This window comes from Eptesicus fuscus, chromosome 2, assembly GCF_027574615.1.
Source record: "Eptesicus fuscus isolate TK198812 chromosome 2, DD_ASM_mEF_20220401, whole genome shotgun sequence".
Taxonomy (NCBI): domain Eukaryota; kingdom Metazoa; phylum Chordata; class Mammalia; order Chiroptera; family Vespertilionidae; genus Eptesicus; species Eptesicus fuscus.
This window is the reverse complement of record NC_072474.1, coordinates 70,083,656-70,227,834: the sequence shown is the minus strand read 5'-3', so window position 1 is coordinate 70,227,834 and position 144,179 is coordinate 70,083,656. Positions and strand designations below refer to the sequence as shown.

At 42.0% G+C, this 144,179-nt stretch overlaps 1 protein-coding gene and 1 pseudogene across 1 annotated transcript; both read left to right on the top strand.

The window, feature by feature from the left end:
* The first annotated feature begins 29,516 nt into the window (after positions 1-29,516).
* On the top strand, positions 29,517-124,603 carry PARM1 (prostate androgen-regulated mucin-like protein 1). Its single transcript, XM_008143721.3, has 4 exons — positions 29,517-29,742; positions 86,544-87,269; positions 108,853-108,931; positions 120,653-124,603. Exons 1-4 carry the CDS (start codon positions 29,700-29,702, stop codon positions 120,735-120,737), a joined length of 933 nt encoding a protein of 310 aa, XP_008141943.3. The 5' UTR covers positions 29,517-29,699; the 3' UTR covers positions 120,738-124,603.
* Positions 102,096-102,706, top strand: LOC103287958 (histone chaperone ASF1-like; annotated as a pseudogene).
* Positions 124,604-144,179: the final 19,576 nt, after the last annotated feature.

The window sequence follows — 144,179 nt, the reverse complement described above, 5'->3', positions numbered from 1 at the left end:
ATTGACAAAGGTTCTTTGCTTAAACTGAAACTTCTCCCAGGCCCACCTATGCACCTCCCTGTAAAATCTAGTTTTAGCAAGAACCCTGCTAAAGTTAGTTTAACCAGGACCCTCCACCTTTCATACCTGATAGGTTACTTATCCTCCTCCCACCCCACCCCACCCCCACTGCCCAGGTGATGTGTGGCCTGTCTTCAGTAAGAATCCTATCAGGTTTGGTTTGATCAGAATCACCTCCCCCTTCCTAACCCCTAATGTTTCCTCTTCGTCATTTTCCATCTACTGACCATACCCACCTCCTTAGCTATAAATTCCCACTTGTCCATACTATATTCAGAGTTGAACCCAATCTGTCTCTTCCATTGTAAAAACCCATTACAATGCTCTGTATACCTATTATGAGGGTCTTGAATAAAGTCTGCCTTACCATCTTAAACAAGTGTCACAGAATATATTTTTTCTAACAATATAAATAACTTTTGTGGTAGCAGGAATAATACTCTGAATGTATTAAACTTATGTGAATGTGTTTCCCCCATAAAGCATGTTTTCTAGTAACCATTCTCTCATTATATCTCTGGGGAAGGGTGGGGAGAGTGCATCCCACTTTAAAAATAGGCATAGGGATGGAAAGAGGAGTGAGAGAAGGTCTATTCAGCCCCAGTCCAGGGCTATGTGAGAAGGAGAATGCATGGAGGTAAGCACGTGGCCCTACAATAGCCCAGGAAGAAGACCTATAGTAGTTCAATTATATAATTTAATAGGAAAGGCGAGAGCTAAAGGATTTCTGTACCATGTTCTATTTGGTATTCTGGAGAAGACCAAAGTTTAGTGTGGCCCCCTGTTAACAGTCACATGATTCCAAGAGAGTAGATAAATGATAACACAGAGGGCTTAAAGAGATCCAGAAAGGGTCTAAGCCAGCATTCCAGTCTTTGGTTCTTAATCAATAAAGAAAAAGAAAGAAAGAAAGAAAGAAAGAAAGAAAGAAAGAAAGAAAGAAAGAAAGAAAGAAAGAAAGAAAGAAAGAAAGAAAGAACCAAGTTAAAACTCAGCAGCCCAACTTCATGATACAGCCCCAGAGCCATTGTTGAATGAGATACAGTTCCTCCCCACCCTCAATGTCCTCATCAAAAAACACAGCAATAGTAGGTTTCTAACCTGGTTTCCCTCCATGCCTAATGTATTCGTGCACCAGTTACCATCTGTAGACATAAAACTAATTCCTAACTAACCTCATCCCTCCAACAGGAGGGATGAGGTTAGGAGGCAGTCAGCCTTCCTGGACAGTGTTATCATGATGTTAATCTATTGTGTCTCTCCTTCTGTACTTCATAAATGAGGAGACTGAGGAATGGAATGTGTCAGAAAAAAGACATGTAGACATCTATGATTTTGTCAAAAGAAGCAAGTCAGCTTTTAAGCTTAGAGACATACATCTAAGTATTAGCTCTCATTCCTTCTGATCCAAAGTAGAAAATGAACTATATTTTATTTGCACAACTGAATGGTAGAGCAAGAAAATTTGTGACTCCACTTTATGTTTGCCAGGAAAAAAGGAGCTCCACTGAACCAAAAATCTTGCTACAAGTTGATATTCCTTATTTTAATTTTTTAAATTTGTTTGTTTTCCTTGGCAGAGAATGGTCATTAGGAAAGTCATGAACTGAGATGGGAAATATAAGAGAAAGAACAGATGTAGGAGAGGAAAAGATCATGAATTATGTTGAAACTGAGGTTCATTCTTGTCACAGTTTTACATCTGAGGTTCATATAAGAGGTTAGAGTAGCAAAGCCAATTAATAAAATTATCTGCATAGAGATTATTGCCAAAACTATGAAACTGAATGAGACTGGCCTCAAAGAGAAGATAGCAAAGAAAAGACAATGTTGTGGAACATTTTATTTAAGGGACAAATGGCAAAAAATGAGTAAGAAAGAGAATAAAGAACAGCAGTGAGGTGAAGACCACAAGAGCTATAGAACCAATTGAGAAGATAGTACAAGACCACATTGAACTGTTCTTATAGCTCATTTCCTATCTTCTTAAGGACAGAGAAGATGGACTTAGGTTATTTGCTGAAACTGCGGAATATAGTGTTGCTATTGGTATCCAGAGACAAAAATTTAAAAAGAGTAATCAATGAATGAAAGGATTATTGGACAGTGGAGAGAATGCAGTTGAAATTATAGCATGAAGCTATAGGACATCAAATAGGAATGATTCTTGTTGACGCCCCGACAAGCCACCAGGAAAATGCATTTATCAAGCTCAGTTTATTAGGATCCAATAAGAGAGAAGAGCACCTGGATAGAGCCTTAGTAGCATCTTGGAAAAGGAAAGTCAGAGGAGGACATTTATAGGACTTAGAGCTGCTGGGTTATTTTTAGGCAGATTGAGATTATGCAGTTATGACACAATAACTTTGGAATGGCACACACAGTGGGGCAAAGGTCTTAAAGCAAATCTTGACCAACCTGTCTTATTTCTCAGGAGTGAATAGTACTTCCTGAAACAAGAGGTAAAGTTATTTTGTGTTTATTCTCAGAGTTATGCAACATAGGGACAGGAAAGTATGCCCAGTTATTATTTAGCATAGGGACCAGAAATTGTTTTGGATTCAGTTCTCATTTTATAATTTTCTCTGGAGATAATAAGAAAGAAGCGGCAGTAACAGGAAAAACTGGGATTATCCAGAGTTGAGAATTGGCAAACTGTGTAAAATACTGGTGAAGACAGTGACTCAGTTGAGCCTGTTAAAGAGAACATAGTTAAAATAACAGAGAATAGGATAGGAGGCCGGGGAAGACAGGAAAGGGTCCAAAGACTAGTAGAAGCAGAAAAGGATCAGAGGTTGGAATAAAATATATTCGATTCAATGATAATAAGATTTGAAAAGGTTACATGATAAGAGGGTGAGTTGAGAAAGGATAACAACATATTTTTAAATATGAGTGAAAAATAATTTATTACACTACTATAAGTAATAGTTTCCCCTAATTATACCAATCTATAATAATAAAAGTGTAATATGCAAATCGACCAAACTGCCGAACTTTAAATGGCCATCTGGACAGAAGCCGGGGCTGCGAGGGCCTACTCTTACAAGAATTGGGTGCATCAGGCCTCTACTATTTATATAGTAGCATAGAATAAATAATTTTCTGGTACTTTCACCCAATTTTATGACTGGTAAACTCATTCTCATTGCTTTAAAATCAGTCCAATCTCATCTTTGTGATGCTTTCTTGCCTTTCCCAGCTCTCCTCAGACAGAATAGATCATGCGCTGTCTAGGTCTCCATAGTGATTCCTGTCACAATGCATTGTTTATGGTACACATGTAAGGGGAGAAGAAACTACACTGCTCTTTAAAACCAAAGCCAACTGTAGGCACTTCTGTACCTAGAGCAGTGGCCAAGTTTCTCTGTAGACAATCCTCTATTTAACAAAATAAGTTCATAGTCCCCCATGCCTGTGACCTCCAAAGTATGATTGGGTCATTGAAGGGGCTAAAATCCACACCTGAATATGCTCAGGGCATAGAAAATAGAATAGGCATGGAAGGCAGGATACAAGGAAAATCAAGTCATTGGAGTCATCAGAAAATTGGATGAGATGACCTTAAGAATGTAAACCCATAAAATCAAAACAACAATTACGAAATCATACCAAAGATGATGAGTTTCTCTTGCATGAGTAATAAGCATCTGAATAATTTTTCTTAAATCTCCAAGGAAAAGAGATCCCTGCTGCCATCTGCAATGTATGCATGAATATATATATGTCCCACTTACTATATGTCAGTGTATGTGTGGAAAAAATAATTTAGGTGCATGAAATACAAATTGCTATACAGTATTTTTTAAATCATAATTTGCTACTACTATAGTGATTCTTAATTTTCTATAGTGTACGATATGTAGAAAGTGGTCAATAAGTACTTGTTAAATGAATAGGTAAAAAAAAAACATGCATTAAAAACAGTTCAATTTTATTAGTCAAGAAGATCAGATAGTTTCTTGATGGTGTGAGAAGAGTTTCAAAAAGCAGGAGATGAAATTTTAAATTTCATGTTCAAAGACCTATAATAGGAAAGAGGCTCATATTTACATGTCATGTTCTACTCTTGAAAAATATGAATAATAAACTGGAATGGCAATGCTGCAGTTACTGAGAGAAGGCAAAACACAGGGGAAATGAAATCCCTATGAAATAATATAGGTCTTCGCAAAGATTATAGGAAAAAATAATGACCAGGTTGACAAGCTTAGTCTCCACAGTGCAGTGCTACGTAGGTAATTAATTCTTATGTCATCTCTGTAAGGCAGACAGCCAGCAACACCTACAGCAAGCAGAAATCATAGGCAAAAAAAAAAAAAGTTTTTAAATCAGATTTAACTGGTCTGTAATGTTTAGTAAGTCGGAGTGTCCAAAGCCTAGTTTCCTATTTTAACTAGGAGGAAACCAAGACTGCACAGGAAAGACAACTTTAAAAAATCAGGAAATGTTCTACTACTAACCTCCTTGGAATTTTAAAGCTTTGTTAAACCACGTCTCTGCTAAACAACAACAAAAACCCACCAGGCATACACTTGCTGTTATTGTTAACAGCGTCCTTTTGGAATATTCAGCTAACACTGGCGGTATTCTAGAAAATTAAGAATAATTTTATTAGTAGTAAATTGTGATTTAAAAATAATATATAGCAACTTGCATTTCAAACAGCTAAATCATGTTTTCCATACCAATAACGTCTACAGCAATAAACCTTTGCTTCCAAGAATTAGATTTATAGGCCATGGTTATAATATTAAAGCACTCTTCCAGACTAAAGCAGAAAAATGAAGATTAAGGCATGGTTTTCTTTTTCTTTATTTATAGAATCAAGGCAAGAAGAATAAATTCAAGATGATAGAAAGTGTTGTTGACAAAGTAGATCTGAGGTGCGAGAATTACTTCAAGCCATAAAATCACTCCACATAAATATGTAACCCCAGTGCCAGCCTGCTGAACATAGTAGGAGAAACAGCCTAAATTTAAAAGTCAAAAACTGTTTATTGGGTTTCTTTTCATTGTGCGGAGTTTGCATAGCATACTCAATATATAAAAGCCTTCCATGCAGACTAATTTATGGAAAAAGATGGCACTGAAATAATTATTAGAATATTTAATGGGAAAGTACAGAATCTGTATTCTACTCTCCTGGGGAAAAATCCCACTTCTCATTTTTGAAAAAGGATTTATAATACTTGACACTAGATGATTTTTGCAAAGTGCTTTTATAACCTGGGTAAGAAGATTGCTCTCAGATACAAAGCACTAAATGTTTTTTTTTTCTTTCTCTTCTTCTTGTAAAAAATAAGGACTCCATCCAGACCATTATGTCGTTTTACAAAGCCAAGTGAATTTCTTATTTTCTTCCCCTTCATATTTTCCAGAAGATTACTAAGTAAATTTTCAGAAACCATTTGTCCTTCCTTTTAACAAAAGAACCTCCCTTCACTATCCTCATAGTGACCTTTCTTGTCTGAGACTGACTTTATAATTTTACTGTCATGCCCATTGTTACAGATATCCTAAAACAGTGGTTCTCAACCTTTCTAATGCTGCGACCCTTTAATACAGTTCCTCATGTTGTGGTGACCCCCAATCATAAAATTATTTTCGTTGCTACTTCATAACTGTAATTTTGCTACTCTATAGCAGCAGTTCTCAACCTGTGGGTCGCAACCCACAGGTTGAAAACCGCTAGCAGGGTCGCCTAAGACCATCGGAAAACACAGATATTTACATTACGATTCATAACAGTAGCAAAATTACAGTTATGAAGTAGCAACGAAAATAATTTTATGGTTGGGGGTCACCACAACATGAGGAACTGTATTAAAGGGTCGCAGCATTAGAAAGGTTGAGAACCACTGTCCTAAAACAAAAGTAAGTCATTGATTGGTAACTGTAGAAATAAAGGAAGACTGCTGAAATCAGAACAAACAAGGCTGTTTATATATTCAGAGTTAACTACAGCAAGGAAGCCAGACACCATCACTTGAATTTCACGGAGACCCAGAGATGGACAGAGAAGTGAGAAAGCTTGATAGTGAAAAAAGAGGGAAAGCTTCAGTTATGACCTGATTGGAAATTGTTGGCATTGGGATGCTGAAAGAGGAAAAAGTAAAATAAAAGCAAGGCATCAAATGTAATTGGTTTAGAGAGCATATCTGGCTTGCTCTTGTTGATCCTGAGTTGGAAACAGAGGAGAGAGAGAGAGAGAGAGAGAGAGAGAGAGAGAGAGAGAGAGAGAGAGAGAGAGAGAGAGAGAGAGGTTTGCAATGACTGATCATGCCCTGTCCATTGTGGGACAATTGCTGCAGAGGTTGTGGCTTGACATCCCAGGCTATTTGTACTATTGACATATATGATATGGTCTGGCCACTATTGGTTTGTATATTCACTCTCTCATCTCCCTTTTTGGTCAGTATATTACTTGTGAGAGGTTAACCGGTTCATAAAAGGCTAGAGATCCAACCATTGCTTATTGCTCAGGGATTGTTCAGCCACCTTTGTAACCAACTGCCTAGCAAGATTGTCTTGACTTTTTTCTTATATAACCAGCATGATCATCTGATGAGAGAGTGGTCATTCTGGGCAGAATGCAACAGACCAACATAATAACCATTATGACCAAAACAAGAACAGTTAATCATTTCTATAAAATGAATGAAAACAGGAGTTCCAATCAGTCAACACAGGCCAACAACAAATTCTGTAGAACATGAGGATCAACCTTAGAGAGACAAGTAGTTTTGTTTTCATTATTAATGGTTATGTATATCTTGCTCTGCTATGTTCTACCGTTGATACAAGTAGAAGCCACCATGACTACCCAGCAAGAAGAATTTCAGAGTAATGTGGTTGTCTATCATTACTCATGCCAACGAGTTGAGACTGATCTATATTTCATCTGCATCAGAGGTGGTATCATTAATAACTTCTGCCAAGGTTAGTGATAAGTTTTTTACCATCTTTTCCATTTTTATGATTCCCACAGGTGGGAACACTGCTCTGATTGTTTTCATAAACAATGAGTCAGTAATATCCCAGGTGGAATACCTAAATAATCAAGTGTGGCATTGTTTTGGAGCTTGTGTCTGAATCAGAATTTCCAGTTGGTGATTTATGGAATTGGGTTCTGTGCACAGACAAGTCTCAGAATACTATTTCTAAAGTGTATAAAGTGCTAGTCTGAGGCAAACAATACCAGATGTTCTTGACACAAAGGAAGTGGTATCTAGTAGGGACACATGGAGAACCAGAAAAAAAAAGAAGTGCTTCTTGGCAAAGGAAGTCCAAATCAAGATTAGTTGTGTTACATATTTGAATTTCTGTTAGTCTCTTATGGGTGGCAAGTATTTGATCGCCATTTTATAAAGGATGTTGAGTCCAAATTTAGAATAAACTTGGTTTTTATCAGCAGATTATAATAATTGTTCCTTTTTCTAGAAAGACATAGCAAAGATGCAGGTTGATTTGTTTAAGGTCACTTGTTCATGTTTAAGGTGCAAGTGGAAATGTCATTAGTTATAATTCCCTATTATCCCTTTTGATGAAACCACAATTTACCAGAGGTTTTATCATGAGGGTCCAGTGATGGCTGAAATGCCCAGGAGTCAGTAATATCTAAGCCATTGATATTTTTTGAGATAACCTAATAGTGGCATTAGAATGACTCTGTTTTGATATAACAGTAATCGCAAAGAGGAAAGAAAAGAGAAAAGGAACTATTATAGGTGGTTGAAAACCAAGGATTTATAGAAAATGAGGATGATTATAAGGAAACAGTGGGAAGCAAAAAACAGGAATTATTTAGCGATTCTGGTCCAGCATCTTGGGTGAATCTGTCTAGTCTCTGAGACCATTGGCTTATTCCAGTGGTCGGCAAACTCATTAGTCAACAGAGCCAAATATCAACAGTACAACGATTGAAATTTCTTTTGAGAGCTGAAAATCGACTTCTGCGCATGGGCCACGAAGTTTCAATCATACTGTATGTGCGTGCTCGCACATGGTATTTTGTGGAAGAGCCACACTCAAGGGGCCAAAGAGCCACATGTGGCTCGCGAGCCTCAGTTTGCTGACCACTGGCTTATTCCGAAGAGCTTGGGCCAGTGGTCTACATCTGAAGATCAAGAGTTTGTAGATGATCTCTGAGAATCTTCTGTTTCAGATGTCCCCCACCTCTACCTGTGCCCACTTCCACCCAGTCCGTGTCCACCCCTCCTGACCTTCACTATTCTGTTTTTTGTGTCTATGGGATATGCATATATGTTCTTTGGCTAATCTCTTCATCTTATTTTATCCAGTCCCCTGATATCTGACATTCTGTTGCATGTATCCATGATTCTGGTTCTGTTTTGTTCATCAATTTATTTTGTTCATTAGATTCCACATATAAGTGAGATCATGTGATATATGTCTTTTTATGACTGGCTTATTTCACTTAGCCTAATAATCTCCAGTTCCATCCATGCTAGACCTCAACATTTACAATAGACATCTCTTTAGAAAGTAAGAGTGCATTTAAAGTTCCTTAATTGTTATTTATTTTCAATTAGGTTTCCAGAAGAAGTGAGAAATTCCCTTCATTTCTAAAGTATTCCAAAGTCATGTACTATACCAAAAACTTGCCTACTATTTGTATAAATGATTACTCTCTAGTGTTTGAATAGTTCAAAAGCTCCAGAATACGATAAATTCTGCCACTTGATCTGATTTTACTTCAAATTGAGGACTATTTTCTAAAGGAGAGCTTAAATTAATGACCATATATCCTGCTTCATACCTCCAGTTCCAGTTTTAAGGTAGGATGGATCCATCAACAAATAACATTAGGTCAGGGTTCTCCATAGGAGACTCTAATAAATCTGAGTGAGTTACATAAAGTTCCCTCACTGAGGTCATACAATTGTGCAGTTCCCCTTCTTCTGATAGAGGCAGGAAAGTGGTAATATTCATGGTATCACAACAGTGAATAATAATGTGAGAGGTTGAAAGTAACAAATCTCATAAGAGGTTAATTGCTTATCTGAAAATTATTGTGTATTTTCAGACCATAGTAATGTCCACACTATATGAGGAACAGAGCAGGGAACCAAGGGCTAGCTCAGCAGAAGCATCAACAAATTTTTCAGTGCTAGCTATTGCCTTAAAACCAGGGGTCCTTTGTAACCAGGTCAAGATTGAGGCTAAAATAAGTTATGATTTTGATGGTTTCCATCATGTTGAGTTAAAACGACAGGGTTTATCCATATCATTCATTTATAAATAGACAAAGTGCTGTTTGTAATTAGAAATGCTGTTATGGGTTAAATTGTGTCCCCACCCCTAAAAAGGCACGTTGAAGTATTAATCCCCATAGTTCAGAATGCAACCTTATTTTGAAATCAGGTTGTGGCAGATGTAATTAGTTAAGATGAGGTAATACTAGAGTAGAGTGAGCCCTTAATCCAATATGACTGATGAGAACATGATCCCATGTGACAATGGAGGCAGAGATTGGAGCAGTGCATTGACAAGCCAAGGAATGCCAGGGATTGCTGTCAAACACCAGAGGCCAGGAAGAGGCAAGGAAGGATTCTCCCCTACAGGCTTCAGAGGGAACATGACCCTGCCAACACCTTGATTTCAGACTTCTAGCTTCAGAATTCTGAGACAATAAATTTCTGTTGTTTTAAGCCATCCAGTTATGGTACCTTGCTATGGCAGCCATAAGAAACGTACAGATCCCTAGGGAAGGAGATTGTTGAAGAGCCGCCTTCTGATTCCAGACCTGTTCATATTTGGGCTCCAAGAGAAGAGAGTCTCTTACTGAGGACTTAATTAATTCATGAATAGGTATCATAATTCAGGGGGAAAATGGCACCCACTGACTACAATATCTAGTTACACTTAGAAATCCTCTCAGTTGTCATTTTGTGAGGGGTCCAGGATAAGTTTGCATAGTCTTTAGCAGGAGAGAGAGTGCTTTCCTCTCCTTAGGTAAGTCATCTCCTAAATAGGGAGGTAACTGGAGGAGAGGGGGGAGGACTTATTAGAGAAATTAGTTTAATTAGTTGTCGGTGAGTTGGTCAAATTGTTCATTAGATTTGGCCAAAGAATATTTTTGTGGAACCATTTTTAAACTAAAATTTGATTTGAAATACTTGACAATACTGTATTAGGCTCTTTAAAATATTTGAGGGTAGAGCTCAAGTATCTTATCACAATAAAAATAAAATAAAATTTTAATTAAATTTACATATACTGTCAGAACCAAAAGGCCACTTTCTCAATTATCATTTATAATAATGGAGTTTATAATTTATTCAAGAATGACTTAACATTAAACAAGTACTATTTTATGGGAGTAAATGTAATATCTAAATATGAATCCCTATAACTTGCCTTTTTCTTTTCAACATGTTTTGATTAACAATGTTGTTCTGCATCACTAAATATTTTTTTTTATCTACATCAGAATCTAGTTTTTTGCTGTAAATTTATGTTCAGGGAAAGGAAGAGTGTTCACAATGAGTACAAACTATATAAAGCCGCTATGGGTGCTCAGCAAGGATTTTAGAGATAACTGCCAGTGAGACATCTGAGAGGGAATGTACACTCAGCCTCCAAAGATTCAATTCTGTGTCTAATTTGTGGATTTGAAGGTTATACTTCCATGACCTAATTCAGGGACAACTTATTGAAGATGTTATTTTGTTTATAAAAAATTGATTTGGAAACCTCTGCATAAAAATAAAAATACTGCTCATTGGGCCTGAGAAATCTTATTCTTTCTTTTCTAAGGTGCCTCTCAATGAACAATTTTGTTGCAATCAGATGCTCTCCAGAGTAGTCACTGAAGGCTCAAATAATCCTTAATGGAGTTATGCCATTTGAAAATAGAGTTGCATGAATAATGATGACAAGGAGAATAAATATACAATGCAGGAGTTTTCCTGAAAGAGCAGAGGATTTAGACTTAGATGACCCAATGAGAACTAGCAACAATTGGCCAAAGTAACATGTCTGCACTTTGTGTCTTAGGTATCTGACCTGCTGGTTGACCACCTCTGAATGTGGACACAATTTGTGTGCCCCCACCCTTGTTCTGGGATATTTCACAATGGTGTTTTGTCTAAAGATGATTGCTAGCTATTCTTTTAAGAGGGACTGAAGTCAAGAACAACTTATGTTGCCACCTTGATGACATCATTGCCTAAAAAATCTGCTTTTCAAATGAGCCATTAATCAGAATTTTTATTAATATTCATCAGTTCTTCCAACCTCATTAGTCTAAATAAAAGAGGACTTACTATAAATATGACATAGTATAAAGTAAAATATTATGCAATTATTATGCAATTACATGAAATCCATATGATTTTAATAATTAATGATGTGAGTAAAGGGGTAATAAGTTGGTAAGATTATTTATCTGTAAAATGCACACTATTCAACAGTATCAATATCCTATATAATAAAGAGGTAATATGCAAATTGACCATCACACCCTCACAAAGATGGCCGTCTCCACGTGGTCACAAGATGGACACCACAAGATGGCCGGCAGGAGAGGGCAGTTATGGGCAATCAGGCCAGCAGGTGAGGGCAGTTAGGGGTGACCAGGCCAGCAGGGGAGGGTAGTTGGGGGCGACCAGGCTGGCAGGGGAGGGAGGGCAGTTGGGGGTGAACAGGCCTACAGGGGAGGGCAGTTGGGGGAGTGGGCAGGCCGGCAGGGGAGGACAGTTGGGGGGGACCAGGCCTGCAGGGGAGGGCAGTTGCGGGTGACCGGGCCAGCAGAGGAGGGAGGGCAGTTGGGGGGACTAGGCCTGCAGGGGAGGGCAGTTAGGGGAGACCAGGCTGGCAGGGGAGGGCAGTTGGGGGTGACCAGGCCTACAGAGGAGGGCAGTTGGGTATGACCAGGCCTGCAGGGGTGAGAGGATGGTTGGAGGGGTGGGGGGGACCAGGCCTGTAGGGGAGGGCAGTTAGGGGTGACCAGGCCAGCAGGGGAGGGCAGTTAGGGGTGACCAGGATGACAGGGGAGGGCAGTTAGGGGCAACCAGGCTGGCTGGGGAGGGCAGTTGAGGGCAACTAGGCTGGCAGGGGAGCAGTTAAGTGTCAATCAGGCTGGCAGGGGTGTGGTTAGGGGTGATCAGGCTGGCAGGCAGAAGTGGTTAGGGGCAATCAGGCAGGCAGGCAGGTGAGCCGTTGGGAGCCAGCAGTCCCGGATTGTGAGAGGGATGTCCGACTGCCGGTGGGATCAGGCCTAAACTGGCAGTCGGACATCCCCTGAGGGGTCCCAGATTGGAAAGGCTACAGGCTGGGCTGAGGGACACCCCCCTTCCAGTGCACAAATTTTGTGCACTGGGCCTCTATTTTCATTACTATAATTACCAGAGAAAAACAGGGAAGTAAAAGGTATAGTTAAATTTAAACAAAAGAATATTTTCTAGTACAATAAAACTGGGTTGAACTTGGTAGCCTCAAAGACCTTGTTTAGCCCTTCAACTTTGATGGATAGCTCACCTTTGTGTAAAGTGTAATATGATCAGGCAATAGTTCTAAGCACTTTTAAAAGGTAAACTTCTTTCATGTGATTCTAATAAAATTCATTGAGTGCCTGCTATGTGCTGGATCTATTTACAATTATTACTTCTTTAATCCTCAAAATAATCTGGTAAAGTGGCTCTTATTATTTGCTTTTTAAAATGACAAGTGGAATTCTGGAATGATTAAGCACCTTGACTCCAAGCCGGTTCTCTCTATTTTACCAGCCTGCTGCTGTTCCCTGGCTGGCAAGTGCAGGGAAGGGAGTGAGTGGAATTTCAAGGTTTGAAATGAGGAGCTGGAGGCCAGATAAGTCAGCGTCCTGGGGCTCGGGAGCCAGAACAAGAGTCTTGTCTCCAACTTATGGGGTGAGACCAGGCCACATAGCCCACAAGGTGGGTAATCCAAAACCAAAATCAAGTGAATAACACCTTGGTTCAAGAGCCAAGAAGATCAGGAGAAAGCTGAGCTACCAAATCCCAGTAAGAGAAACCTAAAGAAGCAACAGATCTCCTCATCTTGTCACTATTCCAGATCGGGCTACATCAAAACACTGCTGAGAAACAGCCTGCTTTGCTGTAGAAAATAAATTTCACAGGACCTGGAACACAATAGGAATGTAATTACTGGTGGCTGTTATACCTGTTGTTTTTGTTACACACAAAGAGCCACACTGAAATAAAGGTCACTTCTCTACTAAGTAATTCTCCCTTAGGCTGATAGGTAATCACCCTGTCTCTCCCAATGAACTAAACCTAATCCAAGTCTAACAAAACTCATCTTAACTCTCTTAAGAGACAAATCTTTCAGTTGCTTTGTGCTGTTATAAGTTTCAAAATTATAGTATAGTTCAACATATACTTTTGCAAAATTAATTTGCTTTCCCTTTCAATTCTATGTCTTTTTTTATACATAAGGAAGTCAATGGGGGTTGCGGGGGGGGGGGGGGGGCGGTCTCAAGTAGGAGTGTTTTTTATATAATAAAGATTTCTGGTACACAGCTATCCAAGGCTCATAGACACTGAATACTGGATGATATATTGGCTTTCATGGTTCGTCATTAACTTATTTTGTTCTTCATGAACTCCTATAGGTGTGCAATGCAGGAATTCAATATATATTTTTACCTATAGTAATTTTATCCAAAGAATATATAACTTTCAGAAGGAATAAGAGGAGAAAGAGTATAAAAGAGAGACAAAAAAAAAAAATAAAGTGAAATCAACATGACCTGACTAATTTTGGTACTGATGTGGAGATACATATATATGAAAAATACTAGCACAGAATATTTAAAACAGATACTGCTGGGTTATGAGAGATGCATCATTGTCATACTAACAAAGGACAGCTGCTAAAAGTCTGTTCATAAGAGTTGGCATGTTCCTAATCTGACACAGCAATGGCACAGTTTGCAAAAGAAAGACATAGCTAATGAGACCATACTAACTACTCACCAGCTTCCTATTTTAGGCAAGGAAACCAATGTTTGACTTGAAAAAGCCATCATGTCCAACACCTTTGAAAATGTTAGTGTTTTAATTTATTTGTCTACTAAAGAATACTAAAAACAAAATAAATGTTAGCCATCATCTTCTTTTGGTTGCTAAATGCCATATATCTTCCTCAGTCTAAGGGCTTTCACACATGGAACTGTCTTTACTTAGAATGTTCACCCTTGGCTTCCCACCTCAACTCCCACCCCTCACTTCTCAGCCATTGTATGGTTCATTCCTACTCAAATTTCTGACTTAAGCTTAAGGGTCACTTTCACAGAAAGGAGTTCCTGACTCCCTAGATTGGATGCAGTTCTCTGCATATATGCTCTCATAGCAGCCTTCTTCCACTCATCACACTTACTACTGGCTTTTTAAAACACCTTTCTGCTCTTGCTCCTTCCCTTATCCAGTCCAATGAATCCACCCCTTACACCATAAACAACAGAAGATACTGCTTATGTTTTCATTGCTGTACACCCAGCATAGCACTTGGCACATAACAGACACTCAATGAATATTGTTGAATGGACAGATGAAAAGACAACTGATGGATGATAAATAGGACAGATTAAAGGAGAGGATCACATAAGCATCCTGCTAAAGATACTATATTAATCAGAGTAACACTAGCTCTAATAACAAAAACACCAAAATTATAATGCCTTAGTACAGTAGAAGTTGGTTGCTTGCTCACATAATAATTTAATGCAGGTGTTCCTACTTGGTGAGAAGTGATCACCTCCATGGTGAATCAGAGTCCAGGTTCCCTCTGTCTTAGAAAGGGAGGAGAAGGGGGCAGTATAGAATCCTGGGAAGGACACAGGTCATTTCTGCTGGTCACACTCCATTTGCCACATTGGGAGGCAAGGAGGAGGACCTTGTCTTAGCACCCTCCTCCCATTATCAATATCAAATGTGGAAAAGAGAGTCCAAATTTTTAGTGGACAACTAGCTGATGATTATAAACATACTAATGGCCCAGTGCACAAAATTCATGCATGGGGGGGGGGGGTGTCCCTCAGCCAAGCCTGCACCCTCTCCAATCTGGGACCCCTCGAAGGATGTCCTACTGCCGGTCTACAGGGAACAGTCCTAAACTGGCAATCAGACATCCCTCTTGCAATCCAGGACTGCTGGCTCCTAACCGCTCACCTGCCTGTCTGCCTGATTGCCCCTAACCACTCTGCCTGCTGGCCTGCTCAACCCCAACTGCCCCCAATCACTGGTCTGCTCGCCCCCAAATGCCCCCCCTCGCCAGCCTGCTCACCCCCATCTTCCCTCCCCACTGGTCTGCTCACCCCCAACTGCCCCCCTGCTGGCCTGCTCACTCCAAACTGCCCCCCCCTGCTGTGTCCTGATCACTCTCAACTGACCCTCACTGATGGCCTGTTTGCCCCCAACTGGCCTCCCTGCTGGTCTGCTCAATCCTAACTGCCACCCCCCCTGCCAGCCTGATCACCCACAACAACCCCCTCCCCACCAGCCTGATCACCCACAACTGCGTTCTCCTCTTGGCCTCTAACTGCCTCTACCTCGGCCCTGCCACCATGGCTTTGTCCAGAACGTCCGGAAGGTCTCCTGGAAGGTCTCCCAGTCTAATTAGCATATTACCCTTTTATTAATATAGATAGAGGCCTGGTGTATGGGTGGGGGCCAGCTGGTTTGCCCTGAAGGGTGTCCCGGATCAGGGTGGAGGTTCCAATGGGGTGTGGGGCAGCCTGGGCGAGGGGCCTGTGGTGGTTTACAGGCTGGCTATGCCCCCATGGGGTGAGGGTCCCCACTGGGGGGGGGGCGTGGCCAGCCTGGGTGAGGGGCTGAGGGCTGTTTTCAGGCTGGCCACGCCCCCGGTGACCCAGGCTCCCAGCCACTCCTTGAGCCGTGGCCAGGGTGAGCAGGAAGCTTGTCTTCCTCCATCACTGGGGTCAACCTAAGCCTCCTGCTCGCTCCAGCTCCGAGGCCGCTGCCATCTTTGTTGGGTTAATTTGCATACTCGCTCCTGATTGGCTGGTGGGTGTAGCAGAGGGACAGTCAATTTGCATGTTTCTCTTTTATTAGTGTAGATAATTAGTCAAGGCCATATAATTCAAGTTAAAGCAAACTTCACTACCTAAAACAGAGGAACCCACAGTCTCTGGTCTGCACATTGCTAGTTAATTACACAACCTTCTGCTTCATTTTGAATGTTCATGGCCTGGATAAGGCCTTCCTCATACTAACATTTTGAATTATTAAGAGTAAAGTCCACAAAGCTCTCTTTAGCTTCCTTGAAGCTTTGGGAGCTTTATTGTGTTATTGTAATAGCTTTACTTAATGGTGTGTCAAAATTTTACATATAGCAAAAATGACCTAAGTGTTTTCAATGTTGCCTTGCCTGCCAAAGTTTTCTAATCACAAAGTCTACCTTTACTTAATTGTCAGTGTTATAACCCAAGATAGCATGACTACATACCCAGAAAATGATTTGCAATAATATTTTAAAGTATAAATAATTTACAATAGAATCACACTGGATTTTAACTATATAGCTCAGTATATTTTTATTAGCATAAAAGAGAAGAAATAATACAAGGATCTCTAATTGATTTTAGTGAATGCTTGTCACATCTAAAAATAAGAATTACTAGTTAATTTTTTGGATGATTTATAACCACAAAGTATTACTTAAATAACAGCAAGTGTATACCTACTAGCAAGTAGAATACACAGAAAAATGTATTGAATTTAATAGTCAAAACAAAATTATTAAAGATCATAATCTCTTCATAGGCAAATGGGTTCTTATTTTAATGCAAATCCCAATAGAATCATATTTTCAAAAGACAATATTCTTGTGAGGTCACATGGATTTAATACGTGGAAAGTTTGATGCTGACCATCAAAAGTAGGTAATGCTGATTCTATAAGGTAGCTGGGCTAGAGACTGCTTCTGCTCTCCTGAATAATCACTATGCCTCCAACCCAGTGGTTGCTGATGCAGTGAAGAAGTTACTCATGTCACCCCTCGTGACCTGTCTCACTCTCTCTACCTCAGGGAATAAATTTATTATGCTCTTCAGCCAAAGGCAATTGGGTTGACCTAATCATTTGTTTTCCTTCCAGACAAGTAACTTGTGATTAATTTAAAAATTACATGATATGAGAGAAATAGTTAATAGAAAAGCTATACTAGTATAAGTTTGCTTATGGGTTCCTAAACAGCATGGATTCTGTTTAGGATGTCAATAACATCAAAATTGGTTAAATACTGCGATTAGATTTTATATTACCACTGATATTCCAGTGATGACTCAAAAGGGTCTACTTTTGTTGGCTTGTAAGGAATCAGAGCTATCCGCACAATTTCCATCCCTGAAAACTATAGAGCCATCATCTTCAGGTTCACATTTTTGCTTCTCAGGTAGCAGTTGTTTTCCTTTGGGGAAGCGCTTGACACAAATCAGACCAATCAGACTTGTCCAGCTAAGGTCTTAAATCTTGTGTTGATAATCTTAACAACTAAAAAATAGATGGAGAGAATTCTTTTTGATCCTCCTGAGGGGGCTTAATAAAGAAACATTTCTTTAGTTCCTGTTACTTAGCAGGGCCCCTGGTTTTTGAGGCCTGATGTTTAACTTTTCCTTCCATTTTCAACTACTCATATGTTTCAAATAAACTCACTTTTTGCATAAATTAGCTAGAATCAATTTGTGTGGCTTGAAATCCAGGAACCTGACAATAACAAGACCCAAAATTTGTGAACAAATAGTCACCCAAAGACACAAGATTTCCAGGATTCAATTGACTGTCATTTTTACAGCTTTAAGAGTTGTATGGGTCTACCAAACAGAAACATATGAAGAAAGGTCAGTCATGTTCAGAGGATTTACAACTATGTTAAGAGCCAAGGAAATGCCAAATTCAGTTAAGCCACCTACATGGTAATAACGATTTCCATGAGCAGAGCAGGTAAGTAAGCTAACTAAGAGACTAAGAGATTAAATGCTTTACAGTATGAAGTCCTTCTAATAATTGGTGTTGCAAACAAGAATTCAGTCATCACCTTGGTTAATAACTTTAGCCATTACAGATGTAGGAAGGTATTCCTAAAATGTCTTAGGATTTTATAAATGTTGCTGTACTGAGTAAACATATTTTGAATACAGGAAGATTTAGTATTAATTTAAAAAATATTTTAGAGGATTATATATATAATAAACCAATAATAAGTAATAAAAATAATAATATAATTGTGATTTTGGAATGTACATATTTCATATTTTATATACTCCTACTATTTCAGAGAATTTGGCCTATTACAGAGTTATTTCATCATTCTATTTAAAAATACATAAGTATGTTATTTAGATTGGTGATTTTAAGTAGTAAATTTCTTAGTTTATATGTTACCAAAATATTTAAAAGAACTTGAGTGTCACTATTTGTAAATTTAACATATTAGAATTAAAAGAATCATTCAAAAACTTAGAGAGGTTTCGTTCATTATGCCTAACAATAGAAACACCTAAAAGGGAATTCAAAATATTAAATCTATAATTGTAGCTTAAAATACCTTCAGATGTTCAACTTGCTTTGTATAGGAGGCTATTATCCAAAAACTATAAAAATTACATATGAAATTTGGCTAATTAAGAAACATAATTAAATTTGTATGCTGAATATACAAGTTTTGGCATTTGTAACTTTAATAAATAGAATAGTGTTTTTATGCTTAAAAAAAAAACCTTAAAAAGTCACATTGACAGAATCCAGAAGGACATATGATATCAGGATAGATAGCTCAAAGGTGTGGTCCTGAATACTTTAAATTATTAATCTTTAAAAATTATTATTATTACTATATTTCTTTCTTCCACTGCCTTCATTCAAAAAAATACTTGATCCAGTTTTCATTGCCAGCTTGACAGAGAGGATGCTGGGAGGGAAGGTCCATGGCAGAGCAAAAATCAGAAGTAGCTTAGTAATCTCCCAGGCCTTTGATTCCAAAGACCTAATCCCAAAGGTGGGAGATGATTAGGGCATAGACAACATATCTAGGCCAGAATCACAAAAACAAAATGATTTCCCTAACACAAGAAAAAGTTTCCATGATTGTAGAGAATAGGTTGAATCATGAGATCAGAGAGGTCTGAGGTCTGAATACAGAGGAGACTTCCTAGAGAAAGCCACTAGGGGAGCAGAAAGACTTCAGTAATGAAATGCCTACCTTTGTGAAAATCTAGGCAGCCTTGCAAAAATTCCTAAACCCCACCCTGACAGAGAGCCCCTAGATTTGAAGAGTTATGTAGAGGAAAATAACTGATTCTCAACAGTAACCTGGATTTCAAAACAGATGACTCAATAAGCAGATACTCTCATCCCCACTTCAAACTTCAGCATTGCATAAGATTCTGGAACTATGGCAAAAAATAAAATAAAAAAATTCAAATAGTTGAGGGTAAATAGTAATGCCTAGGGCTAAAGTTGTCCATCAACCTAATGAGATGGGAGGCTTAATATAGAAATGGAGTTAGACAAAGAAAAGGGGGGAAAAAGAATAGGGGTGGTGAGTAGCAAGGGGAAGGAGACTAAGAAAAAACAAGGGACTTTCACATCTGCAAAATATAATAGATCTAGTTATTCTAAAATACCACTTCCGTGCAACATATCATTAAAATTCTGAATAAACTACTGCAAATGTTTTATAAATATGTACTGGACTTACATGAGAGCAAAGGAAATCCCCAGCTCCATTTTCCCCTAAAAAGAGAGAACTGAGCTGTAATTAGAGTGGTCAGCAGTTCTTAGAGTTGTAGATACCCTTGGTTTAATGGCCAAATGAGGAACAAGCCATGGGTCTTGGCTTGCATGAATTGGAGAAATGGGATTAGATTCTTGCGTAAAGTAAGGACCATTGAAAGGGTGATTACAACTTAAATAAGAAGATAGGCTAGAAAAAATATGTCTAATAGTAAAGGGAGACACAAAAGATAATTTATCTGTCAAAGACTCAGCTGAGCTCCATGTGAAAAAGGGGGAAAAATAATGAAAATAGTTTCCCTCAGACATCAAAACCGTAGTCGTAGTCCTAAACTCACATGGACTTGGAGGTTGTTGTTTTTGTTGTTGTTTAATTCCTCACCTGAGGATATTTTTCCATTGATTTTTAGAGAGAGGGAAAGACAGAGAGAAATACCGATGTGAGAGAAACACATCGATTGGTTGCCTCCTGCAGGAGCCCCAAACAAGGCCCTGGGCCTGGGAGGAGCCTGCAAACAAGATAGGTAAGTGCCCTTGATTGGAATGGAACCTGGGACCCTTCGGTCCGCTGGCCAATGCTCTATCCACTTAGCCAAAACTGGCTAGGGTTGGACTTGGAGTTTGAATAGACATTACATAGTTCAGGAAGCCCCAGGCTAATAATCTGAAGCTGTTATAGGTTTGCACCAATCCAGGATATCTAGCAGAATCAAATGCAAACCTTCTCTAGAGCAGAGGTGGGCAAACTATGGCTAGCAGGCCAAATCTGTTCTTATACCACCTGTGAGCTCAGAATATTTAAAAATAATTAAAAGAATATTTCATGACACATAAAAATTGTATGACATTCAAATTTCAGTATCTATAAGTAAAGTTTTGTAGGGGAAAGGTTAACTTATTTGTTTACGTGTTGCCTATGGCTGCTTTCATGCTGCAACAGACAGATTAGTGTTGACTAGCTGTGACTGACACTGCAGACGGCACTCTCATGGCTTTTCACTGCTGCTCAGCACACTACAAACCACAGTGATGAAGTCATGGATTGGCAGCATTGTGAGTGCCACACATATCAGCATACCACCACATTTCACTTTATTATTCTTTAGTATTGCATACCCTTCATGCAAAAACAAACAAACAAACAAAAATTTAAAAAAATGAGGAGTAGACTCTGAGTTTCATACTTTCAAAGCACAATGAAAATGTGGATTATTTTGTTTTCTAATTAAACTGCAAACCATTATGCTATTGCTGTAAGAATACAATATAGGTCAGTATTACCAGAAGAAATAATTGTCACACTATTCCAATGTACAATATTCCCAAAACAGTCAGAAAATTTAGAATATGTAATAGAAAATCTCATTAGAGCAGAATTTTTCCACAAAAAAAATTAAAATGAAACTGCAATTAAAGAACTTTCTAAGTAGCTCATTTGTTAGTCAAGCAAGAAAAATTATTTACCAATTATGAGTTAATTAAACTATATTTAATTATAGCAGCCAAGACACAGTGTCCAGAAAAAATAAACTTGTTTGGATGATTAGACTTTCTGTTGCTCAAAGAGTTGAGGACATTAGGAGCATACTCAAAAATCAAAATCATCAATAATCAACTTAAAATGATTTTGAATGGCTTTCCTTGGCTCTTGATGAGTCAACAGATGTTACTAAAACTGTTCAGTTATAATTATTTGAGGATCAATGCTGAGTTTGGAATGACTGAAACATTAGCCTCTATGAATAAACTGAGTAAAACTCAGTCGAGAACATTTTCAACCTTGGCCCATGTGGCTCAGTTGGTTGGGCATGGTCCCATGCACTGAAAGGTTGCTGGTTCAATTCCCTGTCAGAGCACATGCCTGGGTTGTGGCTTAATCCCCAGTAGGGGGTGTGCAGGAGGCAGCTGATTGATGTTTTGCTCTCATATCTCTCTCTCTCTCTCTCTCTCTCTCTCTCTCTCTTCTCTCTCTCTCTCTCTCTCTCTCTCCCTTTCTCCCTTCCTTTCTCTCTAAAAAACAATAAACTATTATTTTTTTAAAGAATATTTTCAAAGAACATGAGAAAGCATGAATTCAGTACAACCTGAGGTGAAATCTACTAAGATATGTTACAACTGATGATGGCAAAAATATGTGTATAGCAGAAAAAGAAAACCTTACTTGAATAAATTTGCAGATATTGTGAAGATGTGTTTAAAGCCGAAGTTATTTAATGTATTTTTACATTAGTTGTGGAAAGTATTGGAATTTGTCATGTATGATTAAGCCTGTGGCGTCAATGGTGAACTTCATTTGCTTTCATGGACTTAATCATTTTCAGTTTCATGGGTTTCCCCAACTCCCCAGAAATAGAAGCTGAATATCCTGACTTGCTGTACCATATGCTAGTGAAATAATTTAGAAGCCATATAGTTTTATTGTGTGTGTATTTTAAGCTCAGGTCTGAGAATGAAATTTCCCTTAATGAGAAGAACCTGTCCTCAATCACTATCGTTGAACACTGTATGACTCTGGGAATTAGCTTTTGCTGCCCTCTGCATTAGTGAATTTCTTTGTGTTGCATGTGACAGAAACCCAATTTGAACTAGTTGACCAAAAGGGGAAATTAGTCAAAGGCTCACAGATGGATGAAAAGGGCAAGGATGTGGTTGCACCTCAGAGCAAATGTGACTAGAATACCACCAGCTCTCTTTTCTCCCATTTCTCCTACTCTCTGAGAGTCAGGTTTCTATATTCTATTTCTGACTAGTTTCTTCCACATGCTGGAGTGGCCCACCAGTGTAGTAGAAACCCATAACTTTATCTCCAGAGAGCAATTATTAGTAGAATTTTGTGGTCCCAAGTATAAAAATCCTGGGAAAGTGCACTCAACAAGGCAAACAGAATCTGATGTTCACCCCATACCAATCATCATGGCAACAAAGGCAGGCTGCATGGGGAGTTGCAGCCACCACTGGAACCACCTGCATAGGGGAGGGGAAAGAGCTTTCCCTGAAAAGAAAGATTTGCTTTGGACAGATAAAACAGTTGATATTCATAGCAACCTAAGATGTTTCACTAAACCAATAATCCTTAACATATGGGCCACAGACTTCTAGGGGTCTCCAAGATGCTTTCAGGTCTGCAAAAGTAAAAGGTATTTCCATAATTGTAATAAGACTAGAGGCCCAGTGCATAAAATTTGTGCACTCGGGGTGGGGGTGGAGGGTGTCCCTCAGCCTGGCCTGTGTCCTCTCACAGTCCGGGAGCCCTCGGGGGATGTCCTACTGATGGTTTAGGGGGGTGTCCAGAGAGCAGGCCTAAGCCTGCAGTCGGACATCCTTAGCGCTGCTGCAGAGGTGGGAGAGGCTCCCATCACCACCACCACTGCACTCACCAGCCATGAGCCCAGGCTCAGGGCTTCTGGCTGAGCGGTGCTCCCCCTGTGGGAGCTCACTGACTACCAGGGGGCAGCTCCTGCATTGAGTGTCTGCCCCCTAGTGATCAGTGTGCATCATAGCAACCAGTCGTTCTGCCATTTGGTCGATTTGCATATTACCCTTTTATTATATAGGATGCTATTTACTTGATTGATTGATTGATTGATTTATAGTGACATGTTGACTTTTGCATTGATGGTGCAAAAGCAGTTGTGGGTAAAACTTCTGGTAGCTTAACATAAATGAAGCCAATGGCACCAAATTGTACTAGTAGTCATTACATACTTCACATACTGTGAATGTTCAATCTAAAGTGGGAGAGAAAGCAAGTTTCACTTAAGAAGGTCTTATTAAATCTTGATCTTGAATATACATTTTTCATATCTTTGTAAATAAATGGAATGTATGCATAAAGCCTGTTGGCTGCATACCAAAATGAGATGACCATCTCAAAGAAATGCACTTTGTGATGACTTCATTTGCAATCTGAACTAATCACTTTTTTTTCATGGAACACTGTTTTTACCTGAAAAATGACTAGGAGACATACTGTGGTTATTTAGGCTTGGATATTTGTATGACATTTTCTCCATGAAGTTAGCCTGTCGCTTCAAGTACTGGTAAAACAATGAATAGTTTTGGTGCCAATGATAACATTCAAGCTTTTAAGTGAAAATCAGAAATTTAACAAACTTATATTCTCTTCCATTAATTTTACAGTTTCCCAATATTTGAAGACTTTTCTGATTAGTAAATGTAATTTTTTGATGTTGTATAATGAAATGTGTTAACATTTGGAAAATCTGCATAACACAGATCTTCCAAATTTTTATATATGACCAATACTTTCCATATGACCAATGCATGAAGTTACAAAATCATACATGCGTAAAAGATACATTCAAAGTTCAAGATATAACAAAGGGCTTTAATGTAAAAAAAATACAAAAATTTCATCGGATGCTTTCACATTCCACATTGCTGCTAACTTTTAAGAAACTACTACTTGTTGAGTTTGGGTGCAATATAACAGAAGACAAACTACAATTATCTTAAAGGGCCTTTAAAATGCCCCTTCCACATAAACAAATAGTTTCTTAATAAATTTTAGGAATGTAAAGGTGTCCTAAGACCAAAATATTTGAGAAGTGCTGCTCTGAACTATGCCTACAGAGACCTCAAGAGATAAGTGATTATTTTCAATGTCTCTGAGTAGTAAGGAGTCTCTAATACCCCAATGACAAGGGGAAGATTTTACTATTCATAATCATTTTTCATCATTCTCATAACTGTTCCTACCAAATTATAACAATAAGCATTTATTGAGTCTTTGCTCTGTCTAGGGTTTGTTCTAAATGTTTTCCATCATTTATTTCTTACAATAACCCTTTTAAGCAAAGTATAATAATCATCATCTCCAATTAATAGAAGGGGAAACTGAGACTTAGGAAGGTTAATGAAGGTTAGAAGCCATGCAATCAGCAAGTGTTAGGCTTCTAACCACGCCACTGTCAGTGAATAAAGTCCACCAGCACCGCTCCGTACTTTTACAGAACATATCCATGCGTCAAAGCAACAGACTGGGCCAATGCTCTGTAGCTACTAACAACATCTGGTTATTGAGTATTCAAAATGTGCCGAGTCTGAATTGAGATATCATGTAAGTATAAAATATACACTGGATGTCAAAGACTTAGAATGAGACAAAGAGTGTAAAATACCTCATTAATATATTTGTTTTCATTATATGTGGAATGATGGATATGTTAGATATACTAGGTTAAATAAAACATTGTTAAATATGCTTTGAGTAATTAATTTAATTAAATTCATCTGTTCTTTCTCCTTTTTAAAAATAAGACTTCTAGAAATGTTTAAGTTACATATGTGATGTGTGTGTTGGTTCTCTGGACAACGCAGGTGTACAGTATCAACCCAATCAGATTCTAGACTTGTTTAAATGAGAGGTTTCATTATGTGCATTACCTCCCAGAAGCCTTTTTCTTCCTTCCTGAAATAGTATTAGGGCTTTCTCCTTAATCAAAATAAAAATTAGTGACCTGTGGTTAAGTGTCCTCAAAGAGCTCACGCAGCTCCAAACAACTTATTTAAATAAGGAAAACAATCATATTTCATCATGCCCTATTAAAACTGCCCTTGTTTGAGCAAATATTTCTTGGCAAAGTTCCAAATTTACCTTTTTTGCACATATTGCACAACTGTTTTAAATATAATTTGCATTAATATTTTTTAAAAGAGGGAATGGGAGTTAAGAGAAAAGCAAAGTGATGTGAGGAAGTGTAGCAGAACCCATGGAGTCATGTTTGCAACTCTGCTTGGGAAGAGGAATGAAACTAAGGTGAAATAAACCAGGGTCTACTCTGCTGCTTTCCTGCCTTTGGGCAGAGGGGGGTGGGAGTGGGGGAGGCACTGTCAGAGACAGTTTAGAGCTCTCCCCTGCAGCTCAGTTGTAGCAGGAGTGGAATTCCTGAGGACAGAGCCCAAGTTACAGAAGAACTGTGTATAAAGTAGCTGCCGCAGGCATAAGTGCTTTCTTCTTGTAATATAGATAAAAATTTTTTTTAAATGTACCCCAAAGTTTCTCCTCTAATAACAGCTAACATTTATTGGCAGTTAGACCATGCCAAGTTTTTCACATGTGTAATCCATTTAATCTTCCCAATAAGGCCAGGACAAAACGGAGGCATAGAGATGTCAAGTTAGACGGCAGAGTCACTTGGTTAGATGGCAGAGGGCAGATTAGAATCCAGCCTTTGGGGGCCATGGGCTAGACCTCAGAACCCAACCTCTAACCACTGCACTACTGCCTCACCCAGCTCTCTCAACCACGGTATTCTGTCTCTCTCTTAGGCCACAATGAAAGCCAGAGTCCAAGGCTAATACCTCTATATTATTTAACATATATTATATAACATTATCTAAATTATAATAAATTCAGGATGTCAAAAATTAAGTCAACAAGGGTGTTGAAATATTTGAAGGTGTTGAAAGTCTACAACACTAGAAATTCATTTTAACAGTAATAAAAAAAAGTGTAAGTCAGTAAAGGGCAGATGCCCTTTAGATTTTATCCCAGTGGCATATTATAAAAGAACCAAGAGGAATCTGTAATGACACCTGCTTTTGCTGTAAGGATTGACTAATGGGTTGCATGCAAATTCCATCCCTGACCCCATGGAGGAGTGCAAGTCACCTTGCAAGATCTCATAGTATCTTTGGGTTTCCTTCAGACTTCAACTCTCATTAAGTATCTCTCAGGTGTTTTTTCTTGTGTGGATTTTGTAGGTTTTTTTTTTTTAAATAAAATTTGGATAACTTTCTAGAGTGCAAAGTTTAAACAGATTACATAAAATGCTTGGAATAATTCCTAACACATGGCAAAAACTCAATAAATGTTTGTGGGTATTATTATTCATATCATACAACATAAATGATTGCATCTATTTTTGAGATCGCTCATTCAATCTTTGACTCCCCATTACTAGAACATAAGTTTCCTAATGGCAGAGACAATTAACCATCGTGGCACACTCACAGCTGTCCACAGCTATCAGCTCTCCTTCCCATCTGAGCACACAAGGAGATTGTGCTTCCTTGATTTCCTGAAGTTGAGCATGGCCACTGACTTGCATTAGCCAATGAAATATGAGTAGAAACTTCCAGGTGGAAGATTTAAATGTTGCACTGACTCTCCACTTCTCTTTTTCCCTATCTTGGTGAGTGTGGAAGCAGGTTTTGATCTGGAGGTACAACCCTGATTCCTGACGTAGAGAACAGCTACTCTGAGGAGAAGACGTTGATGAGCTAGAAATAAACCATTATTGCTTAAGCCTCTGAGACTTTAGGGTGTTTTATTATAGCAGGATAACCAAGCCTACCCTGACTATTACAACCTATTACATTCCCACAGCCTAGCATAGAAACTGGTACCTAGTAGGTGATCAAATGTGTTTTCATTAAGTTGATATATTAAAAGATTGAATTATTAATAAAAATAAATTATTTTAGTTCTGGCAAGTGTTGTTAAATGGTTAGAGCATTGGCCCAAGCACCAAAGGGTCATGGGTTTAATTCCCGGTCAAGGGCTCGTACCTGGGTTGCAGGTTCGATCCTTTCCCCAGTTGGACACATTTGTGAGGCAACCAATGGATGTCACATCCATGTTTCTCTCTGTCTCTCTGTCTCTCCCTCTCTCCTTCTCTCTCTCCCTGCTCCTTCCTCCCTCCCTTCCACTCTCTCTAAAAATCAATGGAAAAAAATATTCTCAGGTGAGGATTAACAAAAAATAAAATAAAAAGTAAATGATTTTGTTAAGAAATTATTTCAACTCTATTTTTGCATACAATGAACATTTTAACTGATTAGTATGTGGGCATCACCATCCTTTGGGTACCAAATAATCATCTTACATATCAAAGTCAGATTCACACATGCTTTGTACTCCATAGGGACTTCATTAAAATTTTGTTGAACTTCAACTGAATCATTTTTTTCTGTGGTTTTGAAAAACCTTTATTTCTGTCCTAGAGTCACTTACTACATGGCCCTAGTTAAAGGCACCAGTTCCTTATAGAACAGCCCTGCAAAAATCCATCTGTGTGTGGTCCCTGGCTCCATGACAACCACAGCCCGGATGCAGAAATTCTTCATAATCACGTAGATTACATCAGAAGCCAGGAAGACCTCCGGTCAAAAGCATTCAGAGAACGTGTTTAACAAATTGAATTTGCAGTTTCTCTGGCCAGGAAGGAGGGAAGGGAGATGGGCACTGTTTGTGCTAATATATTTCACTTCTCATTCCAAAAGGAATCAATCAATTTACCAAAGCAAAAGAAAACTCTGAGCCCAGTTTTTCCTCCTGGTTGTAGAAGCATGACAAGTTCTACAGGTGGTTGTCAGGTAGAGAAACTGACCTTGTCACAGATAAAGTAATGAGGCCCAAAAAGGGGGAAAGGTAAAACCGGAGGCTCTGGTATGTGAGAAAGAAGTCACAGAAAAACAAAGCCATTCTCCAGCGCTGCTAATGGCCCTGAACAAATCCATTCTTTTGGAAGGCTCATTAATTCCTGCAGCTTCCTAGCTCCAGTGACTAGGCGACCACCAGACTCATAGTCACATAGATATCAGGTGATGATCCGCCACCTGGTCTGATAGAGGTGTGAGAAATAAGTCTAAGATAGTGGAGGATTAAGTAAAAGGTCAGCTTTGATCAGTGTTTACACACAAAACTTGGGGGGCTTTGAAGGAGTAGAGTACAGGGGGATAACCCAGCGTGTTTGCCAGGCATCTTATCTGTACCATTAGCTAGTTGTGAGACCTTGGACAAGTACTTAAACCTCTCTGGGTTTCCATTTCCTCCCCCCGAAATGAAGCTATAACAGTGCCCACCTCAAAGTACAGCTGTGAGAACTCGACTTGGTGAAAACCTGTGCAGCACCATTGTCCAGGAAGCAGCAGATACTCGGGAAATGTCAGCCTTTGCTATTACCGCTGTGCCATTATGAGTCCAGCCCCTACCAGCTGTGCAACATTGAGCACATTACTTCTCTGTGCCTTGGTTTTCTCATTGGTAAAATGGGATAATAATTATTATTGTGTCATAGGGTTGTTAGAAGGAGTCATGGTACAGCACCTAGTCTCATGTCTTGCTCAGTAATGCCATGATCAATGTTACCTGACATTAGTACTATTTCTTCCAGTAAGAAGCTAAATAAAGCAGCAGACATCCTGGCTCAGGTACCAGGAAGTGCAGTGGTGTTGAATGTGTGGGAGGGTTTAACACACAGGCAGGAACGTTTGAAGAAAGGATGGAAAGAAATGTGTGTGCTTTTATAATGGTGAGTTTGGCTCTTGGAGGTGAGGCCTAAAATGGCATGTGATCACCTGTTTAAAGACTGTAAGCTCTTGTAAAAACAAGACAACAACAACAAAAACCTGAGATAAATTCCTGAGGGCAGAGATCTGCTCACACTTCTTTGTATCCCTAGTCCCCAACACAGGGCTAGACACTAAAACATACCAAGAACCCGGTCAAAACGCGGGTCCCCAGCCCTGACTGTCCAGCAGAGGCCGCCCTGGGCCGGACTCCCGGGACGAAGCGCTGGGAGAGGGAAGGCCAGGGGGTGGCCTTGTGGTCGCCGCCGGCCCGGGTGGGAGGGGTTTGGCACGGCTGGCGCGGCGGCGGCGGAGGCGGCCCCAGGCTCCTGCGGCGGGGATGGAGCAGAAGCTCGCCGGGCGCCGGAGGACACGCAGCTGACGGAGCGGAGCCGCGCCGCGTTCGCCGGGCTTCCCCGCCGCCGCCGGTACCTCCCGGGCCTCTGGCTGCCACCGCCAGCCCGCCGGGCAGAGGAGGAGCCGAGGGCGCCTGGTGCGCTCGCTCAGTCCCGACAAACTCTCCCGCTGCCCGCGCCGGACTCCGGCACCCAGCACCCGGATACCATGATCTGCAAGACTCTCCTCGCTCTCTGCATCTTCACCGCAGGTACTTTGGGCTTTGGGGCGCCGTGTTCCCGGGGGGCCGGGCGGCTGGCGCCAGGGTAGGGGGCTGAAGCAGGGAGACTGAGAAGTCAGTCCCCGCGCGCGGGGGGTTGGGGGGGCGAGTAGTGGGAGCCTCGGGGGTTGAGCGAAGGGCTGTGCGCCCTGGGGCTTGGGGTGAGGCGCGCCTTGGGAGATCCTGAACCGAGCCGGACCGAGCGGCGGGCTGGGTCCCTCCGGCCACAGCCCGCGTCCGCACAAACTCCGGCTGAGTTTGTAGAACAGGTGGCTGCGCGGCGCGTTCGAGTCGCGGGTGGGCAACACGGGCAGCTCCCCGCGGCTTCTGGGGTCCGCAAGCACAGCCTGCCGGCGTCGGGCGCCACTCTTCTCGGTGCGGGTGGACCCTGGGAGGGATGGACAACGGAAGAAGCGGGGGGCTGGGGAGCGGGAATGGGGGGGAAAGTGGAAGTCCACCGGGAAGGTTTTAAGCGGTGGCTGCGCGCCCCGCCAGGCTGGTTTGCGTGCGCGGAGAGTTGGCGGTTTCTGGTCCTCGCTGCCTCGGGATGACGATGCGGCATTCGAGTCCCGCGGAAGCTGCCCCGACCGGGTTCAGGCTCGTGCTCACCAGAGGGGTTTGCAGTTTTACCCAGTGGTCTGGGACTTCTAAAGCTGCGTGGCGTGGCAGAAACGGTTAACTTCGCTAAAACCAGCATCCCCCCGTTTCACCCACTGTCCCCGACATACAGGACAGAAACGCACTGCCCAGGGAGGCTTCCCCGCCAGCGCCTCTCAGGTCTGGAGAGGACCCATCTCAGGAGGCTGGAGAGGGAGGAGCGGGACCGAGCTGGACTTGGCGGGGGGCCTGGGAGAGGTGCAAAGTCTGGCGTTGGGATATCCGGTTTTTGCAGAAAATGCAGTCCAACGGGGGACACCTGAGTATGGGCAAGGCCCGGCACGGGTGGAAACAGTAGTGTGAGTGCGCGGACACTGGCGTGTTTAGATAAGAATGCTGCAAAGTCGCAGGCACACGCCAGTTCGACTCCTGCTGGGTAGTCCATGTATTTTCTTCCTGAATTGCTTGGGTTGCTGTCATTGTGGACACAAGTCGCTACGGTCCCTTGAAAAGAAGCTAGGGTTTCCTGGCAGCTCTCAAAGGATAATGCGGTTGTGAGGAAAAGTTTCCCCGACATGAGGCTGTAGCGTGCGTTTTTCCTCTACTTGCTGTGCGCCTGAGAAAACCCTTTTCCCTCTGGCATCTGGACAGTTTGGAGACGCGTCCGCGGACGGACCCGGAACAGTCTCGGCGACTGTGGCTGCGCAGCCCTGGGCCGGGCTGGGAGCGCCCGGAACCGGCAGGTGTAGCGGGGCATGCAGCCCCAAGACTGCCCTTGTGGCCATATCCGGGGTCCTCTGAGCAAGAGATGTTTACGAAGTGACATGAAGGGTGCCTTTGCTTTCTCCTCACTAGAAATCCTTTCATGAGGCTCGAGGGAGACTCAGAGAACCTTGAGTGAGACTGTAGAGCTAGTAGGTAGGTTTGTCTGCTAATTTTATTTCATGACTTGTCTTTTTATTTTATATATATACACATATACATATATATACATATATATGTATATATATATATGTGTGTGTGTGTGTGTATATAGATATATATATATATATAGATATATATATATATATTTAACAGCAATGGCAGTTGGCAAAACCGGAATGAATCCTACTAGGCAGTGTATTGTGACATTTTCCCTTCCTAAGGAGCTCAAGATTTATTTATTTTTTCCTTAGCCTGTTTTAGAGTTCCAACCCCGCTATGCCAGGGACAGGAATAATACCTTGTTCACTGCCAGAATGAGGAGGGCAGGGGTAGAGGGTGGCTCAGGGATCAGGGAGCCGCCTCATCTCCATCCCCGCTCACTTGTGTGGGGGTCAGAGCCAAGCAGATTACAGGCGCCCAGTTCCGAGGCTCTCCTGACCCGGAAGACACAGTTATGCTTCTGTGTGTCTCCCCAAGAGAGTGATGAAGCTTCCTCCTCTCCGGCGAGTTTGTACCTCTGAAGGAACCTCGTTAGGAGTCAGTGTGGTGTTAGAGCTACTTGACATAAACACCTCATGAGGTTCTTTGCATCCCAGAGTAAAGTGTTTACAGAAACTAAAAAGGCACTTTCTAAAGAATAAAGAGAGGTGCTGTTGAAGGACAGCGGGTTGAGGTTGAGGGCTCTTGAAAGGAAAGTGGCATGCCTGTTTCAGCTCCCAGTTGTTTCGCCAGGCAGTTGCTTCTTTTCTGTTTTCTTCTCCCACCCTACTTGCCCCCCTGCGGCTTTAGAGGCTTCAGGGCAATTTCTGTAAAACTCTTAAGATGATTCTATCGTGAGCCAGGAATGGGGTTTGGCAGAGGACTTTTTTTTTTTTTTAGCTTAATAAGTCAATATATACATGGCATTTCCTCCACCCTGCATAATGGACACTTGCAAATATGTGTGCATGGGCCACCCAACGAAGTAGATCTCCATATGTACTCACTTGTATTTTTAAAAGAAGGAAGAGAGAAACCATGGACGGTCTTCACTTCTCTCAAAGTTAATGGTGGTAGAAAACTAGCTGTCATGCAGGCCGTTCCCCAACACCTCCAATGCCAGTACAAGGCATACAGGAGTCCTACCTCCAAACTAAAGCACAAGCCAGAACCTTCGAGGTTTGGCAGCAGAACCTGGAGTGAGGGAGGACAGCTGGCCACAGAAGCTTCCATCTCCACCCCTCCCCCTCTCCCCTCTGGATTCTCTTCCTTCATCATCACCACCATCATTGCCACCTTACTGTGTTCTACGTCCCAATTTATTTTTAAACACTTCCTCACTGAGACAACTGAGGTATTCTGGGACTTTCAAAAGGCCTTTCCCCAACACGCAAGAAGGACAAAGGGGAAAGAAGCATAAGAGAGACGCAAACCCCGGGATCCACTTTCCTGCCTGGGGCCTGCCCTCTCTGCCCCTTGTCTCCCGGGCAGGGAGAGGGCTGCATTCTGGCTCACCACACAGGCCCACTTCCTGGCTCCTTGGTGATCAAGACCAGGGGCTAGATTCCAGTCTGCCATCCAGCTAAAGATCCTCTTTGTGTTCTGCGCCTATCATAGCTCTCCTCCAAGTGACTGACAGCTAGAATGTCCTCGTCCCTTAAGGAAGACCCCACCCTGCACACTTGTGGCTCTGTTCTTACCACATATGTCAGGACCTGGTCATAAGCATATGGAAGCCTTATCATAAATCGTATCACAAACATGTTAAAAGTAAACAAAAATATGTACACACATTTATAGGAACCGCAAGGTGTTGGCTGTGGTTGGGTGGGAGTGAGGGTGAAGGGTTGCTTGCGTCCCTTTAGTATGATGACCTCCTGCTCCCCTGAAGTCTGGGTCACAGTTCAAGAAGTGACACCTTCACCTGAGAAGGTGGAAGCTCTTCCTTGTTATCTGATACATTTACTGAGGCAGAGTTGCAAAGTGATAAGCACAGAGATCCTGCAGCTAGATTGTCTAGGCACAAAGCTAAGTTTTACTGCTTACTAATTGTGTAATTTAGGGCAAGTAACTTAACCCCTTGAGTTTTCTTATCTACAAAATTGGGGGATTAAACCTCACAAGGTTGTATAAAGTGTTAAATGACTGAAGAGACCTACAGTAGCCAGGACATAGTAAGCACTCAATAAATGGTAGTTATTGTTGTTGGTATTAGTCCTATTAATAAAGTTTATTGTATTTGCACCAATTAGGTCATCCTCTCCAAAAGCAGAGTTTATATGTTTACTCTTGGACAATGTAAATCAAAGATCTCAACTAATATTCCAGCACAGTGCCAGCTGTTCTGGCAAACCCTAATGTGCAAATTAAGAAAAGCTTCAGTTCAGCCTACTAACTGCCTAATTTGAAAAGGTTAATAACATGCCAGCTCAGATTTAGCACAACAGTCCCAAAAATGCTCAGTAACAAATAGAAGTCTCACCAAGGACTTTATTTTTCCACAGTCTTTTGCAAACTGCTATGTTTCAAAAACCCAGCTCAGCTAAACCTTAAGGTCAGGTTCCCAGAGATGCAGATTTGGGATAATTCAATCAAACAACTTAGGAAAAGACAGCTCATGGTATCTGAATGATCCAGAATGGCTCTCTACAGTACCTAAATCATATTGGCCAGATCATTCATTTGATTGGCACATTTGGACCTGATCTAATTATACTTGTGTTTTTATCCTATATAATAAGAGAGGAATATGCTAATTATTCATTACACCCTGAGGCTTAACGACTGGATTACAGATCTACAGGAGGGTGGAGCAGCGAACTACAAGTGGGCCACGGAGAGCTACAGGAGGGGGCAGGGTATCAAGCTATGAGGGGGTGTGGGGGGTGGGAGGAGCTACAGGAGGGTGGGGCGGTGGGCAGAGAGCTACAGGAAGGTGGCAGCGACCTACTGCACATGGATTCGTGCGCAGGGCTACTAGTATATAAATAAAAAAATACTAGCCTGGTATTTTCATAGTTTGAGCAGGCCTTTGTAAGCAATCTTTTTTCCTGGGGGTGGGGGGTAGAGGCTATAGCATCCATTGGAGAGAGACATTCATATAGAGAGAGACGTTTAAAAAATATTTTCAAGAGGGATTGGCTGTCTTAATACCCAAATGAAAGGAATCCTGGCATTTATAACAATTTGCTTTCTTTTGGAACTATCTGTCACTGAAATTGGATGTGTTAGTTTAGGAACCAAATATTTGCTTTGCTAATAAGAGATTGACTGAAATGAAAGAGTTGCTTGGAAAAATTGATGTTTCATTTAGAAGACAGAGGCAGTTCTAAAAAGAGGCAGGCTGAGCACATGTGCCTGATGCAATGACTACTTTTTACTTGGAAATGCAGGGCTAATAGGTTATCATCCAGTTAATGTGCAAGCAGGGTGACTATAAACCAAGAATGATTTGTGGTCCTAACCGGTTTGGCTCAGTGGATAGAGCGTCGGCCTGTGGACTGGAAGGTCCCAGGTTCGATTCCGGTCAAGGGCATGCATCTTGGTTGCGGGCACATCCCCAGTGGGAGGTGTGCAGGAGGCAGCTGATCGATGTTTCTAACTCTCTATCCCAACCCCTTCCTCTCTTAAAAAATCAATAAAATATATTTTTTTTAAAAAGAATGATTTGTGTATGTAGTTCACAGCATTACTTTTATTAGTCACTGCTTAAATTATTTAAGTGACAAGGATTGACATAACATCAGATTTTCTAAGCTGTGGATCTTTAAATGTCATTATCTTTTACAGCAACATAGCTTATTTCTTTTACCTGTTTTAATGCCATTTATAAACCTTGAGATCTTTGCCATTTTATAAGTAATAGAAATCATTAAAACAAAATAGACAATTACATAATTCATTACAATTATATAATGTTTTTCTTTGGTGCAGGATGGTATAATGTAGATGGAAAATAAGCTGTTCTAATTTTCCTTTGGCTAGTGTTGCCAGATTTAGCAAATAAAAACACAGGTTGCCCAATACAATTTGAATTTTCAAATAAACGGTGAATTCTAACTATATCCCTCCCACACAATACTGGGGACATGCTTAGACTAAGTAATTCTTCATTGTTTACCTTAAATTCAAATTTAACTGGGCATCCTGTGATTCATCAAGAAACCCTACCTTGGGCTTTTCACCTGCAGTTCATCTATCCCGTGGGTTTGACATTAATATTAGCTTTATCAACACCACCTCACCCTGCTCTATTTTATTGGTAACAATCTGTTCATGGGAAGACATGGAGATTTCAGAGCATCTCTCTCTCGAAGAGAAGCTACAAGGATTAGGATTCAGAGGCAGCTCTCCAATGAAATATTTGGAATCTGACTGTACACTGAGTGGCCAGATTATAATGATCTCTGAACGCATAATAATCTGGCCACTCAGTGTATGTATGTAATATATGTGTGTGTGTGTGTGTGTGTGTATGTACATATATATATATATATATATATATATATGTGTGTGTGCATATATATATATACACACACACACACACACACACACACACACACACACATATATATATATTAGAGGCCTGGTGCATGAATTCATGCATGGGTGGGGTCTGGCCAGCCTGGCCAGGGGGAGGGGACATGGGTGGTTGGCCGGCCTGCCTGCTGGTCGAACTCCTGGTCAAGGGGACAATTTACATATTAGCCTTCTATTATATAGGATATACACTAAGTGGCCAGATTATTATGCATTCAGAGATCATAATAATATGGCCACTCAGTGTATATCCAGTAATGGTGCATTATTGTGTATTTCTGATCAGTTGGTGGGATTTCTGTGGCCTCCCTGAAGCTACATTATTGGACCCCCTTGTAACCATTCCTCTTTACAAAACTATATTTTAAAGGGTGGCAATGTTCATGCATAGGAGGTGGAAATAGTAGCCTTCTAGAATCCAGCTGGCAGCTTTTCAAAAGAAAGTTATAGAAGAGCTTTGGATTTCAGTGATCTCTTCTGTGCCAAGATCTTATACATCTCACAAATATTAATTGGATAAGGTTTACATGATTCCTGCGGGATAGGGCTACTGGTATCACCTGTGACTATATAAAGCCTTAAGCAACATATTAGACACAATTTCAAGGCAGATAAAAATTATTTAAACTATCAGATCGTGGCAGAAATTTGTACCTTTCATACCCAAGGCAAAGTTTGTAAGTAGGTAACTGTTAAGTGGGGAAAAAAATTGTGGGAAGTTCCCAGGTGTCATATTTAGAAAACATGTATACTCAGCACCAAATAAGATGAATGGTAGAATATAACTTTGATGATAATATCTTCCACTTACTGCCCAAATTCTGACACCTGATTTTCTTTTCCATTCGTGAGGAAATAAGGATATGGGAGCTTTAGTGCAGGTGCTGAATATGAAAAAGGATTAAGGGAGAGAAGGTTTTACTTATTTGTTTGTTTGATTTTTGTTTTTATGGCCATGGTTATAAACTTCCAGCTGTCATTTCAACTTCCCATTAGTTAGAATATATATTTTCTTATATTGGGTTATTAAAATATGTCATCTTTTAAATGATGATATTCTTGCCAGCTTTATGTAGTCCAGAAGCATAACCTCATTACTGACAGAGTTGATTCACCCACTGCTGTACCCATGATGGATTGTGACTGGTGCTGCCTGCCCCTTATGAAACCTTTTCAGTTTCTGTTGGAAAGCTTTTGTGATCCCACAGATAGACGGCAGAATAATACCATTATACTAGCACTGAACCTTTATTTGATTGCTAAACACTTTATACTATACTAGAGGCCCTGTGCACGAAATTCGTGCATGGGGGGGGGTGTCCCTCAGCTCAGCCTGCACCCTCTCCAATCTGGGACCCCTAGAGGGATGTCCGACTGCCCCCTAACCACTCCCATGCCAGCCTGATTGATGTGGGATCGGGCCTAAATGGGAGTCGGACATCCCTCTCACAATCCAGGACTGCTGGCTCCCAACTGCTCGCCTGCCTGCCTTCCTGATTGCCCCTAACCGCTTCTGACTGCCAGCCTGATCACCCCCTAACCACTCCCATGCCAGCCTGATTGATGTCGAACTGCTCCCCTGCCAGCCTGTTTGCCCCCAACTTCCCTCCTCTGCCGGCCTGGTCACCCCTAACTGCCCTCCCCTGCAGGGTTGATCACTCCCAACTGCCCTCCCTTGCAGGCTTGGTCCCTCTCAACTGCCCTCCCTTGCAGGCCGGGTCCCTCCCAACTGCCCTCCCCTGCTGGCCATCTTGTGGTGGCCATCTTGTGTCCACATGGGGGCAGGATCTTTGACCACATGGGGACAGCCATCTTGTGTGTTGCAGTGATGGTCAATCTGCATATTACTCTTTTATTAGATAGGATAGAGGCCTGGTGCAGGAGTGGGGGCCAGCTGGTTTGCCCTGAAGGGTGTCCTGGATCAGGGTGGGGGTTCCCTTGGGGTGTGGGGCGTCCTGAGCAAGGGGCCTGTGGTGGTTTGCAGGCCAGCCACACCCCCCGGCAACCCAAGTGGAGGCCCTGGTATCTGGGATTTATTTATCTTCTACATTTGAAACTTTGTAGCCTGGAGCAGAGGCCTAGGCTGGCCAGGGCTGCAGAAGCTTGGCTTCCTCCATTGCCCGGGGCAACCCTAGCCTCTTGCTCTTCCAGCTCCGTGGCTGCCGCCATTTCTGTTGGAATTTATTTACCTTCTATAATTCAAACTTTGTACCCTTGAGTGGAGGCCTGGGCCCGCCAGGGTGTGTGGAAAGCTTGGCTTCCTCCATTGCCAGGGAAACGCAAGCCTCCCTCCTGCTCTCTGTGGCCGCAGCCATCTTGGTTGGAGTTAATTTGCATACTCGCTCTGATTGGCTGGTAGGCGTGGCTGGTGGGCATAGCTTGTGGGTGTAGTGGAGTGGTGGTTAATTTGCATATTACTCTTTTATTAGATAGGATGATTCTTGCTTTGTACTGTGATTCAGATCCTTTAGGAAGAACAATAACAATTATCATTCCTAATAAAAGGGTAAAATGCTAATTAGACCGGATAGACTAGATGTCTTCCAGACGTTATTCCAGGTGTCCTTCCTGACAAATCTGGGGGCGTGGCCGGCCTGAAAACCACCCGTGACCCCTCGCCCAGGCTGGCCCCGCCCCCCAGCAGGGACCCCCCACCCCGATAGGGGCATGGATGGTCTGCAAACCACCCGCGGCCCCTTGCCCAGGCTGGCTCCACCCTCCAGCGGGGACCCCCCACCCTGATCCAGGGCCCCCTTCAGGGCAGGCCAGCTGGCCCCCACCCGTGCACCAGGCCTCTATCCTATATAATAAAAGGGTAATATGCAAATTGACCCTAACGGCAGAATGACTGCTGGACCAGTCACTATGAGGTGCACTGACCACCTCTTGGTCCCTTTCCCCGGCCGTCAGGCACTGATCACTGGATGGCAAATGGGGAACTGAGGGTGGGTGGTGGTATGGGGCAGGGCTGGCTGTGGGCAGCTGGGGAAGAGGGCCCTGATCGCAGGCCAGGCCTAGGGACTGTACCCGCGCATGAATTTCATACACCGGGCCTCTAGTTGTGAGTATAAAAGGGTGCTCTCCTTATTCACTATGCAAAAGCTACAATGCATTGGTGGCCTCTATGTATTTAGGGAAATGTCTAAGACTCCAGTCATTCTATTGAAAGGACATCAGTACATCTCCCAATTACAACATGAGGGGGTCTCAATGCCCATTTATTCAACAGAGGGTCCTAAAGAAATCTGGTGGACTGAACACTTCTCTTGGCCTGAGAAAAGAGTCAAGTTATTGGTGGATCACACCCTCTGCCAGTCATGGCAGTTCTTGCTGTTGATGGATCTGCTGAGTGAGAGGCAAAATTGAGATGGATATGGCCATCATCCAACCAATGAGAAACGCTGGATATTTTATCTTAAAAATTATAATTGTTGATAGAGGTGGCATCCAAGTGGAGAGATCCCTGGAATTTTTGAAGAACTGTTCAGGCAGGTCTGAGCAGGAGAAAGGACTATCAATTTTTGAGGCTAAATGATCATTCATCATTTACATTCTAGGAGATGTTGGTGGGGAAGGAAGTTCCAAATTAAATATGGAATCTGTCAGTAGAAAGGGGCTGAGGCTATTTTAGAAATTCTGCATAGGATGCAAGGGATAGGCTGGAGGTTGTCTGTTGTATGAGATGGAAAGAATATATCAGAATGGGAGATGATAACTAGAAATCATTTGGGGCTACTAAAAACCAAACCACTCCCTTGATGATGATGATAGGAATGAACAATTCATGAAGTTTCATTTTTAGGGGGCAGGATAAGAGATTCCTCCTCAAATGTATAGGAATATAAAACCTGTTTTAGTATACTGTTTTAGTTTTGTAAAAGGTGACACATGGAGCCTTTTAGTTTAAACAATATGGTGGCCCTTAGTGGCTGGTATTTAAGTACCACCAGCACTGTGAAAGGGGGCAAAGCGTGCGACAATGCCCTGAGATGCCAAGAGGAATTCTCCCGCATGGTTGGATCCATTAAGAAAGGCGGAGTGGCCTGGGGTTACTCACTCCCAGGCAGCCTTCCTAGAACTGCACTTCAAAAAGAGTCCTATTTTGAGTATATTCTCCTTTAAGTGCTTACAGGAAGAGAACACAGTGCTGATATTCATCAGGTGAGGCGGGGATTTGTGTTACTTCATATGAGAAGCAACATGGTGCCGTGGAAGGGGCTTTAGAGAAAGACAGGCTGCCGTGGAATGCCAACTCAGGGATCTTAGATCCTTCCCCTTTAGGGTGATAATATACATGGGGTAAATATTCAACAAATGTTATTGAGCAGGTGTACCAACAGATAGGTTTATTTTACTTCACTTCATTTGTTTATCTGCCTCCCACTAACAGACTTTAAGGTGCATGAGAGCAGAATTTCAGCTATTTTGTCCCTGTATTGTCCTCAGCCTGTAGAGCAGAGTGAGACACGTAATGAGTGCTTAGCAAATATTAATTATTTTTTCATTGAGAACCTACATGTGCTAAACACTGTCCAAGGCTCTAGAGATACAACAATGAATAAAATAGGCAAAACTAGACCCTCAGAGACTTACATTCTTTGAGGTTGACTAGTTTTGACTTGGTGAGAAGAAAATCAGAAGTTGAATATCTAATCACTATCTCAAGCTCAACATGTCCAAATCTGAACTCCTGGATTTCCTTCCCCCAAAAGGCTCCCCCTAAAGCCTTCCCCATCTCAATTAATGGCAACTCCAACTTTCTAGTTGGTCAGGCTGAAAATCACGAGTCATCATTGAGCCTCTTTCTCTGAACACCCCTTATCCAAACCCTTGGGAAAATACTTTTTTTTTTTTCTGCTTTCAAAATATATACAAAATTCAAACACTTTTTGCCACCGCCATTGCTCCTACTCTGGTGTGAACCACCCACATATTTCTCCTGGAGTAATGCAGTGGCCTCCTCTCAGGTCCACCAGCTTCTACTCTTTCCCTCCTAAGGTCTGTCCTCTGCATAGCAACAGCTGATCTAATGGAAATGTATCAGATGATGTCATTATTACTCTGTTCTCAGTTCTGCAATAGCTCCCATTGTACTGGGAGTAAAATTCCAAGTCCTTGAAATGACCATCAAGACCTGCTCCAGCTGCTGCCCCATCCATTCTTGGTCCTGGCCATCTACTTTTCCTTTGCTCGCCCTGTACCAGCCACCCTGGCTTCCTTATAGCATGCAGTGGCGCCTTCCTGTCTAGAGCATACTTTCCCCAGATATCCACATGGCTAATTCCCTCACCTTCCTCAAACCTTTGGTCAAATGTCACCTTCTCCATGGGACATACCCTGACCAACATTTAAAAACTGCATTCTGTTTCACCTGTGAACGCCGTATTCCCAGTGTCCCTTATCTGCCACTTGGCTTTACGTTTTCTTTAACCCTCTCCACCCCTTCGCTCCTCCCTCCCCTGCCTGGGATGTGGTCTCTAGTTTACAGTGGTTTCCCTGGGGCTAAATACTCTGTGGCACTCAAGGGGTACCAACAATGTTTGTTGAATGAACAAAATACATTTTTTTTGTGGGCTGGCAAAGTGAAAACTTAATCCAAAATTTCCCTTAGATCACCCCAAAATGAGACATTGGCAAAACTTGCTTACCATCAGGTGCTTCTGTCTAGTGTCTCCAAATAGCTTTTTTGAAAAATGAGCCAAGGCATTCAGTTTTCATTGAGGGTTACAAAAGCTAAACTTTAAAAATCAGCATTTTTGGGGGAGCTGTGCACATGCAGAACACTTCTGTTTAAAATGTATGCCTCTTTTTTTTTTTGCCATCACTGCAAAATAGCTGAAACTTCTGAAACTCTCTGGCCAATTAAGAAAATGTCGCCTTTGCGCTCAGCTAGAGGAGATAAAGAGACCCCCACTATTGAAACGTTTCTGAGCGTTTTCTGAGTAACTGAAAATAGCCTGACGACGAAAGCCATTTGAGTCTGAGGGAAGCAGCTCCGGCAATTTCCCAGTCATGTCTGAGCAACTTAGGATGCTGAGTGTTGCGAGTGTCAGTCAGTCACTAGGAAGCAGAAGAACAGACTGGGAGTTTTCTCTGCCCTCCAGACGTTGTGTTTTGCACTCATTGGTGATTCTGAAATAGGAATTGTGTTTTAGTCCAAGCAATAAATAGAAGTGAAGTCCTGACTAAAATCAAATCTGGACCCTCTGAGCACCAGTCTGCAGGGCTGACACCCCTTGATGTGGATGCTACTAAATCGCTCAGCCTCTTCATCCCACAAATACTCATGGTACTTTCTAGCTTAAATAGGAACATTTAATTATTTAGCAGCTGCCAAAAAGAACATGAGCTTTAAAATATATATATTTAAAAAATGACAATATGTTCGTCTTGAAGCCTTAGGGATGTTGGTAAAATTTCAGATTCTATCAACTTGAAGAGCAGCCTATAAACAAACCAAAAAAATGGAAAAGACGATACTTCATATTAAAAACACGGACCTCACTTGTTCATTGAGGTCCGCTTGTCCATTCAGTTTTCTTGAAGTGGGAAGGCACTTTGCCATCTTGAAATGCAGCAGCATTGACTGTAAGCATTTCTGTCCTTTCTTGAAAGGTGAGTAACCCTGACCTTGAGCTGGAGGACAGGCAGGGACATATGTCTGGTGTTGTGGGTGTGACACTGGAGGACAGGTGACCATTCCCCCACCTCTCCTCCAGGGGAGATACCATCTTCTCTGCTTAAAATGAAAAGCAGGGCCTAGGTTCTCAGTAGAAGGAAAAGGAAGATGCATTAAAAAGAGAATGCATCTTCAGCAGCCACACTTGCCTTTGAGGCAAGTGTGGCTGCTGAAGGAGAAAAAATTACCACATTACAAAGAACAGAATTTTAGTTTGGGGGGGGGGGTTGTCAGAAAAAGGGGAGGTGTGATTTTTGCGATTTATAAATTTACAGCCAATTTTTTGTTAAAAACAAATGTCACCAAGTGACAGTTGCCTCTTGTTTTATAACAGTTTTTAAAAGCTGCACTCAAGCACTGATCTAAAAATTTTTTTTACTCTGGAAACTATAAACATACACAGAGATTTATAATAATAATATATCTGTCCAAACCTGATTTAGAATCTTATTTGTTTTGGTTAAGAACTTTTACAAATATTAATACTGGAAACAATGTAAATGTCTAACTATATAGTGCTAATCTGATAAACTAGAATGCATTCAAATGTTTATTCCATGGGGCAACAATAAGCAACTGCTTAAAATAATGAAGTGGTTCATTTATGTACTGACAGGTAAAAAGGGTTACAATATATTGAACTAATTTTGTAACCTAATATTTCACAATATATTGAAAAAGTAAGCTAAGGAATAAAATGTACAATGTGATGAAATATTTAAAACATCATGTTTATGTGAGAAAATGGTTAAGAAAGGTACAGTGGTTTACTTTGGGTTTCACTTTTTATGCTTTTTTGTTTGGCTTGAATTTTAAAAATAGTTTGTATTGTCTTCATAATTAAAAAATAAATATATTATCAATATTTTAAATCCTCTTTATCAATAGTTAATGTGGCCACTTAACTGATAGATGGCTATATCTATCTTCAAAATCTTGATTCAAAAATCCTTCTGACAGAGCCCTCAAAAATAAGATCTTAGAAAAGCAAATTATCTCAGAAAGGTTTACAGGATATCACTGACAGAATGGGCAAGGAAGGTTCTGGGAAAAAATTGACTTAAAGTAATATTATATTTTCTAAACCCAGAGTGTTTCATAAATCATTGATCAGGACAACCATCTTAGATAGTATTTTAAGAGGCTCTGAGCTAATTGATTAGTATTTAATGTTCTTGTTAGTTTTTAATATCTTCAACATTTTCACTTATGGGAGCAATTGTAAATGAAAACATTATTCTAAGCTTTTCTAAAATGAAATTTGTCAACTTAGGTATCAAACAAGAAAAACAGTCCTCAGAAGAATAGCTGATTTGCTTTTCTTTTGGCAACATTAAATTCGTTGTATCACCTTTTAAATAAAATAATCAATAAGATGTGGTTTAGGCAAACGCTGGAGGATCCATTAGTAATACTCCATGGTGTTATCAGAGGACAATGCAAGTGTGACTAGCGAGAGGGCTGGAGCAGACGGAACTGGAAGAGGCTTTGTGATCTGGACCAACTCCTTCATATGACAGATAAAACTAGACATGTTGGAGAAAGGGGGCGGGGAGGATTTAACATTTTTAATTTTTAGTTGTGCTAGGTATCACACGTTATACTATGTTCTTTTCATCTGCAACTTCATCTAATTCTCCCAACGGCCCTATGAGATAGGCAGTACTATTCCCACTTAGGAGTTCAGGTCAGAGAGTCTTGAAGTAATGAGCTGTAGATCACACTTTGGCGTGAGAGAGTTAGGCTTTGAACCCAGGTCTGTTATCTTTCACCCACCTCACCCCCTACTTCCTGATCTGCCAAATCAGCTAATGAATCCTTTTGTGTAAATATAATCTCTAGAATTTCTCCCAACTCTGATCTTCTTCCCCATCCCACAGATACTCTCTGATTAAGAACCTTATCATCGTTCCTAGACTGTTACAGTAACTCTTAGTCACTGGTCACCCTTTTTCTTCTCAGTCTCTTGCCACGCTGTTGAGGCCAAATTGCCTGCTCCCCTTCAAAGGAGGCACAGACCAAGATCTGCTGTAGGGTCTTCCATGTGTTTGGATTGTGGTTGCTAAGTTCCATTCCCACTAAAAGAAAGGAAGCATCCTTAGAGAAGTCGCTAATTCCATGTTGGGTTAAGAAATGTATATGATGAGTCTGGAATATCTTACTATGTCATATATCAATGATGCTTTTAAAGACTACCAGGCTCCTATCACAAAAACTCAAAACCACTTAATAAGGATCCCATGGCCAAAAATGGAACAATTTGAGCATCAATAAGGATAATTGCAGTATTAAATCACATAGTTTAAACTCATGAGTTCATATTGATACCAGAAACAAAACAATGATAACACAAAACTTCATTGATCTCCACTGGAAGATGCTAATAAACCAACACAATGTTTTGAAAAATAATAGAAAAATAGAAAGACTTAAGTATTATTGATTGATTAATTGATCTTATTTTGCCTTTATGAGGTATACCATGGGATGATCAATTATTAAATAACTAGAGGCCCAGTGCACAAATCTGTGCACCAGTGGGGTCCCTTGGCCTGGTCTGTGGGATCGGATTGGGCCAAAACCAGCTCTCTGACATTCCCCAAGGGGTCCTGGATTGTGAGAGGGCTCAGGCCAGGCCAAAGGACCCCACTGGTTCATGATCGGGGCCCAGGAGGGACACGGGAGGTTGGCCAGCCGGGGAGGGATCACGGAAGGGCTCCAGGGTGTGTAAGGCCCATCTTGCTCAGTCCTGATCAGCTGGACCCCAACAGCAAGCTCACCTACTGATTGGAGCGTCTGCCCCCTGGTGGTCAGTGCACATCATAGCAAGCAGTTGAGTGGCCTTAGCATATCATTAGCATATTATGCTTTGATTGGTTGAACCGATGACCGGATACTTAGCATATTAGGCTTTTATTATCTAGGATGGGATGGCCGTGTCTCTATACAAGTATTCCAGGGAGTAAATGAAGATGGCACAGTAAAAATAAAATATCACCATATTGCATGACCTAATGAAGTGGTAGATTTTGAAACTGACTATCAGTGGCTGTCAACATCATGAAGTATGAAACAACCAGATTCTATATACCGGTATATTTCCCAATGGAGGAACACACGTTCCTCCATAAGTGTTGCCACATTGAAAGGAAACTACATCTGATCAAGCCTCCACATCCAATAATCGAGTGATAGGGAGCACAGAGGACCAAGGAAAATGTTAAATAACACCGCAGGAATAAAGTCAGCAAGCTCCAGACTATAGAAAACTCTACAGGATAAACAATGTGGTTTCTTCAACAAATAAACTGCAAGGAAAAAAAGAGCAAGAATGAGAGAAAGATTGGGGGTAGCATGGGGAAGGACATATCGATTAAAAAGACTAAGAGGCATAGCAATTGTGGACTTTTATGGATCCCGAATCAAACCTGAACTGTAAACATAAATGGTGGCATTTTTGAGATAATTATGAATTTAATCATTGGCTAGATATTTGATTATATTAGGACATTATTTTCAGCATGATAATGATGTAGCCCTTATGTTTTCAACTAAAGTCCTTATTTTTTAGAAATACATATGTTTATATTTAGATAAGAAATGCTATGAGGCCTAGGATTTGCTTCAAAATAATGTGGGAGTGAGGCAATAGGTAGGGTTATTAGAAAAAAACATTATTGTGAGTTAATTCTTGAAACTGAGCAGAGGGAACACAAGGGTTCGTTAAACTGTTCTCTCCCATTTTATAGATGATTAAATTTTTCTATTATAAAAATGTCGTATAAACAATCTTCCAGAATTTCCCATTTCTCACAGAAATAAGTCCAAACTCCTTAGCAGCTGGCTTTAGATCTGAATTAGACACAGAACCAAAGAAAGAAGGTGCAGGTAATTATGGTGTGAGAGGCTGGAGAAGCATATGGGTCATTCTTGTTTGGGAAGTCTTCCCCAAGACAGGAACCCCTGCCACATATCTTCAGGCCATGCCAGTCCTCATTCTAGAGCTTCATACTCCTCCATTCTCTGCCACCAAAACTCTTCATCCAGCAGGCTCAAATTTCCCCTGAAGTTGTTTGCAGGTGTTAGCCCCAACAGAATGCCAGCCTTTGGAGGTCAGGGATCCTGTCTTAGTCTCATATCCCTCCTTCCCATGTATGAGTGCACACACTGTGGGTGTTCAGTACTTGTTGAATCGGACGTAGGTAACTGAGGCTCAAAGATGTGGGCCCTGAGGTCTCCCAGCTCCTGAGTAGCTGACCTTGGATTAAAAAATCTCAAGTACATAGGAATATAACTTCAAAGTCTCCAAAACCCATTCAGCATTGTGCACCACACTCCTCCCCTTGAGAGTTAGGATTTAAGATTCGGGGTCTCTGAGGAAAATAACACATTAATTTAGAGTAGCAGAAAGTTATTTCTCTATTGCCATGCTGGTATGTGGAGAGCATAGAGCCCTCAGGAAGGGGCCTTAAGGACAAATGTGTTTTGATAGTGGACAGTGGCCTGGGAGCTGGACTTGGCTGGGATAAGGAGTTGCGATGTGAGAGGCACCATGAATGCACTGGACTCCCACAGGCCCCAGAGAAGCACAGAAAGGAGAGGAGATCCATGCAGCCTGTTTCATGTGTAATAGATGAGCACGGGAAATCTGAAAAGGAGCTATAATGGCTTTCCAGACAAGTTTGCTCTCTTTGGGCAATCACCCTTACCTGCACATCTGTATGAAAGAATATTTCACTCCAGATAAGTGAATCCAGTAACGATTGTCTTTTAAAGGACCCACAGATAGAAAGAACTTAAAAGGAAGCATGCCCTCCTGCATAGAAAGGGAACACCTTCTCCTGTCCTCTCAGTTACCCAGCAGCAGGGGCTGCCAGGAATTAAGTGTCCGGTCCCCAAACAGTACTCTCTCCAAACTGCTGCCAACTGCTTATTCCCCTTGAACAATGCCAGCCTGCCAAGCTCAGATACATGTAGACTAGCTACTGTCTTTGTTTCCTAGGGTTGTTGTAAAAAATTACCACAGACTTGGGAGGCTTAAAACAACAGAAATTTGCCTGGCCTGGTGTGGCTCAGTGGTCGAGCATCAGTTCGATTCCAGGTTCGATTCCCAGTTCCGGTCAGGGCACATACCCAGGTTGGGGGCTCTATCCCCAGTAGGAGGCATGCAGGAGGCAGCTGATCAATGATTCTGTCTCATCATTGATGTTTCTCTCTCTCTCTATCCCTTCCTCTCTGAAATAAATAAAAATATATATTTTTAAAAAATATCTTTTCAGTGTTTTAATTAAATGTATCTGGGTAACATTGATTAATAACATTTATAAGTTTCAGGTGAACAACTATAACTGGGTATGGGACATAGGAGGTACAGGAATCTTTCATGGAAAAATGTCAAAATCATGACATTCAGGAACAGTGGATATCTGTTTGCCAGTGGTGTGTGTGTGTGTGTGTGTGTGTGTGTGTGTGTGTGTGATATGTATATACAATGTATATTTGTGGGTAGGATGTGTGTTTCCCTTCTTTCTTACCTGCTTCCTCCCTATTAAAATTATTAGAAGAATTTAAAACGGAGGAGACCAGTGGCACTAGAATGAATGTCTTTTTCAGAGAAATTTATTCAGTGGGTTCATACATTTTCTGGAATATCTAAAATTCATCTCTCCCTTCCCATAAAAAAGCAAGTATTCTATACATTAATGGCTATAATCATTTATACCTCTGTCTTCTGATTAGTAAGTAGGATGTTTATTAGGTAGTACATGGATACTTAAATTTTGGTTCTGTAGCTATCTACTTAATGGGTTTTTTTTTGAATCATAGCTTTCCTTGTAAGTTAGAGTGAAAGTTAACATTTGAAATTCTTTTCCCCGGGGGAAATATAATTTCACTTATTAGATTTAATGGCTTAGATAGCTTTGCTTATAAAAGCAAGAGAAATAGCCAAAGAAAAGCGAGAGGTCTATTGTCTAAAGCCTTTATTGATTTGGGTTATTCTTAAAGGATAAAAAAATGTTAAGTTCTTATACCAAAACCAAAGCTGCTTGATGAGAACAGAGTTCATGCTGAGATAAAAAGTTACAAAGCAAGAGAACAGCCTCATTATATGTTTTAAAATTCCAGGGAGAGCCATTGTTTTGCCAAAGCAATGTGGTAAGACAGCCTGGGACCCAACATCGGTGCCCAGGAGACTAGGAGTAAAAAGCTTTAGAAGCTTTGAACTTAAAAAAAAAATTAAGATTAAAGGAGTTAATCAGGAAATCTAAGGTTATATAAGGGTGAGCAGGTCAACCAGCTCATATGTCTGGTTTGGGGCACATACTTGCAATGAGCAAACTTTTCCATGGAAGATTGTACTTTATGATAATTCTTCCAGAATGAAAGGAGTGACAAGAAACATTAAAATTTGAAAAGTGATCCCCACCGCCACCGACATCTGAGAACATCCTGGCCTCTCCAGAGACATCCGACAGAGGAAAGCTCATGAGCCAGCTGGGGCTCGAACCCCGAAGGGACAGGCAGGAAGGGGCAGGAAAGTGGGTCACGTTTGGTGAAACAGTCTGTCTGCCTTGGCAAGTCAAGCTGGCCCGGCCGCCTAGAGACCTCCTCTCCAAAGGCGACATGGCTGATGCTCAAGACTTTGCCTGGCAGTGGGGGCAGGAACTAGACATGGATCTGGAATATAGGCTCTGAAGCTCTCAGGCTCAATACCCACACTACATTCTTCTCAACGTTAGTGCGAAGAGGTCATTCACTATTTAAGCAAGATCCACTCGGGAAAAACAAACAAACAAAAATAAGCTTTGTAAGATGGTGTGTTGAAGTGACAGGAGTTCTAAGGAAATGACCCAACTTCTTCTTGACTTAATCAGGGTTGGGTGTCTAGGAAGGCACATAAAACTTGAAGTAGGGAGACAAAGTTCATTTGACACATACCAGCTGATGCCTCATTAAGTCTTTGCTAGTCACAGTGACACCATTTACCTGCTTATTCTGGTCAAACCTTACTGACACTAGTAGCTTAGATTTGAAAGGGCACCTGTATGCTTTGCAGAGCACGCGTGGCAAGGTTTTGAACAACCCACATTTGCCCTGTGTTTGACTCATAATGCCCAACAACAACAAAATGCTGCTATTTTGACAGTACACAGAATGTGTTGTGTAGCTTGGACCTTGCTGTAAACTCAGTGGTTCTACCTGCTCATTTTCTTTTCACTGGTGATGCTGATAGCCTGTTCTAGCACGGTGTACAGAAAACACGAACAAACCCCACTCGCAGGAGAGCAGTTTCTGCTGGTTGTCATGACAGTGAATAAGTGACAGGCACCACGTCCCCATCTGCGATGAGAATGTGGGCCCTCATCACCTGGACTCCTCAATGTGAGAATTATAGTGTGTATGCATTTTCTTGATTTTATTTTTATGAAAATATAGTTTCCTTAGCATCAGACTTAAGGAGCACTTGATTTTTCTTTTTGATGAGGAATTTGGCAGAACATACCGTAGGCGATTGGCTGGGAGCTGTGTAAATTCAGGAAACCTGATTAACTTGTTAGATCAAAATTCATCTAAGAATTTAAGCTTAACCCCTGGCTTATAAAATATCCTTCTAAAAGCATTAGCAGTTTGTCTTTAAATGGGACATTGGATTACCTCAGTCTGTGCTTCCTTGCTACTGGTACACAGCATCCTTTCAAAATAGAAATCAACTTATGGTATAGAAAATGGATACAATATGCATAAGCTTGTCTTGATTTAATAGGGAAAACGAATTCAATGTTCTGGTAAATAAAATATTCCAAATAATTAAGCTTTCTCTATATAATGTATGTTTTCACTTTTCAATAAAAATGGAAATAAAAACATATTTAAAACTATATTTAACATTTATGGTAAGGTCACTGATAAACTCCATGCCTGCATCTGTCATCTATTAAATAAGAATATTAAATCAGATGTGTTTTAATATTAGCTCTTTATGATCTAAAACAGATTATTAGCCTGAGATCAACCAAAACATAGATGACCCATAAATGAGCACCAATAAGTCCATAACACACTGAAATTGTATCCAAATTTGCATGTATGTACTTATGTGCCTTTTTCCAGTACTGGAACCGCAATAAGGTTAAGAACATCTAACATTCATTCTGCAATGAATTTGATCCTTAAATGATTCACTTTTTCTTTGAAAAGTCATAAGGTTCCTCAGGATGGTCTGGTACTTATGGGTGTCCTTACACTAACAGTAGTACCGGCTCAAGTTTATTTGGGCCGTGGCTTTCAATCTACAGGCTTCTCTTGCAAAGAGCAAAGACAAAGCTTGTCCTTTCAAGTTGTGGATAAGAAAATGGGGTTGGGGACAGAATGGCTCAGGATGTGTCACTGAGGCTGTCAGTGAGAGCCCTGGGAGTCCGTCATGGGTGTTTTTACTTCCTGATCTGGTGTTCTTTCTATTATAGTCTGTTATGTAGTATGCCTTAGAAGCTACACTTTAATGCACACAGCTGAGTATTTTGGAGGCAACTTTGTTAGTTAAGGTCTTTAAACTCTTAGACCCCCCAAAACACTGATCCAAAATTAATCTGATTTGGCCTGGCTGGGCATGGCTCAGTGGTTGAACTTCGACCCAGGAACCAAGAGATCACTGGTTCGATTCCTGGTCAGGTTAGGGCACATTCCCCAGGTTGTGGGCTCGATCCCTAGTGGGGGGCATGCAGGAGGCAACTGAACAATGATGTTTATCTCTCATTGATGTTTTTATCTCTCTATTCCTCTCATTCCTCTCTCTCTAAAAATCAATGAAAACATATTTTTTAAAAACAAAATTAATCAGATTAGTGGCAAGTATGAATTTCAATTTAAAAATGGAAAATACTGCCCTGGCCAGTGTGGCTCAGTTGGTTGAACATCGTCCCATGCTCTGAGAGGTCACCTGTTGGACTTCAAGTCAGGGCAAATGCCCCAGTTGCCAGCTTGATCCCCTGTAGAGGGCATGCAGGAGGAAGCAGATCAATGTTTCTCTCAATCTCTTTCTCTGCTTCTCCCCTCCCCCCTTTTCTCTCTCTCTAAAAATTGATAAAAACATACTTTTAAAAAAGAATAAAATTGAAAAATACAACCCTGGACATACATTTTTTTTCAAGGCCCTTGCTCCTTAAATTCTAATAAAAACACTTGAATAGCACCTTGTGGTTCCCACAGAGGTTTCAGGTACAAAACGACCCTCAATCCTCACAATCTATTGACAGTCCGCTAGTACCCCATTATGTAGATAAAGAAAGTCAAGACTCCTAGGAGTGAGGGCACATGTCCAAAACCACAAAGAAAAGGGCAGAGCCAGAACTCAATGCCAATCCCAACTTTGCACCTGTTCGATTGACCACAGCTGTCTCTACAATGTTCTTAGGGCATTGGGGGTAGAGAAAGGGTGCCCAGGCTGGGAAATATGTTGTCAGGTGAGACCATTTTCATAGACTCAAGTGCTGGAGAGGGAGCTGTGAACAAAAGAAATTCTATAGTAAAATAACAGTGCATTTCCTGGAGTCTAGATTTGAAGGACAGATGTATTTCTAACCAGCTCTGAGACTGGAAATCCTCCAGATTTCTGGAGGAAAACTACTGAGACTGAAATCCTCCCTGGTTCTAAATGCAGCCCATAACTTCTTACGAAAACAAAAATTGTGGATTTGCATAGCCTACTTCAAAGCAGGGGGACTATGAGAGAGATTTAGGACAAGAAAGGCTATTGTTGCTCTCTATGTCTTACTGGCTTTGTGCAAATTCCATAGGATTCAAAACCCAATAATTATCCTATTATCTTTTGCCAACGATAAAGCTTTCTCCTAAGCAATTCTATGACATTAAGTAGCTGGCAGAGATGTTTATATGATCAGTCTGTGCTGAAGGCACATTATAATGCACTGGAAGATGCATGATTTATGTATTCTGATTTCCATCTCTAAGAGATTTACAACGGGGCATAGATATATAAAATAATAGAGTGTTTTGCTAGTACAAGGGAAAAAAACACTCAAATGCAGCTAGTCTGATTCTATCACCACAAGTGGTAGAGGAGCAGCTCAGACAAGTTCACCTTCAACAGCTGCAAACAACAAAATAAGACCCGAAGCGTGGAGGTATGGAACAGACTGGCATACCTCGATGTGGGGGTGGGGGGACAAGAAGAGATAAACCAAAGAACTTCTATACTTATATGCATAGCCCATGGACATGGGCAATAGGGTAGTGAAGACCTGGGGGAGGGAGAAGGGATTGGGAGGAGGGGGTAAAGGGGGAGAAAATGGAAGATATCTGTAATACTATCAACAATAAAAATTATATATATATTTCTAAAAGTACTTGGTTTTGGGGCCCATGACCCTACTTTTGAATCCCAACTCTACCATTTAGCAGATAAGGGAAATGGTAACTAACATTAAATGTAATAAGGTGCCAGCATGTGTTAGGCACCTTACAGACATTTTCTTATCTGGCTGTACAGCAACCCTGGACAATTGGTATTGCTGGTCTTCATTCCCAAATGAGAAAATAGAGGCTTAAGGATGTCTAATAGTTTGTCCAAACCCACAGAGCTAATGGCACTCAAATTTGAACCCAGATCTCTCAACCATTAAACCCATGCTCTTTCTATTATTCAGGGCTTCTTTTCTGGACTTCACTGTCTCTGTCTGTGATCATTCAGCACACCTTTTAGGATTGTTGGAATACGAAAGAATAATCTACTCAGAACAGTTCTGATGCACACAGGAGGTCTTCCATAAATTGCATTTCTCTTTCTATACTTTGCTCTGGTAAAGTTCTGATTTTGTTTCTTTCTTGGTTTGTTTGTTGGGTTGATTGCTTTGGGTTTTGTTTTGTTTAGATTTGGACCTAGCTCAACTCTTTTTTAAATGCAGAAGCAAAAAGTTGCATTTAAACAGAGGTGCCTCCAAGCGTCCCTGGATCCGGGTGAGACCATGTGTCCCTGGATCCAGGTGAGGCCTCGTGCACCTAGGCCTGGGTGAGGCCACGTGCCCCTGGGTCTGGGAGAGGCCAAGCGTCCCTGGGTCCGGGTGAGACCATGTGTCCCTGGATCCGGGTGAGGCCTTGTGCACCTAGGCCCGGGTGAGGCCATGTGCCCCTGGGTCTAGGAGAGGCCAAGCGCGCCTGGGTCCAGGTGAGACCATGTGTCCCTGGATCCGGGTGAGGCCTCGTGCACCTAGGCCCGGGTGAGGCCACGTGCCCCTGGGTCTGGGAGAGGCCAAGCGCCCCTGGGTCCGGGTGAGACCATGGGTCCCTGGATCCGGGCGAGGCCTCGTGCACCTAGGTCCAGGTGAGGCCACGTGCCCCTGGGTCTGGGAGAGGCCACGCACCCCTGGGTCCGGGTGAGACCATGTGTCCCTGGATCCGGGTGAGGCCTCGCGCACCTAGGCCCGGGTGAGGCCACGTGCCCCTGGGTCTGGGAGAGGCCAAGCGTCCCTGGGTCCGGGTGAGACCATGTGTCCCTGGATCCGGGTGAGGCCTCGTGCACCTAGGCCCGGGTGAGGCCACGTGCCCCTGGGTCTGGGAGAGGCCAAGCGTCCCCGGGTCCGGGTGAGACCATGTGTCCCTGGATCCGGGTGAGGCCTCGTGCACCTAGGCCCGGGTGAGGCCACGTGCCCCTGGGTCTGGGAGAGGCCAAGCGTCCCTGGGTCCGGGTGAGACCATGTGTCCCTGGATCCGGGTGAAGCCTCGTACACCTAGGCCTGGGTGAGGCCACGTGCCCCTGGGTCTGGGAGAGGTCAAGCGTCCCTGGGTCCGGGTGAGACCATGTGTCCCTGGATCCGGGTGAGGCCTTGTGCACCTAGGCCTGGGTGAGGCCACGTGCCCCTGGGTCTGGGAGAGGCCAAGCGTCCCTGGGTCCGGGTGAGACCATGTGTCCCTGGATCCGGGTGAGGCCTCGTGCACCTAGGCCTGGGTGAGGCCACGTGCCCCTGGGTCTGGGAGAGGTCAAGCGTCCCTGGGTCCGGGTGAGACCATGTGTCCCTGGATCCGGGTGAGGCCTTGTGCACCTAGGCCTGGGTGAGGCCACGTGCCCCTGGGTCTGGGAGAGGCCAAGCGTCCCTGGGTCCGGGTGAGACCATGTGTCCCTGGATCCGGGTGAGGCCTCGTGCACCTAGGCCCGGGTGAGGCCACGTGCCCCTGGGTCTGGGAGAGGCCAAACGTCCCTGGGTACGGGTGAAGCCGGATCCTGGGTCCGGGAGAGGCCGTGTGCCCCTGGATCCATCCGGGTGAGGCTGGGTCTCAGGCCCGGGTGAGGCCACGCGCCCCTTGGATATGGGTGTGGCCACGTGCCCCTTAATCCGGGTGACGCCGTGCCCCTGGGTCCGGCCGAGACCAAACCAGAGGGAGTCGGACCTCCGTTACCACCGTTTGTCCACCATCCAGAGCTGAGGGGTCAGTGCTGACATGTACACATAAGGAACTGCTGGACATTGAAATTGGGTCTCAAAAGAACTGTTGGTCCAGGGGGAAGCTCGCTACAGACTGATTCATTTGCCTGTCAGCATAACTATTATTGCTCGTCTCACATTCAGTTCTTATAAGTATATATCTAGTGACATATGATCTCGCTCATCTAGGGGAAATGATGAACAACATAGACTGAGGAACAAGAACAGAACCAGAAGCAAGGAGGCATCGATCGGACTATTGGGCCTCAGAGGGAGGATAGGGGAGGGTGGGGGGAGGGGGAGAGTTCAACCAAAGGACCTGTATGCAAGCATATGAGCCTATCCAACGGTTAAGTTCAACAGGGGGTTGGGGCATGCGTGGGGAGAGGGGTGGGATGGGAATGGGGGGATGAGGACAAATATGTGACACCTTAATCAATAAAGAAATTAAAAAAAATAAAAATAAAAAAAATAAAAAATAAATAAACAGAGGTGCCTCTATGACTTTAGAGAACGGGGAATGGAGATGCCTTTTTGTTCTTCTATTTGTGTCTGGGGTGAAGAACTGCAGGGCGGAGAGTGGGATGGTGTTGTTCTGCTCCCGGGCACAATGTATGGAGTGTGCAGGTGTCTCTTTAGTGTGCACGTAGGCCTTGTGCGTAACTTTAACATCCCTCATAAAGCAGGGGAGTCCCGTTGCTGTGGGAGGAGTTGAGGCAGGATCACGACCAAGCTGCACCCTGACAGATCTACAGTATTTCCGAGTGGCCTCTGTCAAGGTAGGCAGGTAGCCCAGAGCACTGCCCTGGCCTGGGGCACTGGAAAGGTGGACAGAACTTCACCAGAATTAGGAGAAACTGGCAGTATTTCCTTGCCTGTGAATGACAGCCTGTTTTCAGAGCATCTGGGGAAGAACTACTAGTCTCAGAAATAACTAATTATTTCTGTAAGTATGTATGTATTTCACTTTGCTCCCTACCTGAAGGCCCTGGAGCCCTCTGCTGACAGATAATGAACTATCAAATGATAATGAACCACCTACATGGCACGTTCCAGGGAAAATGGAAAGCATACAGATAAGCTAGAGTGATTGAAAACAGGTAGTGACTCTTAATCTCAGAATGGTATTTTGATATTTTCATTCAACAGACATTGACGCAGCACCTTCTTTGAACTGGGGGGTATAAAATAGTGATTGAGTCATATACCTCATCTGGAATGCACTCAGGGTCTGGTGGGAGAGCAGACTTGCAAACAGATTCTATAACACAGCTTGGTGGGCTCTGTGTGGGAGGTCTGAGCGAAGTGGAGTGGGAACCCAAAGCAGTAAGGGTAACTATTTTGCCCGATGGAGGAGGGGTATTTGAGTTAGGTTTTAAAAGATAAATAGGAAGTTGCCAAGCAAAGAGAAGGAGGAGAGGGAGGGCATCCTAGGATATTGCATGTGCCAAGGCCCAGTGCCCACAACAAGGGATTGTGAGAAATCCATGAGGCACAGCCATAAGACAATGAGACCAGGAACCAAGCTTGGGGCAAGGGTGAAATATCTGGGCTCTGGATTATGCTAGTCAATGGGCTCAAGTCCTGGCTCTGCTACTCCTAGAACGTGACTGAATGACTCAATCACTATTGCTGAGGGTTGCTGTGAGCATTAAATCAAAATAGCCCTTAGCCCAATTCTAGCACTGGTAGTGCACAGTAAATGTCAACTCTTAGTAGTATTTGTGGTGGAAATTATCAGTTTTACAATGAAGTCAATAACTAAGAACATCAGTAGTGTTCTTAGTTAGACTTCACAAGGGGCTTTTTAAAAGAGAGAGATCTAGAACAGAGCTGTCCGATAAAACTTGCTGTGATGATGGAGACGTTCTCTGTTTGCACCATCTAGTTCAGCAGCCATAGCTGAATATGCCTGTGGAATACTTGAAATGTGACCAGTTCAACTGAGGAACTGCTATTTTAATTTTATTTAATTTAAATGGCTACCTGTGCCTACTGGATACTATACTAGACCATGGGGGTCTAGAGTCATGGAATTATAAAATGGAATTATGAGAGATCTTTGAGGTAGATTGAAAGTTTTCGCATTCTCCCTCACCACTGACATTTTACAGATGTGGAAATGGAGGCCCAGAGAGGGAAATTGACCTGCTCAGGGCCACACAATTAGTTCATGACAGACCTAGCACTAGACCCCAGCAGGTCTTCTGACTGGGTTCTTACTGTCCTGAAGTCTGACTGGGAACTTTCATTTTAGAAAGTCCCCATTGCCCAAGCATCGTAGGTCCTTTTGGCCACCTCCCCTTTCCCCACCATGCACATTTCTGCTCCTTTTGTTTCTAATACATAGGCTGCATCCAGTAGGTCCCCATGAATCCAAAACTCATTGACAGGTAGTTTAGTTCCTAGTTTTGACAAATGCTAATGGGAACATTGTGTATTGGCAGCAGCTCATTTAGTACAACCATTGTTTTCATAACTAGTACTTTTTGCTCTTGTTATGTTATTATTTTTTGTTACTTTGCCTGGGTGTTAAACCAAAGTGTCAACAAAAAATACGAAGTTTCTTACACTATTTACAAAACATGAACCCAGATTCTGTATTGGAATTTTGAGGAGGTTAAACCACTTGACAGAATTATTAGTTAAGGAGGGATGATCAGGTGCAGACACAAGTCTTTGCAACAACCAACGTAGTTAGTTATCCTTGAACTCAGAGGCAGATATGCTGAAGGGACTATCGTGGTGTCCAGTCTACAAATGTAGCCCTTTCCTTTTCCTGCAGGGAGAAGCTCCCACCTTCATCTGCAGCAAACCCTGGTGAGGAATGGCATGTGGTGTCAGGGAGCTGAGCTGGGGTTTGTTGCCTCATTCTTGTCCTTGCAGATACTGTAACACAAGGGACGTGGCTGTGGGTGTGGATACTATAACCTGATACGTGGCTGTGGGTGTGGAAGCACAGGGTGAACAGTTAGGGAGGTGGGGACAGGTCAGTTAGCATTTATTCACACCGTGCTCTTCCATGAAGTGCAGGAGGTACTAACTCCTGTCCTCCCGAGCCGTCTCACCGCAGCCTACATGAAGGACAGCACTCACAACCTTGGACATGGTCTTAACCTGGCTCTTCATGAGTGCTGAGGTCATACAGGTCTCTATGCTGCACACACACCGTCCTCTGCAGCTCCTAGAACATTCCAGTAGGCCCTCTTTTCAGCCTGAGCTGTGCTTTTCATAGTCAGTGTAGCTAACTCTTACTTATCCTACAGATCTCCTATAAATGTTACTCCTTCTGATAGCATTCCCTAACCCTTACTCTCAAAGAGTAAATCAGCTCCTATTAACACCCTGAAAAAAAAGGAGAGAAAAAAACACCCTGCAGATTACACATACACACACACACACACACACACACACACACACACACACACACACAGTAGGTCTCATTTCATCCTTCCTTGATGTTTTCATTATGATTCTTGGCATAAATCTTAAAATGATACCTTATTTTTATGATTATGTGTTTAATATCTATCTCCTTAGATCAGCAATTTTCAACCTGGTGTTCTATAGGATTTTTAAAACATGCAATACCTGACTATTTTAGTCCTGGGCACTGACCCTTAGATTGTCAAATAAAAAATAACAGTAGCCAACACAACAATAGCTACCCGGTGTCAATGAATCAAAATTATACCTATGTTTTGTTAGATTGGCAAAAATATATATATATATATTTTGGTGTGCTTCCGGATTTTAGTAATTAGTTTATGTGTGCCATGAGATGAAAAAGGTTGAAAATCACTGCCTTAGTTTATAGATTCTATGAGGGTAGGGATTATGTCTGTTTTATTTATCCTAGAATCCAGTCCAGTTCCACACACTTAGTAGGAGCTTAGCTAATATTTCTTAAGTGAAGAACTGTGTCATAGAACTGTATCATAGCTTATTTAGCAACAATATACAAAGAATAACTTTTGTCGAGTGACTGAATAAATGAGAACTCTAGGTTAATTTCTGCTTCCCTGGGAAGTTTAGAGATAGTGTTACCTACAAACCATTTAGGACACAGAGAAGGAGGAGTGAGTGGCAAGCAACTAAAGCAGTGTGATAATTGAATTTGTGTGTGCCTTGTAAACACGGCTTTGAAGAAAGCTGATATTGAACCTTCAGGCAAAATAGGCTTCTACTCACCCATCTTGCTGCCCAGTTACTGGGGCCAAGAAAATTTGCCTTAATTCTACAGTTTGTCTTGCATGGGTGGACATTGTGTTGAAGCCATTTCTCACCTGATAGATTGTGAGTAAAAAAGATTTTAATAAACCTTCTTTAATGTAAAAGAAAAAAATTATTTGTGATAGAAAAACGTGTTTCTTACTTATTTTCCCCAGGGACTTTTGTGCAGGTGGGTCTTCAAAAGGGCCTTTGCTGAACCAGATGGTGGGTGCAGAGATGCATAAAAGAGTTGGGAGTATCTGGGGTATAGACAGATTGGATTTGATGGGTTTAGAGGCTTCCTGGGCAAATGGAAGCCTCATGGGCTGACCTTCCTGTGGAAGAAGGTGGAACACTGATACTGGTGGGGGTTTTCATTAACTTGTGCTGTTATATGCCATGTAACTATCCTCCTTACCCTCTACCACTTTCCATCATGAAATCTTCAATAAAATCTCTTACTAATACTTTGGACTGTGAGTTTCCCTTTGGATAGCTATGGAGTGTGAAGGGTTTTGCTCTAAGGTTAACAAGCAAAAGCTGCCGTATTTGCAACACTCGGAACAATAAAAATAATCCCAAAAATAGGATCATGTGATAAAAAGGACACCTCACTTCTGTGGCATTTTTTTCCAAAACTCCAGAACCCCATTCTCATGAGAAAACACAAACAGACTTAGATTGGGGGACATTCTCCTGGCCAGCTGGCCAGTGTTCCTCAAGACCAGCAAGATGATGACAGCAAAGATGGAGGAGACCAGGGAGACATGAAGATGGAATGCAAGGTGGTACCTGAATTGGTTCCTGGGATAGACAGAGGACATTAATGGAAAAAATGATGAAATCCAAGGAGAGTCTAATTAGTCATAATTGTAATTAAGTTTAAAGGTTTAATTAATAGTAGTGTAACGATGCTGATTTCTTAGTTTTGACAAAAGGCATTAACAGGGGGAAGGGGCCTGAGGGAGGGGTCCATGGCAACTCTCTGTGCTATCTCTGCAATTTTTCTGTAAATCTAAAACTATTCCAAAATAAATAGTTTATTTACAGGTAAAACCTCATTACTAAAATAGCCCATGTTTTCTGTAAATCTAAAATTATTCCAAAATAAACAGTTTATTTAAAGGTGAAACCTCAAAACTAAAATAGTCAGTGTTGGCTTCTTGCTAAACTAGTGGGCGAAGCAAGTAAAATAATGACTAAAGTTTTTCTTTGAAACAGTTTATTTAAACCAAGAAATCGCAAAAAGGAAAACTAAAGCTCCCTGCTGAGCAGACAGTGACTTCTGTTGTTACCAATGCCTTGACCTTTGGCTCCTCTTGCAGCACAGCCATCACCGTGGAAGAAAAGATCATTCTGACACTTGTGACAATGGTAAGGGAGATTTATTCAAGACTCTTGCAATAGGTGTCAAGACCATCACAATAAAGGAGAGAGACTGGGCTCAACTCTGAACCCAGCAAAGACATGTGGGCATTTATAGCCAAGGAGCAGAATGAGGGGGTTCAATGTATGGAAAATGATGAAGAGGAGACATCAAAGGTAGGGGGATTCTTGCTAAACCAACTTCATGGGAATCTTGCAGAAAGGAGGCCAAGGACGTACAACATGAAAGGTGGGGGATGAGGAACTTGGTCAGATATTAAAGGTGATCAGATATCAAGGTGGGGGGATTCTCACTAAACTGACTTGGCAGAATTCTTGCTAACACTGGGCTGGGCAGGCCAAAGACAGTATGGAGAGGGGAAAGGGGACCTCAAGGTCAAAGCCTTGTCTAGAAGAGGGCTCACAAGAGCCTAACTAACGTTTGGTTAAGGGGAGTCTTTGTCATCACCAGTCATGCTAATACCATCTGATTTCCATTGGAGTGGCGTCTCTGCTACCAGCCTTGCTTGACTCGTAGCCAGCTGATTTGGTTGCATCTGTAATCTTGGCATGCTGTAGCCCGACAGCAGATTCCACCTGTGATTTCACATCCAGCATCTGGATCTTGGCCATTGACATTGCCAGGTTAATGTTACATGAGCCAATCTCTTCCTACATTGATTGGCTGGTGGGTCTGGATTCAGCAAGCTCTGAGGATTTGGCCTGTACTTCTGCAGATGGTTTGGTACCTGCAACCCACCAGCAAGTTCTTTCCCACAGCAGGAGTCCTTTTTTTTTCCAGTCAAAGGATCCTTAGGGAGATGTAAGAACTTTACAGAGTGTACACACAAGCCCCATAAATCTACTAGGTCAGGTAAAGAAGAACTACACGAGGGCTGTATTTCCCTGTCCATCACATTTGTTCACATTATATATCCAGGTGTCCAGGGCTTTGCAAAAATTGATAAGCCCCGTCTCTCCTTTACATTCCTCTTGGTGTAGAATGTCATGGTTGTTCGTCATTTGTATAGGTCTCCGTACTAGTAGTGTCTCTCCATGTAAAGCCAAGTGATAAAATGAGGGCAGCCAGGCAATTTCAAGCAGAACCAGTTTGGGTTTTTGGCCTGTATTCTGACCTAAAATTATCTTCACAATAGCCCTATTTCTCCAGCTGCCTTTGGCTGTGGGGCACCTTAGGGCTCCGTCTGCAACAAGACAGACTGTATCACGGGAGCATTTCAGGGGACAGCTTGTGGGGGATGTATGACGGAGGTTGACATTGGCACATGCATGGGCTGAATTGGTGAAAACTTAAATTCAAAGTAGTACCTTTTTTTGGTTTCTGTTCCAAAAACAATTTCACGAGCTAACACATTTTGACTCTCTCAACTCCTTAAATAAATTCTGAAAGGACATGGAAGAAGGTCATAAAATCCAACCAAATTCATGTCTACCTGTAAGGTCCTCCTGTTCTGCTGTTATTTAACTTGTGGTTTTTCCTCCAGGGTATATTAATATATGGAGAAGGTGAAAGAGTTGCTAGAATATTGGGCAAAATGTAGCCATTATTAAGCAACACGCTGACAGATTGTCAGCTAATACCCCAACACTTTAGTGGTCACTTAGCATCCCACCAGCACAGTAGATAAAACAAAAGACACAGGATTCTGATGTCTTGGAGGATTGACAAAGATATATAAGAGTTTCATTATTTTTGAAGTATTTTCAGGGTTGTCCCCCCCCCCCTATCATTTTCCTTCTTGCAAAACTCTTTAATTTTAATGCCATCTCTTAGCCAGCTTTCAAAATAAAATTAATGTATATCTATGACTTCATTTCCTTTCAGCTGTTTATAATATTTAAGGACAAGCCAACCATAATTTATTTGATCCCATTTCTGTTTCTCTATTTTGTCTCCTAGAAAGCACAGGAAAATAGCTCTAAATATATCAGAAAAATTAGACATTGAACTTTACTTTCCCTCAAATGCTACAAATAAAATTAGAGCATTTGTCTCAAGAAAAATTAAGGGGAAGAATACTGCATCATTTGGAAATCAGATTACTAAAACATCAGGTCTACATAATTAAGTTTGTACAGGTCAGGAAATAAGAAAGTCGATTTATTCTGGTTTTATGCCTCACCCTGTATGTGAGTACTGTATTCTGTAATAAGGCTCTTATTCTTCCTGAATTCCATACCATCTCAACCTCAAGTGAGATTTGAAATTTGTACATGCCCTACCCTAATTATTTGTCAGTGTGCATAGAAGAAGGAAAAGAAGGGAAAATGATACTGGCACTTAAATGAACTGAAACAGTAATTAATTGTGAAACCAGCAACCATCCCCTTGATGGGGTTTTGCTCATTTTTCCTCCATTTTTTTTCCAGAACAAAAGAAGGAATTTTTCCTTTTGATCATTTACATCTATCTCCCCATTACTCAAAGGTAGCAAAATACATGATGTAGTTTCATTGGACAGAATTAAAAGCTTAAGTTTGGGAAGGTGTCAGACTTGTATCCTAGAAACGAAGACCAATCAGTAAGATCTTTGGTTTCATTCTAAGCGTAGTGGTGTTTTTCAATATTTAAGAAATACTGTGATGCATTGAAAATGTTTCCAATTACATGGTTAATGGTGTCATTCCAATGTCACTACCCTATGCCAGAACACAGAAGCCTAAAACTCTGGGAATAGAGCTTGGATGTTGCTTAATTTTATAACATCACCACATGGTTCTAATGTACAACCCAGAAGTGAAAAACACAGTTGTAACAATATTTCTTTGTAGCGGAAGAAAAAAAGAAATGCAGTGAAAGACAATTGTAGATTATGAGCTGGCTTGCCGAAGTGGTTCATGTTCAAAAATAGAGTAACCTTCCAGACAGAGAACCAGACTAGACTGAGTACAGGCACACAGTGACCCGTGTTTGGGCTGCCAGCCTCTCGTTGCCTGTAGATATCAGCAAGATAGCCACGGAGTGTGTGCACAGGGCTTCTCCTGCCCGTGAGGGAGAGATTGAGAAAGAGCAGCTAACATCCTCCTGCTCTCTGTCTCACTTTCAGGAGTGCCCGGAGGGACCCCAGCTCATAGGCCCCTCGTGGTGCTGTTGGGAGGTCGAGGGCCCCTTCCTGGCTGTGTTAGGTGGCTTCAAGAGTGTTTGCAATCATTTGGAAGGAAAGCACAAGCCTAAACTTCGATTTAATATACAAGAAGAGTCTTAAATGCAGGGAGCATAGCACAACACCCAGAATGTCACATCATCCAGGTTGCTGACATACAAGCACCAATCTGAATTGCTACCCCCATTTTACCCAGGCTAGCACATGTGTCTCGCCTTCCAGATTCCCATGGCCCTCCACAGCCAGAGGAAGACAGAGAGGGCAGACGGCCCCACACTTCATTCCAAGAGCGAAGTACCCATCTTCCTTTGTGAAAACAGCTAGTGTCTCAAGAGAAGTGATGCGTTCTCTCAAGCAACTGGTCTGAAGGCACAGCTCTGAGAGTGTTTCCTTTCTTCATGAAGCTGGGAACACACACACACACACACACACACACACACACACACACACACTCACACTCACACTCACACTCAGAACACCAGACAGTGGCATGATGGAACCAGATACCTCGTGAGAAAGCGATGCCTTTGTTTCTCTCCCAGCCCAGCCACTCCTTCTCTGCTGAGTGCTCCTCAGCACCTTGCTATCAGGCCGTGGGCAACAAGAGAGTGGCCAGGGAGCATCGGGTTTTGTTTCCACAGTTTTTGAGAACATAATGAATCACACTGTCATCTTAAGATCTGTGGGCTGAGCTCCAAAGCTGCTAACAGGGGTCAAATGAATATGGATGCGACCTTATTCTATTGTCCAAGTCATCGGCATCCTCAGAAAACAAGACATTTCCCAGCCAGAGGATCAGTGCCCTCGCACCTGTGATCCAGGGGCCGAGTGCTCTGAGTAAAAGCATGGTTGTCCCCACACGAAATGAGGGGCCACGCCTCCCTAAGTTAAACTTAGAAGTGACAGTATGTGGACAAGAGGTGCATAGCATCTGGGGCACCAGCCAGATGAAACATTTCCAGATCATTCTCTGCCAAGCCTAATTAGTGCCCTGATGCCAGCCTGGCCAGAGGGGCCACTGCAGAGGGGGCTGTGCTCTTGTGTGGCCTTGTCCATCCTCTCAAGGCCGAGGGGTTTCTGGGCCACCTGGAGCCGGAGAGTTCACATGACAGCCACCAGAGCATTTGGTGACAGGCCTAGCATTTGGTGGCACAGGAGTTGTGGAGAAATCTTAGCATGCTAGCTTTGGGGTGGAGAGAAGGGCTAGGAAACAAAATTGTCCTTTCCCCTCTCTCACTTTCCAGTAAATCTAGATTGGGGAGGGGAAGGGGGACTTTTTTTTTTTTTTTTTTTGCCCAGGGCCATTTGGATATTTATAATATCCTTCTCAGGCCATACAAAATTATCAGTTTAAATATTAGCCTGCTGTATTTGGTCAAACATTTAATTAACTCACCCCTAATGCCTTGGCAGGGCCAGACCAAATGATTTCACAGGCTTTGTACAGCCCACAGGCTGTCTCGATGGAGTAAAACATCACATCTCCCTGCCATAAGTAGGCCTTTTGTTGCCAGGCATGTGGATTTCCTAGGTTATAGATTTCCCTGAGCACATTTTAAATCCAGAGGCACCGTCTCTCCCACTGGCAAACTTCTACCCAGATTGCTCCCAACCTGTCTATCTGTGTTCAAGGCAGCTATTCAATTCTTATATTATCACAAGCACAACCTAATCAGGAGCAAATGTTCCACAGACAAATTTAGTTCTGTTTCCCAGAGCTAGCGATCAATACCTTGAAGGGAGAGGCCACATGGAGTTGTTGGAGCCACCTTGTAGGAGTCACGGGTCTCCTTTCCTGCCTCAGCTCCTCCGAAGCTCAGGGACTTTGAGTAAGTCACCCACCTCTGGACTCTAGGCTTCTGATCTGTGAAATGAAGCTACATTTGTGGAGACTAAGAAGAGACCTAAGGACTGAGTGTCCGGGGCAATTGCTCACTACAGCTCATCAGTGCCCAGACACCACGATTACATCTTTACATTTACCATCTCTGAAACTGGATGAATTGCCCTGCCACCAAATAAGCAGAGCTCGCTTGTAGGAGTAGAAACAAGGAGTCACTGTGCATTATATGTATACCAGAAAGTTCTCCGCTATTTAGGAGCATTATTTTGAGTACTAACAGGGTTTCCTTAGGTTTAGAGAATAACAAAACAAAAATCATGAAGTGCGAGAATAGCTCATGTTTTCTGAATGTTCACTAACCTGGTACATAGTGTTCTAAGTGCTTTATGTGGTTATCAGGGAAGAACCCCAGCCGTGTAAGAGTGGGGTCCTATCCAGCCCTCAACCAATTTTTGTTCAACTTGTGAATTAAAATGGTTTTTATATTTTTCAAAGGATGTTAAAGAAAAAAAAAAACACACAAAAAGACTAATATGACTAAAGCCTAAACTACTATCAGGTTCCCTGCAGACAAAGTTTGCCAACTCCTGTTGTAAAGGATGGCAAGAGGAAAAAAAACTCCAGAAAACATCCAAAAGACCCGAGTAAGCAGCAAGAAGACTGGCTGGCCAAAACTCCATAGTTACTGAAAGGAGACAATGAGACTCAAAAGATAAGAGCAAGATGACTTTTATTTACAGCACAGCCAGAGCATCACATGGCAGGGCCGGCCCCTCGGCCACCAAATCCCACAGGACACGATAGGACCAGATGACGCCTGTGTAGGCACTTGTGCTGCAGCTGAGGAATCCAGGATCATGGGCTCAGCACCTTTTATGGCAAGTAGTGAGCAAGCCAGGCTCCCCCTGGGAGTCAGTAGTCAGGTGGTAGTCTCTCTGTGTCACGTTGACCTACTTATTCCTCTGCGTGACTACAGAAATGGCTCAGTGTCAGAGGATCCTTAAGGCTTGCAGTTTGGCACACTCAGCATGGAACTGTGCAGGTGCTTGGACCTATGGCAGACTGCCTTTCCCAACAATGAATTGTCCCCTTCATCCTCACCACAACCCTGTGACGTAGAGATGACTACTGTCCCATTTTACAGATGAAGAAACAGAGGCTCAAAGGAAGGAAAGTAACGAAGTAGCTTGCCCAAAGTCAAAAGTACCTCACCCAAGGTTGCATGGCACCTAGGTGGTCAGCAGTGATTTAACCCTGAGCAGTCTAAAATCAGAGCCAAAACAACATACAATTGCCTCATTTCATACAGCAAGAAGCCAAGAACCACAAGTACTAGACTTAAATTATATACTGATAAAAATAATTCATTGTTTTGCCTTCTCCCTTGAATAACAATAATGCTAAAGAGATGGCATTTTTACAACGCATAGAGCCTGTCATGATAATCCATTTGAAGATTTACATATGTCTAGATACCAGCAGAAGTTTGCCAAAAACTTCCCTGGTAAAAAATGGATTTGGCTAGGTTTTGCCTTTCCCAGTTGTTTTGAAAGTTTCCCTTTGCAGTTAGAAAGGCAAAATATAGATTTAATTACCCTTCTCCAGCTAATGTTCGAACTGCCTAATTACACTAAAAGCATTAATTGCAGATGTTATGAACAGCAACTCACAACAAAATATTTCCTCATAATTTAACCAGGCCCATCAATTAAACAAAGTCCCAGGCATCTTCTTCCAAACCCTTTGCGCTTCTCTCTCTACGTTTCCACAAACAAGTAACCGATTTGTATGTACAGTGTAGAGGCAGGTGCAAATGCATGCTGTGCGTGTGTGCCCATGTGTAAAACTAGCACTAACATCAGAGGAGGTTGTGGGAGTGGGAATGGGAGCATATGCACCTGAACTTGGATGATGAAGCTGGGTCTGACCAGGGGGTGTAAATGAAGGGGCCAGGGCTGTTGTATGTGACTTTGGGGCTACAGTTCTGAAATTTTTGCAAAGGGGGAGAATTTAAGGAAAAAAATTGGTCTTCCTTATAATATCCAAAGACATAAAGTTCAGACAAGCCTCAGGCAAGATGAGGAAATCGCTTGATAAGGAAGCTAGTGCTCAGCTCCCTGAGTCCAAGGTCCCCCACCCTGCTCTGCTGTTCCAGGGTAAAATAAAAACACCAACAAGCTGGGCTCTGGACTCAGACTGCTGGGTTCACATCCCTGCTCTGCCTCGTCCATTAATCTCTCTTTGCCTCTTGACTGTATACACTTGAGTTTAGTTGCATCCTAAGAGAATTAAAGGAGATAGTACCTGACACACATGCTAAATTCTCAGTGGTATTTGTGCTTCTCTCTCATGTTTGCTTTATTCCTGTTCCCTTTCATCTTGAAACTGGCTTACCCTCCTTTTTTACGCACATGGGAAGATGCCCTCCCAGTGGAACCATTAATTCTACCTGGTGTCTCAGTCCCAAACACAATTTCCTGGAGGAAGGTATCTGATTGGGCCAGCTTTGAGGTCAATGGGTCAAGTGTCTGCCCCAGTCAGCTGTGGTTAGAGGGCAGGACCACAATGTTTGGGTGTGACGACAGGGGCCCATTCCTCTGAAGTGACACAGAATTTCCGTAACACTTTTGTGTCTACTATAAATATTCATAATTATAAATGAGAGAGTGAATGTTCTAGTAGTCCTATTTATAGACAGTAATTATATTAAGGGAAGATGTGTGTAAATTGAATCTTATTTTAAGTGGTATATAAGAAGATCATGAAGTAAAATTATTTGTAGAAACCTCTTTTAAATTTAAAATAATAGCTACATCAAATATTCATTTCATACATTAAAAAATAAAATATTTGAGGTGTTATTTAAGCCAGGTTATGTCAAGGTCAGGAGATAAAATTGTGCAGTTTTAAAGTCTGCTGCTCACTTAGGTTGATTACTTTTTGAAGAAACAAAACTTGACAGATTTTGTGTCGTTTTTGGTGTTCTCTTGTGGTTGATCGATAAGAAGAGAGTTCTGTTCTGTTTTGAAAAGGGATTTCAGTCAGATATGAAGAAGCAAGTGAGCACCTGCCTCCTCCAGGGATATTAAAGATCTTTGTCCTTTCAATTGTTTGAGACAGAAACAGATTGTCAGGATCTTGACTCTTGTCTGAACTGCGTTTATTTCATTAATTCCTAAAATAATCCATTTCTATTCAATTCAGCATTTACTGGGTGCCGTACAAGGCCCTATGCTAGGCTCCATGAGTGAAGCCAGAAGGGATAAGATGTGGTCTGTTCCCTTGGAAACTTCACTGTGGGAGGAAACAGCCATGTATGCAGTGGACACATTTACACTGCCATGGGAGAGATGACCACTATTCAGTTAACTCAGTAGCATGGAACCTTTGCACATCATGGGTACTCAGTCACTACTTGTTGAATTAATTAACTAATTGGTGCACCAAGGCAGGATGACAAAAGTACTATTGAACACATACCAAATGTTATGAAAGTATAAAAGAGAAAGAGTCATTCATTCATCAAATAAATACTTCTTGTCTGCCAGGCACTGTTCTAAGCATAAGCATATGGCTATTGCTTCTGGCTGGAAACTTTGAGAAAATGACATGAAGGAGTTGGCATATGTACTGGACCTTACAGATCAGATTCATAGGTGTAAACAGGCGTAAATGGGCCTGAGAGAATTCCAGGAGAAGCTAGACATTCAGTTTGGCTAGAGATGACAGGTGTGGGGTGAGGTAAGATGGCTAAGATTACAAAGGTAGCAGAAGCCAAAATCACTAAAGAAAGGGCCTTCAGTGTTGGAGGTTTGGCTTGGATTGAGTTTTGTAGACAGTGGGGAGCTACTGAAACTTTGGAAGAGGGAATTCATATAAGCAGGCCATCCTTGAGGGAGTTTTACCTGGAAATACTGTGTGGGATGGATTGGTATGCAAGAGGCAAGGAGATCAGGGATGTGGCCTTTCAGCAAAAGAGTGATAATGGGAAGCTAGAGGGGGAAAATGAATGAGAACCACTGGAGTGTCAGAATTCATTGACATATAGGAAGCATCATAAATGTAAAACTGTTGATCAGGTGAAAATAGTAAGAAGTCAAAGCTTTGGAGATGACTCTGGAGCTTTAAACTTATCTAATCAGGAGATTGATGCCACCACTAGTGAAAATAGGGGCCCACAGGGGAAGGATCTGATTGGCATGGAAAGTGAGAAGGTGAATATATTGGACTTGAGGTAAGAGCAGAGTATCTGCATGAAAATTAATAGCACATCCATTGACAAGGTTTTTAATTCAAGCTAGCAAGACCTGGGAGCCACAGCCATTGGTCCTGAAGGAACTGCCTTTCACTTTTATTGATATCTTTATCTATAAAACCATTTTTCCAACTGGAAGGAGAAATAATTTTGCAACTACAATATAAATAGGGTTTAGTGAGTTCCTCCAGAATACTGTTGACCTCAGCCCAACACAGATCTAGCCAGAGAAGAAACTTAGATATGTAGGAACAGCAGCAGAAACAGTAAGTGGACCTCGGGCTCTGTGATCCAAGGGATAGGGACATAAGACCATCCAACGAAAGTCTTGGACAATCATAAGTTGTTACCAGCTGAGTTGAGAAGACAATGAAAATCACAGCAGAGAGAGGGAGCTTAGGATCAGAAGATAGAGAGATAGCCAAAATAATGGTTGTCAATCAAGTATAGTAATCAGGATAATCAGACTAATTTTTGCCAGATGGCAGTTTTTCACCTCTGTTCGCCTTTAAAATATTTGGCACATAAATTCCATTTTGAGGCCCTCTGGTGCTGTCAATTTGCCACTAAGTATTTGACAAAGATAACAGCTGAAGCCATTAGATTAGGTGATATTGTGAAGAGCTCCTATATTTATAGACTGGGAAGAAGAACTAAAAATGGAGGAGACCGGGATAAGAGAAGGTTCAAAAGGATGCACTATCATGGAAGCAAAGGGAAGACACTTCACTGCCAACCCACTGAAACTGTGGAATAATACATGTTGTTTTAAACTGTTTCAGTTCTGGGGTGATTTGTTATGCAGCAATATATAACTGATAAACAAGGAGAAGGGGAATGGAATGTATGTGGGGATAAATATAAAATACTTTGTCCCTTACTTTTTACGTATCGTTACAAGATAATTGAGTGTTTAAGATAAAAATAATTTTATATCTAATGAAGAGTAGAAATGAATGACAATTTTTTATTTTTGGTGACAAAGCAGATGAGTGGTTGTCTGTGAATAGGGCTGGGTGTAAGGAAGGGTGGGATAATGAAGGGGTAACAAGGAAACTTTGGGGGATTATGGATATGTTCACTCTCTTAATTGTGGTGATGGTTTCATAGGTGTGTGTATATGTCAAATCACATTAGTTTTGTATACTTTAAATATGTGCTGTTGATTGTACCTATTTTTAAAGTCAGAAAAAGATACAAATAAAAGAATAAGGAGCAGACAATAGAAGGTTAAAAAAGGGAAATGTCAATGTGGGCTGTAATTATTATAAAAGACTTCACAGAGGACAGAAGCCCTAGCAATAGAGTTGGGCTTTGGCAAATGCTAGAAGTGGACAGAGTATCAGCAAGACCAAGAAGCAGGAATTGATATGGTGTGTGGAGGAGAAAAATAAGCTGATACCCAGCATTTAACACAGACTTCCTCAGTCTTTTAAGGGTAATGTCTTCCTGAAAACCTCCATAAGGCAAATTTCTATAAATCTAAAACACAATTACTATTAATTTCAAGAGATGGTGATGCTTATTGAGCACTGGAATTAAGCCACTTATACCAAAACACCCCAATCCCCTTTCCAATGGACACTATCACCTCAGTGAATAATATTAGATGTCAAGGGGTGGCCTCCAAGACAATTTCCCTTCAGTAATTACTCTGGGATAAAGCTAAATGCCTTTGTTCAGCTCATTTATGGCTATTGAGTAACATACATTTAAACCTTTACTGTCCTTTCCTTTTTCAGCCCACAAAAGACAAACTAAATCAATACAAGCAAAGCAAATGGTGCATAAGATTGTCACATTATAGACTTGCAGACCAAAAATACTGGGAATACTTCACCACTGGGAAGATGACCTCATAGGGGCTCTTCCTGGCATTCAGCTTCTTGGGAGACACACACCTTCCAAAACAGTTCTCATAAATGTGAATAAATGCATCAGCATAAGCCAAAGTAGATATTACATGAAACTCCTTGCAAATTTAAATTCTTGTAAACCAAAAGGGCATTCTCTGGGGTATAAGTATAATGGAAATGAGCTTAGAGAAGAGTAAACAAGACCAGGTTAAGGAAGGGTTATAGTTGTTAGATTAAGGATTTTGGACTTAATTGGGAGGCATGTGAAATCTGGAAAAGGGGAGTGACATCATGAAAGATGTCTTCAAGGTTAATCTAGAAGTCATGCACAGAGTAGGATTAGGCAAGGAAATAATAAGGTGGGAAGGCTGTTAAAGATGCCATCATAGGATTGACGAGGAAGGTGTGATGAGACTGTGAGTAAAGAAAATGGCAATGCAATGCCAAACACATTTAGTAATAATCATTGGTATTTACTGAGTGCTTTTTATGTGCCTGGCACTGTTCTCAGTGCTTACATATATTAGCTATGCATTTACTGTGTATCTACTATGGGGTATACTAGTATGCTATTGTTATCCCTATTTAACATTTGAGAAAACTAAGGCACCAAGAGATTAAGTAATTTACTCCTGGTCACAGAGCTAATGAGGAGCCGAGTCAGGGTTTGAACAGTGCACGCTGGCCCTGAATTCCATGTATGCTATGCACACCCACATGTATCCACTGTGTGCAGGCCCATGATAGGTACTGAGAGAGACATTAAAGGAGCCCAGTTCAAGAGAGGTCTTGGATACACTCACTTTTCTCATATCCACAGCCACTACCTTCAACCAGGACAGTGGCTTCTCTTCTCTGAAACAGCCTCGAGCAGCTTTTCAGGCTCCGGACTTCCCACCCTCCCTGTTCTTTCCCAACCAACTTCTTCTCATCCTTCACATCCAATCTGAGATGTCACTTCCCTCAGAACATCTGCGGGAACACCCTGAACCACACGTGCCTTAGGCCCTTCAATGTGCTTGAACAGTACCCATTGCTATCACTAATTATACAGCGTCCTAACCTCATGCTTAATCAGCAGCTCAGTCCACTGAATTTTAAGCTCTGTGAGGACAATGACCGTGTTCATTATTTTGTACCAAAACTTAGCAGAGTATCTACTACATAGTGGGCTCTAATTTTTTTTTTAATTGAAGGATAAACTAGCATTGATTTTGACAGGGCATAGGAAACACAAGTGAGAAAGAAATCAAACCTTCTTCTAATACATTAAACCTAACTGGTGCCATCGGCAGCACTAAGGGAGTGTTTTGGAGAACTGTTTTGGAATTGCTCAGTTTAGATTGGGACCTAATGAATATGGTGATACAATGCCTTCCTTCCAAGAAGAAATGCCCCATGTGCAGCTGAAACAATGGAATAGCAGCTCATTTGGGAGGTTGGAGATTCAGAGTTGCTAATTTCTGGAGAATCGACCACTTTTTGTAAAAGGGAATTTTGCTTTCCTTTTTTCTTAGTATTGCTTACCTAGACTGGTGGTGGCTTTGTAACAGTAAAACATAAATCAAAATTATTACCAAGTAATTAATTTAATTACCATCAATTTTATTACCAAAAATAATCAGTAGTTATTGTCAAAATTATCATTATACATAGAAAGGAGAATTAATTTTCTCTATGGTTCAGAAAGTTTTCTCATATTTTTTGCTGTTGCATGCTTAGGTCGCGAATGAAAGGATGGATTTCAGAGAGAGAAGCCTAAGCTGAAATGGTCTTGATTCAATTACGCAGCACATAGAAATGCTATTTCTGATCTTGCAAAGAATAATTTTGGCTTTCCCATATATCATTATTTGATAAGGACTTAGTGAAAGGTGGATTTTCTGGATGAAGACTTGTGAATGCAATTACAGCCCCATAGCCATACCCAGCCCAGTGCTTCTGCTTCAATCCGCAGAGACAAACAATTGATAAGTGCTTTTAGGGTGAGATGTGAGTCTGTCATGCTAAAAAGCAGCCTCAGAGCTAGAGAGAAGGTGTGTCCGTAGTCTGGCTGTCACATAGCTCCTGCCATAGGACATGTGGGCATCTGTACTAAGGCCTGAAGAATGACCCACCCATTTCCTTCTGGCAAGCTTTATGGGGAACGTCTATGTTTGACTGGGCAAGCAGAAGTTCTTCCTCTCTGATGGATCATTTTGAAGGGTGTGTGTGTGCATCTGTGTGTTCTCATGTGTGTCTATGCCTTTGTGTGTTCATGAGCAGCTTAATGTTTCACTGCCAAGTGTTTGCCTTGGCAGCCTCCATATTAACAGGAATAAGATCCTCCTTGCAAAAGACCTGAAGGACTAGTGAAATAGTCAGGCACATCTGGGTTCAAACCCCAGCTTTGCTTCTTGCAAGCTGTGTGACTTTGGTTGAATTGATAAAGAAATTTTTAGCCTTAAAGAAAAAAAAAAAAAGAAAGAAACCCTGACATTTGCAACAACATAGATGAACCTGGAGGACAGTGTGCTAAGTAAAATAAGCCAGAAAATAGAAATAAAATAAAAAAAAACATGATCTCACTGATATATGGAATCTAAAAAAGTAGACTACATAGAAGCAGAGAGAATGGTGGTTACTAGAAGTGAAGGGTAGGGGAAATGAGAAGATGTTGGTCAAAGGGTAAAAAAGTGTAGTTATGTAGAATGAATAAGTTCTACAGGCCTAATGTACAGCAAGGATGTATAGTTTATAATACTATATTGTATGCTGAAAATTTGCTAAGAGTAAGAGTAGATTTTAGAAACTCTCATCACAAAAAACAAATGGTAAATATGGGAGGAGATGCTATGTTAATTAGCTTGACTATAGTAATTATGTCACTATATATATATATCAAATCATATATTCTATACCTTAAATATATACAATTTTATTTTTATTATTATGTAAGTTTCAGGTTTACAACATTATAATTCGATGTCTGTATATACTGCAAAGTGATCACCCCCAAAATTCTAGTTACTATATCCATCACCATACAATTGACTCTCCTGCCCCCTTTTGCCCACTCCCAACCCCTTTCCCCTCTAGTAGCCACCTATATATTCTCTGTATCTATGATCTGTTTGGTTTTTTGTTTTTTGTTTGTTTGTTTTAGATCCTACATATGTGTGAAATCATATGGTATTTTTCTTTCTCTTTCTGGTTTATTTCATTTAACATTATCCCCTCAAGGTCCACCCATGTTGTTGCAAATGGCAAGGTTTGATTTTTTTTATAACTGAGTAGTATTTCTTTGTATATAGCATACACTACATCTTCTTTAACCATTCATCCATTGATGGACACTTACGTTGTTTCCATATATTAGGTGTTGTAAATAATGCTGCAATGAACATAGAAGTGCATAAATCATTTCAAATGAGTGTTTTTGTATTCTTCTGATGCATACACAGATATGGAATAGATGGGTCATAAGGTAGTTCTATTTTTTATTTGTTCAGTAATCTCTATACTGTTTTCCATAGTGGCTGCATCAATTTACAGTCCCGCCTACAGAGTATGATGGTTCCCTCTTTTCCACATCTTCACTAACACTTATTATTTCTTGTCATTTTGATCTAGCCATTTAACAGGTGTGAGGTGATATCTCATTGTGGTTTTGATTTTCATTTTCCTTATAATTAGTGATGGTGAGCATATTTTCACGTATCTGTTGGCCATCTGTATGTCTTCTTTGGAAAAATATATATTTAGATCCTCTGCCCATTTTTAATTGTGTTTTGTTGTTGTTGCTGAACTGTATGAATTCTTTATATTTTTTGTATTAATCCCTTATGAGATGTATGATTTGCAAATATCTTCTCTCATTCTGTAAGTTGCCTTTTTATTTTAATGATAGTTTCCCTTGCATTTGGAGTCAGATCCACAAACACATTGCTAAGACCAATGTCCAGGAGCTTAGTGCCTATGCTTTCTTCTAGAAATTCTGTGGTTTTGGGTCTTATATTCAAATCTTTATTCCATTTTGAGTTAAATTTTGTGCATTTTTATTTTTTAAAAATAAAACAAAAACCTTGGATAAGGAAGAGGGTGATGACAGAAGTAGGGGAAGCTCAGAGGAGCTGGCTTGATGGAGAAAGACAAATCAGTTGCAAGACTTATTGACCTTTTGAGTGCAAAGCCCAAAAGGCATTTGGAGAAAGAAGACTGGGACACTAGAGATGACATAAGGCTGAATATAGAAACCTTGGAACCAAATTTAAAATAAAGCCATGAGGTAAAGCTGCCGTTGCCTCAAATTAAGTATGTGTGCCTTTAGGGTGTCACTGTCTAATCCCAACATTGCCAGAGAGAACATGGAACATTTTTAAGAAGTGGTCCATGAGGTATAGAATGGGCACAGTTACTTTTTGAATAATTTCTTTCTAAGTAGCAACACTTCTAAAGCTATTCTAAATTATTCTTTAAGTTGAGCTACCAGCAGAGCCAATTTTTACACAGCCTCCGTAATTCACCCAAGTTAGCTAGCGTCGCCAGGTTCAGTCCTTCCAGATTGATGTGTTTAATAGCATCTGCCAGCAGTGGCTGTGGAGCTGCATTTTAATGGATCCCAAAGATTTTTATCAGATTGTGCTGTTCTCCAGTAACAGCGCCAGTGGTCCCTCCCCAGTTGGTGTTGCTGACACTTGCCTTAGCAGAGGTGGCCGTGTTGCAAGCATTAAGAGATACTGAGAGTAGCAGCAGTTGGAGGTTGGTTAACAAATGAAACCCTGAAGGCCAAGTAGTGATTTACGTTATTTTAAGCCGAGATGCAAACTCCTTGAGTAAGAAGAGCAAGCAGCTTCTTTCTGGAGTAAGTGAATGTGTTAGGAAACAAGAGCATGAAAGAGTCCTGATTTGTAAGCAAATTAAAAATCAGAAAGCTTCTTATACAAGTGACAAATTAGGAGGTAATTAATCGCATTAAATAAGGATTCACTATGGAATTTCTCCAAACAGCTAGTTCCCCTCATCATGTAAAGTATTTGATTGAAATTCATTACCCACAACATCTTTTACATAAAGCATGGTTCCTCATATTGATTTCACCCATTATGGGGAACATTTCTGCAGAAGGGATTCACTTCCATGAAATTAAAGTTTACTCTAATAACATGTAAACTGGAAATAAGATTTGTCCCCACTTAGCTTATGTTCCTCAAACCCTTGTGTGAGCTCCAAGCTTGCACACGAAAGTGGAGCCTCCTAATGACTGAGCTCCCATTCATTCTCCAGCCTCCTCCTTCTTGTTCAGAGAGAGAATGGTGCATGGTTCCCTTTTCCATAGGATGGTCTGCCTATCTTCGACAACATGTCAGGACTTGGACCACATTCCATGAGAAAAGAGAACACAAAGTCCTCTCCTGGGGTCCCTGCTCCGCATGTAGCTCCATCTACAGCCTCCATCCACCACCCAGTCCTAGTTCTGAAAATAACGCCCCTCAGCAGAGAGGCCAAGCGCAGCACTGAGGGTCCCTTGTGGGAAAAAGGGTTAATAACCAGGGAAGCTGGGTCTCAGAGAGAGAAGCAGCCTGTTCAAGAAATTATGGCCTCGATACCCACAAAACCAGATAGAGACTTCAGGGTTCCACATTCTGCCTCAGCTCTTCCAGCCTAGAACACTCGAATAAAGAATAAAGCTCATTTATGTGTCTATAGAGGACAAAAAGAGCGAAAGAGCAGGAATTATAATCAATCGCTACCTTACTTTAGTGTGTTAGTTAATAGCCTACCAATCCCCTTTACCCACTCGTTTATCCCCTTCTGCCTTAGTTTGGGCCGCTGTAACAAAGTTCCACAGACTGGGTGGTTTATAAACAACAGAAATTTGTTTCTCACAGTTCTGGAGGCTGGGAAGTCCAAGATCAAGGCCCCAGCATGGTCTCATTCTGTTGAAGGCCAGTGCCTCTCTCTGTGCCCTCACCAGGAGGAAGTTTGCTAGGGAGTTGGGTGGAGTCTCTAATCCCATTCACAAGGGCTCTACTTTCATGCCCTAATCACCTCCAAAGGCCTTATCTTCAAATACCATCACACTGGGGATTAGGTTTCAATGTATGAATTGGGTGGGGAGAGGGCACACAAACATTCAGACCATCTTAGACACAACAGACAATCCGTGTAAAGAAAAGGTGGTAGAGGAGGAACTATGACTGTGCCAATATCAGAGGTCATTAAGCCGAAAGGTCAAGTACAGAGACACTAAACATCACCATAAAGGAGGGGGAAAATGAAGTGGAATTGCAACCATCAATGAAAAGGCTACATGAAATACAAAACAAACTTCTTTCTCTCCCAGTATGCCTTCCTGCCCATCACTTAGACACCTGGCTGCCTTGGTCATAGCTGGCACTCAATATGTATTGGTTGAATTGGACCTAAACAAACAAAAGTCTAATCAAATTTTTTAAATGTAAACTGCTAAGTGATGCTTAAAATTAAAAAATAATAGTAGGATGCCATTCTAGTGAGTGTGTTCTTGCTTGTACCTCATAGCACTGATAAAGCAGGCCAGCATGTCTGATAATGACAAGGTAGCCCTACCAGTTTGGCTCAGTGGATAGAGCATCAGCCTGCAAACTGAAGGGTCCCAGGTTTGACTCCAGTCAAGGGCACATGCCTGGGTTGCGGACTCGATCCACAATAGGGGGTGTGCAGCCGATCAATGATTCTCTCTCATCATTGATGTTTCTATCTCTCTCTTCCTCTCCCTTCCTCTCTGAAATCAATAAAAATATATTTAAAAATTAAAAAAATAATAATGACCAAGTACAGGTCCCTGATTGTTGCTGGGTGCTATTGCCTCTGCTTTCCTCAGCCTCCTGAAGCCACTCAGTCTCATGCATGTCATACCAAGACTCGTGGTGAAAACTGTCCCAGAAGTTCCTGAACCATGTTTAAATAAAGTGGAAAACTAAAAATCTTATTTAACTTGCTTTTTTCCCCCTCCTTTCCGATGCAATCTGTGGGTTTGTGAGGCAGCTCAGCTTTCAGAAGCATCAACCTAGAGAATACCTCCAGGTACACGGATAGGTCCAGCTGCCTGTTGCTTTGCTGAATGAAGGATGTCAGGGGCACTCGATCCCTGTGGCTCATAGGTGGTGCCATGGTCTCGCCCTGATGGGGCCTAAAAGTGCCTTTTGAAAATCATTAGCAGATTAAAGGGGCTTAGAGGTTAAAATAATGTCCTAATATTTACTGAACACTTGCTTTGTGCTACATAATAAGCTTTTACATGGTCTATCATCTATACTGTAAGAAAACCTGACCAACATTTCTTAACCCCCAACGGCATTTATTATTTACTTAGCAGCAAGTCTGAGACAGGCATCTAAGGCGTAGGTTGGCAAAATCAACAATATCATCGAGGTGAAAGCTCTTTCCTTTTTTTTACTTTCATGATCTTTAGTGGTTGACTTTCATCCTTGGCTTCACAATATGACTGCCACTGTGCCAGACATCACATCTACATTAAAGACAGGGAGGAGGGTGAAAGAGTAGGCATCAAGAAAATTTCACTTACCGTATTTTCCGGCGTATAAGATGACTGGGTGTATAGAAGATTTTCCTGGGTTAAAAAGTCTTCTTATATGCCAGAAAATACGGTACTTCTATATTCCTCAAATAGAGAAGTAAAATCTTTTCAGAAGTCCCTTAGCTTTTATCCCATCAATCTCAGCTCTACAGATATATCTAGATGATTAAGAAGGCAAGTCATTAAAGTAGACTGCTTTTCATGAGTTTGAATCTAAGCTATACTACTTCCTACCTATATGTCTTGATAAATTATTTAACCTCTTTCTGCTTCAGTTTGCTTACTTTTAAAATGAGGACTATATATAGTAATATTATCCTAGGTTGATTGTGGAGGTTGACTTAATACTTATAGAGTACCCAGAATTTGGCATTAGAAATGTGTTAACTAAAATGCTAGGAAGCAAGCAGCTTCATTTATCTGATTGCATTTCACGGGCATTATCCTGTGATTAGTCAAACTGCCTACTAATTCTTCAATAAGAATGCCAGGATGCATCAGCCTGGGGAGCCCCTAAGAACGTCCTTCCAGAGGCCGATTGCCGTGGAGCTGGGCACATAAACATCTACAGCTCTTTGTAGAATAAGGAGTCATGGACAGGGCACATAGCTGAGCTGGAGACACAGTAGGACAAGAAGTGGGCAGGTGCATTTAGGCTGAGAAAGCAGTGGTACAATTATACCAGGTCTTCCTCTGCCATTTCGGCAACTCTAGAAAAAGATCCTCTGAAGTAAGAGGTTCAGAATCAAAGCAGGCCAATATTATGGGCTTTCTTAAGTTCTCATAGTTCCCAGGGATTGCAGGGTATAAGAAATGACCTGATGGTGTGATTTGGACCTATAGGAGGTGGAGTGGAAGAAGGCTATGCCTCCTCCCCTCAACCAGGCAAGAGACCACTGCATTTTACAAACACCCATGCACACTGTGTGTGTTTTTTCTTTTCAACACCATGAGACATTTTTTGATATTTCAGTAACTCAGGGAACAAAAAGGAGAGTCCACTGGAGCTGAATTGGGCTCCCGGGCAGAGGGTGTGGCCAGTGACACCTGAGTGTGGGGAGAGAGAATCACAGCCTCAGCTCTGGGTCACCAGAGGAATGGTTGCCTTTGTTTAAAGTTGGTCACCAGAAATCACCCAAGGTGCTACCTGCACTCCGTCCCCACACACCCCTCCCCCGCCCCCCGCCCCTGCTTAGGAATGCCTGAAAATCCTGCCAGAAAAGTGAGGCCTAGGAAGGGGAGTCTGCCCACCAAAGCTGCCAGGGAAACGTTCCAGGTCAGTCTCCATCCTGGGTTCAGGTGGACTCAGGCCCAGCTTTGGCCTGTACTGCCCCGGGAGTTCCCAGATTCTGTCCATCTTAAGGGGTCCCTGGGAGTGGGCTGCATGCCCTGGATGGAGCACAGGCTGGGTCACAGACATATCTAGATTCATAACAGTTTCATAGTTAGACATTCTCTTGCACTGGGCCCCACACATGTTGGAACTGGGCCCATGGAAGGGAATCTGAGATCCTGACTTTGTTATTCAGAAGTGCCCTGCTACCTGAAGGAGGTGTGCGGTCTTCTCATCCCATTCCACTACCCAATGCACTCACCCATATCCACCTTCATCCACAACGCAGTTGAAGAGAAGGTACTAGACCTCTCTATGTGGTTTCTCTTTCTCTCCACTGCCCACCCTGAGAACCCCTAATAGGGTACCTTCAGAATTTCAGGCATCTGTTGGCATCCTTGCTCAGCACGGCCTCCTCCTGAGGCCGGGTAACACAGTCCTCCCAAGCTAATGATAATGTGTTGGGGTGGGCCAGGGGTGTGTGGATTTGACTGACAAAGACAGATGTTGTTTCCAGAGAAAAAAAAAGAAAATGGTATATTTTTTTCCCAGGAAGTGCACCGTTCTTCACAAATGTTTTTCTCTCAGCATTTGCAGCACCCACAGGAGCCTGGTGATACCATTAGTCCTTGTTTTATGGATGGAGAAACTGAGTCATACACCAGGTCTGCAGGTTCTGACTTGGCAGCTGGATCACAGAGCACTTTTCCTCTTTTTGAACTAGAATTTTATCTCATTTCCATAAACAAAATACTCAGGAGAACATGGCTTTTCTGCTCCAAACAAGTATCTTCTTAAAAACAGTTTGATGGCTTTGGGGCATACACATTCTGTCTAGACATATGATAGCTTTCAAATACCATATGGTTGGACCAGATTGATTGGTAATGTTTTTGCAGATGTTAGATGAACCTTCTGGGGTGTTGGGGCCCTAAGCAGCAGCCCTAACCCAACCTAAAGCAACATGAGGAGCTTGTGTAAGTGTGGGGGGTCCAAACAGTGTCTTCACTCAACTGAAAGAATACTAAGACCTAGCATATATATATATATATATATATATATATATATATATATATATATAATTTTAAGATTATTTTTTACTCTTATCTCTCTCACAATGCTGAAGTTTAGTTCATTCAATGCAGGGATAGTAAGTCTAGCCTCTGTGTGAGCCAACTGATTGATAGTCAGCATTTCAAGAGCTGGTGACTCTGGTCTATGTCATGCACACAGAGAAGAAATCCCTGAAGTCTCCAAAGTAGAAATGAGCAAGCAAACATAGCAAAAGACTGTTTAGAGATCCATCCAAAATCTCATTAGCCGGTGGTTTTGATGGAACTTACCGACAAAGAAAGGGAGGATGCACTTCTGCTATCCTGGCCCCGCATATAAGCCAGAGAACATTCCTGTTTTCCAAAGGGCAGAAAATCCATGTTTTTACTCAATAAATACTTATTGAGTACCTTCTCTGTTCCAGGCATGAAGACACAAAAAACAACACACAGTCCCTATTATTAGGGCTGCCAGCCAGATGGGAGATAAGCATGGAGGGAAAGTATGGCTCAGTATAATGTGTGCCACAATTAAAGTTTGTATGAAATGCCGTGGCCACACAAAGGAGAAGGTCTCTGTGTGGCCACAGAGGAATTAAGGCTCTACATTTCTCATAATTTGGGTGGCGAGAGAGGAGTTAGGGTGGCAAGAACAGCAGGTGCGAAGACATGGAGGCAGACGGTGGGTATATTAGAATATAGACAGACAGGAACACACTGTGACTCCGATCCCTAAGATTGTAGGGCTCATGAGGGGGTGGGGTCAGGGGATCATTAAAGGTGCTATGTGCTATGCCAGGGAGCTCAGGATTTATCCATAGGACAATGGGGAGCCTGTTACAGGATTAAAGGGAGTTTGAAGGATTTAATATGGTCAGATAAGTTTTTTAAAGATCACTCTAGTGGCCTATACTAAAGAATTTATTAGGGGAAATGGAGAAAAAATTGGGGCCCATACTTCAAAAACACCTTTGCATTTCCCAGTACAATACAGTAGAGTGGTTAAAAGTTTAGCCTGGAGCCAGACAGTTTCAGGTTCAAGGTTCAGCTATGCCATATAGTAGCTGTGTGACCTTGAGGAAGTTACTTAACTTTTCTGAGCCTGTTTCATCATCTGTGAAATCAAGATAATAATGGTTATTATGATCAAATAAGATGATGCATGCCCTGGCTGGTTTTGCTCAGTGGTTAGAGTGTCAGCCTGCGGACAGAAGGGTTGAGGTTTCAATTCCCAGTCAAGAGCATGTACCTCGGTTGCAGGTTCGATCCCCACCCCGGTCAGGGCCCATGCAAGAGGCAACCAATTGATGTATCTCTCTCACATCAATGTCTATCTATCTATCTATCTATCTATCTATCTATCTGTCTGTCTGTCTTGTCCTCTTCCCTACCTTCTTCTCTCTCTGAAAATCAAGGACAAAATATCCTCAGGTGAAGATAATAAAAAAAAATAATAATTAAAATAAGATGATACGTGTAAGGTGCTCAGCACAGCACCCTGTATAGAGCACATAGTTCATACACACACACACACACACACAGTCTACAGGGGGAATTACACAGTTACATGCCAATTTCAGTGCTGTGGAGTTACAGAACGTGCTTTGAGCACATGTGGAGTTGAGGGCAGAAGGGTCAGATTTAGCAAGAGAATCAGCAAAGGCCCTTAAGCTAACAGTGGAAGGATAAATAGGAATAACTCAGGCAGAGAGAAGAGGGAGAGTTGTTTAAGCAGAAGGAATAAAGTGAAGAGCCTGGTGTGTTTGAGGATCTGGTGGGGAGCAAGGCTGGAGAGGCAGACTGGGGTGGGATCACAGAGAGCCTTCTCTGCCTCAGTGAGGATTTGAAGTTTTATCCTCAATGCAGGGAGAAGCCCGTGCAGCCTCCTCTTCTCCCCTCAGCCCTCACCAGAAGGTGATACGGTCCAGTGGGCCCTTCAAGAAGCTCATGGGGGTGGGGGTGGGGTGGCTATGTGGAGTAACCATTAGTAATTACTTAGCGTGCGGACCTTCCGCAACCCTGGGGCCTCTGCCAGGCTGGCCTGGCATGATCCACTGAGACCATAGGCAACACTCGGCTGACTTGGCAGCAACAGGAGAGGCCTTGACTGCGATTTGATCGAGTTTCACTGAATTTGCCAAAGCTCTGTCACATGTTTTCTCAGGTACTTGACAAGCCAAGGACAGGAAAGGACATGTTGGGGGTGGAGGGTGGGGAGAGAGAGAACAGATGAGAGCAACACAGGTAATCAGGCTGCCTGGGACTCTGGCGCTGACCCAGGTTGCTGCTCATGAAACCCCCAGGAAAGGGTGACAGTTCAGGGCACTCACTGTCCACCAGCATCTGTGTCACAGACTCATATTCCTGACAACCAGTCGAGCCAGGAACTCATGTGCGAAACACAGACTCACTACCCTAGAATGTCCTGTAACTCATCTCAGCATTGGGAGAATTCACCTACCTGTCTCAGCCATCAGCCCCCAAATCCTCTCTCCTAGCAAGGCAAGAAACCAGGGACCAAGCCAGGCACGGCTCTTTCATATATCAAAGAGACGTAAACTGTGATATTGGTCTCCCCCACAAAGGACAATATACATGGAAATGAATCATTTTCTATACAACTACAAATCTGCTTTTCTTCTGAACAACAAATAATCTGTCAGCTATTCTTATAATATAAAAGCTGACCAAACTTCAGGAAAAACTGTCATTTGTAAGCTTACAGGGAGGAATTTCAGATTTTGTTGGCCATCATTCCCCTTGACCCACATTTGGGCCAAGTCTAAGAAATGTCCTTCCTTGAGTCAGTCTGTCTCAGGCATGCAGGTCTATCACTGCCCAGGCAGTGCACACCATATCTGGCAAGGTCTCTCTGTTTTGGAACAATGCTCATTCACTTCTAATTTAGAGATGAATGGGTTCAATTTCTTCATTTTTAATTTTCTTCTGCCATTTTCTCAAGGAAATATTAGAACTAATTATTTTTTTTAGATTTTATTCTTTTTTCTCTCTTTTTTAAAATTTCTTTATTGATTACAGTGTTACATATGTGTCCTTATTCCCCCATTACCCCCCATCCCCCCATCATGCCCTCACCCCCCTGTTGTCTGTGTCCATTGGTTAGGTTTATATGCATGCATACAAGTCTTTTCTTCAAAGGAAAGTGACTCTACCTTGGGTTGGGAGATGTAGGGGGTATTACATTAACTTCTTCGGTGGCCCAGTCTCACATGGGCTCCTCCTTGCTCACTCTGTAATGATAGCTGCTACAGTATGTTCTACAGTTTGTGAGGCCAGGGCACAGTGTGGTGGTGGAGGTCAGAAAGTAGAATAGTGGTTTCCAGGAGCTATGGAGAAGGAAATGGATGGAAAGTTTTGTTTAATGGGTACAGAGCATATTAAGGAAGATGAAGAGGTTCTAGGAATGGATGGTGGGGATGGTTGAACAGTAATGTGAATATACTTATGCCACTGAACTGTACACTTGAAAATGGTTAAAATGGTAAATGTTATGGTATGTATATTTTAACATGGAACGTCATAGGGATTTTATAACTTTGGGATTTTGTTCTAACTGCAACAGAATGCTTTTGAAGGATTTTGATCAGTTAAAGAACATGATCTTATTTACCGGTTTGAAAGATCATACTGGCTGCTGTGTGAGAAGTAGACTGAAAGGAGGAACCTGGAACCTTAGACAATTAAGAGACTATGTCAATTGTCTAAGTGAGTAACTGGTGGCTCAGGTGGTGTTGAGATAATGGGACAGGTTTGAAAAGTGGTTGGATTAGGATATATTTTCAAGGTAGAATCATCATGACTTGCCGGTGGATTTGAGGCAGGGTATGAGGGGTGATGTCTCAGTTTTTAACTGAGCAACAGAGTGAAAGGGGGTGCCATCCACTGAGATAGAAATGACTGGGGAAAGCTTGTTAGCGAATGGCAAGGGGCAATGGGGGGGGGGCAATTAAAAGATGTTTTACGTAAAAATGAAATCATAAGCCCAGATTCAAGCAGGGTGCTAGCACATACAAGCCATTTATTAAATACTTGAATGAAAGAATGAATTAATTAATTAAATTTCATGGATAAATGGAGGGAAGGAGGAAGAAAGAAAACTAATTCTAAACTTTACAAAATATGAAGAACATTTTGTAAAATGATATGGTCCTAAAGACCCCAGGCTAAAATTCAGAAGTCCAGAGTTCCAGTTTCAGAAAATATATCTAAACCTCAGATCCTCCTCTCAGCTTTTATTCTTGGACCTCCTGCCTTTCCTCCTCTGCAAGGAATGTGCTCATACTTTTATTCATCTCAGCCAGCAAGCCCATAGCCCTTGCATCCCTGGGCATAAACACAGAGCTCACAACCCTGGGGCAGAGAAAAGCCAATCCGTAAGCTCCTCCAGCTTTCCACTCACCAACCATGCCTTCCCCACCCCACACAAACCATAGGCATCCCCACAGGCAATGTGGAGCAGGGCCCTCAGCAGTCCAGACCAATTCCCATAGAGCCAGTCCCCCAGAGAGTGTCACTTTTTAAGGGCTAGGTTTGAGGCAAGCAGGAGACAAGATTAGATTGTTCCATGAATTGGCTGGACTTGCTTTGACTGACCCGCTAAATGCTCTTCCTGAGCCTCCAGGCTGGTTTCTACTGATAGCCACATAGAAGGGGAGAGCAATTAGTGGGAAGGTAATATTTTAATAGATTATTGTTGATTTCAGTGAAGAAGGGAGAGGGAGAGAGAGATAGAAACATCAATGAAGAAAATCATTGATCGGCTGTCTCCTGCACGCCCCCTACTGGGGATCGAGCCCACTACCCAGGCATGTGCCCTTGACTGGAATCGAACCAGGGACTTTTCAGCCCGCAATCCAAGGCTCTATCCACTGAGCCAAACCAGCTAGGGCAGTGGGAAGAAAATATTTAAGTCACTTTCACAGTTGAGGATGAACAATGCAAAATGAGAACTGCAAAACAACCTTGCCTCTCAGGTTTTCACACGTTAACCACTTTTGTACTGGCTCTTCCACAGGACTGAGAGTGCAGAGCATGCCTACATCAGCCCCCTTGCCTGTTTCTTTTCCGGAAAAGATTATCTCACCAACGCCAACGACCTTCTGGACAAGCTCTCCACAGAGCCCTCCTGCCTCCCCCACCAGCGGCACACCCAGCAACTCAGTGCTCCCCGTTACAGTGTCATCCGTGCAGACATCTCTAACCCCCAAAAATGTTGTCACGGAGCCCACCGGACAGGAGACCACCTTGACCTGGGAAGACCCAAATACAGACACCTTATCAACAAGCAGTGATGTCCCCTTAACACCCACGCCCACAGAGCACAGCTCGGGCACTCCAGAGGCAAGTGTGTCAGCTACAGGGTCGAGGTCCCTGGATGAGTCTCCTTCACCTACCTCTGCTCAGACTCCAGCCTCATCACCCCCAGTCCTATCAACCTCACCACCGCCAATTCTATCAACTTCACCCCCAGAGGTTTCTTCTGTCTCTGACAACACCAACCACAGCTCCACTGAGTCCAGCACCAAGACCACAGGAGCCCCAACCACACGAGAGTCCCCAGCACAGGAGCACAGCTCTGGCCACACCCCCACTTCACATGCCACGTCGGAGCTGATGCCCACGGAGAAAACGCCCCAAACAACTGTGCCAGCCAAAGTGACCTGTATTCTGGTAGATATTGAGACCACCACCGCCTCCCCCAGGGTGATCATGCAGGAAGTGGAACATGCACTAAGTTCAGGTGAGTCTCAGTTGAGAACCTTACTACCATTCTTGACCATATGGAGATGTTAAGAAAGCAATTCAGTTAACCAAACACAACTTGTCAACTTTGAATTTTGGAGTGAAACACATGAGCTGAAGTATAATTCCCAAAAATTTCCACATGACATCTCATTAATTGTGGCCAATTGCCAACTTTATGATTTGTCTCTACATTTGTCACAGAGAATATAAATGAATGAAAATATGTAAGTAAAGGGATTAATAGCATGGCATTTGCTCAAGCTTCCCAGGTTTCAATTCTAGCTCTTGACCTTAGGCAAGTTAATTCATCACTTTGTGGCCTTATTCATCCTCATCTGTAAAATGGGAATAAAAGAGGTTCTATGGCATATGGTTCTTGTGGAGATTAAATGAGATGATATATAAAGTGTTTAGAACAGTTCCTGACAGGGATTAAGTGGTCAGGAAATATCAGTTGTTATAATTTTGCTCTGTACTAAGAAAGTGTTTATGAAAACCAGTCTAAAAAAGTAAGATGGAGGTGTAGAGAACTTTTTTATTCTTTATAGTCATTGATATATTTCATGAGAAACACAGTAAATTTTACAGGATGTCACATTTGTTTTGATTTTCCCAGAAACCCTGTGAAGTTAGTATTATTTTATCTTGATTTTGCAATCTTGGAAATTATAATGGAGAGAGATTTAGGGTCTTTTCTGAGGTCACAAGCATCTGGCATTGGCATGGAAACTGTAAACTTTAGGGAACTGAGCAGGAAAATAATTTAGTGGGAACATTTGGAGTTTTGATTAAGAAACAGTGAAGTAAGAACAGTCAGGTGAAGGGGGAACATGGGGCTGCAGCTCTTTCTCTGGGTAGTCCTGCTTAGGGGTGGACTGAGAGGGGAATATTCCGGACAGACCACCTGAGGTCAAAGAAATGGCTGTGAGGAGAAATTAACATCTTTGAAAAAAATATAAACAATCACTATGAATAGAAATTCTATTAGACAGTGAAAGTGGGGAGAGATACAGCTAAGATGAACAAGATCTGATTCCTCATGGAAGTGTTCATAATTTACTAGGGAATAAAGCCCCAAAGAATTACAAATGCTTATTTCAAAAACCCAGTAGATCAGTGAAAGTCCCAACAAGAAAGCGAGGTTCAGTCAAACCGGCATAAAGGAATTCATTACAAAGGTTTGGCTAGCATACAGGGGAACCACAGGGGACCATAATGGCAGAGTTGCTATGCGTCAGGCCTAGGAGGAAAGACATGTAACCAGAACCCAAAGGAGAAACTCTTGTAGAATAGACCACCTTGAGAGCAGCAATGACTCTTGGTTGAGAGACACAACTAACCCAAGGTGAACCTCCTGAGAGTGAAGGGAATCAGTATTCTGCCCTCACTCTCCCCTTTCCAAGCTCTGGTATGCAGAAGCCAAGGACAAGGAAACCCATTGATGTGGTCCATACAGGTCAGCCTCCTGGAGGCCTGGGCGGAGAGCAGAGTGGAGAAGTGTGGGAGTGGATCCGGAGAGGCAAAAGGAAGAAATCTAGCTCATCAGATTCAAGCGTAGATTCCTCTGTGCAGCTCCCATCCCCATTGGCACCCCTGTTTATACCTCCAGCCAGCACTTATCACACTGCATTTAGATGTGCACTTTCTGTCTCTGTCCCACTTCCCACCCGCCACCTTGCCTGATACTTTCCATGCTCCCAAGATGCAGGTAACATCTCTAGCATAGTCTAGGAACCTGGAGCAGAGTGGGTGTTGACTTGACTCAGTGTCTAAAGGACTGTCCCTAACCAAGGTGCCGTAAAGGGCAGTGGCCCCATCTCTTCTCTCTGTCCTAGTCCAGGCCCTCATCGCCACCTGTGTGCACTGCTCCTTCAGTTTTCTCACTGATCTCCCTTTCGCCGCTCTCTACCCACTCCAGAGTACTCCAGACACGGTGGATCCACACATTCTGAGATGGGCATGTAAGAATCTCCATAATCTGATAGGTCTTACTACTTTCCACAAGTGCCCTAGGTTCATGGGCTAGAGTATCTAAAACAGTCCTGTTCCAATATTCTGGCTCATGTGTTAGACCATGTATCTTAATTTCCTCTGCTCTAAGCCAGCAAGGTCAAGAGACACAAAATTAGTGTCAGAGCTGGTCATGACCCTATAAAGTTCCAGGGAATATTGCAGCCAGTAGGAACTCCAGAGTAATGAAGGAAGGAAGGATTGAATGACTGGACAAAAAATAAATGTGACACGTTAGAGGGAGATCATTGAGCAAGGGCCAGACTCCATTTCACAGACCAAAGAGGATTTATCCCCTATTAAATAAAAAACTATAAAGTGTGCCTTTCCTAGGACCCTGTGCTTGATGCAAAGAAGCATAAGGAGTATAAGACCTGTCCTTTTGGATTTCAAGTCACTCTTAATATGAATGAGAATGAACAAGGTGGATGGAGGAATCTTTGAGCAGATGTGATACAATCTGTTCATTTCAAAGGTGAAGAAATTATGTCCCAGAAGTTTGGAGTGCCTCACACAAGGTTACACCACTTAGTGGCAGAGCTGGGCTCAGAGCCCAGATCCTCAAAACCACAATCAAGTCTTCTTTCAGCACCCATCACTGCTGCACCGCTCCTCTCTCAGCCCCACACGTCAAGCAGCACCCTGAGACTGCTCACAGGTTACTATTTAGGGATGTTTTTGATTAGAGATTTTTGTGCTGCCTTAATAGTGTATATAATATACAGGCAGTCTTTGGGTTACGTTGGACTCGACGTACGTCATTTCGTGGTTACGTCGCCATCTCCCATTTATTTATTTAAAAAAAAAAAGTTCCGTCATTTCGATGTATGTACATATGTGCTTTATGTTTTTTTATTATTTATTTACTACAAGTAAAGGTCAGGAATTGTTATCTTCTTTTAAATTTTTTTTACTGTTTCACTTCATTACTGCTGTGTATGTGCTCCATGTGAGTGACGTAGGTGCTTATGAGGGTGGGTTCCGACTTACAGCAAAAATCGTGTTACATCATGCCGTAGGAACGGATCTCCAACGTAACCCGAGGACCTACTGTAGTAATAATATTACACTGTTATTTAGCATCTTGTCTTATTCTGTGTAGGATTAATAGCATATTAATAGCATATTTCTATTCATCCAAGAATTCAACCATTCATAGTCACCCATAAGTAATTCTAAAACAAGGTTAATGCTATTGGAGTTCAATTTGACTAGAGGAATTAGGGAAGATCCCATGATGGTGCCAAGATGTAGGAGATGAAGAAAATTTAGGCCTAAAAGGAGGCAATTGGAGCACTTGTGTGCAAAAGTGGCAGTTGATGCTGCACTCACCTGACTTCAGAATGCTCTCAGAAGTTGTAAGCACCAAAATTGCTATTGTCAAGGTATCCAGTGCCCTCCACTTTGCCAAGTCTGACGTGAATCCTTAGGCATGGCTTGACCTGACCTATCAGCAGCATTTGACACAGGTGGTCACTGCCCTCATCTTTATAACACTGTCCACTTGGCCTCCAGGACACTCTCCCTATTGGTTCTTCACCTACCTGGCTGGCTGCTCCTCCTTAGTCTCTGTTGCCTTATTTCACCCCTCATCTTCCTACACTGGAGCACCCCGGGGCCAGTACTGCCCTCCTCTCTCCCTGAACTCTCTACACTCACTCCTGAGATGACCTCATCCTGTCTCATGACTTAAAATGCCATCCATGTGCTGATAATCCTGACATGTAAAATCCTATGCCTGTTTTGCTTCATTGAACTAAAGACATGTAAATCCAGCTGTCAGCTAATTCACACTCCCCACGTGGGTGGCTCATCGGCCTCGCACACTTAATATGTATAAGATGAATTACTGATTTCCTCAACCCTCAGTCTGCTCCTCCCTCAGCCTTTCCCTCTCTTCTTTCAGTTCTGGAGGCTAAAAACATTGGACTAATTCCAGACTCCTTTCTTTCTCACATATTCCAGCCCATCAGAACCTAGTCTCCTCTCACCCCTCTGTCGTCTCCCACACGTGTGACTTTAATATTCCTTCAACTGAACTCACTACTCATCACCCTTGCCAGAGTGATCCTTTTGAAACCGAGGACAGATCTGTCACTGCTCAGCTCTAACACTCCCATGGCTTCCCCTGAGTCTGAGCAAAGCCCACGTCTGTGTCATGCCTCCAGTGCTCAGCATGATCTGAACCCACACAGCCTTCCTGCTTTCACTTCCTTTCTCTTTTACCAGCAGACACACTGGCAGTCTTACTATTCTCAAACAGACTAAGGATACTCTTGCCTCAGGGGCTGTGTACTTACTACTTCTTGTGCCTAATACAGTCTCCTGCCAGGTCTATCAGGGCTCACTCCTTGTCAGAGATGACAGCTACCCAAAGTCTTGACTCACGAAAAGGAAGCCTTTACTCACACTCCTGTCTGAAACAATAAACTCATCACCATTGATCCCTTCAATGCTGCTCTATTTTCCATTTGATCACGTATCACTTTCTGACTTTATCTCACTTATTTGGTGAGTAGGTGTCTGTTTTCTACCACTAGACTGTCAGCTCCATGAAAGCAAGGAACCTTGTTCACAAACAGGAAGATATACGTTGCACCCAACCCCTAGAACTGAGTCTTACAAACCAACCAGTTCCAGAGAAGCTATTTCATCTCTCTGAGCCTTGGCCTTCTCATCAGGAAGATGGGAAAAGGATAGTCACATGACGGGGTTCTTGTCAGGTTTTGTTGAGAAAATAAATTTGCATCATAGTAGCTACTGAGCAATGGCTCTGTCGATGACTGTAATCATTATTTTCCTACGACATCATTTTATGATTTATCATTATTGTTACCATTCTGCTATTGCCCTTCTTCTTCTTGTTGTTGTTATAGTTATCATAAAGAAGAATGCCCACTATCTTCAACAAACTTTTATTGAGCTTTTACAATGAGTTAGGCGTCTGGCTAGGTACTGTGGATTCGACAATGAATAAAACAGTCACTCCCTCATGCAGTTTACAATTTAGCATGTATACAACATGGCAAATAACCTAGCTTGGTGGATCCCAGACTGTGTGGAGGGGAACACTTTAGGAAAGCAGGAAGTCAAGTTTCAGAACAAGTGTTAGAGGACCCTAAGCAGCAGGATGAGACGACTTACTTTACTTCCCAGGCCATTGACAGTCACCAAAGGCTTTTCATCAGGAGAAGGAAATGCTAAGAATTACATTTTAATAGGTTTCAACTGGGAGAAATATGTGTTTTAAGTTTCTTGGCATTCAGGCTTAGAAACAGGTAGACCAGTTTATACTTGGTCTGTGGCTTGCCATTGTCAATGATAGGCACACGTCACTTAACTACTCTGACTTTAAGAGCTCTTAGCTATAAACTAGGTAGAAGAGAGGTAATCTTTCAGGGTCCTTTTGGCTTATTATACTATTCAAATTGTTTATTTAAATTATCCTGTGCCAAAGGAATGAGGCTCATATTCACATAAGTTTTGCTGAGTATATGCATGTTCCAAGGATGGAGCTAGTGACTGAGGCGAGCTTGCGGCTATCCATTCTACAAGTGAAGAAATAGGCCCAGAGAGATTAAGTGACTTACTCCAATTCTCACCTGAGTGGCCCAGCCAAAACTCAAATTCAGTTCTCCTGACTGACATTGAATCAAGTGTTCCTTTCACTACACCCATCCTACCTGAATTCACAGAAAAGAAAAGCTGGGGGAGGACCAATGGCCTCCAGAACTTCTGTGGAAATGAGTGACATGGAATATTGCCACATGCCGAGTGCCGGCCGCTGGGTCTCAGGGAGGGGCTGCCCTATGGGAGGAGAAGCAGGTGGTAGTTAGCAGTTATCCCAAGGCAGCTGTCCAGAAAAAACGAGTTTTGACTTTTGTGTTTCAGTTTTTGTCTTTCTTTTAAAGGAAGAGAGACAACTGTGATGTGTTAAGTTTGGGTCGCCTATGTTATTAAATCAGAGCTCTTCAAGGCTGGAAACTATGACTATGGAGTATTTCTGCCTCCCTGAGCTAAATTGAATGGTGCTGTGCACAATTAGTTGCTCAGCATATGCTTCAGGGATTAACTGATGTTGCACAACAAGTTATATTCAAGACATCATCAATTCTTGCATAGGCAAACTTTAGAATTACACTCACTGCACTTGTTGCAAAGTGAATATTCTCTTTCTTCTGTAAAATCTAAGTGTCCGCGGGTCTTATACTCTCTTATACTTTCCATTACAAAAAGGACACATAATTGTGAAAATTGGTAAAGGCCTTTGAACTTTAAATTGCTAGTCTGAACCCCAGTATTTGTTCAGCATGAACTCTTCTAATAAAACCATTAAATAAAGGGCTCTAAGCAGGCACAGACATCTAGACACCCATGTGCCCATACCTGCAAGGGACTTTTAGCTCCACAAGACATCTGCTTATTCCAGGTTAACTCTTAAAATGAACATAAATTTGAAAAAAAAGAATTAACTCCAAAAAAGGTGAAAATAACTTTTAAAGTAGTCATAAAAAAATTTTAGGAGTAAAAAAATGTGTGTTATAGTAAGTTAATGACCATCATATTTAGATGATGTATTAAATAGATGTTAAAGGTGAAAATGATGATTTAATAAAAAACCGTAAGTGAGAAGACCATGTAAAAGAATATTCATAGCCGAAACCAGTTTGGCTCAGTGGATTGAGCGTCAGCCTGTGGACTGAAAGGTCCAAGGTTCGATTCCGGTCAAGGGCATGTACCTTGCTTGCGGGCACATCCCCGGTAGGGAGTGTGCAAGAGGCAGCTGATCGATGTTTCTCTCTCATCGATGTTTCTCTCTTATCGATGTTTCTAGCTCTCTATCCCTCTCCCTTCCTCTCTGTAAAAAATCAATAAAATATTTATTTAAAAAAAAGAATATTCATAAACATTTATTGATCAGATTCTTTTGGAATGCCCAGAATATATCAGGAAGCAATAATCCTAAAAAGTATTATACCTATGTTAGGCTCAGCTTTACAAATATTATATCATTGTACATGCCCAGGCCAGTGTCCTATAATAAATGGTGCCACTATCTTTTCATGTCACTGTCCTTCACTGCCTGGGTCCTCTCCACCACTGAATACTATTGATTTTAAACTCTTAGTAGCTCTCAATTCATCTATTTTTTTTTTCAATTTTACCCTCATGTCAAAACTCCCATAACCCCATAATCCCACCATGATAGCTTCCTAACTGGCCCTTCATTTCCTCTCCTGCACCCATCTCACATCTTGCCCGTTCTCCACATAGCAGCCAGAATGACAAACACAGATCTCATTGGGACACACACAACCTCACTACCACCAGCCCCTCTGGGCATCGTCTGCTCTTAGCATGAAATCCACAAGCCCACAGGGTGGACCCTCTCCTGCCTTTCCGCCTCATCTCGCCCCCTGCACCGCCATGTTGGCTATCTCTCAGTTCCATGAATCTGCTGAGCTCCCTCTTGAGACAGAGCTTTTCCTTATCCAGATCCTCCTACATAGAACCCACAACTCATTCCTCAGGCTTCAGCTCAAACATTATCTATTCAGGAAGGTTCTGTTGGGGCCCCCAGTCCAGCTGTGGTTTCCCAGTTACAACCTGTCACAATTGAGTTGTCTCTCTTCTCCACAGTGTATGATTATTCATGTGCTTGTGTGGCAGCATTGCACATTGCTTACCCTGCCTTTCCAGGGACCTGACGTGGGGCCTTGCCTGTTTGGGCTTGCAAATAGATCCCCAGTAACTAACAGTGTCTAACTCAGTGTAGGTGCTCAATAAATGTTTGATGAATTCATAAATGAATGACTTCTAATGACTAAATATCGAGCTTTAGACCATAAATTTACATATTTTCTGAACTTCATAAATTCTGACCTTTGAATTGAGAATGAAGAAAAATTAAACACCTTTGTTGTCTTAATCTGTTCAGGCTTTTATAATAAAAATACCATAAATGGGGTGACTTTAACAACAGAAATTTATTTCTCAGGGTTCTCAGGGCTGGGGAGTCTACTAGTAGATTCAGTATTTGGTGAGGGCTGAGTTCCTGGTTTATACAAGGCCATATTTCTTCTGTGTCCTCACTCAGTGAAAGGGGAAAGGGAGTTTGCTGGGATCTCCTCTCTAAGGGCACTAATCCCATTCACAAGGGCTCCACCCTCATGACATCACCTCTCAAAGGCCCCACCTCCTCATACTATCACATTTGCAGTTATAATTTCAACATATGAGTTTGGGAGGACACGGGCATTTAGTCCATAATAATACCTGTGCATGCAAAGACACTCCTCTAACACCCCGCCATCATTAGACTGTCTAAAGAGCTTGCTGCTGCCACTCAGGGTTCTGCCCACCCCTATTCCTGCTGCCGCTCCTCTCTTTTCCCACCATGCTGACTCTTACCTTTGGTTTCCAAGGACTTAAGGGCTGACAAGTTATAAATTGTTATAAACTCTCACATTTTTTGTGTTTTTTTTTTTCTTTTGTGCTCAATTGTGCTCAATTCTTTAAACTTGACTAAACCTTAAAGCTTGCTAATGCCAAGTAAACTCCCATAAGGAGCTCCAATGGTCAGATTTTATTTTAGATAAATATTATTCTGAATTCTTTTCTCCATTGCTTTTATTTCTCCTTTGGTTTACTTTTACTACTTAAATCTGAATTTGGAAAAGTTACAAACTATCCTTTGAAAAATATATGTCAAGGTAATAAAATCAGCTAGTTACCATTTAAGTTATCTACCAAAATGCAACTCCTTACAACACATTTACAACATACATGTGACGTAGTTTAATTGTTTCAATGTCACCTCTCATTACATTTGGAGAGTTTCTGCCTCCATGGGACAATTTCTTCTTCCTGCTTCAAATGCTCTCACCAGTTATATATGACTAAAATGATTTTGGAAGTGCTTCACTGAGAAAAGCGAGTTAGCTTATAAGCACATCTGATAGCATTAATGAATCTATGGCTTATTGGCTCACTGAGAAAACAGATTGGTAAAGGCCTGATTCCATATCTAAAATGACTCCTCACTGTAATCTTCTGACTCAAGAGCATGTCTTTTCAGTTATAAAATAATATCAGGAAAGTGAGAATGGATCAGCTCAGACCCACCGTCTTTATCAGAAAAGGATCTAAAAATCCCACCCCAGTCAGGAGCACGTATTCAGATAACATATAATGGATGCTACATTGATATTTTCCTCAGCATGACTTGTTTCTCAATTCTCAGAAAAGAAAAATATTGGCCAATAAGAGACAAAATTTTATTTAACAGTATCTTGCTTTTATCATTGGGCTCATGGCCTTCAGGGGTGGATGACAGGCTCAAAAATGAAGGTAAATTTAGGTTAAAATTATATAATTTCAATAAATCCATAGAAGTGGGCCATCAAAAACCATTTGACATATTTCTGCTTGGAGAAATTAGGGGGTCATTTCAAAGCCAGGCTCCAGGAAGGCAAGAATGTTGCTAATGGTACAAACCCTGGCATCAGACTGCCTGGTTCAGATCCCACTGATGCCATTTGCTAGATGGGAGACTTGGGCCATTGTATTCATTACTGGGTGTCACTTTTTCTTCATCTGTAATATGAGGATAATAATAGTACTGGCATGCCCTATAGGATTCCTATGAGGATTAAATGAGACAAGTTTATAAAGTGTCTCACATAGCACTAAATCAATGTTAGCTGTTATTATTACTACAGTTGGGTCCCTAATTCTCAGTGTGGATACCAATAATAGTTGACTCTTCTAGACTTTGATTTTCTTAACTTGAAAAGAAATAGAATGTTTGTAAACACTTTAAGGCTCCCAAAAGGATTATTACTATAAATTTTCTATAATAAAGATACATTTAAGCACCTGTCTAGGACACAATACAAAAAAGGATAACCCAAAAAGTATTGGAAGAGAAAAATAACTATGTTCACATTTGAAGTAGTAATGTTTTCACAAAACTTGTGAAATCCAAAGCAAAGGGTTAAAGAGTGCAAACAACTAGAGATTTCTAGCTGGGAGGAAGGAAGTCTTGTGGGAGGGAGGAGACAAAGGTTTAGCTATAGGACTTTGCCGAGGCCCCACTGGCCCCTAAGAGGTTGCCCTCTCCCCTTAGCTGGCATCAAAGTTTGGAAATTATTTTCTTTCCAGAGTTCTTAACTCTTAATCTGGAAGAAATTAAAACTGGGTAAAATACAGTATCCAAAAGCAGGTTCCTGCCTGGCCTTGGTGATTAATTACATGGAGCAAAGCTAAAGGAACTAATGGTTCCCAGAGATCCCTGAGTCCTAGGGCCACAGTAATTATACTGATGTGACTGCCCTTGGCCAAGGTGTTGGGACAGGTGATCTGAAACTGACTCTCTGCTCCACACACGGATTCCATAATTAAAATGACAAATTTCACACTGCTTAGCAAACAACATTAGGACTCTGTCTTGGGCTCTGAGAAATACCCCCTTCCTTCTTGCTTATGTTCTCTGAACCAAGAAAATACCAGTGTGGAACATCTTACTTGCTAAGACTGGTGAACCCTGAAGAAATCTGAGCCTTCACCTGCAGACTGGATGACTCTCAAAAAGGGCACATGCCAGCTTTCCCCCTCAGTATTGTTTGATCCGTGGTCATGCCTCATTTTCATCTTTGAAATACAAAAGGTATAGAGAAGGAAGTAACAACAAAAACCAAAACCTCTTTCTGTGTTCATAGATAAATGGCAGCTCTGAAGCAGGACAGCAGCAGGCTTCCTGTGATACATGATAGGCCCCTCAATGAGTCATTCACAAAGAGCTGACTTCAGAGTTGAGATCCCCAATCTGGCCCTTGAGGCTGACTTCTCTCCCTACACACACCCCTCCTGCCCACTGCCGTGCAGCTAGTTGCTCCAAACTGAAAATATCCCAGAGAATTTTTTTAAAGCATTTCAATACTAATTGCATCTAGGACACTCAGATAGCAGAGAGATGTAAGGATCTTTTTCCCTCTTTCTGACTTGACTTCTGAATAGAAATATCTATGTCCTCCAGTCAAGGAGTGTAGATGACCTAACTTGACACAGCCGACGCACTCGCGCTATAGATAAGAATTTTCGGAAGAGCAGGAGAGTTCTCATCCAGGACAAACATTAGAGGGGATCCTCTGTCCTTTTTTTTTCAATTATTCTCCAGAATTCTCTCCAACCCCACTCTCCTCTCCATCCTGATCTGGAATAGGGCTGACACAGAGTTCAGATTCCCACCCATGTCACTTAGCCCAGTAGAAATTATAATTCAGCACAGGCTGAATTATATTTATTCTATAAAGTAATTGTGAAATAGTTATGAATCTGTCCTGCAGGAAATATGAGAAGGGCAGAAACTGACATGGAGCATGTTAAGGGACAGACTTAACATCATGGACTTAGAAGTGAAGTCTTTGTTCATGTCTGCACTGCTACTCCTGGGAGTGGCTGAGTCAGGACAGTTGTCCCTCCTGGGCCACATTTCCTCCACTTTGGGCCTCCACCAAGAAGCAGTATTCATGAAGCTGCCACGCTCCCTGGAGCAGTCCCAACTGCTGGGCTCAGCTCCTGCCCTCTGTTCTTCCTGGCCTCTCCCAGGGGCTCTGAGGGCAGCTGATTTACCCCCAGCCCAGTTTCTCACACACCCCACCCCCGCCACCCTGCCCAGCCGCTTTGTGAGTCTGGTTTTCCTGGGAGCAGTATTCTCAGAAGTATGGTTTAAGTCCCTACATGAGTAGTATGCAAGATGATGAACCTTGTTTATTCTAATAAAAACTGTTTTGTTTTAATGTGAATTGGAGAAAAGAATAAAACAACACATTGGATCATGATTGCACAGCTATTCTTGCTTAGGGTGTGGCTATATGTAGCAAGTATCTGAGGAAAAACGATGACTTGATTTAAAGACATACATTCAGAAAATAGTAGTATAGGTGAGTGGACGTGGCAAAAACAGGAGAGTGCTGTGGAGATGTTGGAATTTTGGAAACACTGCACTGAAGCTGAGGCTGGCGTCTTGTCCTTGTTTACTGCCTCAGCTAACAGTGCTTTAAGGTTTTACTTGGGATGAGACCAAGGAATAGAGAATTTAAAAGGACACAAACCAGATGTCAAAATGTGAGTTCTAGTCCCAGCTCTGTCACGAATGGACTCTAATCGCAATCAAATCTCTTCATTTCTATAGACTTCCATTTTGTCATCTGTAAAATGAAGGGATTAGGCTCAATGAAACTTCTTAGAATTTTTTTTCAACAACAAAATTACATTATTCCATTGGTCATGATCTTGCTGAAAGCAAAACTTGAACTTGAGATTCTCACTCATTTCTAATACCCAAGTTGGCTCAAGTCTCCTGTGGATCAAGGTTCTTTTCTGGCTCAGAGTTTTTATGGATAAGAGGTGCCCTGAGGTTAAATGGGACCTTTGTATTGCATTCATGATGCACAAAGCATTTTAAATATGCTAATTTGTAAAAGCATTCTATGAGGAAGCAAGCGTTTCATCCAGTCCAGCACACAGCAAACATCAGCTGCATGAATGATTGAATGAATCCCCATTTACAGGTGGAGATAGGGACCAAAGGAGGCATGGAGGCTGGGAGGTGTAAAGTGACTTGCCCAAGACTCTTCAGTTACTGTGTTTATGAAGCCAGGCTCCATGCCTGGTCTTCTCGCCACCGAGAGTGGGAAAGCATAGGTTTGGGGAACCTAGCCTCCATGGTTGAATCCCATTTATGCCTACTAAGCAGGTGAGCAGAATGTTTTTAACTGCATTATTTCCGAAACTCCAAACTGCAGATTCCTAACCGGCTCTGCCTAGCCTAATGCCTGGCACAGGGTAGCCACAGTAATGGTGGTTTCTATGACTTTGATGACCAAGATTGTTTCTCTTGATGCTTCCATTAGTGTTCTTGGCACAATACTACAGATGTCCCTTGGGAACTGTTGTTAAGCCAAGGCTGAGTTTTGAACAGTCTTCAAGGAGAGTCTGTTACCAGCATTCAGATAGAAGGGTCACCCATATTTCAGGAGGAATTCTCATTCCCGGCAGGCTCCGTTTGGTCTGGGCAGCGCCTTTAGGCCAACTGAATGAAGGGAATGCTCCCTGACATTGACCTGGGACTGCTGTGCAGTCATGGATGTGTCCTAGTGCTATGGGAAAAGGGATGAGGTGGGAGTCCCCTTTGCTATTCTTAGAAATCCAGTCTAGTTCACACATTACAGGAGTCAAAGGAAAGCTGGGACTGGGTGAACTAAACAGGTAGTTATAATAAATTCCAGTGGGAAAGAAGCCTCATTTGTGTTGGGAAAGACTGTAATTGTAAGTGAAGTGAAGAAACTTTTAAATGTTGATAACCAGGGACTGTGCTGGCTTGTGTGCCCCGGGTTGCATTAATTGCAAACCTGAGTTCCCTTTGTCCTTCAAATACAGCCGTTGTGAACGCTTGAGAGAGAAATGCAGGGAGCGGGAACAGCCACTTGCCTGGGCAAGTGTAAATCTTTTGTTTTCTCCACAGAGATTTATATTTCTGTATACATTTTTAACTATATGCTACTTATGTAGGTCAAATGCTCTTAGAGAAAAAAAAAAAAAAGTAAAACCAGGTTTCCTGATGACAGGAAGTGGAAAGTATAGATATTGGAGATCCTGCCCCAAAGTTTGAATCCAGCCCCAAGGCAGGCCTGTTTCCTAGACCGCCAATAGAAAGCAGACAGAGGATGCCACATTTGCACTGGAAAACCCAGAGGGGCAGGTTTTACCACAAGCAGACGCAGAGCTATCGCTAGAGCCCAAGTTAGCAGGAGAGCCTCCTGGGTACCAGCATGGAGCCTGCCCTGTGTCCCAGTTCTTCTCCTTACCATGTGGTTCTGGGCCCTTAGTGTCTCTGTGCCTTGGTTTCCTCATTTGTAAAATGGATATAATAAGCGTAGCTACCTTATGGAGAATTACATTAATTGAAATAACTGAAGCATAGGATAGTCCCTGACACAGGATAAATAACAAGAATGTGTGCATGGCTATCACTTTTTTTCTGTTGTTGACTGTTACTTCTATTATCATTGCTGTTTGGAGGAAGGAGTTGCAATGTGAGACTATTGCTGTAAAGAGGGAGGAGCCTTTTCCTAGGGTAATAAAGAGAAATCCACGCTCACACAGGCCTCTGACCTTCAAGCCCTTTCTTCACCAGGCCCACTTCCCTCCTCCAGCACAGACATGTGCTTTTACAGAGAAAGAATCCCTTCGAGACGAGATGTTCCTTTCCTCTGGGTGACCTTGACTGGAGGAGCCGCCACACACTCTAAAATGGCCATCTGCTTCTCTTCTCCATTTCTTACCTACTCCCTGGACCAGGGAGAGGAAAGAAAAGTGCAAAAAATATTGAAAAACAGTCAAAGAGGTTGTTAAAGATGCTTCTCAAAATAGACCAGGTGCTCACAGACCCAGGAACTTGGTCAAAGTACTGACAGGGGCATTCTAAATAAGCTGACTGTTGAATTTCCAAGGACCATGTGGTTCAGGAGTCATCTACACAGAGGAGTCATCTACAAGACACTCACCTTTTTGTCACCCCTGGAGACTTCCCACCATCAACCCTCTGCCTCCGGCTCTCTCAGAGCAATAACAACCTTTTAAAAGAGCTATGACTGGGCAGGACATCAGGCTGCACGAGGGCGGGGTCTGCACTCTCCAGAGTTGGACTTTATTTTGCCCAGCAAGCCCCATTATTTTTGTTTGTTGTGTTATTGGGTGGTTTTTTTTGTTTTGTTTTGTTTTTGTGTTGTTGTTTTTTTTCCACAATATGGGAAAGGTTCAGGTGAACAGTGTAGTGGTTCTGGATAACCCTTCTTCTTTCTATAAATCATTCCAGTGCAAGATCACCTTCCAGTGTATCGAGGAACTGTCTGAAGACCTGGAGTGGAAAATTACCTATGTGGGCTCTGGAGAAAGTGAAGAATACGATCAAGGTTTAGACTCTGTTAGTGGGCCCTGTGCCTGTAGGAAGGCATATGTTGGTATTTCAGGCTGATGCACCTCATCCTAGGACTCATTCTAGGTGCAGATGCAGTAGGTGTAACAGTTGTGCTAATCACATGCATCTATCGAGGTCAAGAATTTATTAGAGTTGCTATTGTGTAAATAATGAATATACTGAGACAGAATTAAGGGGAAATCCACCAGTAAAACCACTTTTCTAAGCTTCAAAGGAACATTTTGGCATCTAATCCCAGAGTCACAAGATTCCACATTATTTGAGAAGATAACACAGAAAAGCTGGAAGATGCAGAGAGCAGTAATCCAAATCTACAGTAACATCTTTCAACAGATGCATTACCTGCAGCATCAAAGGGATGATCCACATAAGAAAATGCACTCAGTGTCACATTCGAATCCCACATGGACTGCACGTGACCACCTGCCACCTTTCAGTACAAAGCTATAAAAACTCACAGAACTGGTTCCCTGAAATTCCATGATAAGTCAGTTACTTAGACACAATGTGAAGAATATATTTTAGAAAACCCTGTAGAGCCTTAGCCAGGGTGGTTCAATGGTTAGAGTGTCAGCCCACACACTGAAGTGTTGAGGGTTCAGATCCTGGTCAAGGGCACGTACCTGGGTTGCAGATTCGATCCCAGCCCTGGTCAGGTTACTCTCATGTGGGAGGCAACTGATCAATTTTATCTCTTTCATATTGATGTATGTCTCACATCTCTCTCTCTCTCTCCCCCTCCTTCCTCCCTTTCACTCTCTTTAAAATCAATGGAAAAAATATCCTCAGGTGAGGATTAACAACAGAAACAACAAAAAATCATATAGATAGAAAGGAAACCAATATTTGAGCAAATTGTGGAATATAAGTACAATTATTTTTAAATAATTTTTCTCTAATGTGTTTTAAGTTCTGAAACTTCTCTGATAATATATATAATTTTTTCTCCTCTATATGTAATTAAAGCACTTGTAAAAACTTATGACTCATAAGGCCAGGTTATAAGGATATTTTAGCCTCCTGGACAATAGTCTTTGGGCCTTCAAAAGGACAAAGTTCACTTCAACTAAAATGCTTCTTCCTGTAATAACAAATAGTTTGGTTTAATTTAATGGGTGAATTTCCATTATTTTTTGGAATGCCCTCAAAAAAGGGATTTGAAGTCAACTATATGCTACCAAGAACTATAGGATTGCCCAGCTGGTGTTGCTCAGTGGTTGAGCATTGACCTATGAACCAGGAAGTCACAGTTCGATTCTGGTCATGGCAAAATGCCCGGGTTGCAGGTTCCATCCCTAATGTGGGCATGCAGGAGACAGCCAAACAATGATTCTCTCTCATCATGGATGTTTCTCTCTCTCCCTTTCTCTTCCTCTCTGAAATCAATAAAAAATATATATATATATATATATATATATATATATATATATATATATATATATATAAAGAACTGTAGGATATGAATTTCCAGGCCATCTTGAAGCCTCCTATGGCTACTATTACAGTTCACATAATGTTAGATAGCATTCAATTTGGTTCCTAAAATAATAACAAATGTGGTTAATTGTCCTCTGGCTATGGTTTTTGTTTTTATAACAATTTAGGACACCAGAACACTCCCCGAATCATATACATCATTATTACCCAGTGCAATCAACATGTCAAGAGCAGATAAAAATTCCCTGAGTTTAAAAATTGGAAAGTATAATGACTTCAATCTGTTCATTAGATTTATAAAAATACTATAAACTTAACTATTTAAAATTGTTTTCATAGATCATATGTTGGCAGCATTTATATAAAAACAGTGGATTTGGAAAGGTATATTTAGTTTTATTATAACAGATAAATTACTATTTTGGAAATATACGTATTTCCACACATGTAGTACTCTTCTCACATCCTGTGACACTCATGCAGAATAAGATGAGGCATAGTTGTAGTAGACATATTCAAGATAGCTTTTCCAGATAAGCCTTTTAAAAGCAATCTTGGAAAGGAATTCATTAACTAAATGAGCCAAAAAGTTATTTTTTTTTCTTTGAGGAGAGCTAGGTCCTTCCTCAAAAAGTTTCCTATGCTCCATTAACTGAAGTGTAGAATAGTCTCATTACTCTTGCGGCTAAAGCAAGACGGCAGCCACGTGATACAGAGTTATGCAGTGCCTACCTATCTAAAACTTCTATACTGTGCTTCTTAAAGCTTTTATTTTGAGGAAGGGAAAAAGGCATTTGTCTGAATATGGAGTCTAAGTTGTACATAGTCCCTGTCATTCTAAAAGTGAATTTGTGAAGCAAAACTTTGCCAAATGTTAAACTTTGAAATTTAATGTACAAGATTACTAAAATACTGGCCATTAACTAGTTCACAGATTTTAAAAAATAAAATACATCCTACTGTTAACAATAAATAAATAAATAAATAAATAAATAACCTTCAAGAGCCTAGGAAAGCTCTTTCTTTAGAGGCGGTTTGGGGTCACCCCATCACAGCCTAATGTTGTCATGTTGGATGTAATTGGCAAGTATCCTGTCAAAGAGGTCAGTTACAACATTTCTTTCATGTTTAAAGGGACGAAAAGAGAAAATGCCTCTATGAGAAGAGTCCCCAGAGGAACATTGAAGAACTTGGAATATTGCTAAGCCCAGGAAAACAGGAGGGCACCTCCAAGTGAGGAGGGCGGGGGTAGTTTGGACAGGAAAGTCCCTTCTGAGTGTGGAAGACTTCCTGTGTCTGTAAAGGTCGAATGGGAGTGTGACAAAGAGACGGGGGTATCTGTGGCGGGAGAGGCAGATATGGGGAGAAAGACCCCTTAAAACGATGCCTCGGTTTATTCCAGGACTGCACAGGGCCTGGAACAGGGTCAAAGCAGGTCAAGTGATGACCTCCAGGGCAGCCTCCTTCCTCGAGGAGTCTGACCAGGTCAGACCAGGAGCATAGTCTTCTGAGAGTTGGCTCTGGCTCCTTCAAGGAAATGATCTGACCCTATTCAGACAGTTATTCCTAAAATAACTCTCCTCCAGCTCCATGGTCCCCTGGACCATAGCCATAGAATCATAGGAATAGATACTCAGGTAAGAACTGGAGCACGGGACTCCTTATTGGACAGGTGGGGAGCCTGCGGCTTTGGCAACTTTTTTGGCACAGTGACTGAGCTCAAAAACTGCCAGTTAATTTTTTTTTTTTTTTTGCCAGTATGACATTTATTCATTCGACATTAAATGAGTGAGTTAAGTACCCACTGTAGCCTACAGACTGTGGCTAGGGCTAAGGGTGTGGTAAGAAGGGGAAAAAGATGCAAGATGAATAGGATTAGAATATGCCTGGGGGAAGCTCACCATAGAGTGATTGAAAGAAGCAGATAAGAGGAGCTAACACACAACACCACTGTAATTTGCTTAGGGTGTCGGGAAAGCTTCTCAGAGGGGTTTATATTAATTGTCATGAAGAAAGAGTAGGAGTTGGCCAAGCTGAGAAAAGGGCCAGGGAAGCAACCAGTATGCCAATGATTACAAATGCCAACCCTAGGATAAAATAGCCCTGGGTTCAAATGTTAGCTTAATCATTTACCAGATTTTAAAACCCGAATCAAGCTCTTAATCTTTCTGAGCTTTAACTTTCTCATCCATAAAATGGGAGTAATTGACTCAGTTCACAGAGAGAATGAAATGAGATGGTAGCTGTAAAGTTATCAGCCCAATGCCAGCCCAGAGTAACCACCTGCAAATGTAGAGTAGGTTATTCTTCCGCCTGTTATGGTTTTTTGGTTCTGGGTTCTTATGAAAGTGGTAAAATGGCACCCTGAGAAATCTGAGCTTTCAGAGAGGCCCAAAAGTCAAGAAGGCTTTGGCTCCTGGGTCTCCAATAGCCCTCTGGTCAGGCAGAACACATTGGCATGGTGCAATGTGCTAGCACAATGGAATATTCTTGTATCTTGGCTTATGAAATATACAGATAAATGTATTCCAATTCTCTCTTAACTCTTCTGGCTCCCAGGCTTTACAGTGTGAGTCACACCTAATCCGTAACTTCAGATCCCAGCGAGGAAGAACTGTAACGCCACCCCACCCCAGTCCCAGCGCACTGCCCACCAACTGTCCACACCTTCCTTCACAGGGCAAAGCCGCCCCTGCCCCGCTGCACCTTCCTCATGTTCTCTTTCCCTGCCCCACCTTGAAAAAAGAAAGAGGAGGTGGAGAAGGGGAATTCCAGTTTAGTTTAAACAGAACTCAGTAGGAAATGACATTTGTTTTCACAAGGAGGAAATTAAGCCTTTTCTGTTACCATTTAAAGCTGTGCTAATGTTGGCTCAGCCACCCCCTCACAAGTTCAAACTATGATGCCTTGAGGTGTGGAACTTCCCAGGGTGAGGTTCCCCACTGCTTCTGAAAGTGGCAGATGCTGTGGAGGTGACAGGGAGCTCAGGACACAAGACATCCTAAGTGAGGAGCCTGATAAAGGTCTTCTAGTTCCGGAGGACCTTTGCTACCAAGGCTGACACCCTCTGAGGAGAGCTGGTGGGTGGCAGAAGAGTTAATAGGATGGTCCAAAGTATAATCTATTTTACCTGGTATGTTTTGGTCTCACGTTGGGCAGTACCAACCCTCAGAAGTGCCCCTTTGCTCAGCTTCCCTCAAGGACCCATCAGGTAGAAAATCACCTGCTAATTACAGCTCTGGTCACACGGGCTATCCCTGAACAAGAAAAGGTGGCCTTAAAGAACCCCATTTGAAGACCATGGTTACACTAGACAGCTACCAGTCACATCGAGGAGAAGCAGGTTACTCTATCACTTGCTGTTTTCTAAAAGAAAGAACTGCACTTGAGTTGGGAAACTGCCTGGTTTATCTTTAGAAACAGGTGGTATATAAATAAATTCAGTAAATCACAGAATTGGAGGAAATCCAACTGCTCAGAGTTAGGGAAGCGAGTTTGAGAAAGGTCAAACCTACAATTTCCTAAATTAAACTATCCCTGGGCAAGAAAGAAGAGTTATGGGGAAACCAACCATATCCCACTTTTTTAAAAGGGGTGAATTAAATTAAAATGCCCATTAAAAAAATTGCTCTTAATTGCAACCACTATATCTTTTTGAAACTTGAAATACTCCCAACCCCTTACCTTGTAGTAATACTTCCTCTCCTAAGCTCTTAAAAATGCTGTCAATAGGCTTCCATGAACATGGAATTGCTCTCATTTCAGTGCAGTTTGGAGGCCCAGAAGCTAAGTACAGCCTTTCAAAGTAGGAGTGGAGGCTTTTCATAAGGAGATCTGACCTTGAACTTTCTCTATTTGATCTGGTCCGCACATTGTAGCATTTAGTGCCATAATGCTACCTTTACAATAGTAAAAAAAAAAAGGGAAGAGAAATGTACTGATGGTTATGCTAATCATGCTCTAAAGATTCCAGGAGCAAGGAAATGGGCATGTGAGTGAGTGTCCAGAGTGCAGAAGTTCTGAAATGGTGCAATACAGTCTATCTGTGTGGACACACCCAGCTCTGGTCTTAGTCTCGATGTTAGCAATGAACCACCTTGGCTCTCAGAGGCCTATTCATTTGCTGAAGTAGTAAATAATTTCCCAGTGGCCTGAAAGAGTAAGTGGGGTCCCTAATACCAGCATTTGTGCCAGAAAGTCAATATAACTATAGGGGACAAGAGCTCAATTGATTCTTGGCATTTCTAAGGTGAAGTAAAAGTGAACTATATACATTATTAGTCCAGAGCTCACACAAAAAGAGTGTTGTGCTTCAAAGTAGTAATCTTTGGAATCGGTATGGTTATTCTTCCAAGGCTACGTGCTCAAAGGGGTGGGTGGTGTGTTGTTGTTGTTTTTTTTAACTGCTCATTAATGGTTGCCTTTGGAACCACATTTCAAACTACACAGTAAAACATTCATGTTACATTGTAATTGCACCAGATTAAGTCTATAAACAAAAAATACTGTGACCTACCAGACTTGACCTTGTTTTTATACCAAGCTTGACTTTTTTTCTCTACAAAATCAAATTCACCTTCAAGGATGAAAACTGGACATACTTCCCAAAGAGGAATTTTTTGAAATGCTTTGATTAGATGCCATCATTAAGATTAGTGCCTCTCCTACCAACATGACCCTTTTGAAGCGGACACTACTAATACAACTGTGTGATTCTGGTTTATTTAAAAACCAACCCCATTACTTTGTAGTAATCCTTCAACAAAACATCCTAAGTCTCCCAATATTTGGCAATGATAGAAAGAGGAACCAGAGTTTATAAAAGAACAAAGTAAGATTTCAGGGTATTTTAAATCCCCTACCGCTGTAAACAGCAGCTGCAGCAATTGCAGATTGGTGTCATTCTTAAAAAGATAATCAAAGTATTACTGTGGGCTGTTCTCTGATCTCCAGGCCAGCGAAATGGTCTTACTAAATACTGACCATTTCGCAAAATCTCACATAGCATGGAAAGCATTTTGGTAATATGATTAAGACCCTGGATTTTGTTCCAGCTCTGACTTCTCTGCAAAAGGATCTGGAGTGACTCCCTTCCTCATCATCTCTCTGTGCCTTTCCTCCTTCACAGGCAGCATTGCCGCCATTACAGTGACCGTCATTGCTGTGGTGTTGCTGGTGTTTGGAGTTGCAGCTTATCTGAAGATCAGGTGAGAGGCACCTTACTATCCTTCTTTTTTAAAATTTATCTTTATTGTTGAAAGTTTTGCAGATGTCCCCCACCCCCCATTAACTCCTTCCTCCCCACTTCTGCCCCCTCCCCAGGCCTTCACTGCACTAATGTCTGTGTCCATGGATTATGTATATACTAGAGGCCCAGTGCACGAAATTCATGCACGGGGGTGGGCGGGGGATCCCCTTCAGCCTGGCCTGGACCCTCTCCAATCCAGGACCCCTCGGGGGATGTCCAATTGCCGGTTTAGGCCCAATCCCTGGGATCTGGCCAAAACCAGCAGTTGGACATCCCTCTCACAATCTGGGACCGCTGGCTCCTAACTGCTCACCTGCCTGCCAGCCTGATCGCCCCCTAACTGCCCCCCCCCACCAGCCTGATTACCCCTAACCACCTCTGCCTGCCAGCCTAATTGCCCCTAACTGCCCCCCACCTGCCGGCCTGGTCGCCCCTCACTGCCACCCCCGCCAACCTGGTTACCCCTCACTGCCCCCCCTGCTGGCCTGGTCACCCCTCACTGCCCCCCCTGCCGGTCTGGCCACCCCACGCAGCCTGCTGGTGAGTCGTTTGGTCGTCCCTCGCTAATCCCCCTGTCGGCCTGGTTGCCCCATGCAGCCTGCTGCTCAGTCGTTTGGTTGTCCCTCACTGCACCCCCTGCCAGCTTATTTCACTTTGCATAATACCCGCCAGGTCACTCCCTGTTGTCTCATACCTTACTCTTCTTTGTGAAGAAAGGGATCCCATGTTGTTTGGCTCCAGACAGAGGATTATTTTGCTAAATGCTTGTTTCTTAATAAGTGTCTTAGCTCCCAGATATATTGGCAGGGAAGTGAAAATGGCCAGTATACTCCACAGTGGACAGGAATAGATGGTACAGTATCTGAATCTTGGCAAAGCAGAAGAAATCAGCTGAAATACACAGCATGATGATGTAATGGAACAAGAATGAACCTGGAATCAGGAGATGGAGGCCTTGCCTCACTGCCCTTAACTCACTGCCCATGAGGGAAGAGCCTGACCCTGAGGGAAGAGCCACATGACTCCTGACCCTCAAGTTGTCTCACCTGGAAATGGGGCACAGCAGTGGGCTCAACGGTTCCCAACTACTGAAGTTCTGAACACTGGATGCATGCCAGTCTGTAAGGAAGTTTTCACTGGTCCTAAAGCAAAATGCTGAAAATACAAGGAAAATGTAGCATTTTCTATAAAATGGTTTTTTCCCCCCTGAGATTATGTCCTTATGTTTTAGGTTTTAAAATACCTTTTGTTATGAAATGAAGGTGATCACAGATGGTAGCTGAGTTTTTACTCTTTTTAGCTAAATAGAAAGTTGCAAAACTGTGAGCCCCCACTTTTGTTGTCTGTTGCTCTGTGAAATCCCAAAATCTCAAAACCAGGTGGCGCTCACATATTTAATTTCTCATCCCTGTGCACACATCACCTTTGCTGCCTTCTCTCCTGGCCCTCTCTCATCACCTCTAGTCACCCTGCCCTAACCAAAGCCCACTAGTAGGGAACTCTCCCCTCCTTCCCTTTTATTTCTCTCCACTTCTTGTTTTAAATGTGCACCAAATCAATGTAATGATGGTATCAAGTAGAAGAATGCCCTGTAATATCTAAAGTACAAAGAACAGGAAAGCCAGGTTTGGCAGAGAAATTGTAATCAAATGGCCAGCATTACCTGTGTTTAAAAGCCTTTATAAAAGCATCCTTAAGTCTCTTTCATATTAAAAAAAAGAAAAATTTTCTCTTCATTAAATCTATATTTTCTTGAGCAGCAAACTTAATTTTATGAATTATATCTTACTGAATGGCACTCTTTTTCACTGGTTTAATTACTTGTTTATTACTGCAGATACACTATATTTTAATTATAAGTTAAATTGGCTTTTATGAACTAGTCTAGGAACCTCATTCATACTTTATAGCAAAGTTTCTCTTTGTGTTGGGGGTGCTCATAAAAAGGGACCTGTGGATTGATTTAGAGTCATTCTGGAATCACCATTGGTGAGTGTCTGAAGGGCTATGTCACCTGGAATAGGACCTCCACTGGAGTGTGGCTTGAAATAGAAATTCTTCCCTCTTGCCACACACTTGCCAAAAATGACGTTGAAATAACCCAAGGAAGGACGCTTCTTCTTGAATTCAGGCAAGAATTCAAATTGACCATCTCAAAGCTCTCACTGACTACAGACAGGTAGTCTAGAATAGTGATTAAGAATTCAGACTCCACAGCAGGGAGAGCTCACTTTGAATCCCAGCTCTACCATTTTGGAGCAGGTTCTAGTGTGACCTGAGCATTTTATGGAGCTTCACTCATCCTCACTTCCCTCCCATGTAAAATAAGGGCCTTAATTTTAACTCCTTGCTAGCATTGCTGGGAGGATTATTGGATAATGCTTCCCAAGGACATAGCCCTGCCACCACCACCATCATCTTCATCATCACCAAAGTGATCAACTAAAAGGGACCCCAACAATAGGACAGTTGCTTGATGATAGTTCTGAGTATTAGCTATGTGCCAGGCACCCTTCTGAGCCTGGGAGCGGGGCATCACATCCGTGATGAGACACAGTCCTGCCACCACAGAAATTACTGTGTTTGGAACATTTTTGTTAGCAGGCCATCTGAATGGGTTCTAATGAGTACTGGTTAAAATTGTATATCATTTTATTTTAAAAATTTAAATATTTTCTCAAGGCGTTCTCAGCACCAGACAAATGTGGTGAGTGGTTACGTTGAATCAGTCATGGTTTCTCTCCCCAAGATACTTAGATCCTCCCAAATGCAGAAAGGCCCCCAGGGGCAGAAGGTTGCTATTCATCTTTGGCACTGCAAACTTCAGGGTGAATAAAGTGATCAGATCTCTGCTTAGAAACCCCCTAAGGAAAACCCCATTCTGCGGCTCTGTTAATTATTTGGGCAAAATAACATAAGGAGGTTAATAACTGTCATGAATCTTGAGGCTGTGCTAAAACCCCTTCAAGTGTTGTTTTGCCAGATTCGTGGAAAGACCTGCTAATCATTCATCAAAAAATACATTTGGCTCAATTCACAAGTGTGTGCGTGCGCGCGTGCGCGCGTGTGCGTGCATGTGTCTACCTAGGGCTGGGTTTTGCTTTGCCTGGAAATTTATTTTATTTCTATGAGAACAATAACATGGCAAGAAGTCTGCTGTCTGTGGTCATTTAGCTCACTTGGCTGGAGTAGCAAGTGACTGAAATATCAACCCATGAGGGAGCCATTAGCTTCTGGCCTGAAACACAGGCTGTGTCCCTGCGAATGCAAAAGAAGAGTCTGCTTGAGAGAGCAGCAGCCTCACAACCAGAAAAAGGGCGCCCCTTGCAAGCTCTGCTACCAGAATCTTAGTAGTTTCACCTTTCTCCCAAGTTCTACCTGCCTCCGAAGGCATCGGTAAACTCATTAGCCACCTGTTTCCACACCCCGATTCTTTGGGGACCGTAACACCTAGTTTTGTCACAGTGTCCCCTGCTGGACAGCCACATATCTCTGAGACCTAAGTCACTTTTGGATGCGGCTCCTGGAAATGAACTGCCCTGCACCTTCCAGGGCTCTTCTCCGTTATCTATCAACTGTCCCCCGTGCCCCGCCCCGCCAATTGTAGCCAGCAGCAGTGTGGTATGTATGAAAGAGAAACATGGGTTTTGTGGGCAGGTTCTATTACCATTTAGGCGAATTATAATCTCCCTGATCTTTAATATTTTCATCTGCAAAAATAGAAGTAATATCTATCTTCCAAGCTTGTTTTGAAGATGAAGTAATAAATGGAGAGTACGGGGAGAGACCAGATAGCATGGTGGTTAAGAACATGCACAGTTTCTTCCTCTGTAAATGGAACTATACTAATACCTAACTCAGGCTGGTTAAACATTAAATGGTGATACAGATAAACATACAGTGCCCGGGTATGAGGTGAGAGCGAAGGGAGGGGCTAACCACTGTTGTTGCCATTATTGTTAAAACAATTCTTATTCAGGTGCTTAGCAAAATGGTAACTTCCAACAATCCCATTTAGTAGGCATCAGGGAACCAAAGGAGAGGGCGGTGCTAGGAGGAGGAGGAGATGGCCCAGGAGCTCTGTTTTCTAATATTCCATTTTGGCAGTTTCAATTGTGCTCCTTCTAAATGCCCGTGAAGTTGCATCCGTGTCATATGTTCACAAATAGAAACTACCTCTGAGCACTCTTTATTCCAGGGCTTATTTGCAACTTTAAAAGAGAGCAGAGGCCTTGCCTGCCTCCTGCAGAAGGGTGTCTTTAATTAGTGATGATTGAAGAATGAAGTAAGTCATTGTTTAGTTTAAATTGGCTCAAAACCGGTCAGCCACGAGATAATCCCCTGCGCAAGAGACCGTATCTGCTATCACCAGCAACGTGGATGCTGCTATAATTAGGTGTGCTGGCAACCCAGGCAGACAAGACGGCTGTTCCCTTCACAAAAATAAATGTGGTATTGATTTATAGACACAACAGGGCCTCGCTCTGAAGGCATCTTGTTAGAAGTCACCTGTTTTGCTTTAAGTCTCCTGGTGATTATATTTTATAGAACTGGATTCTTTCTGGTTATTGTTAGGTTTAAAGAGGTAGGCCCAGCCAGTCACAAAGGCTAGGACCTTCTAGAATTTGCGATCTACAGGTTGCCTTTTTCAGTTCAGCTTTGGCATTCTGAACATCTAGGTGACTTGATTCTCTACCTCAACCTTTAATGGGCATAGGAATCAATGGGAGAGTTTATTAAAAACACAGTTTCCCGGGTCTCAGCCCCACAGAGTCTACTTCAGTAGGTTGGGGTGGGGCCTGTGCATTGGCCTTTCTCACCAGCTCACAGGCATTGCTAACGCTGCTGGTCTCATGACCTCATTTTAACTAAGCCTGCTCTACCTTCATCTCCCAACACTCCAAACACACACTTTGCTCTAGAGTTTCCCAAATGAATTGCCCTGCTGTTTCATGCCCCTGCTATTTAGAACATGCTGAGCCCTCTGTCGGAGGTATTTGGTCCACCTTTTTCTTATCTGGCTGATTCCAAGTTGTCTAGCTCTAAAGGGACCCCCTCGGGGAGCCTCATCCCCACCTCTCCACCAGAAGTTCCTTGCTGCATGCACCTCGTTCATATCACTCAGGGCCCTGTACTGGAATTTGTCTCCGCCAGTCTCCTCCAGCAGAAGGATATAAAGGCCCTGGCAGTACCTGGAACATAATAGTTGCTTTGTAAACATTGTTGCCTGAGTGAATGATTCTGGGCAGGAAAGTTTAGGAGAAGGAGGATTTGTTTCCTTCAAGTCAGAAGAAACGAGATTTAGAAGAAGGGAAGCCCTGGGAACCTGTTAAACCACACACTTGGCACTAGTTACCTTGCGACTCTGAACTTGTTTACAGATGGACAGGTGTTCTAATGTGCAGGCTTTTTTTCATGAGTGTCTGCCAGCATGATATCTGGCAGATAATTTTAAAAAATAAAATAGGCAAGTTTTATCTGTCCCTTCAAAGTAAACGTGGCTATGTAAAGATTAGTTTGAAAGTAACTGCTTTTTAAGAGAAATTCAGACTATGTAGAGAGCACTTTGAAAATGATATTTAGAAATGTTTCTATTATTGGGATTTTGGTAATAAGAAGATGAAACTGATAGAATTCCTGAATTATGATACTCATTCTGCCATCAACTTGCTTTGGTAACTGTGGGCTAATAAAATCACCTCTAATGGTTACAGTTTTCTTGGCTTCGAAATCGTAGCTCACAATTCTTAGTTTTGACAAATGTGCCATGGTTATGTAAGATGTTAACATCAAGGGAAGCTGGTTGAAAAGCATTTGGGACTTTATCTTTGTAATTTTTTATAAATCTAACATCATTCCAATATAAGAAGTTAATTTCTTTAATTATAGTCCAGTAGCTACCTCGCAGGTGTGTTATCTGCTCCTGCCCCAGAGCCTTTGCACTTGCTGTTCTCTCTGCCTGTAGGGTGTATCTCAGGCATCTGTGTGGCTTATCCACATCTCCTTTATATGTCTGCTCAAATGTCATCTTAGTGAGACTTTCTCTGATCGCCATATTCAAAATTATAATCCCCACCTCCCATCTGGAATTCCTCACTTCCCCTTCCCTGTTTTATTTTCCTCCATTGCATTTATTACCATCCACCTTATTATTTTTCATATCTTATTTATTGTTTCTGCCCCACTAGAATGTAAACTAACATGGGACAGGGAGTTTGGTCTTTTAATTCACTGCGGGATCCCCCAGACCTCATAATAGAGCCTGATAGATGGTAGGTTTTCATTGAATAGTTAAATGAAAGGAGCCAGGCAGAAAAATGACAATCAGAGAATGAAAGCCACCAATGGAAACAAAAAGAGGAGACAGTGACAGCTGCACCAATCTAGCATTGCTAATAAGCATAACTAATGGATGCAAGACACTGGGGGAGGGGAGGAAGGACATGTGCCTGGGGGTAGGGGGAGCCGGGGGAAGGTCAATGGGGAAAAAGAGGAGACGTACTACTATTAGTAATACTTTAAACAATAAAATAAAATTTAAAAAAATTAGCTTTGCTAATCTTATATACTAAAGAGGTAATATGCAAATTGGCCATCAATCTAACACACAAGATGGCTACCCCCATGTGGTCAAAGATGGCCACCCCATGTGGACACAAGATGGCCACCACAAGATGGCCAGCAGGGGAGGGCAGTTGTGGGTGATCAGGCCAGCAGGGGAGGGCAGTTGGGAGGGACCAGGCCTGCAAGGGAGGGCAGTTGGGGGGACCAGGTCGGCAGGGGAGGGCAGTTGGGGGCGGACCAGGCCAGCAGGGGAGGGCAATTGGGGGTGACCAGACTGGCAGGGGAGGGCGGTTAGGGGCAACCAGGCTGTCAAGGGAGGACAGTTAGGGGTGATTGGGCCAGCAGGGGAGGGCAGTTGGGGGTGACCAAGCTGGCAGGGGAGGGCAGTTAGGGGTGACCAGGCCGGCAGGGGAGGGCAGTTAGGGGCAATCAGGCTGGCAGAGGAGCAGTTAGGTATCGATCAGGCTGGCAGGGGAGTGGTTAGGGGGTGATCAGGCTGGTAGGCAGGAGCGGTTAGGGGCAATCAGGCAGGCAGACAGGTGAGCAGTTGGGAGCCAGCAGTCCTGGATTGTGAGAGGGATGTCCGACTGCCCATTTAGGCCCACCGGGATCGGGCCTAAACAGGCAATCAGACATCCCTCAAGGGGTCCCAGATTGGAGAGGGTGCAGGCTGGGCTGAGGGATACCCCCTCCCCCCCCCCCCCTCCCCCGTGCACGAATTTCGTGCACCGGGCCTCTAGTGAATGATAATATTCTAAGGCTTAATTACTAATGACTAATGAGATGCAAGTTCAGCTGTGTTTTCACAGCACTGAGCCCTGTGTTCTTCATCTTTATATCCCTCCTTCTCAGCACATAATAAGGACTAATTATTGAATGGCAAGATTCGCTTGACTAAAGAGGAGAGGAAAGGTAATAAAGTTGGAGCTTCGTTGAGGAACTGGGGTTGACTTTTATAAAGGAGAAGGTGTTTTCTAAAATATGTTTGTTTCAGCACAAGGAAAATAAAACCTCATTCATCTTCTAAGACAATTGAGCTCCATTAAGTATTGATGCTACAGCTATCTTAGAATAGGTACCGTTTGTAGTTGTGGAGAAGGCCTCAAAACCACAGTGTCACTATCACATGTACCAGTTGTCATCAACAAGGACTCACTGATTGGGAGGGGGGCGATTGGGGAGGACTGCTTTCTCTTGGAGCAAAGTCACTTGAGAAGGAAGCAAGGAGGCCAGGACTTAACACAAATCATTCCCTGTTTTGTCCCCTTGGGTTCTGCTCTGAGCTAACAAAACCATACAGTACAGTAGAACAACATTGCCAGTAAGCACAGCACCATTGATTAGCCGGGACTATGAGCACTGTGCGGAGTGCTTTAAAGCCATGTCATTGCACAGGAGAAATTTAGTTGTGATTCTCTTTCCTCTTCCTATTTTTAAGGTCAAAACGGTGGCTTTGACTCTTTATGTGTTCTTTAATAAGATGTTTTTACTTTGCCACAGTTATACTGCACAATGAATTGCCACAGGCCATACAACTCCCTGCTGGCATTGACCAAGCAAACTCCATGTATACTGTTTATGTGCTACTGCATGTATGCAGTTATTATCAAATATTTATGAAAGAACCACTGCATCAAGAACAACATATTGGATGTTCAGAAAATAAGAAGAAATACAAGACACAGTCTGCCCCCAAGAGGTTTATCATTTAAGGGGAGCGAAGGCACAGCTAGTGGAAACAGCTATGCTGGGGGGTGCCAGCCTTCACTGAGAGATTAAGTAAACAAAACCACTTTGACCTTACGATGATGTCATTCGTTCAGGTTGCTATTCAGATTGAAATTAGATGAGGCAGTGTTGTGTTAAAAGAACAGGGAGACCTAGGTTTTAGTACCAGCTCTGCCATTAAATCAAGTGAACAAAGTTGTCTAGATTCCCTGAGCCCCGCCTTCCTAAACTGGGGAATGGGAGTATTTTCCCCTCTAGGCTCCGTAAATGAAAACCTCCTCCATTTCCATCTAAAACAGGCCATGATTTAAGAAGTTTTGACCTAGAGAGATTGTTTAAAGTGATCATAAATTATTCTCCCCTTATCACACACACATACACACGTGTTTGTCTATCTCTATATATAGTAGGATTTCAACAAACCTGGCTTGAATCCCAGCACACCCAATTCTTCTTGCTTAGCTAATTAATATATTAAATAAGCCTTATGAGTTCAGTACATTCCCAAATATGGTTTATCTAATCTCTTGCTTTGCTATCTTTATCAGTATTTTTCTCAACACACTATTCAATCCAATGAAAAGGCTAAGAAAAATGAAAGATTCATCTATTCCTTTATTTTGCTACTGTATTGTGTGTGCAGTAAATTCTCTTCTAATACAGCAGATTCAGGTGCAGTTCTGATCAAATAGTCTTACCTAAAATACCCATTATCAGTAAAACCTGATGACCAGAAGGATTTTAATCCTTTAACCTCACTCCAGCATGATAATAATTTTTAAAAATTCAAATAATAATATAAGAAGCTGGTTTTATAACTGTGCCTGGGGCATAGTTTCAAGAGTTCCTAGTGGGAGGGAGGCTCCCTTTTCACTCAAAGTCTTTTTTATTTTTTACTTTTTACAGATTTGCCATGGGCTTGTGTAACTTTCATTATAATAAAAATTAAAAAGCGATATTGGCCAACACTTATTGTGTATTCACTATGTGCCAGGCCTTTTATATGCATTACCTCATTTAGTCCTCGCAACAACTCTAACACAAGTTTTTTTTAAGTTTTTCCATTTTATAGGTGAAGAAACAGGGGGTTAAAAACACATTCAAGAACATACATCCATTGGCCCTACTGACATCTTAAGGGAATAAAATTATATGATAGAAATAAAAATGGTGTGAGAAGTTAATTTACCATACAAAAGTGAGACAGGAATGCCCTATCAATAAAGGAGCATGTTTATTAGGTAGTTGTTGGCCAGTCTTGCAATACCAAGTCATGCTGAAATTTAGGCTCGGCTCCAGTCTTATAATCCCCAGGTTTTCACTTGTCCATTCTACAGCTTCCATTTCTCAACCATCTTGTTAAAGTATGTGATTGGAATTGGAGGTTTCAAATGTGGGGGGAATGTTGGGGATGGATAGCTCATTCATTCAGTCAAATCAGAAGATCAGTGGTGTGTTACTTGTGATCTCTTTCTTTCTCACACCCACAGAAATGAATATGGACCTTTAGGGAAACCAACATCAGGGTGTGGTTCTTAACAGACCAACTCTTTCCAAATACCTGGCAGATGGAAGAAGGCTGCAGAGAGGAGCAACAATTGTTTTAGCAACAAATAAAAGTATAGCACATTTTTTTTGTGCTTCTCCGATTGTTTTTTCATTTTGTTTAATTTTTATATCTAGCTAAGACTGGGCATGTTTATCCGTACTATATATAGCATAGCTGATTTTCAGTGGCAAGGTGTAATAATTCACACACTAGCACAAACCTCAGAGGCACCACATGCTCATTTTGTAATATTTTCCCAATCCTGTTATTAGTTTTAGTCTTAAAATTACCATAATTCTTTCCAGGAAGCTCCCAATTTGTGAACAGATTGGCCTTGCAGGATGTGTTTTTTCCCAATCACTATTTCTTCCATCAACATTTATTAAGGACTTACTATGAGCCAGATATTCTTCTGGAGATAGAGCTAAGAATAAAGAAAATGGGCAAATAACCCATACTTATATTCTAGTTAAGGGAGAGAGGCAATAACAAAATAGGTAAATAAATTATATAGTATGTTAGATGGTGATGAGACCTATGAGAAAAATAAAGTAGGGAGTGGCGGGGGGGGGGGGCAGGAGAGAGTTTTAAGTTTAAATGGAGTTCTTAAGGAAGGCCTCACTGAGAAGGTGACTTTTGTACAAAGACTTGAAGATGAGGGGATGAGCCTGTGGAGATCTGGAGGACAACTGTTCCAAGCTGAGGGAACAGTAAGTGCAAAGGCCCTGAGGCAAGAGTATGCCAGGCATGAAAGGGAAGAGCAAGGAGACCAGCATGTTGGAGTAGAGGGAGCAAGAAAAACTGGAATAGTAGCTGATGTGCTTAGAAAAGTAACAAGGGCCAGATCTTGTAGGGCTTTGCAAACCATTGTAGGTTTTTTGTTTTGTTTTTAATGTATTTTTATTGATTTCAGAGAGATGAAGGGAGAGGGAGAGAGAGATAGAAACAATGATGAGAGAGAATCATTGATTGGCTGCCTCCTTCAGGTCGAACCCACAACATGGGCATGTGCCCTGACAGGGAATTGAATCATGACCTCTTGGTTCATAGGTTGATGCTCAACCACCAAGCTACACCAGCCAGACTGCAAACCTTTCCAATGACTTTAGCTGACTTCAATTTCTTATAGAAATAATATTAATTGTGGGACATATTCCCAGAATGACCCACCAGAGTCTGTTACTGCCATTGAACTAAGGTGCTAATCAGACTCTGGGAAGCTGAGCTCAAAGCACTGTACTTAGATCCAGGAGGTAGGGGTTTGACTCATAGCTCAGTTGGGTGACTAAACGTGTCAGTTAACATCTCTGAGCCCCATTTTTCTCCTTGGAGAAATAAGGATAACCAATATCTACCCCATGGCTTTATTCTGGGGATCAAGTAGAAACAAAACATAGACGCACTTTGTAGACTGTAAAAACCCTATATAAATGTCAGGAGGGGTGGGAACATTCTTATTTCAGGGAAAATTAAGTCCAGGACCTAAGTCAAAATGCCAGGAATGCAACCTTCCCTTTTTCTCATTACTTCTTTTTAAATAGCCGTGGGAATGGACCTCTCCTTCTCAGCACTGGAGGTCAAGGAGAGAGTCAGGACCCTGCTGATCCCAACAGAAGGCGCCATCTGGGCTCCCAGTGGATCAGTCGTAACTCACAGAGTGCCTGTAGACTGGGACCCCCCATGGTTGTTAGGTCTGTTGCCAAGGGGTCATGCTAGCGGAGAACCATGGCTTCCCTCCAGTGGCCCTCTGAGCCTCCCCAGCTCAGGCTGCCAGGCATCAGGCTGTCTTCAGATGGACAACTTCTCCAAATAACCACAACCTCTTCTCCTTCCCACCAGGCATTCCTCCTACGGAAGGCTTCTGGATGACCATGACTACGGGTCCTGGGGAAACTACAACAACCCTCTGTACGACGACTCCTAACAGAGGAACATGGCCTGGGGAGAGGGATAACTCTTTATTTATAAGTGATTATCCAGTAGAATTGATAACAAGTACCTGACGCGCATTGAGCGACAATCTTAAGCCCTGTTTTATTGGTTTGGTTGTTTCATTTTCCTCCCTCTCCTTTGGCTGCTACGACTCCCCCTTTTTGGTACAAAAAGAACCATTATTTAAAGGTGTGTGGAGGCTGATTTGCAGCTGAAATGGGCCAACCTTCAACGCCAGGCCAGACCACCACGATGGAAGCTTCTGCACCCACCACCACAGGACCCACTGTGAGGACGGGACGAGGAATCCAAGTGTTTTGTTGGGGGTTACTTTTAGGGGAACTTTTTGTTTGTGGTATTTCTTAAACTTTTATTTAGAAATTGACATTAAATTTCCATCAGTGGAAGAGAAATGAGTAGTGGGAGGATTTCACCCTGCAGGTGAGGAAGCAGGGATTCCTCAGATCCCTTCTTAAGCTCTGTTTATCTGGCTGTATCTGACAGGACCCCTGCTTGACTCTACTAGCTGCATCCTACCCTCTTAGCTTCCTAATTAATGAAAGAGGAAACTAGAAAGTGCCCCCGAGGAGGCTGGCAGGCAGAGGGGCAGAGTTGCAGGTTGCTGTCAGATCTCAGCGCACCTTCTACCTGTTCTCCCCTCCCGACCACCATCATCTCTGTTAAGGATGCCTGTCCTAGGCATCAGCAGCCGGGCTCCCAGCCCAGGAGCACTTATGGAGTTGTGTTTCCCCAGGAGCTGAGCTTAGAGAAGAGAAAGGGAGAGGCGTGTGGAGGGAGTGTCCAGTGGGGGCAGTGGTGGAGGGAGAGAGCTGACAAGCACTGAGTGCCTCATTAGGTAAAGTGGGAATCAGCTCTCAGTAACGGTCAGAGGCACCCACTGCTTGGAGGAGCCCAGAGATTCCTTGCTTTATGCCCACAAAGCAACTGGTTCACTGCTAACTGTCTGTTGGATAATGACTATAAACTGTTTAAGAAAAAAAAATTTTAAGACACTATCTGCAATTGCTCCGTGAGGCGTTTCCATAGGAAACAGATGCGGCGATTAATCCATTTATTATTCCCATACACTTACCTCGCTAATTCTGCCCTCTAATAAGTCAAGACCCTGGGTAGATAGTCTTAAAATCCTGCATAATAAATTTTGAGAAAGAATGGATCATTTTTGCAGGTATCCATTTATTGCATTGGTTCCCAACCAGCAAGACAGTTTTGCACCACCATGCCCCAGGAGATTGGTGGGGGGAACATATGAAGATGTCTGGTGACAGTTTTGATTATCGCAATTTAGGGGTGCTAATTAGTCAGTAGAGCCATGGATGCGCTGAACATCCTAAGATGCACAGAAGAGCCCACCACGATAAAGAATTATTTGGCCCAAAGTGTCAATAGTGCTGAATTCGAGAATTCCTAATTTATTGCCGTGCCCAACATAACAGAACAGGGCACTGGCAGATTTTTAATTAAATAAAATGATTTGTTAAATTTTTATCTCAAAAGTGTTTCATTTGCTAGCTGATGGGTTGTTTTGAGCATGCCAGTTGCCTCTTTATTTGTTTGTGTGTTCTTGATAGCTTTGTTTCATGGCTATTACTGCCCTCCTACAACACATGATATTAGCAACTGGCATCTGATGTCCTGATTTCATGGAGGAGAAAATACCCATTGGGTCCCATTTCAAAATGTGCTTTATTGTCTAGCGATGTCATAAAGAGCTTGACACTGGTTGATTTTTATTTCTAAACTTGGACCTGCTGCCATGACTCTGTTCGTTTCCAGAAACTTGACCCTCAGCTCATCCTGTCACTTGTTGTGACCAGTAAAGTACTGGCCTAAACCACCATTGCCAGTCTGTCTGCCCTAAACCCCTCTGGTGTCACAGACACCCGGAGCCGGGCCATGTCCACAAACCTGCCATCCCACACTCTGAAAAGAATTTATTCCTAAACTCCTTAGGCATCAAAGGAGAATGAGCAGCCTCCAGGGGAATTTTTAAAAAGGAGTGGGTAATGAGGAGTGGAATTCTGATATCTCAGATTATTTAAAGCAAAAAAAAAAAAATGTTTAAAGTGGACATTCTCAGAAAAATGGGCAGGAATGGCCAACCATGATCCCTCCAGCAACACTCGGCCTGAATAACTGTCCTTCTTCCCCACCCTCATTCCTTGCCTAGGCTTTCATTTTGGCAAAGGATGATTCAATGAAATCAGAACATTCCATATTTTTTTTCTCCCTTGGTCAAAAGCATTCTGACAAAGTGTCCAGGAAACACCTTGTAGAGGTGCAGTTCGGACACTGCTTTCGTCATAGACACTGGATCAGAGGAGCCGGCCTCTTGCCAAGGAATTCTGACCGATACAAGCCATGGACTCAGCCAGCATCTTTCCTTACGAAGGCTGTGATTGTGCAAGAGCAGTTGATGCGTTTCGTGTTCTTATTAACTTCCAAATCCTTACAGAAGAGACAGGGCCATGGACTTAAAGCAGATCTCAACCAGCAGGCAGTTTTACACCTCCCCCAAGGTGACGGCTTCCCTTAAAAACTCTCACTCCTTGTGATGTTAGTTTAAAATACCAATGAGACGAACCTTATTTTGCCAAATGCATTTTTTTTTCTATTTTTGAGGTGGCCAAAGGATTTTAGCAACTGAATTCAACAAACTGGCAACACACACACACACACACACACACACACACACACACACACACACACACACACAATATGTGGATAATTGACGACCTTTACCTCAGGGAGAGTCTGTCCAGCTCTACCCAGGGAAATGGCTCCATCGGATCTAAACAACCACATACCATCCAGGGACAGGAATAGTCAAAGCATTAGAGGAATGTCAGAGCAGGAGGGAGGCAAGCAGCCTCTTCTAGACTGTAGCTTGTAAATGATGAAATAATGAGATCCAACTTTGTTTTCTTTACTCGTGGCCCCAGTGAAGGCTCCTGCTCTCTTTGGATGTCTGTGTCGTCATTTCTTAAATGGGGGTGATGCTTTCATATTGACCTCACCCCATGCTACCTCACAAATGTGTTGTGAGGACTAAGGAAATCATGTCTACAGTGTTTTCAGTTTCTACAGAGGAATATTTATAGACATTTTCAGTATTTTAAGTATTATATAGACATATAAGTGATCTCAATTTCTTGTTTGTTGTTATACTGGTGTGTTGTTTTTACTTAAATCTATAGCATGACAGCTGTATTATAGCCACATCAGACAGCTCTTACAGCTTCAGGCTACGCCCCAGTGCAGCTGACTGACTGAGGGTTAACCACACCTGGAACCACAAAGGTTAGCTTCCATCTGCAAATGAAGAATGGTTGAGTCATATTCTCACAGACTGTTGAGTTAGAATCCAGGAGGTTAGGGTAGCACAATACGGATACCTGAGCACTAACAGCAATAGGCCTCTAGCCTTTGCCATCTTGGGGTCTTCTGGGTTCTTTGTGGAGTTGATTTTGGTTTGATATCATCTGTTTTCCCTTCATCTTGCTTGCAAGGGTGCATGGTTCAACCCCTTGCATTTGAGAAATGAATTTTGCAACTGGGCTAGATGCTAATTTGCACGTTGATTCACCTTCTTTGCCTTTAACCTTTTTTTGGCAAATGAATGTACCATTTCAACTTTGATTTAAAAGTTCTAGTTGATATTGGTAATAAGTGCTAACCAAGAGACAAATGCCAGATTGCTTTCTTAGGGTGAGTTAGCCAACATCATTTAAAGATGGAAAGATCTGCAACTTCTTTGATATTGGATGTAATTGTATCTACATTTGTTGTAAGACTTATTGTATACCAATTATATAAATTAAAGGTGTTAAAAGCTTGTGTCTGACAATGGTGATTCACATTTTGATATGTTTTGTTACTCAGTATTGTTATGTCCAATATTGCTTATATTAAGTAGCTCTTGCTTGCTCTTATAGAAAATTTATTCCAAATCAATAAATAATATTTTCTACAGTGCAGGGAGGTATCTCTGATCTTGAATAAAAATTGAAGAATGTCAGGAATAAAGCAACTTTCCAAGCAGTAATTTTACTATTAAATATACCAGGCCTTATAAAACAGATGTAAAAAAACACACAAAACTTTGATTCAATAAATAGATGGTGATGCATAATCAAGTCACATAAAAGCATATTGGCATCAGTAGTACGTTTGATAATACTTGATTCATTCTCTTTCAAAAGATTACATTCAGCATACCCATCTTTATCTGAAAGTTAAATGCAAGTGATATCAATCATCCAAAACATAATTTCAACCCTAAGAAGCTAACCAAAGATTATTCTGGTTCTGAAGAAAAGAGCAACACCAAACCTGTAAGAGGTCTCATCTCTTCCCTTAAGGTACCTAGCCTTTGGCAGATGCAGAATGGACTACATTTACTGCACTAAAGCAGCATTAATCAATTTGAGCAAACAAATAATTGCATTTCTATTTTAAGCAAGACACTGAGTATTTGCTATTTTAAAAAATGATTCTAATTAATATTCATTATGGACTTTAGGTTCCTGTGGGCATTGTCTAATGTAATCTTTGCATCAGCTATAATGGCCATGGATTTTGCAACATATGAGAAGAATGGGACCATCTACAAACTAGAGTTCATTGGTTTCACAATGCATGTAAACTTCACATCACAATTATAAGCTTAGATACCTGGGTTCCAGGGCACAGCATGGGCAAAGCCAAGTCAGGAAGTGGGAAGAAAGCATGGAACAGGCCCTTTCCGACTGATTATTTGGTATTTCTTGAGGAGCTATTATGGGCATGAAAACAAGTAAAGACTTCATTATTCCAAGCTTGCCTGAACAGAATTGGTCAGAAAGCACTTTTAAATGCACATGGAAAGAAACGGCTTAATAATGATATGTAGTGTCTATATAGTATGAGCTCTTGGCTTCAAATCCAGTATTTTCCCAAGTATTATAGCTTTTTGAAGTCAGATCATAATCTGTTTTGATTGTTTAGCAACCTATCTACAATCTTTTACTCTCCTGAAATTCAATAGCACTAAACAAATGCTAGCCATATTTTGATGGCAAAGCATTGAATCATAAATGTCACTTGAAAAGCACTGATCAAATTGGGGGAGGAAACCTGTAAGAGGTCTCATCTCTTCTCTTAAAGTACCTAGCCTTTGGCAAATGCAGAATGGACTACATTTACTGCACTAAAGCAGCATTAATCAATTTGAGCAAATAAATATATTGTATTTCTATTTTAAGCAAGACACTGAATATTTACTATTTTAAAAATGATTCTAATTAATATTCATTATGGACTTTAGGTGCCTGTGAGCATTATCTAATGTAACCTTTGCGTCAGTTACAGTGGCCATTACACTCTCCCCATCTTACAGATGAGGAAACTGAGGTTCCAGTATATTAAATCATTCATGCCTGTACTGAATTCTCTGTACTCCATAGTGAATCAGATGGCTCCTGCTCTCCACATATTTACAATTTAGTAAGAGTCAGAGTTGGGATCTAAACCAGGTTCTTCAGTCACCAGAGCCCTTTGTCTTTTTCTACCTAAGGGATTGGTATCTGATGTAAGTATGACCCAGTTTTTATACCTCTTGTTAAAGTGGGACCTTCTACCCTTTGCAAAGTCCTCCTAAGCTATTTTGGGCAGTCTTGAAGGCTTCTGGCATGCAGCCCATAGCAAGCCCAGTCAGCTCCTAAGCACATGTCTGCTGACTCCTGCTGCCCTCCTGGGCTGTGTTCTCTGCCAAGGGGGAGGCAGCCTCCCCCGACCCTGTTCAGGTAGGACACCAACACAGGGTGCCTCTGTCTCCCAGAGTTTTAGTGAATACCTCGCTCTTAGTTTCCACTTGTGTCCTTCCTCTTCTCCTCCCGTAGTTACGTGTGAGTCCACAGCAGCTTGGTCTAAGGATGCTGCCCTTGGAATCACTCAAGCTCTTACCCAAAGGCTCCATCTTCATGCCCACTTGTCTGTCCTTGGTGTCATAATAATAATGATAGCTTTCTCTCACATGGCACTTACTATGAGCCAGATACTGTCCTAAGCACTTTATATGAATTATCCTCCCTATGAGGTAGATGTTATTAATATCCTCAGTATACAGATGAGAAAACTAAAGGCCAAAAAGGTATAGAATCTTGCCCAAGGTCACACAGCTAGTAAGTGATGGGGCAGAATTCAAATGGCAACGGTTGGCCTCCAGAGTCCATGCTCTTGACCACTTCTACAAAGCCCTCACTCTGTGCTGGAGGTTCCTGACACACACACTCACCCGTCATCAGACAGGCCATCTGTGTCTAAACCCAGTGTGAGACAACCTGAGGCCACCTGAAAGAAGGTTTCTAGAGTGACCAAAGTGGGTGGGAACAGGTACTCTTAGGGCACCCAGCCTGGCAGACTCTGAGCTGCCTCTAGAGCCTGGCACTTCCATCCAAGGTCATCCACTCGACATCCACCAACTCAACAGCAGGGGCCTCCAGGATGACCCTCCCTTGTCATCAGATCCACACAGCAGCTGTGGTGAGACAGTCCAGACCGCTGTCTTGCTCTCCTACTAGCCATTTCTCCCTTGGCACCTGGACAGAATTCACTGCCATCAACACGGCTGGGCAGTGTTGAAAAGTTCAGGTCGGTCAGAAGCCAGGTGTTATCGGGTGGTGTGAGAAACAAATGCCCACCCAGCTCCTGTGCCAGGACAGTCAGCTCTGTAACAGCGCTTCATCAGGGAAAAGAAACACACACCACTCTTCCACGGATTCCTGGGGTAGGTATTAAAGGCTTCATACAAAGTTAAGGATTTTGTATAGAGTTTAGAGTCTCACACAAACTTTGCAAGAGTATGAAGAGAAAGGGTGAGGGAAGCCACTAGCCTGTGACTGCTGAAAGGCTGCAGCAGTGAGGTGGGCGGACTTCAAGAGTGCACTGGGTGCCGAAACCGGTTTGGCTCAATGGATAGAGCGTCAGTCTGCGGACTGAAAGGTCCCAGGTTCGATTCCGGTCAAGGGCATGTACATTGGCTGCGGGCACATCCCTGGTAGGGGGTGTGCAGGAGGCAGCTGGTCAATGATTCTCTCTCATCGATGTTTCTATCTCTCTATCCCTCTCCCTTTCTCTCTGTAAAAAAAAAAAAAAAAAAGAGTGCACTGGGAAGTCACAGCTGCCTCCACACCTGTTTCTGGAAAATGGTTTTGCCTTTTTCATATCTCATCTGAGAAGCTCTCGTGGACAAGCTCTAGCCAGAATCATACAGGAAAAGGGATTGCAAGAAATGTGGTTTCTGGCTCCTCCTCTGCATTGCAAAGGAGAGGTTAGAAAAGGGTGGCAACGATGCTGAGCTGAAAATAAGCAAATGAGCACAGTCCACATTTCTTACTCCAGATGAGAACTTCCCAAAATGGACAATAAGGGCATCATGTTATCCCTAATGTGATGCAATTGTCTTTTACACAACCGAGGGTTCACTCCCCGGCCCCCTAAAAAGAAAGTGTCCCGTATGTTGCTTTAGCTCTGAAAATATTCACTCCTAGTTCAGATGCAATCTTCCTTTGATAGTCTATGATTTAAATGCCACATCATAAGGTTAATCACTTTATATTGGAATTGAGGGGGCATGAGAAAGGAGAGAAAAGGAACAGAAATACATATTAATATATATAACAAAGCAAAAATGAGAATAAGTAGTTACAAAAGACTTCCTTTCTGCAACTAGTCATTGACCATATTGGTATTTATAGCATTCTTCTTCCACTAGCCATTGCATGTTCCTTTTGTCCTTGGCCAACATCTCACCTGGTCATGGCTCTGTATGTGGCCCATGACTTAACCTTCTGTAGAAATGCAAAACTTAGGGACTAAAAGAGAGAAAGGGAGCTACTGACCTGGATACTCTCCCATTTCCAAATTTTAAAAGAGGAAGAAATGGAGGGTAAGAGGGAGGGAGGGAGGAGACTCACATTGTATATAATGTACCAAATATTCCCCACTCCCTACTTTCATCGCTCTATCTTCTTTCCTCCCACATCCTTCCAGTCCACTTCATCCACCCCCAACAAATAGGAGAAAAAGGTGGGAGGGAGAAAGTAGAGAAGGGTTCAACATCATTCTCAGCATTTAGCTTATTGCATGCAGAACCCTGGGTCATTCCACAACTCTATCTACCCATCAAGTCCTCCCAACTCCCCCATATCTACTTAGGGTCTCCTCAGAAGAATGATACATTCTTCAGAAAGCCAGAATTTGATAAAAGATCTATTAGGACAAGTGGTGGAGAGTAAGAGCAGGGTTTCTTTAGTTTTTTCTCTTTCAACATAGCAGTTCCACAGACCATTTCTCCCTTCATATCCTCCAAACCCCCCATCCCACCACTTGTGAAGGCAGCCCAGGCTGCAGATGGTTTTCTGAGCCATGAAAGCAAGCTCTTGAGATCATAGGCAATGAAATTAAATACATTTAACTGTTTCAGGGTAAGTAATCCTTGATGGTAATTAATCTCAGGACCTGAGACCCAGGGGTTGTTGGAGGGGTTATGCCCTGTGCTCCTGAACAGCCATTTCTGGAAATGAGCCAAACTCACTATGCAGCCCTGCTCAAGGGGGCATGGCCTTGAGGCCTTTACCTATCCCCTTCCAAGAGTTCCCAGCATAACCTCTAGAGTGGAGAAGCTGTATATGTTTGTCTCCCATGGGCCAGTTTTAATGCTCACACGAGTTCAGGCAAATCCCTGAGTTAGCTTCTTGGGGACTGATCTCATAAGTCAGCCAGGGGACTGACAGGTGGATCTTCAATAAAGAAAACCACAATCATTTTTTCCTACCGTCCCTGAGATCCTGGAAACCAAGGCATCTGGTTCCTTGCAAATTAACAGGCATTCAATCCAACCCTAGTCAAAATCATAAGCAAAGGAGAACTGGTAGGCCAGAGATTCTGCCAGATTTCTATTATTCCCTATCGGCTCCTTCTCTATGCCCAGGACACTAGCTATAAGAAGGGAGGGGGCAGTGGGAAACCCAGGCTGCTACCTGATAGAGGCTAATGGGATTTGAGGCCAACATGGACTCATTTGCTCAGGAAGAGCCTCAATGTTTGCTGTATTAAAGGCCCCACAAATTCTCCTAAGAAAGGGACTGTGATAGAATTGTAGCATTGAAAACAAAACTTACATTCACTCAGCATTCAGAAAACAGTATTCATTATGCATTCTATAGATATATAAACAAGTTAAACAAAACACAATCCCCAAGATAATATTCATCCTCAAAATACTTTCAATCTTATACTAAAATAGTCAAATCTGTGCTTCCATACACAGTTATGGGTACCAAGGTAGAATAATGTGCATGGGACACTGGGAGCACAGAAAAGGATGTTTTGAGAGGATCTGGAAGTGCTCTGACAAGTTTATTTTCATCTTCTTTATTCCAGATGCTTCTCTGAATTTCATTTCTCCACTGTGTTCCTTATCACCTTCCTGGACCTGAACTACCCCCCCCCCCCCGCCCCGCCATCCCCCACTCTTCCTTTGAAGCTCCATCCTTTGCCATTGGTCAGAGATTTTATATTAAAATTTTAATTTGTTTCTCCTAACTAATACTTTGGAATTAGGAGGACTGACCTCTCCCAACCTTGATCACATTCAGATCCTCCCTCTCTTCCAGTGCTTGTCATGCCCCAGCAACGTCCCGGCTAGAACTTGATAAATATTGTGTCTCCAATTGCAGAAAGAAAACAGGAGAGTCAGGAGAGAAATGAGAGAGGAGAGGAGAGGAGAGGAGAGGAGAGGAGAGGAGAGGAGAGGAGAGGAGAGGAGAGGAGAGGAGAGGAGAGGAGAGGAGAGGAGAGGAGAGGAGGAAGAGAGGACAGGAGTCATCTTTTCTTCATCTTGCCATGATTTCCTAATGATCACCAAAGAGTCCATGTGGTTTTCCTGACTATGTTCTTTGATGGAAGGGAGAAGAGAAATGACATTTATTGAGTGCTTGTTACGTGTCTACACTGTAATGATGGTATTAAGATCTTTTAAAGATCAGGAAACTGAGGTTGGAAAGGTTAAGTGACCTTCACATGGTCACATAGCTAGTAAGAGGCAGAGTTTCTATTTCAATTGTGGACCTTTTTACTCCAAAGCCCATATTCTATCTAATACAGCACTGCATCTCAAACATTAATGTGCATGCAAACCACGGGTGATCTTATTAAAATGCAGATTCTGCCCTGGCCAGTGTGGCTCAGTTGGTTGGGCATCATCATCCCATGCACTGAAAGGTTGCCAGTACAATTCCTGGTCAGGGCACATGCCTGGGTTTTGGGGCTCAATCTCCAGTTGGGGATGTGCAGGAGGAAGCTGATAGATGTTTCACTCTCACATCTATGTTTCTCTCTCTTAACCTCTCCTTTCCTCTTTCTCTAAATATCCATAAAAAATCTTTTTTGAAAATGCAGACTCTGATTCATAGTTCTCAAGTGGAGCCTGAGATTCTGCATTTGTAATAATCTCCCTCATGGTGCTGATGCTAGAGGTTCCTGGCTGCCCCAATTTTGAGCAGTGAGGTGATATAAGATGCACCCTTCTTAAAATCCAGGTAAACCCAAGGGCCTCACAGGAGCAGTTTTCAATAGGGGTGATAATACCATCTCTTACCCCAGGGCAGCATATTTTGAGTTTGTTTTTAGTTGTCACTGTGACTGGTAGAATTCTGGCATTTAGTATCTGGGGGTTAAGGATGCTACATACCTTCTATGTATGATAATACAGGTTGATTTTCTCAGAACAGTCCTACACAGCACAGAGTTGTCCCACCTAAAATTCTTTTAGCCTTCTCATGAAGGAAGCCTGAACAGCAGCATGGGGTGGTGTGAATTGCTGTCAGTGATCCCTTCACTGCTTTATCTCCATTACTTGCTCTCAGTCATTAGAAACATCAGCTCTGCCCTCCAGCTGTTCTGCCCCAAACTGTCATCACTAGCAGCTGCTCTCCAGGATATCACTGTTCACAGGAGTGCATTCTAATGCCTTGCTTCCTGGAACTCCAATGTGTCAACAGACAAGATGATCCAAGATGGGCCTAATCAGAGATCACATATTTCTGGGTGCCCCCAAAGAGCACACAGATGCTGCTACTATACAAACTTGACATTGAGGAAAACATGCAGGCCAGCTGATAAGTTCATATGGTCTTGCGTTCCACGAAAATTTAAAAATGTATTTATTAAGAAGATGGCAGAGGAGTTGATATCTACTAAGCTCCTGCTAGGTGTCAGGAATGGACAGGTGCTTTGTAAATATTATTTCACCATATCTGTATCATGGAATAGTCATTACAAATTCAGACTCTGGAGCTAGCAGGTCTGAATTCCACTTTAGGTAATTACTAGTTGTATTATCTTGAACATAATATTTAACCTCTCAGTTCCTCAGTTTCCTCATCTGTAAAATGGGGATCATAATGGTACCTGCCCCTTTAGGCTGCTATGAAAGTTAATACCTGTAGAATGAATAGAACAGTATCTAGCGAAGACCATGCTTGCTAAATAAAATAGCCATGCCAAAGAAATTATTTTCCCATATTTTACAGATGAGCAAACTGAGGCTTACCCAAGTTCACACAGAGCTGCAATGTGGTGGAATATGTCTGACTAACCATAATAAAACTAATATTCACTCAGAACTTGCTATATCCAAGACATTATTCTAAGTGATTTCCTATCATCAGTTCAATTACTCCTCACAACCACCCTAAAAGATAGGTCTCATTATTCCAATTTTACCAAATGAGAAGACTGAATTGCCTGAGAGTATGCATTTGGTGAGTGGTGAATCCAGGAACTGAGACTCTGTGTGTGGTGGGGAAGGGGGCCCTCTGAGTCTGGGTGATATAGTTCCCAATTTCATGCTTTATTCATTTCCCCACCTACCCCTGTGGGTCATCTCCTGTGAGTCCAGCACTGAGCTAGGCATATTTTGAAGTAAAAAGAAGTAAAGTCACAATGGTTACTTTCAAGTTAATAATTTAATGCCATATCTTTATCTTCTTGTAGGATAGCTTATTGGCAAAGCAGCATATGAGAATAAACCTGCAGTTAAGTCTCAGTTCTGCTAATTACTAACTTTAATGACTCTGGGCACATTACTTAATCTCTCTACATCTCAGAAAATGTGGATGATAATACTCAATAATGACAGTTATAAAAGCTAAATAAGATCCTTTGTGCATAGTACTCAATAACTATTAACCCCATCTCTTCTTTACCTTTCTCTGTACCTCAGAAGAAATGACAAACTAGAATAAGAAATTCAGATATTGTTTACAGATGGTTTACAGTAAAGTTTTTGGATGACAGCTAAAAAAGAGTCCCAGTTGACTCTTGAATTGGAATTTGTTCCTAAAAATCCATATCATATCATTAAAATGCCAAATAATCATGAAAAGAAAAAAAACCCATGCTTTGGATACACATTAAAAAATATATCTTATATAATCCTATATAATAAAGAGGTGATATGCAAACTGACCATCACACACTTGCACAAGATGGCCGCCCCCATGTGGTCACAAGATGGCTGACAGGGGAGGGCAATTAGGGGCGAACAGGCCAGCAGGGGAGGGCAGTTGGGGATGACCAGGCCAGCAGGGGAGGGCAGTTGGGGACAACCAAGCCTGCAAGGGAGGGCAGTTGGGGGCCACCAGGCCAGCAGGGAGGGCAGTTAGGGGGTGATCAGGCTGGCAAGCAGAAGTGGTTAGGGGCAATCAGGCAGGCAGGCAGGCAAGTGATTGGGAGCCAGCAGTCCCAGATTGTGAGAGGGATGTCTGACTGCCAGTTTAGGCCCGATCGGGATCAGGCCTAAACTGGCAGTCGGACATCCCCCAAGGGGTACCAGATTGGAGAGGGTGCAGGCTGGGCTGAGGGACACCCCCTCAGTGCACAAATTTTGTGCACTGGGCCTCTAGTATTTAATATGTAAAACCAAACACATAACCTAAGTCTATATTTGAAAGTATGAGGGTGGGGGTGAGGTTGGGCTAATTGGTTCCTAAAAAATGTGAGCCCAATGAAATGTGGACTGAAAATGCCTTCTCTTCTTTATTGTCAGAACCAACAGTTTTCATTGGTCTGAGGCCCCTGGAAATGTTGGATATTTGGTTCCCTGGGGGGAAATTTTTTCATTGGTGAGGTAATGAGTGTGAATGGTCAATTCTATGGGAGGAATTTTGAAGGTGACATCTCTTACAGTGATCTCCTTCTCCCTTTGCAAAAATTTGAAACACCTATCTTGAACGGTAGCCTGTATCTTTGAAAATGTCAGCCAACTTGTCCAGAAGAGCTGTCCATGTCTTTATATCAGCCCTTTTAGCTTCCCTGAAATCTGAGAATTTTCCAGCCAGTTCTCTTCCTGAAAGATTAAACCATTCTTTACTACACTTATCACCTGCTCTTGATTGTTTCCCAAGCTCTGTTCATACATGTGACAATCAATGTGCCTTTGCCAGAAAGAGGCATGCCCCTCAACCAATCCTGAATACACATCATCAAGTTGTTCTCACCTCTCAAATCAGCACACCACATTGTCTGACCACTAATTATTTGCATTGACTTTATTCTAAGAGCACATGGATTTCAGCTCTTAGCTAATCATGAGTACAAGTTTGTTCATTATGGTTAAAGTATTATTTATGATAATAACTTAAGACAACTTCTCAAGTTAAGCCATCCTAAATCAGGAGGTGCCTATTCCAAATATTCCATTAATCACATATGACATCTTTGCTCAAAATGAGGATTCTGGTCCATTAACTAATCCTACTAACATCACTTCTCTCAGAGCTAGAAAAAGATTCCAGGTCTCAATTGAGTTATTTTTGGCAGTAGGTAATTCCATGTTCCAGAGACAAACTTTTTTTGCATAATCAAGTTTTAAAATGTCAGTAGCAGTTTGAAGGGCATGAAAGTATTTCTAACTTTTGAAAAAGCTTCCAGATATCCTTAAGTTTGTTTAACTAACCTAATGAAATCAGATAAAAGCTGAAGTTTTTGTCATTCTGAAGGGGATTCCAATACAGGGCCATGGATGCTGAGAGCTAAGTCTGCATATTTAGTCCTAAAATATGTAGCCCTTCATCCAGAAAAAATAGCCCAGCCTTGGAAAAATTGAAGTCACAAGCTTGAAAAGCTTAAACAAACAAAGAAAAGTCATGAAGTATGTTTATAATGTCTTAATAAAAAACCTATTTATATTTAGCATACTTCCAACCCAGTTCTCCACCCTATTTCATTAATTGACCCTTCTAGGAATATGGGAGACTGGAGAACAGAATAGTGTCCTATTTTTGGTTAGCAAGACTAGCAAACTTCAAAATCTTCTCCTGTGTACCATGGGAAACAAGTAGTAAAAGTTAAAAAAAAATGGCCATTGGTTTGGAGGACATATAAAGACCAGGTCCAACAATATTCATCCCCACAGACATTTTACAAATGTACATGTAAGAATATTTTCAACCTTGCTAGCAATTTTTAAAATTCTATATAAAACAAATGCACTATTTTGTCTAACACATTTATACAACTGAAAATAAATCTCCAACTTTAAAAGTCAAGGGAGGAGGGTGTGTGTGGAGGTGAAAGAGAATACAGGGAAGATAAATGGTGATGGGGAAAAAAATAAATAGAGGGGGAAAAATAAAAGCCAAAATATCCAATGCCAGAAATTCTGTGATAAAAATATTATTTCATATATTCCTAATGAGATTTAGTTTGACATAGTCCTTCTGTCAGAGGTCAGAAATCATACAAAGATATCAATCTTATGTGTCACTAAGTAAATGAATTAAATCAATATTCCCAAATGTTTGTTTTTCTATCTACATCATGACTTACAATGTTATTATTGCTTTTTAAAATATATTTCTTTATTGATTTCAGAGAGGAAGGAAGAGGGAGAGAGAGATAGGAACATCAATGATGAGAGAGAATCATTGATCGGCTGCCTCCTGCATTCCCCCTACTGGAGATGGAGCCCACAACCCAGGCATGTGCCCTTGGCTGGAATCGAACCAGGGACACTTCAGTCTGCAGGCCAATGCTCTATGCACTGAGTCAAACTGGCGAGGGCTACAATGTTATTATTAACAAAATGAACAAAATCTCCTATATCATGGGTTTTCAGAAATAAATAGAACAAAAAATTGTGAAGCGATTTCCCCTCAGATATAATGTAATATGTCAACAGCTATTTGAAATTGAATTTGTGGTTTGATAGAACTACAAAGCAAAGTATTTACTATTACTAGGTACTTGTAATAGTAATTAGCCCTTCATATTTTATTTCACTGACATCGAGCAATACCCAACAGAGCCATTTCATAATCCTCAAACATTATATTTATCATTATTATAACATTCTTATTATTTGTGTGATAAGTATTTATTTTTGTCATGAGTTGTCCAACTTTAAATAATTTGTCTTCCATTTTCATTGCTTCTTTGCTTTTAGCAACAAAATCTCTTATATAAAAGGCTTGTGGCCATCACACCCTAACACCGTCACAACCAAACAAGCAGTGGCTCTCACGATGAGCGGGGTGGGGCGGAGAGTTATGAGCGGTAGAGGGCTACGAGCTGCGGAGGGTGGGGCAGCGAGCTACGAGCTGCGATGGGTGGGGCTGCCAGCTGAGGCAAGCGGAAGCAAGCTACTCGTGCATGATTTCATGCGCTCTGCGCCTCTAGTTTTTTAATATTGTACTAGAAAGCATTATTTTGTGCTTATTCTAGGAAAACTGATTAGTTTGATTTGGAGGTCATTTGAGAAAGAAAATGCTATACAATCAATGTCTAGTCTCCCCTTCCCTTAGTATCAGAACCTCAAATTTTAGATGGACATTGTTGCTCAGATAGAGAACTACCTACCCACCTCCCTTGCAGTTAGTATGATCATGTGACTAAGTTGAGATATAAATAGATATGTCTGTGTGGGAATCTTGGGAAATCTCCCTGAGAGGGAATATGTGTGCCTATCTTTACTTCCAGATATCACAATCCCACTGCTGGCTACAGTGGGATTGTGATATCTGGAACTCCAGGAGCTATCTTTGACCATGAAGTAACTGAAAGAGAAGAAGCCACATATTAATATGGTAGAATAAAGAGAAAATAGTCTGGGGCTTGGATGACACTATGGGCCTACTATACCAACCCTAGACTGCCTGCCCCAAGACTTCTTTAAGAAAGAGGAATTAATCTTTCCCTATTCAAGTCACCATTATTTTATTTTTAAATCACATTTTATTTTTCAAATACAGTTGACATATATAAGGGTCTTGTTTCAGGTGTACAACTCCATGATTAGACATTTATATATCCTACAAAGTGAGCACCCATCAAACACCATACATAGTTATTACAACATTATTAATTATATTCCCTATGCTGTACTTTACATCCCCATGATTATTCTGCTACGACCAATTTGTATTTCTTAATCCCTTTACCTTTTTCACCCATCCCCCCAACTCCCGTCAGAAACCATCAAAATGTTCTCTGTATCTATGAGTCTATTTCTGTTCTACTTGTGTTTGTTGTTGTTGTTTTAGATTCCACATATAAATGAAATCCTATGGCATTTGTCTTTCTCTTTCAGACTTATTTCACTCAGCACAATAGCCTCTAAATCCATTCATGTTGTTATAGATGGCAAAATTTCATTCATTTTTATGACTGAGTCATAGTCCATTGTATATCTGTACCACTTCTTTATCCATTCATCTATTGATGGACCTTTATATTGCTTCAATATCTTGGCTATCTACACTAATAAAAGAGAAATATGCAAATTGACCATACCTCCACGACGCTCACTAGCCAATCAGGAGTGAGTATGCAAATTAACCAAACAAATAATGGCAGATTAATTTGCATATGCAGGCACGGAGTGAAGACTGAAGACTGAAGACTAAAGACAACTGAAGACTGAAGAGGCTGGCTTCTCAGCTGCAGCCGGAGCAAAGGCCTGGGTCCAGGGTGCTGGAGGAAAACCGGTGCCGGCAGCCAGGGGAAGGAAGGACTATTGCATGAATCTTTCTAGTTGTAAATAATGCTGCAATGAACACATGGATGAATATGTCTTTTGCATTTAGTGTTTTGGGTTTCTTTGGATAAATAGTCAGAAGTGGAATTGCTGGATCCTTCATTGTTTCTTGTTATACATGGACATTGTTTTAAAGTCTATTTTGTCTGGTATTAATATTGCTACCCCAGCTTTTTTTTGTGTTTTTTTTTTTCATGAAATATCTTTTTCCATCTCTTTATTTTTAGTCTGTGTATGTCTAGATCTGAAGTGAGTCTCTGATAGACAGCATATATAAGGTTCTTGTTTTCAGCCAACCTAAGTCTTTTGTTAAGACCATTTAATCCACTTGCATTTAAAGTAACTGTTGATAGATATGTATTAATTGCCTTTTTATTATTCATATTTTTTACTTTCTTTTCCTTCTTCTTCTTAAAGAATACCCCTTAACATTTCTTATAATACTGGCATGGGGTTGATGAACTTCTTTAGCTTTTTCTTGTCTGGGAAGCTCTTTATCTGTCCTTCAGTTCTAAATGATAGCTTTTCTGGGTACAGTATCTTGATTGTAAGTCCTTGTTTTTCATCACTTTGAATATTTCATTCCAATTCCTTCTGGCCTGCAAAAGTTCTGTTGAGAAATCAAGTGAGTCATATGGGTGCTCCCTTATAGGCAACTGCTTTTCTGTTGCTGCTTTTAAGATTCTCTATTTGTCTTTAACCTTCTGTATTCTAATTATGATGTGTCTTGGTATGGACCTCTTTGGGTTCATCTTGTTTGGGAATCTCTGTATTTTCTGGGCTTGAATACCTATTTCCTTTGCAGGTTAGGGAAGTTTTCTGTCATTATTTTTTTTCAAAATAGGTTTTTAATTCCTTGCTCACTCTCTTCTCCTTCCAGCTCTCCTATGATGGGAATATTAGTATGCTTGATGTTGTCCCAGAGGCCCTTTCAATTATGCTCATTTCAAGTCACTGTTATTTCAGTGTTAATTTCTTAAATGCAGCTGAAATTATTTTCTATTGTGCTTTGTTTTGAAAATATTCAAAAGCTATAATGTCTTCATGCTTCTACTAGACAACATTTTTCAATGAACAATATTCTAAGTATTAGGGAAAATCAAGTTGTCAGTCCAGTAACATTAAACTTTCAGATATTTATTATTATGCTTTCTAATAATACTTTTTGTTCTTATGCAAAATTATTTCCATGACTCGAGTTCCAGCTAAATGTCTAGGAAATTTAGTATATGTTCATTATATTCACATTCTATATTGAGAAGTTCTATTCATACATTCTGAGTTATAGTATTTATGTGAGTATTATTGTCATTATATGTTTACTTTGATAAGTGCTTTTAAACTTTTGAATCATTTGGATAAAATCAAGATATCATACAACAACCAAAATTTTAAAATAACAAACATAAATAAGAATACCAAATAAAATAGAATGGGGCTGGGGAAAAAATACTCAACTTGCCAGAATTTCTATGCACAATAGTTTGTAATGGCCTCACCTTCAGTTTAGGAGTGAGATGGACAGAGAGCTTGTAAGTGTGACAGCTGTAAAGTAAAAAGTTATTGGTGTGAGAGCACAAATGAATACACATGTATGTCATACTAGTATAAGCTCACCTCTGTAAAACTACCTAAGATGATGACAAAGAATGACATTAAGATAGACATAAATTGGAGGCTAAGATAATATCTACATATTTTAAGTCTGTACTAGTAAGTCAAAACTACCTGTTAAATTTTGGCAGGAACTAAATGTAAGAGTACAGTTCAAAGAAAGTAGTTGTGGACCAACAGAAGGCACCTTCTCCATTCTGGCCTAGGGTATGGCAGCTGGGATTGCAGGTTAGGCTCCTACAGCTCATAGATCTTAAATCCTACTCACTTCAGCCTTTAAAACCAGCCCCAAATAAAGTGGTATTCTGAACAGCTTCCATGTATTTGTGAAGAGAATCTTCTCCTTGAACATTCGTTATAAGCCTCCAATGGCTGCTCAAACCTGTCACATTATCTCTGTGGATCTCCACATGTCCCGCCAAGAATACAAAAAGGTCACATTCCTCTGAATCCCTTACCTGAGCCAAGCGAAATGGGGAAGGAAGGAATGCCTTAATGTGTAAAGCAATCTTGCTTTTGCCATTTACTCTTGGCCCCGAAGTCTAAAACAAAAATATGTCTGTGTCTAGAGAAGTGATTGTGAACTTTTTAAAATGAACACCCAACACAAACACAGTAATAGAGATAAATGGAATGTTAGCAAAGACAGCTGACCTACTTGTCCTTTGACACAGCAACATTTTTGGAATATTTAGTTTGTTAGGATGGGACAGTATTTTTCTAAAATCTGTAATTAATCTTAATAGCAAATATGTAAACATATATATATAATCTCCACACTTTCTGAGGACTTCCTGATAAAACTGCTGTGATAACCAGTGGTCTTGGGAGTCCATTCAGACTTCCTGGACCTCTGAAGCAGAAATGTCACAGTGAGAGAGCGAGTTTATAGCAGAAGAGCCCTGAAAATAACACTTTGATGTAAAAGATGGATAGGAAGGGGCTCTGACAGCCAATGCACAGCACTGAAACAAACTGTTTCTAAAACTAAGTACCTTCTGAATTCATCAGGAAAACTGAAAATCACAGCAGCCTGTCTGCAGGTCCTTGTCAATGAGAGTATACTTGCTGAGCTATACATGGCAGCTGCCTGGGAGAGGGGGTTATATACTAAAAGGAAAAATTCCTGTTGTGTTTTATATGTTTTTTCTAGAGGCCCAGTGCACGAAATTCGTGCACTGGGGTGTGTGTCCCTCAGCCCAGCCTGCACCCTCTCCAATCTGGGACCCCTCAAGGGATGTCCGACTGCCTGTTTAGGCCCGATACCGGTAGGATCGAGCCTAAACAGGCAGTCGGACATCCCTCTCACAATCCAGGACTGCTGGCTCCCAACTGCTCGCCTGCCCGCCTTCCTGATTGCCCCTAACTGCTTCTGCTTGCCAGCCTGATCACCCCCTAACCACTCCCCTGTCAGCCTGATTGATGCCTAACTGCTCCCCTGCCAACCTGATTGCCCCTAACTGCCCTCTCCTGCAGGTCTGGTCACCCCCAACTGCTCTCCCCTGCAGGTCTGGTCATCCCTAACTGCTCTCCCCTGCAGGCCTGGGTCCCCCCCAACTCCCTTCCCTGCAGGCCCAGTCGCCCCAACTTCCATCCTCTGCCAGCCTGGTCACCCCTAACTGGCCTCCCCTGCAGGCTTGATCACCCCCAACTGCCCTCCCTTGCAGGCCTGGTCCCTCCCAACTGCCCTCCCCTGCTGGCCTGATTGCCCACAACTGCCCTCCCTTGCAGGCCTGGTCCCTCCCAACTACCCTCCCCTACTGGCCATCTTGTGGTGGCCATCTTGTGTCCACATGGGGGCAGCCATCTTGTGTGTTGGAATGATGGTCAATTTGCATATTACTCTTTTATTAGATAGGATAATCTCCAGCCTCTACTCTAATCATAACTCCAAGCAGGTTTACTCTGAGCACTGAGATAAAAATTTATCTGTTAAGCATAGATTTTTGTTCGTTTGTTTGTTTTTTGAACCCCATCAAGATTTTACCAATCCATATTAAGCATAGTTTTATGACTGTCCCTGGGTTTGGGGAAGAAGAGTGTATTGTGGCTTTAGTTATTCCATCCTGGGAAGTTCTGAGTTAGGATTCTCTGCACCAAGCCCTCAGGCTAGCAGGTATAAGCCACCTTCTTGGGTATGGGCAGAGGAACCAGAGGAATGAATTGAGGATCACAGAGTTACTGCATCTGCCTGCACAGTGGTAAGGGTACCATTTTCAGGCTCCACAGTGTCAATGACACCCCTCGGGTTGCAGTGTGGTGACCCTGGCCCCAGAGACTACTCACCTTAAGTTATCTTCTCTTCCAGTCTACTCCAGTACCCAATTCCTACCACTCTAAACTTCTTCAAAATGAGATGTGGGCCCAGCCAGTGTTGCTCAATGGTTGAGCATTGACCCCTGAACCAAGAGATCTCGATTCGATTCAAGTCAGGGCATATGCCCGGGTTGCTGGCTCTAACCTCAGTAGGGGGGGCATGCAGGAAGCAGCAGATCAATGATTCTCTCTCACCATTGATGTTTCTCTCTCCCCTTCTCCCTTCCTCTCTCTGAAATCAATAAAAATATGTTTTTAAAAATCAGATGTGAAAATACTTTACAAAGGATAAAGAACTATGCAGATCTAAGGAATTTTAGGGAGTATGGTATTATTTTGAATAGTTGCCTGTTAACATATCATTGTGTTACCTAGAGGGTCTGACTTATTAATATGTTAGTCCATTATAATAAGTTGATCTAAAAGTTTACATAATATATTAAAAGAACTTAAATTTCAAGGAACACTACAACATAAGGTATTTGAATGAGAGTGAGTGTGTGGGTAAAGAAGTACTGTAGTCTAATAAACAACAAAACACAAAAACAGATGAAGACAGGTGAGGTTTAATAGGAGAAGGAGTCATGGTTAGCCAAGGTTTGACATTAATGTAAGGGGAGTGACCACAGAAACAACAAGGTCACTGAGATGCTCAGAGTAGTGAGGTGAGAGAGGTCCAGAGGATAAATGGAGTTGCTAAAATTAAACTTCATCCCCTTAACATTTACCTTTTGCAATCACAAACTCATTCTATTTTCCTTGTTCTCTATCTTCCCCTATATAGATTCTTGTCAGGTTTCAATTTGTTAAAATAACTAAACTTCTCAGTTCACTCAACCAGGGCTGTTAAAAGATTAATCAAATGTTCAGATCTCCTTGAATTTCCCCTACTGGGAATAAACACGCTGACCACTTTCTTTCCTTAATGAAATCTTAGAGAAGGGCCTACAACAGAAGGCACCTTCTCCAGTTTGCTAGCCCAGATTTCTGCCCTCTCCTCCCCAATGTTTTCCACCAGAGTACCTTGCTCATAAAGTTATCTCATCATTTTTTTTCTCCCCCTCCACCCAAGCACACTAGATTTTAAGTCCCTTGAAACAGTGCTAGCATCTTATCCATATTTCCATTTCCCAATGCTTAACAAGGAATATGATTAATGCTTTAAACTACACTGAACTCCTCAAGTGAGTGGCCTCGCAGTTATGCTAACAGCCTTTAGTAAGGGGGAGTAGTAAATTTTATTAAGAGAAATTTAAGGAACCTAACCTTAAGTACTCAAGAATCTTAATACTTATTTCTCCTCAACAAGTTGGAGATGGCACTTATTAAAAGTTTTCTGGGCCCACTGGATATATAGAAGCACGGGTATGAAAGAGTCCAGCCTTCTCATGCCAGAGCCCCTGGGGCTCAGAGAAGAGATGGCAAGATAGACAATGAAACTTAAAATCTAGTGGGAGGAGGCAAACAAATGAACAAGATGTAAAATCCCTGGATATTGTAATTGCTAGTGTATATTTGGCATTTAAACCCAAATTATAATAATTAAAATCTCCCCTTGCCACAAGGCCAGTGTGGCTCAGTGGTTGAGCATCGACCTATGAACCAGGAGGTCAGGGTTTGATTCCCAGTCAGGGCACATGCCCAGGTTGTATGCTTGATCCCCAGTAGGGGGCAAGCAGGAGGCAGCCCATAGATGATTTTCTGTCATCCTTGATGTTTCTGTCCCTCTCTCCCTCTCCCTTCCTCTCTGAAATCAATAAAAACATATTTTTTAAAAATCTTCCCTTGCCTGTTTGTAAGGAAACTAACATATGATTAAATTAAAATCCTTCTCTTATGTGACAGTATTTCAAGTGTGAAGTAGGGGGCTTGATCCCTTTAAATATTGCTTTATTTAACTCCATAAATTTAAGGTCATGGTTAAAGGGTAATCTTTGGCATTCCTTAGAAGGAAATAGTAACTCAAGTCAAAGCTAAAAGGAGACTGCTATAAAATGGAAATATTGGTATGGTGGTTTTGCCAGGTCAACTTGGTAAAGCTGAAACCACATTTCCAGAACTCTTAAGCCTGTATATTATACAGAGTTAAAATTGGTCTACGCTGGAATTTGCATGGAATTTGGAAGGTGGAAATGAAGCAGCAGTCATTATCCTCTGAAGGTCATCAAGCTTGGATTTGAGTGATAGACATATATGCAGGTGCCAGTGAGTTCCATGTTGTTGTCAGTCTCTGTTCCATATTGTTGTTCGCCCTGCTGTTTACAGAGACCCCAGGTTCTTCAACAGATGTGTTTCCCATAGGCCTCTCCATCAGTTTCCCTTTTGGTCTCACTTTGGGGCTGATGTGAGCTGAATGTGCTTGGCTTTCAGATTGACTGGTTGGTGTCATCTATGATCCTCCACCTC

Coding starts and splice junctions, on each gene's coding strand:
- PARM1 (XM_008143721.3), top strand. CDS start 29,700: ATGATCTGCAAGACTCTCCTCGCTCTCTGCATCTTCACCGCAG. Junction 87,270..108,852: donor GGAACATGCACTAAGTTCAG/GTGAGTCTCAGT, acceptor CCTCCTTCACAG/GCAGCATTGCCGCCATTACA. Junction 108,932..120,652: donor GCAGCTTATCTGAAGATCAG/GTGAGAGGCACC, acceptor CCTTCCCACCAG/GCATTCCTCCTACGGAAGGC.